This window comes from Amborella trichopoda, chromosome 2 (genome assembly GCF_054954075.1).
Source record: "Amborella trichopoda isolate Santa Cruz 75 chromosome 2, AtrichopodaSantaCruz75HAP2 v2.0, whole genome shotgun sequence".
NCBI classification, from domain to species: Eukaryota; Viridiplantae; Streptophyta; class Magnoliopsida; order Amborellales; family Amborellaceae; genus Amborella; species Amborella trichopoda.
Genome location: NC_142337.1, coordinates 5,382,439 through 5,526,617, shown reverse-complemented (window position 1 = coordinate 5,526,617; position 144,179 = coordinate 5,382,439). Strand labels below are relative to the sequence as shown.

Genomic DNA, 144,179 nt, shown 5'->3' with positions numbered 1-144,179 from the left:
ATATGAGAGGTTTATTGTGCCCATAAAAGTACTTGATGGCCTTCTTTTCTTTTCTTTTTTCTTTTTTCTTTTTTTCTAACTCCACCAATCCCAAAACTCCCTTAATGTTATGATACAACACCAAAAAAATGATGACATGACCACTTAATACTAATTTTCCATGAGTGTGAGGAGGGAAACTTATTTTAGGGTTTAAAAACCAGCTCAGCTGCCATACTGATATGGAGCATGCTCGGCCCGACTCGACGAGCGAGACTTGGCAAGCCATGGGACGTCAATTCAGCCCTAAAAAAAGATAAAACTATATATGGACAAATTAATAAGAAAATACACATAAAAGAACTTAAATTAAAATATTCATTGGATTCAGATTTCCAAGAGTTACTTTGTCTAGAAAGTTGGGTTCGCTTAAAATTAACATTTCTATTGGAATTGAGATTTTCGTAGGATTCCTAAATGCTCATTTTAAGCTTAAATTTTCGAAATCTTAATTCCACTAAAGGAATTGACTTTTCATGGAAATGATCCGTTTTGCTGCTGAAGAACAAAAAAAATATTAACATTTTAGAGGAGAAACTATATCAAATTTTAAAGAGATAAAACATATTAGAATTTTAGAGAGGGAAACTATATCAAATTTTAAAGAGAAAGTATATTAAATTTTTTAGAGAGAGAAAGTATATAAATGTTTTTATTGAGAAAAACTATCACAAATTTTTAGAGAGAGATATTGCCTCAAATTTAAAGTTTTAGGGTGACTATATTAAAATTTTAGAGAGAGATGTTGGATTTATGTTGCCTTTAAAGACCGTATGAGTGTGTAATTAAAAATATTTATTATAGTGGAACATAAACTCAGTGGGAGTGTGGTCCCTCAAAGACCATACTAAGCAAATGATATTTACGGATACCGGACTATGCTTGACGATCTAGGCCAGTCGGTTGGAAAACCCAAGGTACCTGGGCATAAAAAATAAACCGAGAATTTTGAGTTAGCCATTGATGAGGTCAGAGCTTATGTCTAGATGAATGAGCCGAGGGACTATGTGACCCTTGTGTGTGATGGTAGGCTTCCAGAGATAGGGGCCAAAACCTCATCCATGTTCCATCACACGACATACATATAAATAGATCGTTCGGAAAAGCTAGATATCCACATTTGGGTAAAACATATGCATGTGTGAGAGATATCCATATGCGTCATAGAGCTGTGGTCGCATCAGGTCGTGGTGACCTTGACTTGTCTCTAGGGGAGGACCTGTAATCCACAGACTGGGATTGCGACTCCTTGGCTCATCGACCAGACTTTGGTGACCTACTAATGAGCCCATGCTTGCACTGTGCGTCATGGGAAATATTGGGCCGGTTCAATAAAGCAAGTGTGGTTTGTAGTCCACAGTTGAAGGTAGAGTACCCCGTGATCGTTGATTGAATTCCTGAACCATGTGGATCTACTTCCCATCAGATTAATTTTAATCGTGTTCATTTTATTATTAAATTATTTTAAATTTATAATTTGAGTTTTTATAAGTCATTTGATATTTTATTTCTTATTTTTGGACTTATAAAAATGAAGTTATTAATTTACAAAGTTATAATGTTTTAAAATTCATTTTGTTTCATTTTAAAATATTTATTAAAAAAATACACGGGGGCCCATAGTGCACATGGGCTCACCATATGGGTATTAGGTGGGGCCCCACATACCATACATGGGTGGTGCGCCCCACCCTTGGATACCTTCTCTTGTTGCTTTGTTTTCAAGTTTATTAAAAATGGTAACTATTTCTTGTAATATATGGTCAAATATTGATTAAGAAATATTGACTATATCTTATCTTGATTATTGAAGGAATATCTTGACTTGATATTATTCAAATATTCTTATGGAAAATATGAGATGAAATATGCAATTTATGGTATGCACTATATCTGTAATGGATTTAATTTATTTAAATATATTGATGGAAAAATGGGGATAATGGTTCATTTAAGTTCCATAATGTTGATGGCCCATCTATGGAATGGATGGCTTAGATCTTTCACCCCACAAGTCACCTTGATCAACGGTCCATATTCAATCTCAAGAAAAAAACAAACTATGGGAAACCCTAAAGAAACCCTAGACCTAAATTTCACTATAAAGAGGGATACTCTCCCCCAATCTCCACACACCTCTCTCTCTCATAAACTCTCTCTCTCTTCCCTAGGGGCCACGCCCCTCTCTCTCTACTCTCTGATTTTCTCTCTCTAGTCTCTCTCTCCTAAAAATACCCTCGGGGGCATGCCACAACATAGAGACTCTCTCTCTCTCTCTTGATCTAATCCTAGGGTTGGAAAAATTAGGGTTTGAGCCTAATTATTTTGGAGTTGGGGTTTTGTAGAGATTTAAAGGTGGTTACTTAGTTTGACCAAAATTAGCTTTCTCGGTTCGAGATTGAAGCTAGACCGCTGATCCCTCGCCATTGGATGTGGAGACTCGGTGTGGGGCGTAGAAAGCCCGGTTGAGGTAATCTCTGACATTTTTTCTTTTAATTGTTTGTTCTTTTATTTTATATTCTCAAGCACAGTATTGGGTTGTATGAATGGCATCAAGTAGTTGAGATTTATTGTATTGATATGTTATTTATTTTTTGGAATTTCTATTGTTTGTAACAAGACTATCTGTGAATGATCCTGTTGCCAAAATTATAAGGGGTGATTATTATTAAAAAAAATATTATATTTTCCCGGCAAAAGATTACATAGGTCTTTCTTTCAAGAGAAACTATCTCAAATATTAAATTTTAGATAGAAAAAGTATCTTAAAATTTTAGATAGAGTAACTACATTAAATTTTAGAGATATGAACTACTTAAAACTTTTTAGAGAAAAATATCTCAAAACATTTAGAGAGAGAAATTATGTCAAATTTTAAGTTTTAGTGAGATAGCATATCAGAAATTTAGAGATTAGAAACTATATCAAATTTTAAATAGAGAAACTACCTAAAAAATTTTAGAGAGAGAAACTATCTCAAATTTTAAGTTTTAGAGAGAGAAAATATCTTAAAACTTTAGAGAGAGAAACGACATCAAATTTTAGATAGAGAAAGTACTAGAAATATTTAGGGAGAGAAACAACTAAAAAAAATTAGATAGAGAAACTATCTAAAATTTTAAGTTTTAGAGAGAGAAAATATATTAAAATTTTAGAAAGATAAGCCACTTGAAAATTTTAGAGAGAGAAAATATCTCAAATTTTAAGTTTTAGAGAGATAAAATATTTTAAAACTTTAGAGAGAGATAAACTATATCAAATTTTAGATAGAGAAAGTACCTAAAATTTTTAGAGAGAGAAACTATTTGAAAAAATTTAGATAGAGAAACTATCTCAAATTTTACGATTTAGAGAGAGAAAGTATATTAAAATTTTAGAGAGGGAAACTACTGAACTTTTTTTTAGAGATAGACTATCTCAAAATTTATGTTTTAGAAAGAGAAAGCATCTTAAATTTTAGAGAGTAACTATATCAAATTTTAGAGTGAGAAAGTATCTAAAATTTTTTAGAAAGAGAAACTATATTAAAATTTTTAAAATAAACTATCGCAAATTTTAAGTTTTAGATGGAGAAAGCACCTTAAAATTTTAGAGAGAGAAACTATATCATATTTTAAGGAGAGAAACTACATGAAATTGTTTAGAAAAAGAAAATATCTGAAATTGTTTAGAGAGAGAAACTATCTCGAATTTTTTTAGAGAGAAAAACTATCTGAAATTGTTTAGAGAGAGAAAGTATCTCAAAAATTTAGAGAGAGAAACTATCTCATAATTTTTTGAGAGAGAAACTATTTCAACTTTTAAGTTTTTGAAAGAGAATGTATTAAAATTTTAGAGAGAAAAACTATCTCAAACAAATTTAAGGAGAGAGAAAAAGAATTTGCATTTTAAAAAAAAAGACATTCTAGACAATCCAAACAGGGAATTGATATTATCAAGAAATCTCAATTTCAAGATTAACGTTTCCAAAGACGTTTTCAAAGATTGAAAGATCTAGGGATCCAAACGGGCCTTAAATCATGCATCGTTTGCTGTATATTCGAAATAACACTTTCAACGGTAAAACTCGTAACGAAATCTAGCAAAAAGACAATGACTTAAATGATATTTTTATAAAAGGGCTTTTTAGAACAAATAATATTCAATAATAAACATTGGAGCAATACAATAAGAAACCTAACGGAAAATTAAAAAAAAAACAAAATATTTTTTTTGTTGAGAAATTCGAGGGTTATTCCAGAAGGAAATGTATACAAGGAGACTATTTATTTTAGGTATAAAGATATCACAATCATTTTTTACTTTTAGACGTGAAATTAAGCAGTTGAAAATATGTTATTAACCGTTCATAAAGTCTAAAGTAAAATTTTTCAAATATTGTGATATATTTGAATCAGTCAAATTTCATGTCTATTGTTTAAGAGATTGTGACCTCCTTTTACCAAAAGTTAATCACCTTATAATATATAAGTTAATGACCTTATAATATAGAATCTTTTTTTAGGAAACCACCAAAACATTTGATGGTAGACCTCTTGTTATATGGGTTTTGATCAATGAGATTGTACCCGAGATCTATAAGAGAACACTAATGTCGATTTTTTGACACATTTCATGAATTATTTTTTTGTTGAAAAGATAGGGAGCAATCGATTGAAATGGCCAATTTAGGGTTTTAAGGCAAGTTTTTTATTGCGCCACCTGGCAAAAAAATCTATTTTGATACTAAATATTTTAGGGCTATTGTAATCAGCCTAGAGATGAAAGATTTTCAACAAACTCGAGGAATTGGTAAAGAAATGGAATTTTTAATTTTCGTAATGCAAAGAAAAAAAACAGGTACATAAACTATGAGATTTAGGTGGCGACTCACAGTCGTAGTAGGGGTGGCAATGAGTCGGGTCGGGTTGGAGCCAGGTCTGGTTAGATCTAGACGCAGACTAGAAAAACTGGACCTCACTAGACCCAAAAATATAATGTGGGACCTGGACCCGACCAGACTCAAAAATATAATGTGGGACCTGGACCCGGACCCGATCGGATCCTATTGGACCTAACCCAAAAATTAAAATATTTATTTATTTAAATATATCCTAACATATTTTTGTAAATTGGGAAATATGGGACCGGACCAAAATAGTGATCGGGTCCAAGATTTGGCCCCGAATCCAACCCACCAAGTCCAATTTTTAGACCCAAACCAAAGGCTGGTCTAGCGATCAGATCCTGAGTTGGGTCCGAGTCAATTGGCACTCCTATGTCCTAGGTCAACCTAGGTAGTTTTGAATTGGCTCATTAATTTTTCAAACTTATACGGCCTCTCGGACTGAACTAGCGAACGGATCCCAAAATGCACAGGTCTAGACCAACTTTCAAGATTACATAATTAAAAACGTCACTAGCTGCCCTATGTTATTTAAAAGAAGATTATGATGGTAGTTTATATGAAGTCAGGATGGCCGAGTGGTCTAAGGCGCCAGACTCAAGTTCTGGTCCTCGAAAGAGGGCGTGGGTTCAAATCCCACTTCTGACAAAAAACGTTCATTACTGTTGGAATGAAAAATGCCTCCGGTTGTGGGAAATTGATATTGTTTTTCTTTTTTTTTTTATATCACGTTACGCTTTTATATCACGAGTTCGTCGAATCAAATAAAGTACGACATATTTAATTAGCGCTTGCATCTTTTTGTGCTTCCTGTTTCGGCAACCTGCTACGTAGGTAGCCAAGCATCAAATTTGTTTGAAGTAAATCTTTAGCAAAAACATATACTTGTTTGTGTATTATTTTTATGTATGGTGCTTACAGCCCCTTTTGGTTAGGCCTTGTCCTTACCTGTTTCGCAGGTTGCTTGCTTTGCCAACCGTAGGTTGGTCGACAAAATCTTGCCAACCGTAGGTTGGCAGCTGCCTCCCCTACCGCGTACGCGGTTAACGGTGAGCGCGATAATTCGAGTAGGTAGGCTGCAAGCATCTTTTTGCTAGAGGTGAATAAATAGTCTTTTATCAAAGCTGGTTTATTTATACTAGATTTTCCACATAAAAAAGAATAATGCCTATCGCTACGCTAGCAGCCTACCTGCGTTGCAGGTAGCGAAGACCAGCGCAGCCAGCAGGATCGTCGCCGTGAAAAGTGTTTATCTACGGAAGCTGAAGCTTTTTGTGCAGCTTTTATATCACGTTACGCTTGAAGGAAAATGCCTTACTTGCTCACGTTACGGTGGAAGGAAAATGCCTCTACTTGCTGACGTTACGCTTGAAGGACGCTTGAAGGAAAATGCCTCTACTTGCTGACGTACGCTACTACTTGTGGGAAACTATCATTATATCACCTTACGCTTGAAGGAAAATTCCTCTACTTGTGGGAAACTATTATTATATCACGTTACGCTTGGTGGAAAATGCCTCACATTACCACGTTACGCTTGATGGAAAATGCCTCACGTTACGGTTGAAGGAAAATGCCTCTAATTGTGGGAAACTATTATATCACGTTACGCTACTTGTGGGAAACTATTATTATATAACGTTACGCTTGAAGGAAAATTCGTCTACTTGTGGGAAACTATTATTATATCACGTCTACGGTTATATAACACTTGGAACCGGCTTGGGTTCAAATCGCACTAACATTTTATTTACGCTTGGTTTATATAACGCTTCAAACCGTTATATATCACGTCTGACAAAAACATTTTTAGGAAAATGCCTCTACTTGTGGGAAACTATTATATCTCGTTACGCTTGAAGGAAAATGCCTCTGCTTCTGGGAAACTATTATATCACGTCTACCGTTATATAGCACACTTGGAACCGGCTTGGGTTCAAATGGCACTAACGTCTACTGTTATAACACTTGGAACCGGCTTGGCTTCAAATCGCACTTCACGTCTAACGTTATATAACACTTGGAACTGGCTTGGGTTCAAATCGCACTTCACGTCTAACGTTATATAACACTTGGAACTGGCTTGGGTTCAAATCGCACTTCACGTCTACCGTTATATAACACTTGAAACCGGCTTGGGTTCAAATCGCACTTCACGTCTACCGTTATATAACACTTGGAACCGGCTTGGGTTCAAATCGCACTTCACGTCTACCGTTACATAACACTTGGAACCGGCTTGGGTTCAAAGCGCACTACAGGCAAAACATGTAACCCTCAAAAACAAAAGGGAAAGGTTTTTATACTTCCCCTACAACATAGATCCTCTCCTACCATTCAATTTTGATCGAGTGAGCCGCTCACCGTTTGATCCTAGATCTGACACTTATGAGTATTTTATTTTTAATTTAACTAATACAAATTGTATGAATATGAAATTTGTCACGTGTCATCTTCTAATTGGGGTGCACTTATAAAAAAAATAGGAAAATAGTTTTTCAATAAAATATAATGACCAAAATAGTTTCAAGGGTATTTTGGTCATTATATATATATTTATTATTTTTATTTTTATTTTTATTTTTCTACCATTGCCAATTTAATAGAGGATTGGACATCCAAATTTTGGTGTCATATATTTTATATAAAAAATTAAAAATAAAATAGTGTAGAGATATGACATTATGATTGGGACAATCTTAGCCCTTCATTCAGAATGGAGGGTTGGATAGCAGGAAGCATATAAGTTTTAAGTTGTAGAAAAAGTATAGAAAAAACAGAAGAAGTAGATATAACCTTATTGTGGATAGCCATAAAACAATTTATATAACGGCCACCACCGGTACAGCAATGACCACATTTCTTTTGACATTTGGAGCGTTATTGTGCAAACCTTGGAAGGTTATCAGGGTAGCAATGGGCCGGGTAGCTCGAGCCAGCCCAAACATCCCAGCCCAAAAAATCTAGCACTTGGGCACTGGCGCGAGGGCTAGGCTTGGGCTTGAGCCATGGCCAGTCTGGTTTGGTCTGGCCTGGCGCCGTTTTCTTTAGGTTTTTATGTACTTTTATACAGCCGTGGACGGGCCTAAGCCAACTCCATGGGCACTAGAGCTGGGCCGTGGGGACATGCCCAGCCGGTTCCCAGCAAGCTTCATGTGAGCCACGCTATTTTTTGCCCTTTTCCCTAAAAAGCATTCATTAATGCCACTTCAACATATCACCGCAAAAGGAATGTGAATCAAAGATTTTTTTCCTAATTTCCATTACTTGGTAAACATGATGCCCCTCTTTTGGAGTATATTTAACGATAAAGAAAACGTCGCCACGTACAAAAAGTGAAGTGACTGAGATTCAAAGACTTTGGAGGATTTAAAATTACTTTTTGACTAATATTGACTTTTTAATGAAAGAATACGATGCCAAGACCTAGAAATTCCTCTTTTTGATTGAACGTTTGGAAAGGGAAATTTCATGGCAAAAGAGAATTAGTACTAAGATTTGCCATTCCTAAATGGGCAAGCTTGCTGAAATTATTATCCAAAAAGGTTATCAGATTTTAGGGTATTTGGTCATGATGGGCATCACCGTCCAAGTCATGTGTTCTATCATGTTCCTCCTTCCCTCTCCATCAACGTACAACCAAAATCATTGGATGGTGATCACCTTCAAGACCATAATTTTTTTTTGAGATGACTGGGTTGAAGAAGATTTTTTATCTGATAATAAAGTTTCTGCCTATTTAGTTGGAAGATCTTTTTCTCATAAATGGAAAAAATGGGGATGACAGAAGATTTCACCCCCAATTTAGGCTAGGGCTTTTTTATTCTTTACTCTTTTTTGGTCAAAATTTTTTTTTTTTAAGCTAGGGCTGGGAGCAGGCTTGGACATGGCTTGGCTTGGCCCTGGTCCCTATTTATAGGGTCAACCCACTTCCCAGCATGGACCAGGCCAAAGAGGCCTTGTCGCGGCCCTGGCCAGGACCCAACCTACCCCATGTCACATTTTGTGGCCTAGTTGCTAGTTTTTTAATGTGGGATGACCCGAACCATTGTCAACACTAAATTAGGGAAAGTATATTGGAAATTAATTTCGAAGGATATTTATTAGTGATGCTTCATTCCCAAGTTACAATGTCCAAGTTGTTAATTTCTTAAGGATCCAAACATTAACTTAACAAAATTTCACAGGTGATACTATCAAAGAGCAAATAAATATGGGTAGGTTTTGGTGAGCCACTTGCTCATCTATTTAGACAGAGTTTATCCCCTCCAATTTTCGAGATCGTTGATCTCAAATACGGTGAACATGAATCTAAAAAAGGGAAAAATAGAAATAAAAAATATTTCTTGATATATTTTATCACAATAGGAGGGGCCATGATTTTTTCACATCAATCTTTAAGATGAATGTTGAATGTGTCCGGGGACACAACAATAGAAATCAAACACATGAAACACTTTTCCAATAAATATTCATCAGGATATAATTCATATTTGTGATAACGGTTGTATACAAACATGCCCTCAAATTAACTCTTTTAATGCCCTTCCTTGCGTGTCCAAATAACAATTCTATTAAGAAAGCATTTGGATCGTTACTTTTTATTGTTTTTAGATGGAACACCTACTTGTATCCATCTTTAAGATGGATGCTTTATATCTTTTTGGACCACATATGTAGAAATGCCGTCAAGCCCGCATGAAACAATTTTTTTTTTTATAGAGATTTATGGGTTTTACAAATTAGATCACCACAATTTGAGATATTAAAAGTATCAACTTTAAGTCTAGTCAATGATATACTACAATCATCATATTTAAAATTTGACGAATAAAATTGATTGTAACCTTTTTGTATTAAAGATAATGGAAAGTATATAATGAGACCATTTAACTTTGGTACAAGATGGTCACAATTAATCTTGACCATTGGATGTGAAATTTGGTAGCTGCATTTATGTCATTGACTAAGGCCATAGTTCAAAAGAAATTTTCTCGAACTTTATGACAAACCTAAGCTATCAAATTTCACAACGGATGGTTGAAAGTAATTGTGATCTCATTGTACAAAAAGTAAATGGTTTCATGGTATACAATCCCTAAAGATAAATAGTCTTTCTATATATTTTTCCTAACTTTATTAAAAGCGCATATATTGTGCTCTTGTGGGAGCATCTTGCGCATCTACTCCCTTAGACAAAAGTTTTGGGAGCCATATAAAAATTACTAGATGATTATTTTTAAAAGAAACAATTTGAATTTTGAGTTTTGTGATATTTAGATCTAGCCCGTCAAAAATTGGATGGCCTTTATTCAATCTTTAGGCATGAGTTTTTTCTAGTACATAGAGGTTATTTCATTTTTTTAAAGAGATTATTCTATGGGTTGTAGAAATTAGATCCCCAAAATTTTAGCATCAACTTTGAATCTAGTCAATGACATTTTACAACCATTTGATTACAAATTTGATGAACAAAATTGATTGATCGCTTTGTATTAAAGATAAAGCAAAAAGTTTATATAAGATTGCAACTTTAAAATATAATTAAGGTGCACCTCAAACATCCGTCGAAAAAAGTTGTTTTGATGTTGAAAAACCATCTAATTGATCATCTCGATATCGATATATATATATATATATATATATAAAAGAAAAAAGATTTCGAGTCTTAAAAATAGTGCATCTTGCATCAAATTATCTTGGAGTGTCTATTTTCAAGATTTCTTGTATTTTTAGATCTACTTTATACTAACCAATTTTTTGAGCTTAAAGTTTTATAATTAATTATAAAAATAAACAATTAGGTCATTTTAAGAATTTTTAACACCAAAATTATATCTTATGATAAAATTTGAAGGTGCGCTTTGCAATCTTATGCAAACCACACCCTGAAAAATATTTTATTTTTTAAAAAAATCATCTAGTAATTTTTATATGGTTCCCAAAATTTTAGACTAAAAAAATCAACCTAGCTAGGTGCATAGTATGCTCCAAAGATAAATGGTCTCTCTATATGCTATTCTTTTGCTCCAAAGATAAATGGTCTGCCTATACATTTTTCCTAATTTTATTAAGTGTGCATATATTACGCTCCTAAAACTGTGCCTCTACTCCCTCGATCAAAACACCTAGCTAGGTTGATTTTGTTAGTCTAAAATTTGGGAACCATATAAAAATTGAGAAATGATCCTATAAAGCCCTCACTCATCTATATGTGTAGGACCCCAAAGGATCACCATTAAATTTGGTACGGATCTCTAAATAAAGTCATGTCTCATACCTATGTGATAACGTTTTTAGAGATCCGTACCAAATTTAATAGTGATCCTTTGAGGTCTTACACACATGGGTAGGGGAGGGTCCTATAGGATCATTACTTATGAAAATTACTAGATGATTAATTCTAAAAGAAAAATTTAAATTTTGAGTTTTTTTTTATTTTGATCTAGCCCCTCAAAAATTGGATGGTCTCACATCAATCTTGAGACATTAGTTTTTTTTAGTACGTAGAGAGTTTATTTTAAAAAAAAAAAGAAGAAGAAATTATTCCATTTCTAGTACATAGAGAGTTTATTAAAAAAACTAAAAAAAAATGAGATTATTCTATGGGGTTTAGAAATTCGATCTGTAGGTTTTATAAATCAAATTAAAAGGCGAGGTTATTTTAGAATACCTCTTTTTCTCTCCCTCTACTTCTCTCTCACCACACTTCGATCCTTGGACGTATTGTAACAACGGATGAGCTACCAATATATCAACAAAGATGAAGGGTGCGATATAGTGAAAATGTTTGGTAAAAACGTAATAAAGATTTATTTGCTTTGTTGAAGCATCAAATTTCTCAGTTGAAATAATTGTCTTTGATAATTTTGAACGTGACTGCAAGATTTGACTTGTTCTCAAAAGACACATAGATGTCACCTATTTAACTAACGTGTTCTACAAGTCGATGGGGATAAAAGGATAAGATAAGGACAGGCAAATCTCAACCATCAGTTCCGTAAGGGAAAATCTGAACCGTTGATACCATCAGTGGAAAGAATGGCACAGATGCACATCACAATGACAATGTGGCACACATTTGCCTTCTTATGGATTTGATGTAATAGTGTTTGCTTGTGCACTTGCATGGTCTACTTTCATCAATGCATTTGAGAAAAGGTTTCGATCAGTGCGGGAAAAATTGAACCGGTCTAACGAGTAAACTGACCAGTTCAACTAGCAAGTCCCTGATAATCCAAAAATTGTTAAAAAAAAATAGAAAATACAAAAACAATCTAATAAAATATGAAAAGTATATTTAAAGCATGACTAAACAAAACACATCCAAATGAAGTTGAAAAATAATGAAAAAAATTGGATTTTAAAGAATCGATTTGTGCCTAGAGGTATTTTTGAAATTTTTTAAAAATAGAATAATGTAAAAATAAATATTAATAGCCAAAACAATTTCCAATCTTTGCCAAAAGGATGATGACATTGAAAATACATGATAAACAAAATCCCTTATTTTTGGGATTTTATATAAATTGTTTTGAATTTTTTTAAAATACCCAGCTGGTACACCAAAACTAGCCAAAACCTAAACCGGCCAGTGGCTGGTTCTGATCTAATAGGGTATAACCAGGTGGTTAGAATTTGAACCGCCCGATTTTTGAACATAAGTTCCAACCTTAAACTATCTAAATGAGGTGCATCTCCAAATTTTATAATGAGAAACAATTTTGGCATAAAAAATTCGTAGGATGGCCTTATAAACATGTTCATTTCGAATTATGAATTTTTAAACATAAAAAATGTTTCAAATCAAGTAGACACATGAAATTCTTGAAAATAGATGGTCTCGATAATGTTTTGTAAGACTCAAAATCTTTATTTTTTCACATATTCATACATCTCGATGTCGAGATGATCAATTAGAGGGTTTTCCACCATCAAAACAATCTTTTTCGATGGTTTTTTTGTATGTGTATCTTAATTCTACATTTTGAGATTGAGACCTTATATAAATTTTCTTTCCTTGTGAAAAAAGCCAAAAGATTTCATGCTCCTATGGAAGAACAATGTTTATTTACTCAGAGGGGTGGCAATGTACCCGGACCCGGACCCGGACCCGGACCCAACCGAGGATCTGATGAGTATACCCATCCCAAGTTCTAGGTATGGGTCCAAAAATTGGACCTGGTGGGTTGGGTCTGGATCCGTGTTCGCGTCTGGGTTTGGGTTCAATCTGCTCCGATTGGGTCCGTGTCAGAGTTCGGGTCTCACATTATATTGTTTTATCATAATTTATGAATATATATTTAGATATATTTAAATATATAGATATTTTAATTTTTGGGTCAGGTTCAATTGGGTCCGAGTCCCATAATATTTTTTCAGATTCGGGTCTGGGTCTAGCTAGACCCAGACATGACCGGACTTGCCACTCTTAGAAGTATTAGGACCCCAAACTTTGGGATGCTACCTCTTCAAAGCGACTGTCCTCTTAAATAATCATTCTAATTGCACTTTGTATTTGCTTTAAAAAAAAAAAATCTCAAATTTGAACTAGTTTTGGTTTGTATAAAGCCGAGGCTCCAAACAATTAAAGTAAAGCGCATCTTCAAATAGTATCCAAAAATGTTATTTCAATACTATAAATCTTTATGATAGCCTTAAAGTATATTTTTATCATTAATTATAAAATTTAAATGTGTTACAAGATGCACTATTTCCAAAACTTGAATTTTTTTTTCTCGTATCTATGTATCTTGATGTCAAAATGATCAATTTGAGGATATTTAAGCATCAAAATAACTTCTTCTAGTGAAATTTTTGAGGTGGGCTCTAATTTGATTGTTTAGAGCCTCGGCTCTATATAAACAGTGACCAATCAAAAAAAGATAAGACCTTAATGTTGACCAACTCAATGTCTTCTTTTCCCCAAACATATTATGATTCTTAGGTGGACCCTAATATTTTAGATCATAATAATCCGCCCAGAACTTTGCCCTAAGGGAGTAAGGGTACAAAATGATCCAGTCTAGAGCATGTTGTGCACAAAAAAATTTGTGGAATACCCATGAACAGAAATATAATATGTGCTTGAGATTTGGAATGGAAATGCCTCCCTTTTATAATACAGAGGATTTTATTAATCCCAATTATGAACATGGTAAGGCAACCATGGATTTGATTAATCCCAATTGCAAACATGGTAAGGGAACCATGGTAGTTTTCTAATCTCCACAATCCCATTGAGATGATACAAATTATTGGAGTCATGCATCCTCACAGTATGTACTTGTTTTTGGGTGGTTCGGTTCAGTGAACTCTAAACATCATGTTGTGGTGCCCCCATTCTCACCAATTGTGCCTAGAATCTATTCGTGGCATGTGTACGTTTCAAACGAAAGAATTCATTGGATTATTCAATGACCCACATAGTTACCTCTTTAACCATGAACATTTTTTGGTCTTATTCACTAAGTAAAGGATTATGACTAGCACTAAATGCAATTACAGGCATGATAGGTTTCTTTTGTTCTAAGGGGATCTTAGCTCAATGGTTAGAGTGGTGAATCACAATTTAATCCCTAGGGTTCTAATACACTAATTGACACCAAAAAGAGTCACAGGCTAATTGTAAAATAGTTCCCATACTAGTGTGTTAGAAAATAAAATTAAATGTATTTAATGGATCATCCAAACTGGCTGTGAAAGTGAAACGAAATGGATCCACAAATTCTATAAATTTAGAAGATGTGTTTTAGATAAAAACAAATGGAAACTTTATGTTAATTTTTTTTCATGTTAAGTTTGTCAAAGAAACATCTTTTTAACTGAAAATTATCAGATATTGTGCTGAATTTAAAAAAGCAATGCTTTTAAGCTATTGGAACCTTGATCCAATTGTCCCTCAAATGGACAACTCTGAGGTTGGCTTTGAGGGAGGACTGATTTGGAGAACTTGTCAACTCTAAATTAGTGTTTTAAAGCCAGATCGGTTTGGTAAACCGCGATCTAGAAAACCACTTGATTCGGTGAACTGGTGATCCGAATCAGCGAATTGCATCGATTCTTTGATGTGAAAAATGGTCTAAAAAAAAAAGAGAAAGAAAACAAGGATGAATAATAAAAAGCTAAAATTTATGGGAATTGGGAGGCGATCCGTACGATTGCCCGGTTCTCGACAGAATCACCTGGTCCCAAGTTTGAATGTCCAAGATGTTAATTTTTCAAGGATCCAAAAAGTAACTTAAATTTTTTTCACAGGTGGAACTGTCAAAGAGCAAATAAATATGGGTAAAGTTTTGGTGAGCCATTTTATTTTTAATTTTTTTTGGTAATTCAATGGGGAAAACATCCCCCTACCCATTTTTTTTTTCAAATAAATTAGGAGTTAGCTTTTTGAATGTATTAATGGAGTGGTATTAATGAAGAGGTATTAGAAACCACAACGTGGTGACTAGGGTGTGGGGTGCTGTAAGGTTTTGATGAGCCACTTGCTCATCAATTTAGACGAGTCATTTCTTCCATTTATGGGATCGATGAACTTTGAATCTAGTCAATGACATACTACAACCATCTGATTTAAAATTTGATGGACAAAATTAATTATGACCTCTTTGTATTAAAGATAAATGCTCTTTCTATATATTTTTCCTAATTTGATTAAGAACGCATATATGGTGCATACTGTGCATCTACTCCCTCGGCCAAAACACCTAGCTAGGTTAATTTTTTGGTCTAAAATTTTGGGAACCAATATAAAAATTAATAGATAATTATTTTTAAAAGAAAAAACTTGAAATTTAAGTTTTGTATCTAGCCCCTCAAAAATTAGATGGTCTATATTCAATTTTGAGGCATTGGTTATTTCTAGTACATAGAGAATTTATTTCAATTTTTTTACATAAATTATTCCGGAGTTTGTAGAAATTAGATCCCAAAATTTGAGATAAAAAAAGTATCAACTTTGAGTCTAATAAATGACATAATACAACCATCTCATTTAAAATTTGATGAACAAAATTGATTGTGACCTCTTTGTAATAAAGATAAAAGGAAAAGTTTATATAAAGTTGCAACTTTAAAATGTAGAATTAAGGTGCACATAAAAAATCATTGAAAAAATTTGTTTTGATGTTGGAAAACCATCTACTTGATCATCTCGATATCGAGATGTATGAATATGAGGAAAAAAAAAGAAAAAGATTTTCAAGTCCCAAAAATAACGCATCCTACATCAAATTATTTGGATCATTCATTTTCAAGATTTCCATGTGTTTATAGATCTACTTAATTTTAACTAATTTTTGTAGTTTAAAATTTTATAATTAGCTGTGAAAATAAATTCTCTGGCCATCTTGAGAATTTTAATACCAAAATTACATCTTATGCCAAAATTTCGAAGTGTACCTTGATTGGATTATTTAAGGTTGCAAATCACGCCCAAAGATAAGTGGTCTCTCTATATATTTTTCCTAATTTTTATTAAGAGCGCATATACTATGCTCCCACAGGAGCATCTTGCGCATTTACTCCCTTAGTCAAAACACCTAGTTACGAAATGATTATTTTTTTAAAAAAAATTGAATCTTGATTTTTCTGATACTTAGATCTAACCCCTTTTAAATTACACGGTCCCCTTTCAATCTTGAGAGTTTATTTCAAAAATAAAAAATAAAAATTTCGAGATTATTCTATGGGTTATAGAGATTAAATTCCCAAAATTTGAAATCGAAGAATTATTCTTAACATATATTTTTCCTGAGGTAGTAAATGGATAGCTTACTCCCGAGGGAGTAGTAAATCTCTTAGCTTCTATTAATCAAATGAAAACAGATTTACAAAAGCGAGTGATATTAAAGGGGTCTTTCAATCTTGAGATATTAAGTTTTCTAATACGTATAGAGTTTATTTATTTTTTAAAAAAAATTTATGAGATTATTCTATGGACCATAGAGATTAAATCCCTCAAATTTAAGATCTAAGATTTATTAATAGCATATATTTTGCCCGAAGGAGTAAATGGATAGTATACTCCTGAGGGAGTAGTAAATCTTTGGGTTTTATAAATCAAATGAAAAAAGATCTACAAAATATAAGAATTATTCATAACGTATATTTTGCTGACGGAGTAAATTAATAAATCTTTGGATTTTATAAATCAAATGGAAAAAGATCTGCAAAAGAGAGTTCACACCTATCACAACTAGAAAGGAGGGAGTAAATGGATAGTATACTCCCGAGGGCTATCACAACTAAGAAAGAGGTTCACAATTAAAAAGGAGGTAGTAAATGGATAGTATACTCCTGAGGCTATCATAATTAAAAATGAGGTATTTTAAAATAAATCTTTTGATTTTAAAAATCAAATGGAAAAGATCTACAAAAGAGGAGTTCACACCTATCACAATTAAAAGAAGGTAGTAAATGGATAGTATACTCTCGAGGGCTATCACAATTAAAAAAGAGATTCACAATTAAAAAGGGGGAGTAAATGGATAGTATACTCCCGAGGGCTATCGCAATTAAAAAGGTGGTATTTTAAAAAAAATCTTCGGATTTTATAAATCAAAGGAGGGAATAAATGGATAGTATACTCACGAGGGCTATCACAATTATTTTATAAATCAAAGGAGGGAATAAGTGGATAGTATACTCACGAGGGCTATCACAATTAAAAAGGAGGTATTTTAAAATACCTCTTTTTACTCTCCTCCTTTGATGTCTCACCACTTCGATCCTCAGACATATTGGTAACAAACGGATGAGCTACCAATACATCAATAAGGATGAGGGTGCAAGCTAACGAAAATTGTTAATAAATCCGGTAAAATCATTACTTAGCTTTGTAGAAGGATCAAATTTCTCGCTTGAAATAGTGTCTTGAATAAATTTGAAAGTGACTTCAAGATTTGGGTTGTTCCCAAAAGACACATAGATATCACCTATTTAACAAACGTGTTCTACAATTTGATGGGGATGAAAAGATAAGATAAAGACTGGCAAATCTCAACCATCAATTCTCTACTGGGAAAATCTAAACCAATGATACGATGAGTGGAAAGAATGGCACAGATGCACATCACAATGACAATGTGTCACACATTTGCCTTCTTATGGGATTTTATGTAAGGATGTGGATTGCATAATGTTTCAGCCTTAAACAATCAAGGCGCACTTTTGAATTTTATCATAAATGTAACTATGTTGTTAAAAAAATCTTAGGATAGCTCGAGAATTTATTTTTGTTTATAACTATACATTTTTTAACTTCAAAAATGGTTCAAATCAAGTAGATCTATCAATACATGAAGACCTTGAAAATAGACGGTTCAGATATTGTGTTGCAAGATACACCATTTTGGGACTCGAAATATATTTTTCCTTTCATATTCATACATCTCGATATCGTGATAATCAACTATAATGGATTTTTTAAGTGTACCTTAATTCTAATTTTTAAGGTTGCAACCTTATACAAACCTTTTTCTTTATATAATTAGTGTTGCTTGTGCAATTTCATGGTCTACTTTCACCGATGCATTTGAGAAAAGGGTGTGGTTTGTATATGGTTGCGACCTTAAACAATTCAAGTAAAGTGAACCTCCAAATTTTATCATATGGTATAATTTTGGTGTCAACAATTTGTAGGATGGTCTTATAATCCATTTTTATTTCTAATTATGAATTTTTTGACTCCAAAAATAGTTCAAATCAAGTAGGTCTATAATATAAACAATTGAACTGTAACAGTTAATCGGACATGGATCAGAAGTGGTTACTTGGTACTAACCAATAAGCCAGTCGGTTCATCCAGCCTAACTGGGCAAGTTTAGGATAGTACAAAACGTGTAAAAAAAATACAAAAAAATCTAATAAAACATAAAAAGTATACTTAAAGAATGATTAAACAAAGCACACCTAAATGAAGTTGAAAATTAATGGAAAAAATATAATTTAAAGAATTGATTTGTGCTTAGAGGTATTTTTGAATTTTTCAAAAAAGATGGGAAAATGTACAAATGAGTATTAATAGCCAAAACAACTTTTAATGTTTGTCAAAATGATGAAAAACATTAAAAAATGTATTACAAACAAAATTTCTTATGTTTTAGAATTTTATAAATTTTTTTTAAAATTTTTAAATACCTGGCTGGTTAACCAGAACCAGCCATTGGCCAGTTCCGATCTAACAGGGTGGTTAGAATTTGAACCACCTGATTTTTTCTGCACGGCGATAAACGCATGAAAATCTTTAAAATAGACGGTCTAGATAATGTTTTGCAAGATATAGGGTCTCAAAATTTTCATTTTTTCATATATTCATATATCTCATTCATATATCTCAATGTCAAGATGATCAATTAGACCAACATGAAAACAACTTTTCGGGTTGCGACCTTATGTAAATATTTTCCTTAATAAAAAAGTTAAAAGATTATGTGCTCTTGTGGAAGCATAGTTTATTTACTCGTAGGGTTGGCAATGGACATGGACTTGACTTGGGACCCGACGGATAGACCCGACCCGAGGCCGGATATGGATCCAAAAATTGGACCTAGTAGGTTGGGTCTAGGTCCAAATCTTGGACCCAAACACTATGCGGGTTGGGTCCCATTGGGTCTAGGTCCCACAATATATTTTTAGGTCCTAATTTATGTAATATATTTAGATATATTTAAATATACAAATATTTTAATTGTTGAGTTAGGTCCAATCAGGTTTGGGTCCCACAATATTTTTTTTGTGTTCGGATCCGGGTCTAGTTAGATCCGAACCTGACCCGATGTGTTGTCACCCTTAGAAGTATTAGGAGCCCAAAATTTGAGATGCTACCTCTTAAATAATAATTCTAATTGCATTTTGTGTGTGCTTTAAAAAAAAAAAAACCTCAAAATTGAACATAGATAAGACATTAATGTTGACCAACTTGAAGTCTTCTTTTCCTCAACCATATGACGATTCTTAGGTGGAGCCTAATATTTTAGATCATAAAATCCTCCCAAAGAGATCTTTCCCCTGAGGGAGTAAATGTACATAATTCTCCGGCTAGAGCATGTTGTGCGCAAAAAAATTTGGGGAATACCAAAGGAGACAAGTCTGATATGTGCTTGAGATTTGAAATGGAGTGCCTCCCTTTTGTAATATAGAGGATTTGATTAATCCCAATCAATATTGTCCGATTTGTTTCCTAGTCTTCTTCAGTTTGTTGAGAAAGATGAAGCAATTTGGTGATTTGGCCGATTCGGGGAGAAGGCTTCAGATTTTAAATTTTATTTAATATAAAGTATATATATATATATATATATATATATAATAGAAAAAATAAAAAAATACTTTTATATATATTTATCTTCGGACTGAAGCAGCCAGAAGCGGCCCAAATCTGGCTAAAACGGCAATACCAAGCTTCTCTTCGCTTCGATTTATGCTTAAAATCCGAAAGCTTCAGCCTCTTTAGCTAAAGCGAAACGAATTTGATAACATTGATCCAATTATGAAGGTGGTAAGGAAACCATGAGTTTGATTAATTGCAAACATGGTAAGGAAACCATAGTAGTTTTTTTAATCCCCATAATCCCATTGAAATGATACGAATTATTGGAGTTATGCAGCCTTGCAGTATGCTCTTGTTTTTGGCTGGTTTGGTGTTAGTAATAGTTAATAGGCATTATATTGTGACAGCCCCTATGCCTAGAATGCATTCTAGTCTTCAAATCGAGAAATTCATTGGGTTATAAATGACACATAGAGTTACCTCTTTAACCATGAACATTTTTCTTATTCACTAAGTAGTGGATCATGACTAGCACTTAGTGCAATTAAAGGCATGATATATATCTTTTATTTTGAGGGGATCTTGGCTCATGGCAGGTATTTTTTTAGGGGAAAAGTTTATATAGAGCCGAGGCTCTAAACAATCAAATTAGAGCTTACATAAAAAATTTAACTACAAATTGATCATCTTGACATCAAGATGCATGGACATGAAAAAAAATAGATTTCAAGTTTTAAAACTATTTTGTAAAGCATTTTTGAATGGTCAATTTTCAATTCTTCATAGATAAAGATGAAAATACATTTTAAGGCTATCACAAAGATTCCCAGTATTAAAACCACATTTCTTGACATTATTTGAAAGTAGGCTCTAATTTGATTGTTTAGAGCCTAGCCGCTATAGAAGCCTCACCTTTTTTTTAAACATGGAAAATGGTTTGATAGGGCTGCAACCTATGAAAATAAGTAAAGCCTCATCTCATAACTTATCGAAAATTATCTAGAAAAACCTTTATACTATTTTTGAAGTTTTAAACTTTATAAATAAAGCTGAAAATACATTTTAAGGCTATCACAAAGATGTCCAGTATTAAAACCACATTTCTTGACATTATTTGAAAGTACGTTCTAATTTGATTGTTTAGAGCCTAAGCTCTATAGAAGCCACACCTTTTTTTTAAACATGGAAAATCGTTTGATAAGGCTGCAACCCTATCAAAATAAGTAAAGCCTTATCTCATAACCCTATTCAAGCATTGAAAAACTTTTACATTGATCATCTCGGCATAAACATTGCAGTTGTGAAAAAAAAAATTAGGTTTTTAAGCTCTAAAAATAGTGTATACTGTAAAAAATTATTTAGACCGTCCATTTCACTCTAAAAATAAATATTATTAGATTCACAAGATATATACCATTTATTGAGTTTTAAATCCCACCGTCGATATTAGAAATTGATTTTAGATCTGGAAAAGTGATTTTTGAACGAAGATTTAAAGTGAGATTTTATTTTATTTTCATAGCCTCGGCCTTATAGAAACTTCATCCTTTTAAACATTGGTCTACAATAGTTGACTTTGAGGGGTACTAAAGATGATGGGAATTTTTTCATATAAAAACCACCCCATCATGTATTTCTTCAGGGCACCGGACGATACACGGTGAACTGCCAGACCACTGAATATTTGTCTCTTATCCCTACCTTGTTTCTCGTTTAATAAAATAAGGTTAGATCTTAGTGTTACCCTCCGAATTGTCTTTCAGTTTCTCTCTCATCCTTGTTTTTATGCAATCGACCAACTCATTATCAGTATACGACAGTTTGACGGTTCTAATTTTGTTGGTTACTGGTTCCTTCCAGCTGAGAATGCTTGGTTTTCTCTCTCAAAAACATCTGTTTTTCTCTCTCTAAAACATCAAATTAGGAGCTTCAGGACAGTGCCCCAAAGCTCTGAACTCAAGTCTGAAACATGGTTTCTCTTGAAGAATTACTCATAGAAGAAGGATTCCAACATCACAGAAAGACAAATATTCAGAAGGCCAAACCCGGTCAAGAGCCTCTCAAGCTCGAGCATAAAGAGAGTAGCTTGCTCATTCTTCACCATCATGAGCGAGAGAATTCTCTCTCTAACCCAGAAGAAAACACGGCAAAAACCAAGAATTTTGATGGGGGAGAGAGTGGAGCAAATCAGAGCTGGTTCTCAAAAGAAAACCAGAAACTGGGTCTTGCCCTTGATGACACAACGGTTACCGCTGTGATTTCGATTTTGAGGGGGTATATAAGCAGGTTTTCTGAGGACAAATCCTTTAGAAACACCATTAAAAAGAGGTGTTCTTATTGCTTGAGGAGCACACAGGGCATAAAAGAGAACCAAAACAATCTAGAGACAGAAACTTTCATGAATCTCAAATTGGGTATGCGAGGGATAGAGAGATTAATGATCGAATTCTCAGGAAACAAGCAAGAATCGAGGATTATCTCTCTACAAAACTCAATCAATCTGTTGAAGCTCATAATAAGCCTAAGCTCTCCTGAACTCAGACATGGCTTCACTTGTGGAATTCCGAATTCTCACCTTCTGGCTTGTGCCAATTTATACCTTTCAATTGTGTATAACCTCCAAAGAAACCACAGAATTTCGGCGAAACATTTGTTGCAGGTCTTTTGTGATTCTCCATTGCAAGCGAGAGCATACCTTTTGCCTGATCTTTGGGAGAGGTTGTTTCTCTCTCATCTTCGTCCCCTTGAGGCTTGGTACAGTGAAGAAGCCGAATCGTTGCGCCATTTCCTAGAGAGAGAAGGAAAGATGAGGGTGGTCAATAGAGTTTTTAATGAGGAAATGGACTTGGGCACCTGTGAAATTGCACTTTACTACAAACAATGGCTCCAAATTGATCCTAGAACTCCAAAATCTCTACAACTGTTCCAACAACATCCAAAACATCTCTCTTCCCATCTTTATCCCTTCTGAACAATGTCAAAGAATTCAGGCAATCTTAACATATCTCTTTCTCTCTCTCTCATGGTGTCATAGCTTCTTGTTTTGAAATTTGGTGAGATGTTGGTTCTAATGTCATGATTATATGACACACAGTTCCTTAGCTTACTGATGAATTTTAAGAAGGGGATGATGAGCCTGTGCAGAGCCTTGAAGCGATATCATGTCAAAGAAATTTTGGAGAGAGGAACTTTTTTAGAAAATAATTGTACTTCAATTATTCTTGTGGTGTCTTTTTTATTGTATATAATGCTAATATACTATACACTTTCTATCTTGTTACATGTAATATACATTTTTCTATCTTGTTAAGTTATTTTCTAAAAATGAAAGAGTAATATACTTTCATATCTTGTTTGAATTTTTCTATTACTCCCCCTCAAACTTGGCTATTTGAAGCCCAAGTTTATAGCAAAGATCTAAAAAAATATCTCGTGGCAAAGGTTTGGTGAATATATCAACAACTTGATTACAAGAGGAAACAAATCGAGTGATAGATAATCAAAGAGCAACATTTTCACGTATAAAATGATAGTTTAATTCAATGTACTTTGTTTGGGTATGAAAAACATAATTAACTGTCATGTAGAGAGCATTAATATTGTCACAAAAAAGTGTTGGTAGTTGAGAAAGAGGCACCTAATATCCTGAAGAATAAAATAAAGTCATGTCAATTCTACAGCAGTATATGCCATAGATCGGTATTCTACTTCAACACTTGAACAAACTACAGTCGATTGTTTCTTAGCACTCCAAGATATGCAGTTGGAACCAAGATAGGTGCAGAAACCAGTGGTCGAACGGCGAGTGATTGGACACGCAGCCCAGTCTGCATCAAAGAAAGTATATAACTCAAAGAGAACTATCAGATACGAGTCTTATATAGCCCAGTCTGCATCAAAGAAAGTATATAACTCAAAGAGAACTATCAGATACGATTCTTATACCACATCATTGTGTACCACTAAGATAAAGAAGAATCTGTTTCACTACCTGAAAATGTGCAATTGTAGGGGCATGCATAAATTGATACATTGATTAACACTATAGAAAAGGTCAGGCTGTGTTATAGTAATGTATTGGAATGCACCAACAATGCTTTGATAAAGGGATGGATTAGGAAATAGGTCATAATTCTCATGAATATTATTCTTCGTTGCTATTGATATTGAAATAGGTTTGGTAATGAGCATCTGAGCACAATCAAGAAGATCCCTAGTATATTTGCTTTGCGATAAAAAGTTCTACCTAAAAAATAAGATACGTCTATACCAAAAAGTAGTGAAGAGGCCCAATATCTTTTATGGCAAATTCCCTTCCAAGTTGGGAAATGAACCATTCTAGAAAATATGAATTATTACCAGTAATAATAATATCATTAACATATATGAAAAGGATAATAGTGCCTTGAGTAGTGCGGGAAACAAATAAAGATGAATTAGCTATGCTGCAATAAAACCCCAATGATAATAAATAAGCACTAAATTAATCAGACCAAACCCGTGGTGCATGCTTGATACCATATAAATATCTTTTTAATTTGCAGACATGATTTGGATATTCTGAGCTAACAAAGCTATGAGGTTGTTCCATAAATACAAGTTCTTTATGAAAGCCATGCAGAAAAGCATTTTTCATATCAAGTTGTTTGATAAGCTAGTGATGAACAATAGTTATGGTGGACATAATTTGAATACTAACAGGCTTAATAACATGACTAAATGTTTCAAAGAAATTAAATCCAACAACCTAATTATATTATTTAACAATTAGTTTGGCCTTAAGTATCTCTAGATAGCCATCAGGGTTTAATTTTGTCTTATAAACCCAATGTCAACCAACAACATTCATACCTGGAAGATAAAGAACTAACTTCAAAGTGGAATTAACTTGTAGGGCTTCAATTTCCTCTTTCATGACACAATGCCAGCCCAGATGACCCAAGGCAGACTAGATGGACTTAGGTTCTGAAGGGATAGTTTCAAAAGGAAGAGCATTTGAAACTCCTATCACAAATGGTAAAGAGGTTTTCGAGTACCATCTTGAGTTCTTGTGACCATGTGATGAGGAGGGTGCTCCACGTGAAAAATTTTGGGTCACAACATTTTCAACACCATGAGCATGGGCTACATTATCTTGGACATGTTGTGTTGGTGTTATAGTGGTGGTGTCTTCTTTTACAAGAGAAGTTGGGGAGCTATCACTATTGATAGGCAAATCAAGTGGAGGAGCAAGCACATCTTGGGCATCCCTTATAGGTTGTGTATGTGGAAGTGATAAATCAAAAGAACTCTGTATGTTAGATTCGTAACACTCATGCCATTATGCATAAGTAGTCAAGTCCCCTAAACATATGCACTATCAAACAAAGAATTTGGATTAGCATATAGAAAAATATTTTCATCAAATACAACATGTCTGGAGATATAGACTCGGCCTATGGGTGGACTTTACAAGAGACTAAACTCTAAACAAACAATTCACTGTTGACTTCATTGGAATGAGTTTCATTGGATTCGGCCAAGTCCACTCGGACTAGCAAAGTTCTCCGAGGTGAGGCGAGATTCCTCAAGTACAACTTGTCACACAAAAAATATTTTGAAAAAAAAAAAAAAAACAGAAAATATACGGGATTGTTCTATAAATTTTTGATATATAATTTAGATTTTTGGCAAAGATTGGTGACTTTTTTTGCCATAATCCCTATTTTTATTTTTTTAGATTTTTTAAAATGCCCCCAACTGTAAATAAATTTTTCTAGATCCTTTTTTATAGTTTTAAGCTTATTTATTTTTCAATGTTTGACTGAATTCCTCATGTTATAGAAATGTTCGTGTTAAGAAACACTCATAATTGATCGGTCTGTAGAAGTTCAATGCTTATGGCACCATTGAATGCTATAAGTACTAATTATGGTTAAAGAATTTTCTCAAAAACACGGAGTGGACTGTGAAGAGACCTTTCCTCATTCGCCCTGATGGTATTTGCATGGTGTGCGCTTTCCATTTTTGGCAATCAATTTGGTGCAAAATTGCAGTTATTTACATGGCCACCTCATGATGATATTTATGTGCATATGCACCTGGTTTTGCCCATAAATAGGAGTATGTCGACCATGATGCTAAATTTACAGGCCCAAACAGGTGTCTAATAGTTGGTTTGCTGAATCTTTTGCTAGTTTCATATAATCAATAATTGATTACTGTTTTAATTTTCCCGTCACTGATATGGTCAACATACATTCCATTCAGTCCATTAAGATTCAGTGATACTTTTAGTTAAACTTCCTTGGAAAAATTATAATGTTACCTTGGCTTGTTTTACCTGGATATTTTTCATTCCCAGCAAAAGTATGTTTCTGTTAAAAAATAGTGGTATTGTATTATGGCTTTTTATTATTTTATCAAAAATATGTAAATACTGAAAACCTATCTCGTTTGAGTATTTGTTTTCCAATACATTCATTTCATAATGAACAATTCATCTTCTATATCTTAGTTATCCAAATAGATAAAGAAATACGTAACAATAAAAGCCCAATTCGACACAAACTATTTCTCGTGCCATCTAATCAAATCCAAAATGAATGAAGAATAGATTCTTGTCACATTTTGAATTTAATAGTGATTGTTGTAAGTAATAAATTCTACCCCAAAGAATCTAGGGTCAATACATAAAAATCAAATGAGTAAAAAGAATACAACATGAAGGTATTCAAATAAAAAAATCTAACATGAAGGTATCCCCGATAGGTAAAAAATAAATACACAGCCAAACATTTATTGAAGCATTAGATACAAGCAAGGTAGATAGAGAGAGAAGTTGATGTCATTCTTGATGCTAAGAGAAAATTCAAAATGCTTGTTTTTTTTTCTTGAGAGAAATTTACATGGGTCGGTTCAAAGTGGACTCGCATCATGACAAAGAGAATACATGTGGAGGTGGTGGAGGTAACCATTTTAAAAACTAAACTAAATGGCCTTTTATGGAAGAAATACCTTTATTTTATAAAAAATAATAATGTGATGTATAGATAGTTCCTAGTGAATCCCCTTGTTCTTTCCATCAATTCTGTTGTTGATATTTTTACCTTTTAATGCTTTCTCCCATTTTCCGGGTTAAACATTGATGGGCCATACCCCTTCTACTTCTGTTTTTCCCCTTTTCAAGCATACATTGGTATGTGTTTTTCATTTCTTTAATGATCTCTCTTGTTAACTTTCATAATTACATATTATATCTTTTCAAAACATTCATTGAACAATTAAATTTTGAGCTTTTTAGGTAAAAAATTAACTAGGTTTTAGGATTTTTAGGAAGAGTTAATCTCTAGTAATACTTCTGGGCTTTTTAAAACTTTTCAAAGTATGTGTAAACTTGTATTAGTTTGTGCTATTTTTAACATGTCGTATATGGTAAAAAGGCATTAATTCCATCATTTGCATCTTATGGAAAAAACAAAAGGGCAAATTTATGCCGCTTATCACAAAAACAATTGGTTCTGTCATAGTGGTTCAATTAGACCGAAATTTAAGCAGAATTGGATTGGGAACCGATTAGAACATAACAAATGACTAGTTCTAATCCGATTCGGTGATTTTTAAAACCTGGTAATATCAATTATTCACTACAATGAAGGGTATTCTTAACAAAATAAGAAGTAAGGATCATATAATTTCATTGGTTCACATGGCTCCAGAAACATGCATATGAAGATCCATATGACCAAAAACCTTCCTAATATCAATCAAGGGTATCTATCGAACAAAATAATAAGTAATGATCATAGAAATCATTGGTACACATGAGTCTAGAAACATGCATATGAAGACCTTCATAACCAAAAAAAGAAAACAAATGCATATGCACCTTTTAAAAAACATACAATGTACGTATTCGCATGTCGTGAGGGTACGAATTATTTACATGTGAATCTATTCTATGGTCCATGATTATATAAAAAAAGGGTCCCTAGTTTCATCACCATGGTCGAATTTTCGAATGTGTTGTGATAGAGTAAATTAGTGGTTCTAAGAGAGTCATTAATTTGACTTAAAGTTCAAAAAAGAATTTTTCGAACTTCGTAATGCTTCTTAAACTGGCCAATTTAACATCTAATGGCTAGAAGTAATTATGACATCCTTGCATCAAAGATCAATGGTCTCATAGTATATAATTCTTTTCATAAATATCTATTTTTTTTAGAAGTATTAAAAAAAGAAAAAAGTTTATATAGAACCGAGGCTCTAAACAATCAAACTAAAGCTTACATAAAGATTTCACTAGAAAATGTTGTTTTAATGCCCAAATATCCTCAAATTGATCATCTAGACGTCAAGATGCATGGGCATGATAAAATAATAGATTTCAAGTTTTGGAAATATTGTATTTTGTAGTGCATTTTTGGACCATCAATTTTCAAAATTTTCAAGTTTTCGTAGATCTCATTCTACACTATTTTGTAAGCTTTAAACTTTATAAATAAAGATGAAAATATATTTTAAGGCTGTCACAAAGATTTCCAAAATTGAAACCACATTTTTTAGCGCTATTTGAAGGTACGCTCTAATTTGATTGTTTAGAGCCTAGGCTCTATACAAACCACACCCTTAAAAATATGATTTGTTTAAGATAAGACCAGTCACATTCACTCTCAGACATTCCATGTGAAATTTGATATATCACAACAATCAAAGAATTTTATTTCGAACTTTGTGTCTAGTCAATGACACATCCTCAACCACCCAATTTCATCTGTACTTGTCAATAATGAATTAACGATTGCGATCATCTCATACCAAAAGTAAATGGGTGTGGTTCTATAAAATAATGTATTGTATACATTTCTCTAATGGGTGTGGTTCTATATGGTTGCAACCTTCAACAATCCAATTAAGGCGAACCTCCAAATTTTATCATAACATGTAATTTTGGTGTAAAAAATTCTTAGGATTATTTCAAAATCTATTTTCATATCTAATTATAAAATTCTAAATCCAAAAAATAGTTAAAATCAAGTATATCTATAAATATGTGAAAATTTTGAAAATGGCTGGTCTAGATAATCTGTTGCAAGATCCACTATTTATGGAATTTGAAATCTTGTTTTTTTTTTCTTCCTATTTATACATCTCTATGTCGAGACGATCAATTAGAGGATTTTTCAACAATAAAAAAACCTTTTTTCATAGATTTTTGAGGTGCAACTTTAATTCTACATTTTAATGTTGCAACTTTATGTAAACCTTTTCTTTTTTTGATATATCCTATATTTTTTACGTTTTTGCACCTGTCATTTTTTGTATTTTTTTTTATTTTTTTAAAATGCTCATTTGTTGGCCCTCCAAGTGTGGCCCAAGGTTCACCCACATTCAAACTTTGCCATAGGGTTCTAGAGTGCTGGTACACCTGACCTGAAGCTTAGATAGGGTCCGCACATCGAGTACTGACCCAAGGGCAGTTTGAGAAAAAAGAAAAAAAAAAAAAAGAAAAAGAAAAAAGAAAAAGGCATCGGTATAAAATGTAAAAAATTGGAGATATATTTAAAGGAAAAAGTTTATATGAGGTTGCAACTTAAAATGTAGAATTAAAAATGCACCTCAAAAATCCATCGGAAAATGTTATTTTGAAAAACCTTCTAATTGATCATCTCGACATCGACTTGTTTGAATTTGAAAAAAAAAAGAAAAAAATTATTTTGAGTCCCAAAAATAGTGCATCTTGCAATACATTATCTAGATCGTCCATTTTCAAGATTTTCATGTGTATAGATCTAACTGATTTTAACCATTTTTGGAGTTTAAACTTTTATAATTAGATATAAAAATAGGTTTTTAGATAATTCTAAGGATATTTTACTCCAAAATGCCATAAAATTTGGAGGTATGCTTAATTGGATTATTTAAGGTTGAAACTTTATAGAAACCACACCTTATTTTAACTACCATTAAAAAAAAGAATATATATGAAAATTTCCTGAAAAAGTTAAATGTATAGTAAAATATTATTTTAAAAAGTCATTTTTCAACATCAAATTAGGATGCTTGTACTACTCAACATCCATGCTTTGTAAGAAGGCTAACTATTGGAGAACTCAAACTTTAGCATCACAGTATCAAGATGCTGCTTATGACTCTCAAATGTATCCCTTTTTTGGGGTAGACCAGTGCATAAATAATTAAGTTTCTAAACTATTCATAAGATTGTGATTCAGGCAATGCTACCACCACAACCCCGGCCCCATTCTCATTTAATATGCCTTTCTTACTTGGATGGGAATGAACGTAAGATAAATGTTTGATATGTCAAGGGGTAAGCATACAGGGGTTATGTAAAGTAATTATTTCATTGACCATAGGGAAATAAATGGTTAAGGAAAACAGTGCAAGCGTGTACTGGTCACTGGCGGCCTCGGGTAAAAATGTATTTAAAAAAAAAGCGTGTAGTTCCGATAATATCAGCGAGAAGATTCCTATAAGAAGGGTCAAGAAGTGTTCTTGATAAGGTCAAGGTATTAAAAAGATAAGTAATGATCCTATGAGACCTTCTCACACGCATGTGTTTAGTACGTCACATGATCACTATTAAATTTGGCATAGATCTCTAGAAAAATCAAATCCCATATCTATGTGCTAACTTTTTTAGATATCTATGTCAAATTTAATGGTGATCATTTGAGTCCTACACATATAGATATGAAAAGGTCTCAAAAGATCGTTATTCTAAAAAGACATAGATGAAATAATTTCTATAGCAGTATACTATCCATCTACTACGTTGTGCACGACATATGCTAGGAATATTCTTTAGATCTCAAATTTTGGGGATTTAAAAAGTATGAAAGAAAGAAATAATTCATTTATACTATTTGTCATAAAAAAAAAGACTGAATAGAACAATCAAGAAAGACAGTGCAAATGAAAATTAGTAAAAAAAAATTTACAACTTACCAATCATGAATAATTCAAAATTCATAATTAAAAATAAAAATGTTCAAGTATCTGACAAAACAAAAAATCAAACTTTATGTATGTTCAATCACATTAAAAAAATATAGTATTTTCATTAAAAAAACTAATGTACTGTTAAATAGTTATAAAAAAAATTTAAATATAAAAATTATAGTTAAAATACATAAAGCCGAAATTGAGATAAAAACAAAATTATGATTTTAATTTGCTTCTATTATTAATATTAATAATAACAATGATAATGATAATGATAATGATAATGAGAACAACAACAACAACAACTACTATAACTATAACTATAATAATAACTATAACTATAACAATAATAATAACTATAACTATAACAACAACAACTATAACTATAACAACTGTAACAATAATAATAATAACAACTATAACAATAATAATAATAATATCAATAATAATATTAATAATAACAATAATAACAATAATAATAACAATAATAATAATAATAATAATAATAATAATAATAATAATAATAATAATAATAATAATAATAATAATAATAATAATAATAATAATAATCATAATAACAATAATAATAATAATAATAACAATAATAATAATAATAATAATAATAATAATAATAATAATAATAATAATAATAATAATAATAATAATAATAATAACAATAATAATAATAATAATAATAATAATAATAATAATAATAATAATAACAACTATAACAATAACAATAACTATAACTATAACTATAACTATAACAACTATAACTATAACGATAACTATAACAACTATAACTATAACGATAACTATAACAATAATAATAATGAAAACAATGACAACAACAACTATAACTATAGTTGTTTTTGTTGTTGGTATTATTACCAAAATAAAAATTATTATTATTTATTTTATTGAATCATTTTATTATTATTAATTTTAATTGCATATAACCTATTTATTTATGTTACTCCTTCTAGCTTTCTTTTGCTATTTTCCAAATGGTTTTTTTCACTTTTGGTCTCTCTATTGGGAATGGATTTTGTCGCTTTTGGTCTCTCTATTGGGAAGTAATGGTTTTATTTATTTATTTATTTATAAGTTACTGTTATCTTTTTATCTAGGGCCCATTGATCATGAATACTAAAGATAAATGATTATTTTTTCTTCTTGATTCTTATGTTAACTGATTTATCAATTTATTTTCATCTAAAATTTTCCTTTTATATGGATTTTAATTAAAATTTTACATTTTAAAATTTTTATCACTATTTGAACATTAAATTGCTTTAGTAATTATCATATTATATTTTTAGCAAAAGCGATGAAGTATACATAAGAATTAATTCGTTTTGGGGAGATACAAGAGTAATTTTATTTTTTTAACCCACTATTGTTTATTTTCCTACATCCATCTTGATTCCACTACTTAAATAGAATTTAAACTTTTTTTGGTCTCCCTATAATCGTATTTTAGCACAAATGGTATATATGAATTATTTATTTCTTGTATGGTTTTAAAAAAATTATAATTATTTCATAAAGTTATTCAACTACGAAGATGACCATGTTTTATTGAAAATATTATTCAATGATAAATATGTTTTAATGATTAATGTTAAATATCACTTGCAACGTACATACATATATGTTGTATGTGTTGCACGTGATATTTAACATTAATCATTAAAATATATTTTATCATTGAAGAGTATTTTCAATAAAACATGGTCTTAGAGATCATTGAATTTATCCTCATAGTTAAATAACTTCCTGATATAATTATGATAACTTTACGAAATAATTATGATTTTTTTTATTATTGAAAAATATTTTCAATAAAACATGGTCTTAGAGATCATTGAATTTATCCTCACAGTTGAATAACTTTATGAAGTAATTATGATTTTTTTAAAACCATGCAAGAAATAAATAATTCAAATATACTATTTGTGATAAAATATGATTATACAGAGGCAAAATTTTTTTAAAAACTTTTTTAAATAGTCAAATCAAGATTGATATAGGCAAATGAAAAATAGTGGGAGCAAGCTAGAGGAGATGGGACCAAAATTTATAATTAAAAAAATAAAACTACTGAAGAATCTCCCAAAAGAGAAATAATTCTTATATATACTTCATCACATATTTTTTGCTAAAAATATAATATTATAGTTACAAAAGCAATTTAATGTTCAAATAGTCCTAAAAAAATTCAAACTATAAAAATTATAATTAAGATACATATAAAACGAAATTTCATACGAAAATAATCGATAAATTATTTAACATAAGAATAAAAAAGAAAAAATAACCATTTATCTTTAGCATTCGTGATCAATGGGTCTTATCTAATAAGATAAAAGTAGCTAATAAAATAAAATATAACAATAATATGCATGTGCGTTGCACGTTATATTTAATATTAATCACTGAAACATATTTATCATTTCAAAATACTCATAATTGAAAAATTTTATTAAATAGTTATGATTTCTTTAGGACCATAAAAGAAATAAATAATTTGGATATACTATTTGTCATAATGTAAGATTATAAGGACTCTAAAAATTTTTAAATGAAGGAATTTATTTTTAAAATTGAATATTATATCAAATAATTATAAATTTGATTATTTTTAAAATATTTAATTAACACATATCTATGTGGCACAAATTAAATAAAAATGATTAAATAATTCAAATTGCATAAATAAAACTGGCAAAAATTAATATAGGGTCTTTCAAGTGCCAATATCAAATATAATAGTTCCTTAAGACAGAAAGTTTTGCTAATACCTTTATCCAATAAGATTTTTTTGGTAATACCTATATCCAATATAAAATATATTCCACATTAATTTTTTTATTTAATTTTGGAGATACTTTTGATCGACATTATAAATGTGATTAGCATATATGTACATGAATAATATAAATCATTTGGTATAAAGATATTGAATATAGTTTGATTAATTATAGATACCACAATTATGTTATACTGCTAGAATTTGAATTAAATAATATTAATCTATTGTTTTGAGTTTTTCATATCAATCTATTTTAATAATAAATGAGTAATTCTATAATATTAATTTATTTTTATAAGTAATAAATTTTACTATAATTATATTAATAATCATAATAATATCATTTCTATGTTACTTAATTTGATATATTAAAATTTTATGTGTTATTTAGTATAACACATAAATAATTTATTTATTTTGCTAAATTTATGTCGATTCAATCAAATAGTATTTCCATCATTGTTGTTTGTTCATGAAATATATTTCATCTCTCTTTCTCTATGAAAAGTATTTCATTTCTCTTTTGCTTTTTCCCTACATGTGTGAGAAACTATTCGTTTTAATTTATTATAAAATTTATTTTAAATTTTATTTCATTTTATGTTTTCATTTTATATTTTGTAAATTTATTTTTCTTATAAAATAGCATTAAAAAAATATTACATGCATAACATTTTAATACACATGCGACGCAGGTGCATGCTACTAACTGAAACATATTTATTATAATTGAAAAGTTTTATTAAATATAATTATAATTTCTTTGAACCACAAAACAAATAAATAATTTAGATATACTATTTATGATCAAATAAGATTACATGGACTCTAAAAATTTGTAAATGAAAGAATTTATTTTTAAAATTAAATATTATATCAAATAATTATAAATTTGATTATTTAAAAATATTGAATTAACAGATATCCATTTGGCACAAATTAAAACAAAAACGGTTAAATAATTCAAATTGAATAAATAAAAGTGATAGAGAATTTTAATTATATAAATAAAAGTGGCAGAAATTATTAGTGGCTCTTTCCAATGCCAATATCAAATATAATAGTTCCTTAAGACAAAAATGTACTTCAAAAGCATTGGCCTTGTTATAAACAAAAAAGATACGAACTGGCCAATAATGAATTTTGATGTCATATTTTTTTGTATCATCAATATTTCCAATATCATATTTTTTTTTGTATAGTTTTAACTTTAAAATTCCATTAAGTTGGAAACAGTACCAGTTTGAGGCATCATGCATGTAGAAAGTTTACGTACAGACACGATTTATGCATGTAAAAAAGTTTATGTACAGACGCGATGCTTACATGCCTGCACACTCATGTCTACGTGACTGTTTCTCATGGCACTTCTGACATTGGATGTCAAATGTTGTCATCTGAAGGCTGATGTGGTTGTGAGTGTGTTCTCTCAAAGTTTGTTTGGTAAACTCTTACTTTTCGTTGATTTTTGTGATCAATGTAAGTACTTGAACCAATATTGCATGCTTCAGTTTTTTCTTTCATATGGAGCTTTAATATTGTTTTGTGGAACACAACAAAGATTGCCATTTTCCATAAGATAAGTACCATAAAAAACTATTGCCGTACACAAACCTAGATCATGGATTTAGTACAACCATTTAACTGTCTATGATGGTAGAAAGAATATGTATACAGCGGAAAGTTTTATGAAAGTAATTCACAATAAAATGGTCGAAGAAGATGTCAAATAATAGACAAAGAAGTGAAGCTTTCTTTGAGGCTACTTTCTATCAGTTTAATAAAGTTAAATGAGGTGTTGGCATTGAACAAGTTTAATAATGTCGGTTATGATATCATATGGGTTTTGTTTTTGAAATTTTATCATGTTTTTTTTAGTTCATAATTCTCTTTATTTTTATTTTTCTTAGTGCTTCTTCAAATACGTTGTTTATGAATGTAATAAGAGAGATTTACATATTGTTGATTAAGAACAGTGTGCATCATATTGGACTCTTTTAAGGCGAATATATATATATATATATATATATATATATATATATATATATATATATATATATATATATATATATATATATATAGGAGGAGAAGGAAAAATTGTAAAAAATAAAATAAAATAAAAGCTATTAGTTAATCATGCAATAGGAAAGGGATTCTTAAAGGATTAACAAGTCTCTGCGTGAATCATCTTGATCCAGCATTTTGGTCTTTGATCTCTAGATTCACTTCACATAGAAAGATGAATTAGGCTTAGTCCCACAGGCCTAGAACCATTAATAAAAAATAATTTACCAGCCTATGAGGTCCTTAGTTTAGGTCCTTAGTTTTTGGTCATGACCTGAAGAAAAGGACTGATGGGGCTACCATGAGAAGGTTATTGAGTAAAGTGATCCATATCATCACCATATTATCCATCAAGGAGTCATTATTTTAGGGCCTGACTTACCAAGAAAATTACCATCAAAATTAAGCTTTCAGGTGCTTTTAGTAGAAAGACAGGCACCAGTGAGTGACAGGAGAGGGTCATATCTCTTGCTAGGACAAGCTGAGGTTATTGTTTTACATCAATGGTATACTTCATTTCTAATGTCTTTTTTAATAGAAAGCTTTCAAGAAATTAAATTGAAGTATGTTACCCTCCCATTTACTTATCCCAATTACTTAAGAATTGCTTTAAAATCTTCCATTTCTCTTTTCAGATGCCTCCAAAAATTGTGAGTAATATATTGGATTGTCTAAACTCTGTGAGGGCTTGTCAAACCCATAAAAAAAAAAAAAAAACTTTGAAAGATCCTTCTTTTGGCTTCCTAAACAGTGAGGGATCCATAGTATTTTCAGAGCCCCTCTACTTCATCCCAATGTCTCTACCAACCCCTCATGAGATCCTCATAAAATATATCACTAAAATCCTGTTGGCATTTACTTTTGAAAGGAAACCTTAACCAAGGTTAACAACTACAAAGGTAGGTGATGACATCAATTCTAAAGATAGATTTAAAGCCTTGAACTAGGTCAATCTCAATCTACTGCTTAGCTTCAAAGTCCTCCTTAGTAGCATCTCTGGACGGGGATTCCTTTAAAGATTTGAGTATTCATTTGGATCTTATTTCAAGGAAAGACTCTAACGGTTGACAATTTGATGAAGAGGGATAGAATTATGGTAAATATGTGTTTTATGTGTAGGGCAGCAGAAGAATGTGGTGATCGTTTTTTTTTTACATTGCTCTTTTGCTTACAATATTTGAAGTTGAATATTTAAGATATGGGGATTCTATATGGTTCTTCCAAATTCTCATATTGATAGGTTAAATCAATGGGAATGTGGACATTTAATATCTTTTGGCAAGACAATTTTGGCAAATAGTGAGGGCATCGGTAGTATGGGAGCTATGGAAAGAGAGAAACTTAAGAATTTTTTAAGGAAAAATGGTGGATTAAATTGTGGTTAAAAGGAGAATTATCCATAATGTTTTTAGATGGTTATCAATCACAAAAGAGGGTTATGGCCTTTCAGAGGTGGATGTTTCAGTTAATCTTGCAAATTTGATCAAGCAGAAAGTGCGAAAGGTTTGACTTAGAGGAGTGTGGATAGCATCGGTAAATGAGATTATCAAATTTAATTTTGATGAGAGCTCTTTAGGACGATTAAAAGGAGTGTGGATACCCGGTAAATGGGACTCTCAAATTAAATTTTAGGAGCTCATTAGAAAATCCAAATGAGTCTGGCTTTGGAGGTATTATACAAGTCTCAAATAGAGACATTGTTTTATGTTATACAGGGTTTTGTGGTTTGAATACTGCTAATTATGCGGAAATGGAAGCGATACTTTGGGAACTCCGGTATTCTTTTTCAAAGATTCAGTAGCGTATCTTGTATTCTGGAGGGGGATTCGCTTAATATGATACACTGGTATAAAATGGAAACTAAATCTCCTGCGAGATAAATAGATAGAGGTTGTAGATATCACTTCACAGTTGAATGTCTCTTTCCAACATGTTTATGGAGAGGCTAATGAAGTGGTATGTGGTTTGGCGAAAAAAGGAGCTGGTTTGAGATAAATGGTTATCTTTGAGAGTTTACTTGTTCGACTTTCTATGTAAATCTGTAATTTTATTTAATATTGTCAAAAAAACAGAAGTAAAAAGGTTGTTTTGATGCCCAAATATCACCAAATGGATAATCTCCATCAAGATGCATAGACATTAGAAAAAAAATAAGTTTCAAGGTGTGAGAATAGTGCATCTTGTAATGCATTTTTTTACACTCAATATTCAAGATTTTCAAGTTCTCGTATAATGCTCGATCTACACTATTTTTTAAGAGACCCGGTTTTTATGCGTCTAAGCCCGCACCTCTTTTGTGCGGGCTTTCAATTCAAACCGTCCATTTAGGTAAGAGCATGTGGTTACCAAATTCCAACGTGGGGCAACGGGGTTATCGGAACCCCAAGTTAACATGGGCAAGTAATCTTTAAAAATGCCACACGTCCGAAAAACAAACTTTACAGGTTTAACGCAAGGAAGCCAGCCTTTTAAACATTTTATATCCTATTTTTTTGTATTTTTCATTAAAAATTTGTGGAGAGATTACAAGAGAAAAAGTTGCTTCGGTCTATAGAAACTTACATCAAAAAAAAAAATCATCACTGCTCCCTAAAGAGATACATAGAGGTTTTTATCTGCAGAGCAGCAAAAACTTGTGAGGACCGTAGGGACAGATTTCACAGAGGAGAAATTTAGAGAGAGAAAGTAAAGCTACAAATTTGGAGGATGAGAGAGAGAGTTGCTTTTGTTTCTGCAATGGGTCCTCCCTCTTGGGTTAGCATTATTGAGTGTTGTGATTTGCTCTTTTATGCAATGGGTCACTCCCACAGTCGGCAGAGGCCAAGTATAGTTAGGCAGTACACGTTCAATGTACTCTCAGAACTTCATGTGTCAATGCTTTCTCTTTTTGTAGCTGTCTATGGGTTTCTAAAGGTTTCTCTTTCTGACTTGGTTAACTCACTTGTCTCTTTTGAAAACAAACCATTCATAAACGATAGCATAAATAACAAGTTTACAGAGGTAATTTTTTATTCCAAAATTTGTAGGGTAGCTTTCATTTGTATAATGAATCTCTATTAACAAATCTTTAATGTAATTTTGATTTGTATAATGGATTTAAGTTTGTCGTGTCTGATGTATCGTTTTTTGCTTTTATTTTATTTTTTTATATTTTATTTGCCAAAGATCAACCTCTTAAGTTTAGAGCTTCGGCCCACAAGAAAGACTACAGTGCTCTGAGTCATTTAAATTTCAGCAAAGGCGTCAAGAAAACCCTCACAATCCTTACACACGGACAAATGTTTACACGACAACACTACTAACATGGAAACCTCTTTATTTTTGCAATCCTGCATGTTCTCTGACCTTTCAATTCACTGTTTTCTAAGAGAGTTTTGGTTTGAATACCTAGTTTAGCATTTTGGTCACTTTTCTAGGGGAGTTTTGGTTTGAATACGTAGTTTAGCATTTTGGTTATAAGATGATACTAAGTCGTCCACTTCATTATCTCTGCACCGTATTTTGGTCACAAGATGATACTAAGTCGTCCACTTTATTATCTCTGCAGCCTTCTCCACCCAGGCCTCTCCCTTTAGCAATGGCTTAGTTAAAATAAATCACCAGGTAACATATTGAAAAAATCCACATTTACATTTGATTTAGTCGATATTTTGATTTTTTTTCGGCAATTTTTCTCAATATTTGCATCTTTCCCTCTTCTGCTATTTTTGTTTTTGTTTGTCTGTTTTATATGAACGCTAGGTGAACTCGAGGAGTAACATAAATCTCTCCTGATTCTCCAACCAGACTACAGAGAGAAAAAAGACAAGTAGAAAGAAGTATTAAAAGAACCAAGACGAAAAGAGAAGCGGATCATTTGTGCGGATCATTTGTTAGTTAAATCCATTGAGATATACAGGTATACAAAGAGAGTGTCCGGTGGAGAGAGAAAAAAAATCCAGAGATCCCTGTAAACCACAAAGTGAAGCCGTAGAGGTAGAATAAGGAGGGCACGCCTTCTTTTATCCCATAAAACTTATATACTTTTCTTTATCCAACTATTCTGAATAGACTAGCTAAGATTGTCCCAATCATAATGTTATATTTTTACATTATTTTGTTTTTAATAGTTTTTTTATAAATTATTTTTTACACCAAATTTTGGACGACCAATCTTAAATTAAATTCGTATTAGCGAAAAATATAAAAAAAATATTTCTAATAAAATAAAATAACTAAAATAATTTTAAAAATTTCAAGAGGTATTTTGGTTATTCTATTTTATCGAAAATTTATTTTTAATATTTTTTTTGTAAGTGCTCCCCAATGAAAAGATAGCACGTGCCAAATTTCATATTCATAAAATTTATATAATAAAAATTTAAAATAAAATGCTTTGAGACATCTAAAATGAAATGGTGAATGACTATCTTGATCAAAATTGTATAATGGGAAAAACATTGCCGTAGGGAAAATATAAAAACCTTTCTCGATAGGGCGAGAGTGATTAGGGTCAAATGGGAACAAAAGGTATAGTTGTCCGTGATGGGACATTTTTGAAACTCGAAAAGAGCATACACCTAGCCTACCGGTCACAATTATGGGTTGTCAAAAATCTAAGTCATTCAATTATTTGCTCATTATAGATTTTCAACCCCGCATAGCACCATGTGCAAGCTTGGACCCCTCAAACAATTTTCATTTCGAAGTTTTAAATTTTGGGAAATATCCTCTACCCTTCTTTAAAATTTTCATTTCTATTAACCCATCAAAATCCTTTGTACCCATCAAGTTTAAAATATTGGGGCCGTTAGCTCCCCCAATTATTTTTTTTTTTGTTCTTTTTATAAATTTGATCTTTTATTTTACAAAAAGACTATCCCATCCATTAGTAACTCCCTTCTTTTTTTATTTCGTTTACCTTTATGAACCACACTCTAAAATTTAGACTTGAAAAGAAAATGAAATTTTATTTAATATTATGATCTTTTTTATATCTTTTGAACTTGCAAAATGATTAACCAAACTTTTTATTACTATTGTTAATGGATTATTTTTATTTATTTATAAAAATAAATTTATCAAAATACCTACAAGAGATGAATTATTCAACAATTAATATATTGTTGTTGTTGTTATAATTATTATTATTATCATAAATAAAATTTGTATATCAAGTCACCAAAAACAGATAGATGACTAATATATGTGTTTGGCATTTTGTAAAACAAAAAGTTCAAATTTGTTAAAAAATATAAAAAAGCATAATTGGGAGCTACGGGTTCGGGTCCCAATGTTTAAAACTTGAGGGGGTAAGATATTTTGGTGAACCTAAAGAGCTAATAGGATAAAAATTTTGGAGAGAGGGTAGACATCATTTTCCCTTAAATTTTATAATTAAAGATAATAAAGATTTTCAGTATTGAAACCGCAGTTTTCAATACTATTTGAAGGTGCGTTTTACTTTGATTGTCGAGGATCTACCAAACCACACGCTGGGCTAAATGTGCCTTTAGCGGGCCAAACCGCACCCTAGGCTAAATGTGTCTTTAGCGGTGAAGAACATATTAGTAACATTTTTCTTCCTCGATATAAGAAGCAAGGAAACAATATACTGAGTTCGCATAAAACCAATGATCCCGTCCATCCTCTTCACTGAACGATGATGGAGGGGAGACAGCAATTACCCTTTAAAAGTTTAAAAATATCTTTTTATCTTTTATTTTTAACTTTCATTGTCTAATGAGATTTAAGAATTAAAAATATTAGCGGTAAGTAGTTGGTCTTAATATTTTCTATCTTAAAATCGTTTGAATTATTTTGACCATAAATTATTGACCTAAAAACTATTAAAATAACACTAAAATTTATTCCCAAGTTACTTTTTCTTTCTCTTTCTCTTTTGTTTTCTAAAAAATTATCTCAGCCCCCCCATATTTGTTTGTCGAGATTGGATAGAAAAACTTCCATTTCCCAGAGGGATGGGACCAGAGAGTGAATTACCACCAAGAGAGGAAAGCTTCACCATTTCTGGAGAGATTTGGTCCACAAGACCAGAAACACGAAGCTTTAGGGAGAGAAGTTGGAGGTTGGGGTCACGGGCTAGAGAGAGATTGGTTTTGGAAGATGGGTTTTCACATGAGAGAGAAGAGCCATCTTGAAAGCCCCATTTGAGGCCACGCCATTGACACGGGGTGGAGAGGTTGCATGTGGACAGGAGGAGGTGCTGGTTTTCACCTTGGAGAGCTAACTTGATGCTATGTAAAAGGAAAGTGACATCAGAGTTTTGAGAGTTTGCAGTGAGCAGTAGTACTAAAAAGTAGAGAGAAAAGAGGAGGGAGACAACGAGGTAAGGAGACAAAGGGAATTGCAGTCGATGGAGACGAGCCACGATTGAAATGATACTCCACGTGCCCAAGCGACTCTGCCTGCATTAAGATAGAGAAAGGAGAGAGAGATGAATAATTTGAGTACGACATAGATATTTAGATTCTAGAGAGAGGTGGGAAAATGGAAATTGCTTGTCCGCTCTATTCAATCTCAATAAACCAAGTATGGGGAGTTTTGAAGGGAGATAATTTTTTATAAAGAGAGGAGAAAAAGGGAAGAAAAAATAGTTTTGAGAGAGAGGAGAAAGAGAGGAAAAGTAGCGTGAGATTATATTTGAGGGTGTCATTTTAGTCAAAAATTTATAATAAAGAAGATAAAATTATAAAAGATAAAAAAGATACAAATATAGAGGATAAAAATATAAAAATTTATAATAAAAAGATAAAATTTATAATAAAAAGATAAAAATTTATAATAAAAAGATAAAAGTTTATAATAAAAAGATAAAAATTTATAATAAAAAGATAAAAATATAGAAGATAAAAAGATAAAAATATAGAAGATAAAAAGATAAAAATATAGAAGATAAAAAGATAAAAATATAGAAGATAAAAAGATAAAAAGATAAAAGATAAAAATATAGAAGATAAAAAGATAGAAGATAAAAATATAGAAGATAAAAAGATAAAAATATAGAAGATAAAAAGATAAAAATATAGAAGATAAAAATTTATAATAAAAAGATAAAAATATAGAAGATAAAAAGATAAAAATATAGAAGATAAAAATAGGGACAAAGGATATTTTCCCTTAAAATTTCTTGCGGCGACGTGGATCTACACAAACGAGATTCAAGAGAGAAGGCTCTGCTTTTCATCTAATGAAAGCCTAACATGATTCAACTCCTCCAGTTCGACACGTGTCGTGCAGATTCGAGCCATTCCTCCGTTTAAATCTGAATGTCCTTCTCGTTGTTTTCCTATATGGATCCCTCGTAGACATCGTCCTTTTAGATTCTCTTTCTCTCTCTACACTCTCTCTCTTCTCTCTTACTCTCTCTCTCACTAAGCAAGTAGTTTCCAAAATTTCACTGGAATTCAGCAACGAACATTTGAACTCATGTGCATATGATAAGCTTGGAAACTCTTTTCTTCTCGTCCCGTGTCTTTTTCCATTTGTTTCTATGCTCAATGAAGCTTTGTTGCCGAACCCTAATCCTAATCCTCCTTGATAACATCGTTCAGACGCTCTCAAGGTATCTCTCTCATGCTTCAATATTAAGCACTCTCTCTCTCTCTCTCTCTTATGTATCCTTCCGAATTCGGTGGAAGCAAGTTCCCTTAAATTTGCACTTCACTGAATTTCAGTAACTTATATTCGAATTTCGTGATCTTCACAGAATTCGATTGTCTTTGTTCTGGAAGAATGACATTAGTTCTGTATAGTTAGCATGCTTTACTTGTCCAATTATGCATTTCTCTGCCTTCATTAATTTGGGTTGAATTAGAAATCGGGTTTTCTTTGACTGGATTAAGTTTCTCTGAAGGCATTTCAAATGTCAATTGCTATCCTTGATCATTCTTTTCATGTTTAGATGAGTTGCCTCTGGTTTTCCACTCAACAAAAAGCAAATCATGTAGAGAATGTATTTCATGCGTAGTTAGCTGTTCCCCATTGTATTTGGCTGTAGAATATAGCCATCTCTCACTTAGTTTTTTGCTATAAACATTCTCTGTTGTTGTGCTGGGGAGTGGCGGTTTATTGAGCTTTTAATTTGTGAGATATGGACTTGTTTTACTTCTTTCTCTTTGTTCTTTTAGTTTTTAGTGGCCACAACTATGAGAAAGGATCTGCAATTACTGTCACATATGATGATAGAGCCCTCGTTATCGATGGGCAGAGGCGACTTTTATTTTCAGGGTCTATTCATTATCCCCGAACCACACCAGAGGTCTGTCCTTGTTCTCTTTGCTTCATTCATGGAATTATTTTCATTCTTTAGTATTTTAACGAATGTCTACAGTTTTGTTTTGTTAAGAGTGACTTTAAGATAGTGGAAGTTTTGAACTTCAGGTGTGGCCGGAGATTATTCAAAAATCCAAGGATGGGGGTTTAGATGTAATTGAAACTTATGTCTTTTGGAACTATCATGAACCTGAAAGAAGGCAGGTAGTTATTCTTGAAAATTTGAATCTTGGGCAAGTTATTGTTGCTTTTGAAATATTTATTTCTATATTATATTCACTTAACATGAAGTTGTGGACTAAATATGTGAAGAACTGCAGAGTCCAGGTTTACTTGCGTGGAAATTTATGTGTGAATTTCTCTATGGATAGTTTCTTTTTTTGTGAACTCTGTTATTGATATTACAATGACATGTTTCTGAAAATTTTAATGTAGTACAATTTCGAGGGCAGGTTCGATCTTGTAAAGTTTGTGAAGACAGTGCAGGATGCAGGCCTTTATGTACATTTGAGGATTGGGCCCTATGTATGTGCTGAATGGAACTACGGGTTTGTCTCTGCCTTTGATGTTAATGGGCTGATTATTGAGAATATCGAATGCGGAATCCCATCAACTAGTAACTCGTCCCTGTTTACCTATGAGGAAGACTTTGTATGGAACAACATTATTTTTCTTAATGGTTTGATTATCTTAAATACATTTGTAAAATGGCCTTCATTTTTTTTATTTCGTAGTTGCCTTCAACATTCTTTTTGAGTCAGCATGAAATATGAGTCAACTCTTTCTAATACATTGTCCCCCCACCAAAATTTTACATAACCTATTTATTATGATACAAACACAATATTTTATGATCACAACATTTGGGTGTTTTCATTTTTCGTAAGATTTTCTTTTGAGGTAATTCAGCTTGTTCCATCTGGCAGGAATTGACCGGCTTATGTACTAAAAACATGTTATTGCACTTGTTAAAAGTTCTTATTGACTCCATTTTATTTAGTGACGGTTGTCTTTGACATTTTGTTGAGGAACCGTCATTATCCCAGTATATTGTTATGCAGAGAGTTGAGCCTTTTTTTCTTATTCCATGCAATGCTCTCCATATGCTCCCTAAAGCTCTATTATTTTTGTTTTTATTGGATTTTCAAAATTATTTGTATTATTCTATTTTTTGTTTTTCTTTTGCAGTTTATATGTTGTTTTCTTCTTAATTGTTCAATGCCTCTATGAATTCTACTAATTCTAAGTAGAGTTCATGTAGGTTGTGAAGCTTTTTCCAGTGTATGTATGTATTTGTTATCCACATGCACACATATGCTTGTGTATGCGTGTGCAAGTTTCTCTCTCATATGCATGGTCCCCATTTTCCCAAATGCATGTGTGCAGATGGAAACTTGTTATCCACCTACTTAGGACTTGATAGTTATGAAGATCCACCTTGGACTTTCAAGGAAATCAAGCATATTCTGTCATAATGTTTCTCACTATTTCTACTTAGGAGTACTGTTTCTTTGATTCATGCAGTGGTTTTCCTATTTGGTTGCACTTTATTGATGGAATTCAATTTCGCACAACTAATGCTGCCTTTAAGGTACCTTTAATTCTTCAGGGTGTACTTTCAACTTGTAAATTGATAACATATGAAGCTTTGTTATACCTTGGTTCCCTGTCTTCTCTTCTTGGGAAAATTGCTTTGTTTCAGACTACTACAACTTTGAGAATACCAAATGACGGGTTCACATGCTAGAGGTTATGAACCACTTTGATATGTCTTTGCAGAGTGAAATGGAGATATTTTTGGCAAAGATAGTTAATTTAATGCAGGATGAAAAGCTTTTTGCTTCAGAAGGTGGGCCTATCATCCTCGCCCAGGTGATTACCATTCTCTGAATATCACCAAGTTCAAAGCTGAGTTTTTGTGATACTATAATAGATTTCTTATTTATATTTTCCTTATGAGCTATATTCGTGCACTTGAATGTTGCTTTATTAAAGAAATATTCATTTAAGTTTAGTGGTGCACTATAATCATTTATAGTGGGGGCCAGTGACATAAAATGCAACAGATGATATGTTAACTTAGCCAAAAAAAGTTTCTTAAAGTAAAATTGGATTGAACAATTGAATTTTGAAATCTTGACACGCAGTCCAAAATGTTTAATGTATGGTAGAGCATATTACTTTTGCCTTTTCTAAAATATGTATGTGCAAGTACTCAAGTCTGCCATAGACTGATTCAAAGTTCCTTTGCTGTCAGGAATATACGTACATATTGATGTATATGTCGAGGGACAGGTGGGCAACTATGCCCTCTGGTAATACCACTAGAAGCACTAGGATTTGCTTCTAAAAAATTTGTTGTACCACAACTTCATGGCTGAATTTAAGTTCTCATTAAAATTCATAAGCACTTTAATATGGAAATGCCTAGATAGATTTGCATTTTCCATAGTTCGTCCCTATATGGGAATCTAATGCGCAGATATAGGTATTTATTATTCATATAATCAATTAGTATGAATGTATGGGACAACGTATTGGGATGCCAAAGTGGACATTGCTCTTGACACTCGATCTTGCCATTTTGATTCTTCAAGATATTCATAATAATATTTATGATTTTATTCAACAGAATCAATTTAATTTAGTATTTTTGTTTGTTTGAAATGGTTTCTTTGACTCTCAATCTTACCATTTAGATTCTTCAAGATATTCACAGCTCTTCATAATAATATTTATGCTTTTATTCAACAGAATCAATTTAATTTAGTATTTTTGTTTGTTTGAAATGGTTTCTTTGGTCTCCGTGAGGGATGATTTAGGTTTCACACCATTGAATATGGACAACATGATTCTCGTTTTTTATTCCTCCTGTCCATTATAAGCTTTTGTAATTTGCCTTCCTTTGCACTGAGCTTCCTTACTCTCTAGTTCAGATTTGTTTGCCAGCATCATATTGTGAACTCTTCAGTTGTGTAAATTATATCATGGCTCAATACAACTTAGTGCTCAACTTCTAATATTTTGTAGAACCATCTGTTATTTTTTCCATTGATGGAATGGACTTCTGGTGATCAAGTTTTAATATTTTGTAATGCTTTCCTATGGCATTGTTCTGCACCTTTCTCATTGGAATTCCACCAACTTTTGGCTTTCTTTCGCATCTTTCTTATGCGTCCAACCCAAATTTAGAAACTGGTTTGTTGCATGCTATTCTACACAACTTATGAGAATGATTGGCTTTCAAATACTTCTGTGCTTAACAATCTAGATTGTTCATTGCCTCTTAACAGGTTGAAAATGAGTATGGAAATGTCGAGTGGGCATATGGGATTGGGGGAAAATTATATGTGGAATGGGCAGCATCAACTGCTGTGAGCCTTAATACAACTGTTCCTTGGGTAATGTGCCAACAAGAAGATGCTCCTGATCCAATTGTAAGTGTCTCTTTCAGCTCCATGGGCTATTATGAACTTTTCTAATATTCATGAATAAAACAGTAACCTATCTATTTGGTTTGTGTATTCTTGACTGTTGATGATAAAAAATGCCTATTTTCATAAAGAGCACATTTGATGCAATTTGTAGGCAATAACAGTTTTATAGACTGGGCAGCGGAAGAATGTAGGATACTAGATCATTCTCATTTAATGCAATTAATGGCCTAAACTTCAAAGAGTATGTATACCTCACTTGAGCGATCCAACTATCTATGGTACATGCTCATTTATATAGAAATGAAATAGAGAGTACGAGGTGATCTTACATAAATAAAGTCACATTCTACTAATGCTGTGAAACTCCCCCACGTCTTTTAGTGGGCAGAAGTACATGAGTTTTTCTGATGAGATATATCAGTGTTCGATTGCACGAACCAGCCTTGGAACCCGGCCATGGGCCGGATCTGAGTAACTCAGAACCGGCCCTAACCGGGCAAGTCCTGACCGGGCTGACTAGGGTTAAAAATGTCAAAAACAAACCTAGAAAACCCTAAAAAATATGGAAAGTATATTTAAAGTATAATAAAACAAAATACATCCAAATGAGATTAAAAAAGTGGTAAAAAAATGGATTTTAAAAAATCAATTTGTGCCCAAGGGTATTTTAGAAATAATCCAAAAATTGGAAAAATGTAACATATGGCCAAAATACTTCTCAATCTTTTCCAAAACAATAAAAAATATTACAAAACCATAAACAAATTTTATTATTTTTTTGGACTTTTTTTTATAATGTTTTCGAATTCTTTTTTAAGTTAGGGTGGTCAAGCCGGTTGATTGCCTAACTTGGCCAGTGGCCGGTTCCAAGTAATTCGGCTGGGCTGTCAAACACTGAGATATATGGACATAACAACTTACAGAATAGTGAAATCTATGGTGTCCTATACTTCAAATCAAATATCACTCTTGATTAGTGAGATGAATTTATCTCATTGAACCCTCTCTTTCTCCTTCCCCCCCAACCAAAACAAAAAAAAATTTCTTCTTATGATCCTTTCTTTTCTAGAGTTTCCAGGGCTCAGAATCAATCTCACTTGAAAATTTGGAGAAATAACTTCCTGGTCTTTACTCTGTGTTTTGTTAGGTTTGCACATTTATTTAGGATTAGAAGCCTTGGAATTGGTCTAAGAACGGTGGGAACCTTAAACTTTCCCTTAACCCATCCCTAGCCCGGGTAAAGGAGGTGACTAGTGTTAGGTAAGCAGCTAACAAAAAATTTTGCCAAAACTTTCCATGAATCCTAAAGCTACCCTTAATAGAGCAGAATGGCAGGCCAGGATTTGTATAGCTGACCCTAAGTAGTTGGAAAAGGCTCTAATGATGATGAACCTACAACAATAGAAGAATCGGCCAGCGGGTGGTTCAACTAGCCAACGAAAGAGATTTGGAACAACTGAATGAGAGGAAGGGCTGGGAAGCAGCTGCAATATATTATATTTATTTTTATAGTACTTAATTGTTATGTATTATTTATTTGAATTTCTTCTATGAAACAATTTTGGATTTTGATATCAACTGAAACTGGTGGGCGATGTAGATAAATACATGCAACGGGTTCTACTGTGACGAGTTTACTCCTAATTCCAGGTCAAAGCCTAAGATGTGGACAGAGAATTATAGTGGATGGTAATGGTATATTGATAGATTCAAATGTTAGCTTTTTAAAGCTGCTGTGCTTGAAGTATCTTTACCAAATCTCTTGCAATGTCATAACCCACTATAATTAGTGCAGGTTCCAAGCATTTGGCAGTCCTACTCCTTTTAGACCTGTTGAGGACCTTGCATTTGCAGTTGCTCGTTTCTTTGAGACAGGAGGCACATTCCAGAACTATTACATGGTATGTGCTCTTAATTCGATTTTTCATTTCCAAATTAGAGAGGAATTCCCTTGTTATAAAAATGAAATTTGATGTACCATGTTCTCTATAATAATTTTGATATGGTAATTAATTTCAGTATTTTGGAGGTACTAATTTTGGGAGAACAGCGGGTGGGCCTCTCATTGCATCAAGTTATGATTACGATGCTCCACTAGATGAATATGGTACTGTTCCAACAACATATAGTGCATGTGTTTGACTCATTTTGCATTTTTTTTTTAAACCAATTTTAGCCTACTGAATTTGGGTCCTTTCTTCATCTAATCTCATGATCGCAATAAATGTTAGCTTAATCCGTATGCTTCTATTGTTGAAGAATGGTCAATAACTGACACATTTGTATCTCTTTCATACCATTTTCTGTATTTATGAGCTGTGTTTCCAAAGTGTGTGTACTTTTCCATGTGGGGAACTGGAGATCCTCTAAGTCAGTGTAATCTAGACAATATGAACCTACTTTAAATCTATTATAAGATTTCAGTTGGATTCTTATTCCATGTTGTAGATCAAGGTACTAACCAATGGAGCTCAAGATGTCGCCATGTATCTACTTTGAGGAAACTACTTGACATTTTTCTATCCTCCCAGCAAATAACTATCTCATAACAATGACACTCTTCATCCTTAATTAAACATCTGAAGGTGCAGAATTTGATGTGGCTGTTGAGCTCACAACAATCTGGAATAAGATTGAGAACAAGATCATGCAATCAAACAAGAGGTATATTATAACCATTTTGAAATTCAATAAGAAAATGCATCGATGATCTAGAGTTTGAAAGGCCTTCTAATGGAAGACCTAATGACTACCAATGTCACCAGTTAGGCCAAATGTCCTTTAATCCGATGCGCTTGGGGATGTGGTTTTGGCACCTTTGGCTTGATTCATACGTGACCTTTCAAAGCACTCACTTGGCTGGTAGTTTCTCTACCGGCACTTCTGTTTTCCATCTTTATTTTTCCCTAGTGGCATCCATCAATGCATGGTTGCCGTAAAAAACTTATCTACAAATGCTATGATGTTGTGGCTAGCCCTTGGAGAATTTTCTTTCTTGAAATGGTTATTCTTGGTGAATTGGCTTGATTGGATATGCAGTTGTTCAAGATGTCCCATTCTTTTGTACTTTATGGTTTTTGAATTGGAATTTTTAGGGCATCTGGCTTGTTCTTGGAGATGGACAAGCTTATGGGGCTCTAATCCATTCTGTGTTTCAAAAGATCAGAGGAAGGTTACCTTAATGTTGTACAACTAGAGCTGCAGGAGTTGCCTGCAGTGGGGCTGGCTAATACCGTTCAGGATTTTAAAGTATTTTGCGGCATGCAGTGTCCTAGTGTAAAGAAAAAGTGTAGGCCATCTTGTTTGTTTTTTCAGGACAAATTTCTGGGGTTCAAACCCTTGATCTCTCTCCACCCAAACTGATATGTATACCACTAAGTTAAAAGCCTAAGGGTTATAGTGCCCGTTGTGTGTGGAAACTTTAAAACCCAAGGCATTATTATTGGCAAAGTAAAGGGCAAGAAAATAACAACCACAGTCAAGCAACAAGCACATGCAAAAACAAGAACATAAAAGAATAAATAAGGAAGAATACCAAGATTTTATAAGGTTCATCATAGATGTGATTATATTCACAAGACGATTGACAGTTTTCAGCTGGTAAGAGGAAAAGGTGAACGATGATTCTTATATGAGAGAACCAGAGAATACACACACACACCTAATCTCAACATCTCATAATGCCTCTCGCCTTCACACAGACTTCTCAATGAAGTCTCTCACTCTTGCATGGACCTCTTGGACAAGCCTCTCTTTCTCTTACATGGACTTCTTTCTCACTCCTTCATATAGAGATCTTGAAACCCTTAACTTCATCCCCAATCGATCCAATTTGAGGTCTACTCTTTCCAAATAAGAGATAAAAACAACTCCACAGTATCCTAAGTAAGTTGATACTTTGGAATATAATGGGAAACAATACCAATCTTGTGACTTGCTTTTCTTGGGAGTCAAGGCAATGTCCAACATCTCCACCTTGGCTTAGATTTCAGGAGAAAGATCATGTTCGAACGTTTTCTCTACACACGCCCCCATGGGTGCTCACCTTGGCAATAAATTAATCAAGTTCAAGTATATTTGAACTTCTATAATGGAGCCGCAGATTCAACAACGAGATCATCTTCAACTATTATCTCATGGATAAATCTGAAATCAACATGCTTCATCTTTTGCATGATAGCTCAGGTTCTTCATCAAATTTATTGCTCTTTAACAATCACAATATAGAATAAAGCTCTCATTTCCTTCTAATGTTTGGTTGGTAAGGATTGGCAACACTTTTGCTTCTTTGATGGTGTGGTTTGCCTCAAACAATCGAGCCTTAATGAAGGCAGATGTCTGGTATCCTTAGGTTTCTCTTTCTGATAGATATGAATTTCGAATTTTTTGATATAACATCTTTTTACAATGTTTGGCGGATCCCATATAGTTAGGATAAGGCTCGGATGATGATGATGATCTTTTGACAATGCTTTATATGATCAAAACCTAAGTAGCTTCGTTTGTCTAAGAAAAGAAAAGATTCATGGACTCTCTTTTTGAGCATTTCTCCTTTTATGTTGATGTAAAAACCTTCTATTTGTTGCATTGTAAGGTTTAAAACTTGATACTTGTTTCTATCTATTTGAAGAGCGATATCTAGGCCAGAGTTTTCTCCATTTCTTTTCTAGGTTTTCCCACAGATATTAGTTAATATTTTGGACATCAATGCCTTTTTATTTTTCTTAAGGGAAATTATCCGGCAAAATATTTGCCCATATGTTGTCGATAGAACATGTTTATGATAGAATGGTCTAATAAGGGTGAGGACCTTAAACATTCCTTTAACCCATCTCAGGTTTGGGTAAAGGAGGTGGGTTGTTAGCCAACGTAAAAACTTTGCCACATCTTATTATGATAGCCGACCCCAAATCATTGGGATAAGGCTTGGATGATGATGATTATCTTTTGGCATCTATTATCAGAGATAATGACTCAATAATATGAAATGTGCAGCAAGATGAGTACTCACGAGCTTGGAATTCTCCATCACAAATATCATGAGGACCTTCTTAATGTAATCCTGAGATAACCACAATTTGCCAATTATAGAATCCTATGGAACCATCACCCAAGATTGAATATATAGTAGGCTGACTGCAAATAAACAAATGCAATAACAAATCGACAAAAAATAAAGCAAAAACTTAGGTACATCATTGTAATGCAAAGAATATGTGGTCCACCTCAAAGGCTAGGTGCACATCCTCGGAAAGTCAAAATCCACTATCTACAAAGAATAAAGTTTTTGGGTTACAAGGGATAACCATTCTTCCCTTCTGAACTCGCTCTCACAATTGAAAAAAACTGGCGATCGACTTCCCTCTTTCCTGCTGCTACACTTCCAAAAGAAAACCTTGAGAGTAGCTGAGATATTTCTTTTTCTAGATGTGAAAATGAACTGACTCAAAACCCATGGGAATTCTGCCTCTCTCTCTTGGAGATCCCTCCCCATGAACCCAAAGGGGTGGCCCTAAAAAGGATGATTATTATTTGCATCTTTGATCCCCCATATAGAGAAGGGTTGCTTGCTTGTTCTTTGAGAAAACTCCTTTTTCGTTTTTTACCGAAGACCATAATACCCTCAATCTTTTGAAGAAACATAGGAGTGGTGATTTTGGCTATCACCAAACCTGATAGTGTCATGGTGTAGATATATATACAAATAGAGAGCCAACAATTTAGTATTTCTAGGTATTCTTTAAAGTTCTGAGTGCACCTCTTAAGCTCTCCAACCTTTATTGCTTGATTTATATGCTGCGTTTCCTTTCTGATTAGTCATATCCTTGCTAATAAAATATTCTTTATTTTAACACATTCTTTTAGATATCAATTTTCATATATTAATCTTTCCTCATGCAGGTTACCTTAGACAACCAAAATGGGGTCACTTACGAAACCTCCACAATGCAATAAAGCAGTGTGAGAAGATCTTGGTCACGGAAGATCCAACTTACATTTCATTTGGTGCGAAAACTGAGGTATTCAAAGAGGACACCTTTTGCATTATTTTAAAAGTTAGTGGCTGGTACTTCTTTACTACATAGGGTAAAAAGCTTTTGTGCATTTTCAAAGCACCATATTAGAAGACTGATCTACTCATAAACCAAAATGGTTACTAGAGTTCTAAAATAATCCACACTATAAGAACTGTTAGATATATTCAAAATGGGAAAGGTTTCTATACTTCCTCTACTCTATGGAAGATATATACTTCCCCACATCCCACCATTCAATTTTGATCAAGTGAGCCACTGACTGATTGATCTAAGATCTGATGTTTCAGAGTGTTTTATTTTTAATTTTTTTACAAATTATATGAATATGAAATTTGGTACGTTCCATCATCTCAATGGGGGCACCTAAAACAAATATTAAAAATATTTTTGGCAAAATAAAATGACCAAAATACCCCCAAATTTCTAGGGGCACTTTGGTTATTTTATTTATTGAGAATTTTTTTTTTTTTTTAGGTGCAAGTTTAAGAGAGAAGTGGACGCCCAAAATTTGGTGTCAAAATGTTTTGTAAAAAATATTAATAAAATAGTGTAGAGGTGTGACATTGTGATTGGGGCCATCTCAACCATCCATTTAGAATGGATGGTTGGATAGGGGGAAGTATATAATTTTATAAATTAAGGGAAGTATATAATTTTATACATTAAGGGAAGTATAGAAAGCTTGCCCATTCAAAATTTGTGTCCTATGGCACTGGAACTCCACATAAAACTTTCCTTAACTTGATAATGAATCTAATTCCTTTTTTCTAAGGTCATCGTCCTATTATTGTTTAGTCATTGTCATTTGTCCTAAATGTGTTATGAAAGAGTAACTACTCTATCTCTTGGAGATGCTGATGTGATATCCACCTTCATCAATCTTAACTTTGATACTGTATTTGTAGTTTTACATTCTTTTTGAGGAATCATGTTTGTTATTCTCGACTTTGACCTTCTTTCACTTATTTTTGTGATCTTTGATGCTTGTTTTCCTTGCAATGGAATTTGATTCTCTGAGTGGCTTTTACAAAGCTGATACATAGTGCACATTAAGGATGTTATTTTAGCACAGTTTTTGCACCTTCAACTTAACCACATAGGAGATCTGAATTGATAATGCCATGAATGAATGCCTGGCCACACCTAAAATTCGTTAAACAGCGGCCGGAATCTTTTGGGGCTGTCCAAGGTCACCGTTTGTGAACTTTTTGTTTTCCTAGGGTAATATAAGTTAGTTTCACTCTGTTTAGATGTATGACACAACTCATTCTCTTTGTATGAAGGTACAAAGATGCCTTGCTACAGAATATAGCAGATAAAACATAATGAGAAACTTTACTGGCAATCCATATATTCTTGGTTTTTTTCTCCTTTTTTTTTTTGCAGTACCATGATAACAAGCATTTTACATTATGAACAGCTTCTGCTAATTTACAAATTAGTATCAATTATCAAAGAACTGCATTGATGTGCTTTGATATCATTGAATGCAAATTATTTTATTGTCTAATTGGATATAGGCAATGGTTCATACTCCACTAGAAATGATATGCTCATTTTTTTTCTCTCTAAATAATAGGTTAACTTGTATTACCATTTGCTTTCATTTTCTTAGGTTTGTCTATCATCATAAATTTCTGAATGAATCTTGGTATATGTTTGTCTTAGTTAGTAATCATTTCTTTTCAGCTTTATAGTGTAGATCAGCAAGGTTTCTGTTTGTTTCTTCTTTCATGATGCACTATGTCATGGCAGGATTGCTGGAATGATTAGCACGTATAATCAAAGAAATTTTACAAAGCCATAGAATGATTTTGTACATTTTGCAAATTTGTGCTGCCAGGCACATTACTACAATGGTTCAGATGGATGTGCAGCATTTCTTGCTAATATTGACGATAGTTCTGATGCTAATGTGACATTTAATGAGAGATCGTACTTCCTTCCTGCTTGGTCAGTGAGCATCCTTCCAGATTGCAAGAATGTCATATTTAATACAGCTAAGGTAAGAGTTATTGTTATCACATAGCTTGAGATTTGTAGAAAGTTTACATTTTTGCAATCATTAGTGTCTCATTTTACAATTGTAGAAGGAAAATAGTATTTATCATCTTTTGATGATTCAATTTTTACGTGCCCATTTGACTTTTGATGAAGTTTTTCATTTTATTTTTAATGACTTTTGACAATGTTGTAAAGCCTGGTCATTATTGATGGGATTATTGTGATATATAGTGGTTACAAGTATTTGAGAATATAATTAAGAAAACATGAAAGAATTGAAGTATCTATGGACACTGCTGATAGGTATATCCAACAGAATATGTAGCTGATATGCATATGGATCTGTAGAAGAGTATAGCACACATTTAATCAAAGGGACCGGGATGGATTGTGGGTTAGTGACAACAATGGACTTAGGATGAATGTTTTCGATATATGGTACATATCATATGGATAGGCGATTATATCTTTTTCATTTAAAGGGATGAAGTACATTGTAGGTAGTTGCTAAATGATAGAATTCTTGCAGGACAACTAGTGGGGTTTTAAAGCTACTGGCTTATACGCGATAAGATTTCTCACAATGTTATGTGGAGAATGGAATTATAAATGCTTACTTTCATCTGTTGTACTATATCTACTTCTTGCAATGTTTGTGACCTTACAGGTTAGTGCACAACAAAGCATCTCTGCACATGGAACTTCCACTTTTGTCAAGGAGTATTCTCTTGCATTGTCTTCATGGAGTTGGCATAAAGAACAAGTAGGGATTTGGGGTCGCAATTCATTCACAAAACCAGGATTGCTGGAGCAGATTAACACAACGAGAGATGTTAGTGATTTTTTATGGTATACAACAAGGTGAGATAACCATGTTTTGTGCAGTTGCCCTGAAAATGGAAACACATAGAATTTGTGTTTTAAAGATATTGTGACTTCAAGATAGTATTGGCAAACTCGGCCGGTCAAACGAGAACTGGGCACTTGCCAATCTGGTTTTGGCCAGTTCGACCAGGTATTTTAGAAAAAACTCAAAAAAATTATTTAAGAACCCAAAAAATAAGGGATTTGTTTTTAATGTGTTTTTTTAATTTTTAATGATTTTGGAAAATATTGGAAAATATTGGAAATTGTTTTGGCCATGAATACTTATTTTTTAATTTTCCCATTTTTTTTTAGAAAATTTCAAAAATACCCCTGGGTACAAGTTAATTTTTTAGATTACATTTTTTTTTTTTTTCACTGGTTTTCAATTTCATTTGGATGTGGTTTGTTTAATTATGATTGAAATATACTTGTCATATTTTTTTAGATTTTTTATTTTTTTTTTAACACTTTTTGGACCAGCCGGGATCTGCCCGGTAAGGCTGGTTGAACCGGCTGGTTCAATTTTTCAAAAACTGCTTCTAGGTATATTAATTTGAATCAATGAACTCCATCCCCTTTTGGGTTCTTAGAAAGGAGGATTTTATTTGAAACTAGGTTAATTTGGCATTGATTTGCTTCTCAGTTTAACGAGTGTTAATAACTATGTTCTACTGATTTGCATTGGATTAAAGGTTGTCCCCCAATGGTCTACATTGGTAAACACTCTTGTCAAATTTTATCAATATATTTATTCATAGAATGTCTAAGGGAATTTTAGAAGAAAAAAATGCTAGAGGGAACATTTCTGATTATTAGAAAATGAACTTAGTCATTATATGTACTGCATCATAGTCACCGAAATATATCTTAGCAATTGCTTGGAAGGTAAAAAAGTTCAATTTTTTTTTTTTTTTTTGCATTTTTTGTAAAATGGCCAAAAGCCAAGAAAGTACTCATGTGAAATCAGGGTATTGAAGGGAAAACTCAACAAAAACTTAAAAGGCGTTGTACATATGCATATAATGTCAAAGGGAAGTGAACCTAATTTAACAGTATTTATCATGAAGCTGCACATTTGGGGACAAATATAGCGTTTTTTCTCTCTCTCTCTTTTTTTTCCTTTTTTTTTTTACAATTTTTATGTACATTTCCATGTCCATCGATAGTGACATAGCTCAGAGGTTTAAACCATTTCTGGTGATGGGAAATTTACCTTTTCTTGTTTGTCTTGTCTATGTGTTTAAAGTGCTTGTATTTTTATCCTCTTAATGATTTCACTATTTATATCATGTTGGATGAGCTTGAGATTGTATTCTGAAGTTAAAGATTAATTTCAAGACACTATTTAGACTTTGATAGTTATTTCAAATTTGTAGTTGCGATTTGGTTTCACCTTTTAGTTACCCTTGTTTTAATGTCATCCATGACCATTATCTCTTATTTACAACCTGATACATTTTATGAAGCCATGTAAATACTGCACTCTAACACAGTGCTCCAACATCTCATGTCATATTAGATTAGAACATGATGGGAAAATCATCTTATCCAGATGTTGTGGTGGAACTCATCACTAGTTTCTATTTCTATTTTGATAGTGTCAATGTTGATGAGAAACTCTCTTCCGAGGACTTATATCTGGATGTTGAAAGTTTGGGACATGCTTTGCTGCTCTTTGTTAACAAAAAGCCTGCAGGTATTTGTTCTTATCGAGGTTGTCTCTGATTTTTATGCCAATATGTGTGGGTGCCTTGTCATGTAAAAAGTATGGTCATTTCGGATTGTTTGCATAACGTTAACTGCTCTTCATGTAGTTGGGGTAGATTTGTTATTTTTATGCTGCAAAGGGTAAGTGGCAATTTAGACTATTTGATTCCATACATGAGTATAGAATGTCTTTGATGCATTGGTTAGTGAGAAAATTGTCATTCTAATTACCATCTTTTAGCAAAGATTTATGTGGTGTCAGAGCCTATGAGAAAGTTCCTAGTTGGAACCACTTTTGTGAAGCAAGTCAACATGAAATATCTAGGAAACCAATGTTTTGGAAGTGGAAAGAAGTTCTTGCCAGATCATTGATCTATTCAAAAGGATATTTTGATTCTATCTTGGCAAGTCTTTGGTCTTTTTAGGAACCTAATTTGCCAAGTGATATTATGTTAATTTGGTGACAGGGAAATTTTGAAATTTAGAAAGTCTTGTGTTCTTTTCTCTTAATCCAGAAAATTAAAGTCAAATATTGCTACATGTTTTGGATACTCCTGAAGTGCATGATATATATTGTCCTATTTGTCAAGAGTTAAAATTGTGTTGCAAACATTTTAGATAATGCCTCACAAATGGAGCCATATGATCACATCAGTTATCTCATTGTTTAACATCCGCACTCTCATGGTTTTAACTTCTTGCAGCTTTTGGATATGGTAATCATGAGGATGCAAGCTTTACACTCAAGACTCCAATTGTATTAAACCAAGGAAACAATACACTAGACTTATTGAGTATGATGATTGGTCTACAGGTACTCGTCCTCCCTATCTTAATGTCTTGATTTCATCTGAGGATATTCTCCTTATATACCAATTATTTTCCATCCGTTTATGTTCATTTTTACCTTGGTCACATTTTATCATTTTAGCAAGGATAGATTCTTTTGTCATGTTATAGATGATTTCTTTTGTTTATAGTTTTCAATGTTAGTAATTGCTATATTGGAGCATTTTATGTATATTGAAGCATTTTATTCGGTTGCATTACTTTTTTGTAATACTGAGTTATTGGAAAGGCCCGACCTGTGGTTGTTCCTTAGATACAAGAACGGGGCTTTAAGATGGTCCGATGGCAGTGGTCATTAATTCAAAAAGCATTCAGCGCCTAGCGTTAGGGGGGCCTGGGTGCATCGCCTAGGCTTGGGCGGACCAACTAGGCGGGCTGTCCTTGGATACCCACCTAGGGCCCCTAAGCACCCGCCTAGTACCCCACCTAAGCAGGTCCCTAGGGGCTACCTAGGTGCCTGGGCAGCCGCCTAGGTGCTGGGCAGCTTAGATCCCCGCGGCCACTTAGGTGCTGCCCGGTATTTTTTGGAGCACTGATGGTGGTAAAATAACATGGCTACATATTTAAAAAACATTTGTTTGAAATAATTGATGAAAATTTTACTTTGAGACTAATGTCGTGCAAAAGTGGCAGTTCCAAAGTGTCTCTTCTTTCAATTTCTTAAGGACATCTACCATGTTGAGCCAAGGCTAGCCCATTTTGAAAATCGAAGTTATAAGAATTAGACATGGTAAAATGGAAATGTAATTACTTGTTTCAGTAAAAATAAAAAAGGTTTCACTTGGAGGGAAGATCCCAATAACTATTCATGAACCGTAAAGTTGTTTTCTTTACACCAACTACACTATTAAAGCAGATGTTTGTGTCCCTATTACCATGATTGTACTTTTTAACATTTTGGATAAAATAACAATTCCCTTTGAATAATTTTGTGACCTGCATAATATGTCATCATCCTTTTTCAGCTATTGATCACGTTCATAGAATATCCCTTAATAGATGTGGGAAATTAGCCAAGATCTAAGGCACCAGAGAGCATTGCTTAGGTCTCCACCATGTCCAACTTGTTGTGCGTAGAGGCATTGAACAACACCTAACAAGCTCCCCTTGTGAATATATGACACCCATGCATTAATTGGATGAGGTATTCCATTGCATATGCATTAAATTTAGTTTCCTTGTTCTGAATATTAAAAATCATGTATGCTCTTTTAATCTTGTCATCAGGTTGTGTCTTGGATTCCTAAGCCATTCCTATTAGAATGACCCCCTTTTCATTTCCTAGATGATTCCTATTAGAAAATTTCTCTGTTCATTTTTGCTCCTCCCAGAGGTACTCTCCATGCGATTCTGGTAACTATGGACCCAATTAGCTCCATCCCACTTGATATGCTCTCTCTATACTCTCCCTTTGTTATTTGTTGACCTGTGGTTCTTCCTTAGGTATTCTCCCCTTTGTTGGGTAAATATGTGTTTGCGTTGCCACTTGTAAGAATGAAAGTCTGCCGAAGAACCTTTATCAGCTAAGGCAACTTTCTACTATAGTGGTACTACATGGTTGTTTGTTTTTCTCTTTTTTCAACAGCATATCACCATAATTCATCATGATTTGTCTTTTTTGTTGTCTTGCAATTTGAAAACAAAATTTTGGTGCTTCTGTACTGCATATGTTATCAATTGACACACAATAATCTATAATTCCATGAATTCACAAAAACAATCATCATATGGACACATCAATTCCAACAAATCAGAATCAACCAACCTTTGAATCCTTGAACACTTGCCATCTTTTTCTTTACATTATATTGATTTATTGCTATAATTATCTGCTGATTTTTTTCATCTTGAAAATTATTTTTTATTTTGAAAATTTTTGGGAAGAAAACAATTTTTAATTGAGATCATCATTATGAGGTCCACAGAGAGTTGAATGTTGAAAGCAAAATTCATCGTTGGTTTCTCTTTATCAATGTTATTATTCTTTATTTAAAATTGAGGGAATAAAAAACTATGGAGAAAACCATTGCCTAAGGGGCAATCGACCCGGACCCGACGACTGGACCTGACCCAGGTCCGGGTATGGGTCAAAAATTGGACTTGACGGGTTAGGTCCGGGTCCAAATATCGGACCAAACACTATTCGGGTCTGGGTCCAGGTCTATATGGACCCAACCCTAATAGTTATTTAAATAATATTCAATATATAATATTTAAATATTTAAATAAATACAACTATATATTCTAGTTATAATTTTTAAATAATACATGTATATATTTAAAATAATACTTAGATATATCTAAATAGGAAAAGTCTTCCCAACGCATATAGGCGAAAATGAACAGTGATTTCGCCTACTCTCATCACCGTCCAAAGTTCATCGCACGATCACAAATGTCCGGTAGTGTTTTATTTTTCATTGTTTTATACAAATCGGAATGATCTGAAATTTGGAGTGTATGTATATCTTAGTGAGGCGCACCTATTTTCTTTCTTCTTTGTCATTATTATACTCCCAAAAGTGGAAGTAAAGAGATGAGTTTCACATTGTAAATAGCACTCTTCTTGACTATAAGAACCTATGTTTAGGCATATTCTGGACCTTTGGGCCAGTGTGGGGGGAAGTGTTGGTCATGGGTTTGGTCGTGTGCCCTGTAATATTAGGGCATTCTTTCACTGGGGTTGATTGTTCAAATGTTGTTGGATGGGATTAGAATTAGGCTTCCCAACCTCAGCAATTAGCAATGATATTTTATGTGAGTGTTTGACATCTATGATTCTCATAGTGTAGCCTTTCACCATGTTTTGAGGGGGGAAAATGGGGGAAAGATCCTTTAGCTAATATGGGTGTTGGTAGGGAGCGCTTGCTGGTTGAGGAGTGGTAGATATTTTTGGATTTGTATCTGTCTTCTGAGTCCTTTATTTTGTATTTTTTATCTTATGATTAATAATCAGTTAATTGTCAAAAAAAAAAAATTATGTTATAGCAGCCTAAGGTAACTTACTCTCATTCAACCAATGTTCTTATGCACTTATCTGTTCATAGAATTCAATAAGTTAGCAGATCACCTAACATGAATTTATCTTATCCTTTGCAAGAATTATGGGCCATGGTTCGACATTGCAGGAGCTGGAATTTTTAGTGTGATGCTTGTGGGATCGGCAAATATCTTGAAAGATTTTTCTTCTATCGAATGGACATACCAGGTATATTGCCTATGCTAGATATCAAGAATAGACCTGCTAAACTAAAAGAAATTTAATGAAAACATATAGAAACTGATCAGGGAAAGGTCCAGAACAGGATATAATATTGTTAATCGCTGTATGTAAAACCAAAAATATTGATCAAATGTGTTATATGATTCAAAATCATATAGATATGAACAACATACAATTGCAGTAATTCCGGCATTATAGTGGACTGTTCACCACATTATTCTTTTGTAAGCACTATAATGCTTCCACTATTATGGTGTTTTCGATCCAACATATTATAATAAGGGGACCTAAAGTCACATTCTCAATTTATGTCATGAAGGTTTAAAGATAATTAGTGAGGGCTCTTGTACGTTTGATAATCTGAGCCTGATTGGGACATCAAGAAAACAGGACATATGCCATTTCCCATCGTAATCTCTACTGCTATTCATTCCAAAAAATAAATGTCCTTCTTTCCTCATATCTGCAAATAGATTGCATCTTTGGATTCATTTATTTTTCACTTCTTCTCATAATAAGGTTTCTACTTTGATATTTAGATGTGGTCAACGTGAATTCTGTCTATTATGCAGCCACTCCAAAGTTAACCCCTTAAATTGACTATCTTCTGTGCAGATAGGAATGGAAGGTGAATATCTCGAGCTTTACAAGTCAGAGAATAATTCCCTGTGGGTTACTGGGAACGACATTCCAAATAATCAAAGCCTCATGTGGTACAAGGTAGGCTGCCTAAAGGTCATCCGTTTCTCTTTCTAGACAAGTCAGACTATAAGCATCCTATGTATTACATGATTCCATATATCGATGTCCTACCGATGCAATTCTTATCCCAAACATGCTGGTGAAGAATATTATCCCATTGAATTTGTAAATGTCACTTCACAAGTGGTTCTTCGTGGGCAGAAGAGATGTCTTCTGTTTTATGTTCAGCCTTATTCTGGATAAACTGGAAGACTGTATCTTCGCAGCCACAATAGTTCTTAATGGCCTGAACATATTTCTTCTGGTGTATGTTTTGTATTTCCAAGATATATTGTCATGTATATCCCACTTTCTTAGTATTTCTAAAGCCTAGAGTGCTTCTGCCATAAGAAAATTACTTATTTGAGACATATGCCTTTTATTAAGACAATGATAGGTCCTGCTTCTTGATCAAATTATCAACATGTTCCTTTTCCTATGAGGTAGCACTTATTCTGAGAACAAACCCTGGCCCTTAAGATCGCTTATTATTGGTTGCACATAGAAATTGGCCCAGAAGAACAAGTAGTAGAAGGAGCTAGAAAGGGCCTTGTTTGTTTGAACTGTTACATCTAGTGGAGAGTCCGAAGGTCAATATATTCTTGGATCATGAAAACTTGATGAAGCCAATGTCCATGCAGCATTAACTTATGAACTAGGACATCTCCAGGCATAGGTGACTGCGTGATCTAAATGTTACAAATGCGTGATCTTTGTTTTCATGTCTCGGGAATTTATGCAACTCCGAATGTGATTCCTTTTGCCATTTCTACTTGTCTCATTCCCTAAAATTTTTGATCACCAGAGAATTATTTATGGTCTTCTCTTTTTCTGATTCAAGATATCACATGCTTTGTACATTGTTACTGCCAAAGTCAAAAGTCTGCTCATGAGCAACATCCTTTGTGGAACACGCATTCAAGGTTCTTTGGAATTATGAGGGATCTTTAATTTACAGTCTGAGTTCTTGGGTTATTTTCACCCCTGAGAAGCAGAGAGAATTGTGGTGGTTAGGCCAAGCTTATCATTTTAGAAAGAGTTCTGTAACCCACAATTTATATATCTGGTCGAAGGTCTTGTTGGAGTGACTTTGGGCATACTTACTGTAAGCAGGATAACTCTTTTGTTGAGTAACATAAATGTTCATACTTGACTTGTAGAACAAGTTTGACTTGTTTCTGCGTTCTCAAATATGTTATGCTTTCAAAGGAAGTAGGAGTTTCCCCCTTTTTTAAAATACCAGCATTTTGGATGCGGTACAATTCGATATCAGACCTATTATCTTTTCATGTCACGATTAAATTCTATTGATATTGTGTGTTACTTATGCAATCTTTTTTACCTACCTCAGGCCACATTTGATGCACCTGAAGGAAATTCTCCTTTGGCACTAAACCTTGCAAGCATGGGCAAGGGTCAAGTCTGGGTTAATGGGCTTGGCATAGGGCGGTATTGGCCTGCATATTTAGCCCCGGCTGCTGGTTGCGCAGACCCTTGTGATTACAGAGGAACATATGATGCGCAAAAATGTCTCAAGAATTGTGGTCAACCATCACAAACTTTGTACAAAATCATCCTCCCTTGTCTTTCAATATATCTTCAACTTTATATTTATATATGCAAACACAAGAGAGAGAGAGAGAGAGAGAGAGAGAGAGAGAGAGAGAGAGAGAGAGTTTTAAATATTCAGTTTTTCCCCACTTATAGTTACATATACAGAGGGTTCATGTTACAGGTATCATGTCCCTCGCTCATGGCTTAATCCTACTGGAAATGTGTTGGTTCTCCTTGAAGAGCTTGGGGGTGATCCCACTAAGATCACCATAGTAACCAGAACAGGACAACAAATATGCAGTCATGCATCAGAATCAGATATTCCACCAGTTGACTTTTGGGACAAAAATAAACTTGACTTTGAGGCTGTGAGCCCTGAAGTTAGAATAAGTTGTGAACGAGGGTGGCAGATTTCTTCTGTCGATTTTGCAAGCTTTGGAACTCCACAAGGGAAATGTGGCTTGTATAGTCATGGATCCTGCAGTGCTAAGGATGTCCTATCACTTGTTCGCAAGGTGGCACAATCGTTTCTTTCTCATCTTCTTCCCATATTAAGTTAATTCTTTATATTGATAAATTTCATTCTATGAATTTCTATGGAAAGTCAAGTTTTTGCAGAGTTCTGAAATTTTGGGTATCTTCAAGAGGCTTTCAAATTTTTGGGGTGTTGGATAAATTCTCGGAAAGACCTTGAGAATGGTTTGAGGGAAACTTTTCAAAATGAGTAAAAAAACTAGAAAGATATATGAATAGGTTAGTTTTCCATGTACTTTCTAATACTTTCTAAACTACATATTTATGGAAGCTTGTGTTTGATGAAATAATTCAAACTTTGTTATGATTTCTTATGAACTTATCTTTTGAAGTAAGCAAAAAATGAGAGAAAAGTGAAGAAAAATAATGAATTTGGGGAAATGTCTGGCATAACAAAGGGCAACTTTCTTTTGGCATGTCTTTCGATATTACCCAATGTTTAGTAGACATTGGAACTAGTGAGCACTGTACCGGCACTGTTGTGTCCACTAAAAGTGTGCCCACACATGCGATTATGTGTTGGATCTTCGAATATGCACATACATGGAATGCTCATTTTCTTAGCATAAGCTTTCCAATTATGTACTGTTATCTTTTGAGGATGGATAAAATAAAGTCAAGTATTCTGATGAATCTTCCCGAAAGTTTACTGAGCATTTCGTCCATGGTTATCAAATTATTTGGCTTGCTTATGTGTGCTGCATTTACAGACATGTGTTGGGCATGAAAGTTGCTCTATCCCGGTATCTGCAAGCGTTCTTGGGGATCCATGCCCATCAGTGGTGAAAAGCCTTGCAATCCAAGCTACATGCACTGATTTATATACTTAGTGCTCCGAATGCTTGAAAGGTATAATACAAATTTCCATTTTCCTTGTCTCTCTTTTAGTTTGATTTTGTGACAGGCTAATGTTATGATCTCTATGTAAACGATTGAAAGTCATTGAACAGATATTCTGTTTTTCTGACTGTTGCTTCTCCTGAATAAATAGTGGTCTTATCAATAGGCTGTGAAGCATAGCAGCGTGGTTGCTAAGCTTGTATTTCAAGCACCATGTAAATTGTAAATGGTCGAACAAACATTTTGTTTTTCATGTTTTGGAATAAAAAGTTGCCTCTGTCAATTAACTTTGAAGCCTAACAGCCCCCCCTTTCTCTCTCTCTCTCTCTTCATATGTGTGATCCAAGATTCATTTGATTAGAAATATTCCGAAATTGTTAGGTCAATATTAATTTGTGATACAAAGCAGTTGTAAGATATCTTTGGCAAGGGACATGCCAATGGCCAAAAGCCTACAAGTAAAAAGCACGAGTTTCATCATCATTTGAGCTTTTTCTTAATTAATTGGGGTCAGGTATATGAATCATAGTTTTTTATTCTACTCTATTAATGGCCATGTCTTCAGTGAGGTCATAACTCCCTATATCTTTTCGGATTACTTCCAACCACGTCCTTTTGGGCATACTTTTTGCCCTTTTCAGTCCTTCTAGTTGAACTAACTCGCACCTCTTAACAGGTGTAGTACTTCGTCGTCACACATAGCCAGCCCACGTAAGTCTACTCTCTCTCATTTTATCGCCTATTAGTGCCATGCCTAAATTCTCTAGAATAGATTCATTTCGAATTCTATCCTTCTTGTCTTGTCACTCATCCATCTCAACATCCTTATATCCGCCACACTCATTATATGAGCATATTGTTTTTTGTCCGCCTAACATTTCGCCCCTTAGAGTAAGGTTGCTCTCACCGCGGTCCTATAGTACTTGCCTTTCAACCTCATCGGTATGTGGCGATCACATAAAATTCTAGTTGCACATCTCCACTTTACGCACCTATCTCTAATTCTGTGTGCGACATCTTTCTCGATCTCTCTATTTTCATGGATTATCGACCGAAGGTATCAAAAGTGCGGTTTTTTTTTTATTTCCTGACCGTCAATCTTGGCTAGTTCTTCGTCTCTACTCTTATTATTATTAAACTTTCACTCTATATACTCAGTCTTAGTCTGGTTAATTTTAAAACTTTTGGATTCTAGAGCATCTCTCCAAAGTTCTAACTTTGTGTTGACGCCGTTTCGGGTCTCATCAATCAAAACTATGGCATCTACGAACAACATGCACCACGATAACTCATCCTGTAGTGTTTAGTTAAGTCGTCCATAACTAAGACAAAGAGGTACGGGCTCAATGCTGACTCTTGATGTAGGCCTATTGTCACTGCAAACTCATTTGTCTTTGCAGTAGTTGTTCGTACATTAGTTAGCACTCCATCGTACATATCGATGTAGTGTCTAGAGACACCTTTTTTTCCCAACACCCGCCAAATAAAATCTCAAGGTACTCTATCATAAGCTTTCTCTAGATTAATAAAGACCATGTGGAGGTTTTTTCATTTCGCCCTAAACTTCACAATCAGTTGCCTAAGTAAGAAATAACCTCAGTTGTTGACCTTCCTGGCATAAAACCAAATTGGTTTTCAGATACACGTGTTTCATGCCTTAGTAGTTGCTCAATGACTCTCTCCCAGAGCTTCATAGTATGACTCAGACGCTTGATCTCTCGATAGTTTGCACAATTTTGTGTCTCTTTTTTTCTTGTAAATAGGTACCACAATACTTTTCTTCCATTCGTCTGACATTTTTTTTGTTCTCAACACCTTTCCTATCTTCATCCTTTTCAAAGCTTCTTTCACTTATAACATCTTAATCCTACGAATGTATCTATAACCTCCGCCATCACTTGTACCAACAGTCCCTTCTACCACCATGTTATCATTGTTCGTCATTTAATAATTTTTGAAAATAGACTCTCCACTTTTTATTGACCTCGTCATCCTTCACCAAGACCCTTTGATCCTCACTCTTAATGCATTTAATATGGTTTCGATCCCTACACTTCTTCTTTTTTATTTTTGCTAATTTGAAGATATCTTTCTTACCTTCTCTTGTTCTCAGTTTATTGTATAGATTACTATATGACTTAAGTTTAACTTTACTTACCATTTGTTTAGCATTTTTACATTTTTTTAAGTTTTGATCGTTTCTATTATACTGCTAAGTTTTATAACATGATTGTTTTTTACTAATGGCCTTCTAAACATCATCATTCCACTACCAAGTTTTCTTATTGAAGTTTATTTTCTCTCTAGGTTCTTCTAAAACTTCTTTTACCACGTTCTTGATACGTTCAGCGATCTCATTCCATATTACATTGACATCATGTTCAAAGTTCCATTTTCTTTCTTCGACTGATGTATCCTTAAATAAGTCTATTTTTTTATTTTTTTAAATTCCACCACCTAGTTCTTGGACGTCCATTACGTTCGTCCTTTCTCCTCCATGTCTCTATGCAGACGTCCATGACCACGAACCTATGTTGCATCTCATATCAAACCACAACACTATGAGCTTCACAATGGACGACCCAATAAGAGATGTTACATAACTTATTCTGGCCTAGGAACAAAAACTAGCGTTTCTTTCCATGTCTAGACAGAGCACTAAAATTTCAAATAACTGTCTTAGAGCACTTCCCAATGTATGCATGCATGCATAGATGTCTATGTGTCAGAGACAATACAAGTATTTGGCTTTCTGCAATGATCAAATGATTTGTGCCTTTACTAGTAGACAGACTTTGCAAAAGCATCATGAAAGGTTTTGAATCTATTGCAAAGGCAATGCCTCCAAAAAAATAATCTCACTGTGATCAAAATGCCATCTTTCCTTCACTAGCTTTTTCATTGCAATAAAGCCAAAATTTTCAAGAATGAGTTAAAGGAACCCAGTAATCCACCCATGAGCTCTAAGAACCTGTCATTAAATATTGGGAAAGGGGACTTCTCAATCAATCTGGACCCCGAATAAGCTTCCTTGACAAACACAGTGGTTCGAAGTGCGAATTCTCTTGTGGGTTATATAGAATAATCCATAGTAGCTAGCCAAACATACAAAAGCCTACAATGTAATGAGAGTATGAAACACATCCAGTTGAGCAAAAGCTGGCCTCTTCTCCATTATTAAGCTAAGAAGCTCATGAAAATGTGCCACTGCTTGTTTTCTTGCAGCTGGACTAGCATACTTGAATTATTGAGCATTCATATATGATAAAGAACGAAACCAGTTTCTAACATTCTTTGAACCTCCTCTAAAGACTTCATATCACGCCTAAACCCATCTAGAAAATCTAATTTAAAAGAAAATGGGCCTAAGAAATCACCATCTTTTGATATTGGGACTTTATTGCCAAGACCAGAGATTGAGAGTGGAATTCAAAAAATATACCAGAAATGTAGTTTTCAGAGCGACAAGTTTGGGTCCAGTGTTTCAAACAGCACTAGGCGACACCCAGGTGGCCATAGGGGTCTAGGCCACCCAGTGCTTAGATGGGCCTCCAGAACCTGGGGGCCTCATGGTGTAACTGAGGGTATGGCCATAATCCCAGTTAAAAAAAAAAAAAAAAAAATCGAGAAGAGAATTTTGATAATCCATAAAACCATAATCCATATTTTCATGCAATGCTAAAACAGTAAAACCATACAAGCATACACTGATAGTCTGATACACTGTAAATTGTACACATAAAAGTTAGATAGTAGAACTAGAAACTAAAAATAAGAAAAAAAACATACAGAAATTAAAAAAATATATAGTCAATGACACAATAGTCAACACTCAACACCAAGAATCTTCACTCTTCAGTCATCATGATCATCATCATCATCAGAAAGAATAAGGTAAGCTTCATCATATGCATCAGAATTGTGGTCATCATCATTAGAGTCATCTCCCTCTTCAATATAACACTCGTCTTCTTCTGTTTCTTCTGAATCTGTCTCTTCCTCATCATCTTCTTCTGCCTCCCTCTTACTAGTATGTGTGCAAATGAGGCTCTAGGAGTCTTAGTTGCTCTACACTTTTCTATCTTTTTGTGCTTCCCTGAACTTAAATATTGTATAATTTCCTCCCTGGTAGTGTCAAGACTATTTTTACACAGAGCAACATCCCCCTTAATACCGGCAATGTGTTTTTTAAAAGGGTAAATGCCCTCATTAATATCATTTCCACAATAATTATATTTAATACGATTTTTGTCATTCGGATTCAGGTTATAACCACACTTCCAACCCGGATCACCACTTTTAGAAGAACCAGGAGAAGATATTTCTACATAATAAGGCTCATTTTCATCATTTTGTGGTTCTTTTAAATTCAAAAGTTGTCTAATCTCATCCCGAATAGCTTCAGGAACCTTTTTACAAGAAGCAACATTCCCTTTTATATCGGCAAGATGTTTCTTGAATCGATTAATACCCCCATTGGTATCTTTTTCACAAAAATTACACCTTATACAATTTTTATCGTTTGGTTTTGGGTTATAACCATACTTCCAACTTGGATCACTTCTTCTAGAAGTAGTAGAGATAGACGTATTTAAATGACAAGGATTTTGTTCTTGTTTTTGTTTTACGGAACTCATATATTGCCTAATCTCTTATCTGATAGCTTCAGGAACATTTTTATAAGGGGCAACATTCCCCTTAATACCGTCAAGATATTTCTTAAACCGATTTATGCCCCTTTTCGTATCTTTTTCACAAAAATTCATTTGAATTCAAGTTATATCCATATTTTCAACCCAGATTTCTACTTCGACTATAACTTGAAGAAGACATCTCAAAATAAAACAAAACTAGCTATCTAAAAAATAAATTTTTGTACTTACTTTGATTGCTCAAACTCCAAACTCCCACGTATGAGATGTTTTCTGATGCTAAAATAATAAAAAACCCCTTCTAATAGGATTATAAAACTCCAAAACTAAATCAAATCTACCTGGGTGATGTTTGGATCCGTTTTTCGTAACTTTGAGAAACACTTCAATCCCATAAAAGTTACAAAATTTAGTTTTCTTGAGGTTTTTTTCTCTCCAAAATAGGTTCTTATGGGTTTAGGTATGAAATGAACTTAAAACCCATCATTCAAACCCTTTATATTTAAAAAAAAAAATCAATGCCACTCAGTTTGGCTGCCTAGGCCTAAGCAATGAGCCCAGGCCTTCTGGACCGCCTAGGCGTTGGGCGGTTCGCTTTTTGGAACACTGTTTGGGTCCATTAAAATTGATCTATTCAAGTTGATCTTATCAAGACTTGTCTCCATTCCAATTGATCGTTTCAGGAGGATCTGACCATCCAAAGAAATCATCAAGAACTCACTCAAATAACTCCTTTAATGTTAATACCAAAACATGGGGTATTCTATTCCCTCCATGAACAGTGAATTTTGATATTGTTTCATTTATGGAGACAAGGGTTCATGGCTTTTTCTGAAGCTCCATGGCCCTGTGTCCAGTTCATGGAACCTATGATAGCCTTTCTTCTTGGGTCTCCATTGCAAGATGCTTTATGGAGACAGTTCCAGTTTGAATGATACTTTTACAAGGGAGGATGCAATGGTTCATGGGCTTTTTTGAAGATCCATGGCCTGTGTCCAGTTCATGGACCCTATGATAGCCTTTTTTCTTTGGGCAGGATGCTCTTCTTTTGTGCGAGACTTATTGATGCAGAGAAGCTTCATCAATTTGCGTTACTTATTGTATGCATTTCACACAAAAGAAGTCATTATTGCATGCATTTCTTCCTACAAAAGCACACCACAAGTTGGTTCTTGTTAGAGATGGTTGGTGTTGTTTTAGGGGGCATTCAGGTTGGTGGTAGTAAGATGTTATGGAATAAACTGTGGTGCTTTTGGCATAGGGAGCGAGCAGGTTAGTTGCATTAACATGTTAGTGGATAAATTTTGGCACTTTTGGTATCTTTTTCCCTCTCTCCATACAGGCCATTGGAAAGAAAAACACAAGAGCATAAGGCAAGAAAAAACAAATACAATTCTTCAATCCCTTTCCTTCTATTACATAAATACAAATAATGAATGGAAATTATCCGTATTCATTCTCTTTTAACCATCGGGGTAGCCATTGAAACAAAGAGGAATGGATCAGCCACCAAATTGGCGTGGGGCTGGGTCCAATTAAACTTGTTGGACTATATTTTAAAAAGAAAAAAAGAAAAAAAAAAAAGAATACTTTAAAATATAAAAAAGTTAAAAACATTTGTCTTAGTTGATCAAATACATTGAAACCAACTAGTGTGAATGGCCAAAATCGGTCAAATATTAAATTTTGACTGATTTTTTAACAATCTCATTTTTTTTTTTTATGGACCATACAGCCAAGTCACCTATTAGCATTCTAGCGGGGCCACCACTTCGATTTGATCTTGATAACTATGCTTTTAGCCTTCCATTTACATATGCTTCTCAAATGAAACATAAAACTATTCCAGGAGGGCACATAGAGACAAAAACTAAACATCTAGGAAGAGGACATATTATGGAACGTGATAAGTTGGAGCATACTGTCCATTTACTTCCTTAGGTAAACCTAGGAATATTTTTAGAATCCCAAATATTAGTGATGTAATATCTTGAGCAAAGTGATAAAACTTAAAAGACTATCCAATTTTCTTTGGGAAAAACTCTAGTCGAAGAAAATCATCTAGGTATTCTTAGTTGATCCCAAAAACTCAAATAAAAACTTTCCTCCAAAATATCTCTTTTACATGAGGGAATTTGTGTACAGTATGCTCCAGCAAGCTACCCACCTTGGGGACAAAGACATTGGATATAGAGGTAGATAGAGCAACTAAATCCTTTTAGAGAGAGTGATCCTAGCCCTTCATAGAGATAATACTATTGGACCGATGTAAAACTAGCCATTTAGAGAGAGAGAGAGAGACTGCATCCCCTTTGCAAGAGATCCTCTGCCATAAAGGCAGCCATTTAGAGAAGGGTGCAGTTTGCATAAGGCAATTTTAAATAATTAAAGTAAGACATGTTAATTATAAAATTTAAAGCTTTAAACATGATGTAAATTGAATAGACATATAAACACTTAAAAGACACTGAAAATAGATACTGTGTTAGAAGATGCATTATTTTTAAAATTTAAAATTTTTTTTTTTTCACATACACAAATGTCGAGGCTGAGATGATCGACCAAAGAGTTTTCCACTATCGAACAACCGCTTCTAACACCTTTCTGAGTTGCACCTTCAATAATATAAAATTTAATTTCTATAAATTCTTTCCTGGGAAAGAGAGAGAGCTTAATTTCTATAAATTGTTTCCAGGGAAAGAGAGAGAGCCTAGATTCACCCCTTCAAAGATCTCAAATTTGATTCCTTTCACTGAGCTGCACAAAAATAGAGTCTTAATTAAATGAGGAGAAAAATAAGTCATAGGAAGACCAGCCCACTCCTCTCCACCCTTATTCTAGTATCAACCGCAAGCTCAGGATCTTTCTAACCATTCCACGTGCACATCATTGCCCACATACCTAAGGGGTGCCGCCTTCGAACTCCTTTGCTTTCCTCAAAAAGCCTGTTGTTCTCCGAGTGAGTCTGGTTTTCAATTCAAGTGAGTCTAGTTTTTTTTATGTTTTTCTCTCTTTGATATTCAGAGGTATTTTTTTTTTTGGTAATTCAATGGAGAGGAAAGGCTCGTGTTTTTTTAAAGTAGATTAGTAGTTAGACTTTTTGAAGGTATTAGTGGGATTGTGTTAACCTCAACGTGGCGATTAAGGTGTGGCGTGCTACCACCACGAACCCTTCCTTGATATTCAAGTGTTATTGAGTGGGAAAGTGCTATTCCGTCACTTTCTCTTTGAAAACCGTGTAAAGAAATATGGGAAGTCTTTCTCTAGGAGGTGTGAGTTTTTTTTAGTGAGCATTAGCAAGCCAATTGTGAGGTCTTTGACTCTATTCTCACCAAAGGGTAGGGGCCCAAATCCCCATTGACATATTACTTTGAGAATGGGTTAGAGCCTTGTCGGTAGTACGAACGAGCACTATGATAAAGTCTTTGCCTCCATTCTCACCAAAAAGTAGGGGCCTCGCCAGTGACTTACCTTTTTTTTTTTATATTTCAATTCCTTAATCCTGAATTTCAAATCCTCACCTAATGTGTGTGAGAGAGAGTGTTTTGTAAAGACTGACTGGGCAGTTCTTTGAGATATAGCTCAATATGATTTATGTTTGTCCAAAATCATATAGTTGAAGTCTTTGCTTCACGTATTTGATCCACATAATAAAAAAAAAAAAAGGCTCTAATGATAATGAATACTTTAAAAAAAACACTGCATGTGTATACTTTAAAAAAAACACTGCATGTGTAGGTTAAGGAACGCAAACAAGCATGTGAGCTTTAGAAAAGCGTCCTAACGGTTAAGTTTATAACGACGGAATCTCTCTTAGTATCAAGAGAAGGCACCATTACTCTCACCAGGTCACAAAATTCGAGGAAGCATGCCCTCAGGAAAGTAAAGAGGCTCCTAGATGATTATGCATTGTCAAAAAATGCAGGAGGCTTGAATGCTAGGTGAGAGGTCTCGGGCCGAGATTCGGGCTGGATTTGGCACTAAGAAGATCCTAAACATATCTAAATCCAGGCGTAAGAAATGCTTCAAAATATATACTTTTAATTCTTCAATAAGACTTTCAACATAACGGTTAGTTATCGTATATTGGAAATAGACTTTTAATTCTTGAAATAGCCAAAACGCACGTTATGAATAAAACCTGAGACCCAGTGAGGTCGGCCCAGTAAGTCGACCTGGTTCTAGGTCCTTTGAGGTCGGCCAAGCAAACCAACCTGGTTCTAGGTCCAGCCCAGACGTGGTAGGTCAAATCCAAGTCGAGCAGTTGAGACCTGGTAGGCCCACTTGGGTCTAGGTCCATCAGAAGATTCTGGTTTAGGAATCCCTCCAAAAAATTTCACTCTAAAATTTTTTACTAAATTCTAGCAAATGTTGATTAAAGCCTTTTAACTTTTTCAATCTGCAGCATTTCTCTTAACTAAAACCAATATCAACAAATGCTTGAAACCAAATTTTCAGCCCCGGATCCTCATGTGTCTCAGCTGAATCACTCTTTGATTTACAGGCGATCAAATATATTTTTGATTTACAAGTGATCCAAATATCTACTCTTCGAACAAAATCTATCGCTTTAAACCAATGGTTTAAAAAGCGGATCGGTGACCCAATCCGGATCGGAGAATCGGCGATCCGGATCTGGAATGGGCTGAATCGGTCGGATTAAAACTTCAAAAAAATCCGAAAAAATTATTAAAATTCATTATAAATGTTGTTTTTTAGAAATCCAATAAAAAATGAGGGTACTACATTAGTAACTTTCATTTTTTTTTATCAGTTTGTGAATATTGAGATGCTCTTTCCCTGTATAAACTTATTCTATCTATTAAATTTACATTACATAAAAGAAAAATCATAGAATTATCATGGATAAAATATATAATTATATATGGACTATTATAAAGAGTAGACTAATCAATGAAAGGATGGCCATTAAAATCTCATTTTGGCGAAAAACCCTAATCCGCAAAAAAAACTCAAACTATTACAGCCTAATTAACTATAATCCAAAATTATTACAACCTCACTAATTATAATATTATATACTGAAATTATACTTATTAGTTTACATTTTATAATTATTTTATTAGAAAAATAATAACAAATTAAAAATATTTTATAATATTATCTAATTTAAAATGTATTATTCACAACTGTAAGAAAAATAGTACATTACATGATTTATAATGTAAAAATTCATAAATAAAATAAAATATTTGGTTATCAATGTAAAAATTAATAAAATGCGTACAAATTTTGGAAATAACATTTCAATTTTTCAAAAATTTATTGTTTTAGGTTTCTATAATAAATTTAGTAAAAGAGATTGTTAGTAAAAATATGGAGATTTCAAATAGAATAAACTTTTTATTTTTATTTTTTTTATACCTTTCATATTATTTACAAAAATAATTATACCACTATATACAACTAAAATTAACGGTTATATAAAAAATTAATTTTTTTATTTTTCATTTTTTTATGTCTTTTATATTATTTACAAAAATATTTATATTTATACCAACCACTATATACACAACAAAAATATTTATATTTATACCAACCACTATATATAACAAGAGTCATAACCACCAAGCCATCTAACTACATGTGATTATAAATTGTTGATTAATAGACTATATTTACATTTCGTTTTCATTTAATGATGTTTGAGAATTATCCCACATCGAAAGATGGGTATTCAACTTTGGTATATAAATGCCTATGTAATATGAACTATAATATGTGTGCAAAAATATTAGGGCAACCTCACACGTGTGCACGTGTGAGTGTGCGTGAGGCACGCTCGCACGTGCGCTTGGACACACGTGTGCACGTGTGAGTGTGCGTGGGGGCACGCTCGCACGTGCGTGAGCCGGGCTGAACCGGATGGGAACCGCGGCGGTTCTACTCTAAAGCCGGGCGGTTCTCGATTTTGTGTTGGAACCGGCACGGGCTGTGCTGGTTCCCGAGTGCGTGGGGGCACGCACGTGCGTTACGTGTGTGAATCGGGCTGAATCGGATGGGAACCGCAGTGGTTCTACTCTAGAATCGGGCGGTTTTCGGTTTTGTGCTGGAATCGGCACGGGCTGTTCGAACCAGGCGAGTCCGGTTCGACTTGCCATTTTTTAAAACACTAGTTCTAACCAATAGAAATTATGGGAATGTTCATGTAACTCGGACCTAGAGCGAAGGAGAAAAGCATGAGGCTGGCTTCACAGAGCAGCAATTACCTCTCGTTCTTGTGAAAGGATAACACTTAGATGCAGTGTTTAAAAAAACGGCGAGTCGAACCGGACTCGCCCGGTTCCACTCGAAAATACGCGTGCCCGTGCCGGTTCCAACCGAAAATCAGGAATCGCTCTGTTCTAGAGTGGAACGGCCGGTTCCCATCCGATTCAGCCATGTTCTAGAGTGGAACCGCCGGTTCCCATCCGGTTCAACCCGGTTCTATAGTGGAACCGTCGGTTCTCATCCGATTCAACCGGGTTCTATAGTGGAACCGCCGGTTCCCATCCGGTTCAGCCCAGTTCTATAGTGGAACCGCCGGTTCCCATCTGGTTCAGCCCGATTCACACACGTAATACATGACACACACGTGCGAGCGTGCCTCACACACACTCACACGTGTGTCCGAGCACACGTGCGAGCGTGCCCCACGCACACTCACACGTGCACACGTGTGTCCGAGCACTCATGCGAGCGTGCCCCACGCACGCTCACACACATAACACATGACACGCACGTGCGAGCGTGCCCCACGCACTCTCACACATGTAACACATGACACGCACGTGCGAGCGTGCCCCCTCGCACACTCACACGCGCGAGGCTCTAAATCATAATAGTATCGAGCAATATGCTTTCAATATTGAAAATCTTTGTGATAGCCTTAAGATATATTTTCATCTTTAATTATAAATTTTAAAGTTTCAAAAATATAGTAGATCGAGCATATCTATAAAAATCTTGAAAATTGACGGTCCAAAAATGCTTTATAGTATGCACTATTTCCAAAACTTGAATCCATTTTTTTCTCATGTCCATGTAGATATATGGGCATCAAAACAACCTCTTCTAGTGAAATTTTTGAAGTGGACTTTTGATTGTTTAGAGTGTGGGCTCCCTATTGGTTTTATTATGCCACATTCTAATTTTTTTGGGATTTAAATTCCTTTTATCTTACCATTTCTCTTTTTTTTTTTTTGTTTTTTATTTACTGGTTTTTTCTTTTACCTATTTTTTAAATTTCTTCCATTTTTAAAATTATTCTTCCTTTTTCTTTTATCTAGTTTTTAAATTTCTTTCATTACTCAATGGTTTTTTTCTTTTATCTATTTTTCAGATTTCTCCCATAACATGTTGACGCGTTCACTGGAGGCGTCGGCAGTGGAAGGATTACCTCCTCTCTTCGCAGTGGATTATGTCTTGGCAGTGGAAGATTAGCTCCTCTCTGGGCAGTAGAAGGATAACGCGGCCGATTATCTATTGGCAGTGGAAGGATTACCTCCTCTCATGGCAATGGAAGAATAACACGTTGGCGCGTTCACTGGCCGATTACCTCTTGGCAGTGGAAGGATAAGACGGCCGATTTAAAACCCCGAGCTCTGTGGCGTGGGCTTGTAACTCAGGCGAGGGCACGGGCACGTAAGGTGGCTGGACCTGTGCTTTGCATCTCTTTTGGAAGGATTACCTCCTCTCGTGGCGGTGAGGAAGGATAACACGGCGGATTACCTCTTGGCAGCGGAAGGACTACCTCCTCTCTTGGCACGTTCACTGGTCGATTACCTCTTGGCAGTGGAAGGATAACAGCCGATTTAAAACACCGAGGGCCTTCTCCAAGCCAGGAGTTGGTAGGGTTTGTCTTGCCCAAGGGCTCGGTGGACTCGAGCCTAGAGTGGAGGGAAACGTATGAGGCTGGCTTGTTGGAGGGCTTGGTGGACTCGATCCTAGAGTGGTCTTGCCGAAGGGCTTGGTGGACACGATCCTAGAGTGGAGAGAAATGCATGAGGTTGGCTGGTTTGTCTTGCCCAAGGGCTTGGTGGACTCGATCCTAGACTGGAGGAAAACAGCGACTACCTCTCGCACTTGGAAGTAAAAGGATAACACGTTGATTCGTGGATTTGCCCATTCAAATCCTACGAGTTCTATTTCCACGTGGACAACCACTATTGCCAATTTTTATTTGTATTTTTTAATGTCTATTTTTTTTTATTGGTTCCTCCCTTATTCTTTGTGCTCAAGCTCCTTTTTGTCGATTTTTATTTGTATTTCTTTGTTTTTGTTTTTTATTCTGTCAATTTTCTCCTTTGTTTATATTTTTCATTTTTTCAATTTTTATTTAAATTTCTTCCTTCTTTGTGGTCAAGCTCTTTTGTTTTTATTTTTCCTTCTGTTAACTGTTTATATTTCTATTTCTTTCAGTTAGCTCCTCCCTTTTTTCTTCATTGTCAAACTTCCCTTGTTTTTATTTTCCATCATAGTTTATTTGCTCATTCAAAAAGACCTATTTACTATACATTAGTAAACATATAATTACCGATAAATATCAAGTTTTCAAGAGAATATTTTACTGTTTTATTATGTTATTGTAATACTATAAACTATTAATCTGCTCTGCACGTGATATTTAATACTAATTATCGAAATATATTTATCATTGAAAAACATTTTTAATAAAATATGATCTTAGAGGGGGAAAATTCAATGAATTGACGTTCAGAACTTAATATTATATTAAATAATTATAAATTTGATATTAAATACTATTTTAATATAATATTAATTAACATGATCCATTTCACAGGCTGATTTCTATTTGGCATGAATGCCTACTGTCATGTGTCACCATTACTCCATCCAATATCTAACAATATGTAATGAAAGCCATATGTGGCATTCAGATGATTTGAAGGAGTTTGAACCTCAGTGCCTTGTTAGGCGTGTATTTTCAATAATCTCAACCCCTTCTTCCATTGGTTTCAGATCTATAAAAGTTGCCTCTTGGGAGAGAGGGAGAAGTTTGGGTGAAGAGAGAAAAGATGTGTTTAGAAAAGGTAATCATTCTTTAATTTGTTTGGGTTACAAAAACATGATTAAAGAGGGTAAAGTTAATTAGAGGGTTAAAAGATATAAAACATAAGATTTCTATGGCCCAAAATATGTTTTAAATCCTTGGGTGTCCGGAGATATGAAACTTAAAAATAAAAGACATGGAGATATTTTTTCTAAAAAAAAATCATGATTCATGTAAGGTTTCTTCATTCACTTCTCTTCACTAACATGTAGTGCATGTCCTAGTTTGAGGGAAAAGACAAAGTTACCTTTCCAATTCTAAAATATAAACGAGGATGGGAATTATCCATTTCCCACATGAAAAAACTAAGTTGATCCAGTGATCCTTCTTCACAAAAAAAAAAATAGGCAATGCCAAGGCATCTGCATCTCACATCACGGAACCATAATTTGGTTATGGAACAATCATGACAACAATGTCAAATCAGATAGGAAACTGAAAGTTAGCATGCATCTTGTCAGAGCACAAATCTCTTTAGACGCTTCTCTCATTCTTTTTTCTTCCAACTTATCTAATTCATCCAAGCTCCTTTATTTGACAAATTTCATCTTCTTCCTCGCCAATCAGAAAAGGAAAACTCAAGTATAACCAGCATACTCACTTTCATCTTAGGTGCTGGTCACCACCTGCTAACTCAGTCAGCATCCACTTCAGATGAATTGCGGTGATCCTCTGGCTTCTCGATGTTGATATCCTCAAACTCATTGTTACCTGAAAATGAAGAGCAAATAGTAAATGCATAAATACATGCTCAGACAATACCCAATAATGGATAAAGCTTCAAGAAATGAAGTACATTCATTAGAGTAGACCACTTCTCTTGATTCAAATAAATTATGCGGTAGTGTGTGCATTTGTCTTATCATTTAAACTCAATAGCAACAATGCCATCACTAGCTGCACCAGCCAAATGAACAGGATAGCCTGCTAAAGATTGGATTCTAAACGAAAATCACCATATAGTTTCTCAAAGATATCAACTTGGAATGTTTTGCTCACACAATTTTAAGATAACGGAGACACTTCGAGAGAATAACAAGGAGATATCAGTGGTTTATTCCCATCTTTACAAAGACAATAAAAATCTAAAGAAGCTAAGAATTGAGACCTTTTCTTAAAGTCAACGCCACAATTGCATCATTTTCAACCTGCAAAAAACAAAAGGCTGGAACATTAACAACCGATTATTTAAGTCCCAGGAAGCAGAGTTTACTATGACTACCTTCAGTACAAATCTATGACAATATGGTCTATGTTCTTACCAGAACAAGAAACACTTGACATAATACAATATTCAATATAGCACACAAGTTTTTTGAGAAAATTTCCAATGTAGAAGCATGAAATGAAAGGGAAACAAGTTGAGATGTGTTGCCATGATACCATTACCCATAATATGTTGTATGTGATGCAGCATGTCTTAATATCAGCACACAATTGTCCCTTCCAAGGATTGTAGTCAAAGCAAATAAAAGGCCAAAGCGGTTGAATCAGTGAATACAAAAACCATTTTAGAAAGGAAAATGTTAACACTTAGTAATGGATAACCAGGAACACTTCTTTTCAACACCATTTGCGCCAAGGTTATCATGCAAGTAATCAGAGCCTTAGAAAGCCAGGATCCCAAAGCTCTAGAAAACAAATCATTGTGATTAAAAAGGATCTCAGAAGCATGAAACTGATAAAATATGAAAAATTTCAAGGGAACTGATCTTAAATACTAAACACTAAAACCTCAGTGACTAACTTAGCCTTTATGGTTCTTGATTGAAGGATATTAGCTAGGAAAAACAATCAGATTACCATCTCAGAAAGATTTCTAACACAACAAATGAAAATCTGTTACACTAAAAGATATCAAATCACATCTGAATATGGCATATTTGCATAATTCATGCAGTCAACTATCCCAAAAGTGACGGCTCAAAGATTCAAAGATGCATTTCAAAAAAAATCCTAATGTTAATAAATATACAACATAAAAAATAACTTCCAGTAGATAACGAGACACCATTTACACTCTTGTGTGATTACTATGGCTTCTCTCTAAGTCTCCAATAAAATAAGTTCATATGCTAAAGACTTGATGAAAACTTGAAAGCAGACTGAACTATCCTCTGCAAATCTTTCTCCAGAAAACTGTTCAAATCACAGCCAAACAGTAACCGCCTGAATCGAATCCAAGGTCTTTCTCCTTAGAAAATTCTCATGCCTCATTTTCCCAAGCCTCAAGTATTGGAGCAATTTTTACCATTTGTTTCTTATGGAATCTTGTGATTTATTTTGTCATCTTATCATGTGTAATTTGGTATTTCATCTTCATTAATCAGTTTTAAAGAGCCAAAGTCAATGGTTAAATTGACCAAATATATTTTTCTCTATGTTGATTTTCAATTGATTCAGTGTTATTAGTTCCCTTAAATGCAGGAGTAAATAACTCAAATAAACAGCTGAACAATTCAATTTGAAAATTGAAAGATATCCAATTCCAAAATCAACAAATGTAACAAACTCAGTTACATATTTCCAAGTTCCCATCATTCCACAGCTGCATATGGCAAGAAAGATCTCAAGAGTTGTGGGTTGCCAACACGATAAAATATATTTGAATCATCAGGATGGTGCATCTTCCCCATTTACCTCCTATTTTACTATGTTTTGTTAAAGAACTTCAACACCTTCACAACAAGTCCTACCTAGATAAAAAAAGTGACCAAGATATCCCCAATGACCCAGGATTGACAGTGATCGACATCATTCAAAATGGTCCACGTGCAGCGGGTAGATACTCTGACATGATCCACAGTCAAAGGAATTTTATAAAGCAAATGAGAAGGATCACTTCATTCTTGCAAATTCATAAAAGGGACTGAAGATCATGATTAGGAAATTCAATTGCATAGATAAAGTATATACCACTAAATATTGCTAGTTCTATATGCCAAATATGTCAGATGATAAATTTCAGTAAACAAGTATCCAAGTTCCATGTTAACCAAATATAAACCGTGTGGATTTATATTTGGTAAATATTTTTGGCACAAATACCTTGAAATGATAGAAGCATTGGAAGGGTTAAATAACAGGCCAATTTTAAACTTAAATTAATATTTATATATCTCAAGATGATGCCTTCACGTATGATAAAAAAGATTTCAAAGCATGATAATTCGTTTTTTTACATACAAAGGCTTGGATAATATAAAAAGACAATCATGATAAAGAAAACTAACTACTTCAAACAGCAACCTTTTGCTCTGCCAACGTCTTTAAATCATCCAAAATGTCCCCTGTAGCAAGCAGGATGAGCCGTTGATTCTCTACAGGCTCATCAATTAGCGAATACAACTTTTGCTTGATCTCTAGAATTTTCTCAGTCGGCTCACATTGTATAAAATATGTTGTCTTACTACGCTTAACACGAATAAACATAGCCTGAAAAATGAGTAAATAAATTGAATTAATATTCTATTACATATTTCAAATAAAAGTTAAAACCATATTGTGATGGTGGAGCTCCATTTTTCTCTTTTTGGAGTAAAACAATTGCATTCTTATGATAACTTGGCACGAGCAGAAAAAGCCAACAAATAAATAAAACCTATAATTTATTTAAATAATGTAGGTCGCTTCAAGCCCATGAATTCAAAACACAGTTCCACTAATACAATCTTATAGAAGTGCCCTTGTATCCTCATAATTAGTTTAGGCAATTACACCATGTTTCCTATAGAAACAAGTATAAACAATCAACAGAGAAATGGCCCTTTTGGAAATTATTCAAGTTTAAATTTAATTAACTAGATATAGGCATGAAACAAAAAACTATAAATCATTGTTGTGAATGGCCACTAGATGAATATCAGTAACTTTTCTATCTTATAAGAATCTAAACAGACATTCTCATGTGGAGCACCGCACACTAGTACGTACATGCATAAATGAAAGCATTCACATGATAGATAGATGTTCTGCATATATGCATGCTGAGATATACAGAAACACATGCATATTAACGATTGTACCACACACTTGCATACCAATATCCCATAAACACAAATACGGACCCATGCACATCAATGTCTATCAGTTTTTGTATATGCAAAACGCATGCATGCATGCATTCACGTAAACACAACAATATATTGCATTCATGTAAACACAACAGTATATATTATAAACAAAAACATAAATTCAAGTCATAGTAATAGCACTAAGTTTTGAGGGCAAGGATACCTGGCTTAGATCTTTTTCAAGGTTTTTCTTTGCTCCTCCAAGGAATCCTCAGAATACACAGAAGACTCACAATTAAAGCGTTTTCAATAGGTAAACTTATAAATTCAACAAGGTTCCTATGTCCAATTTTACAAAGCAGTGGTTTTCTACATGTTAATAAGCTTTGAGAGTTTTAGTTTACATTGAGGAAGCACAATGCATAAGGAATGAATCATGAGCCATTCTTTGTTCACTTTTTAGTTTTGGATCCAAAGTCGGATTGAATGATTATGTATTCTTCTTTGTTCTCTTCATGTGTGGGTCTATAGTAAGTGTTTAAACAATCCAGCATAGATTAAAATGCAAGTATCCAATGTACATTTAAATGGATTTCAAAGCTTTCCAGGGGTCAAAATATCTTATAATTTTACGACAATGTTCTTCATAGTTTAAAGAGAAACTACATATGCTATGGGCTTCAGGAATAAACTAACTTTTACCCTAAGCTGCTCACCAATCAAAAAGAAATTATGCTGAGCTTCAGACATTCTATATTTTGAGCATAGTCATGGATGGATGGAAGCTAATCTCATGCTTCTTGGAAACCATGTTCTCTACGGTATCCCAAGGATGATAGGGTAGATAATCTAGAAAGCATGATTTTTAAGGAACATTAGGTTGATGAGTAAGTGTAGATCTCTTATTTAAAGTTTTTTTTTAATTAAAAAAAAAAGCATTACGGAAATATAGCCTAGCTATGAGATGCTTTTCTTTGACTAGATGCCTAACTAATACCAGAGGAGATATGCATAGCATTCACAATGCAGATAAAACAGAGACAGGAATGGATGATTGAAATATCCTTCTAATTTGAATTATTGACTTATTATGACGATGCGCATGCAATATCCTTTGGAAGTGATGCCTACCATTAGAACACGACTCAAATCCGTTTCTGTTTTTTTCTACAGGCTTTATGGAAATGACAGCCTAATCTTTTCTGAAGTTTTCTAGTTTTCTTCGCATGATGGAACCACAATATTTCTGATTTCTTTGGCAGGCTCCTTAAGAACACAAAATGAAAACAGCAATTATCAAAAAATTAATACGAGAAAAGGAAAGAAAGAGGCATCGCATGCTCCTTTTGGTGCCACAGGTAAGAAACCAGTTTCTTGGATAAAAAAACAATGCAAAACTGAAACTTCAAACCTGAAAACTCACCATTTCTATGCACTCAGCGAAGTAAGAGGTCAACGACTAATAATTAGAGAAAACCCTTCGGTAGATAGATGGTTTCCTCAAAAGTTGTCAGACCAGTACTATCCAATTTTCTACTAATGGTTCCTGCATAGTCATACATCAGATAAAAAGCATTTACTATAGGGTTGGCTTCTATAAGGTTGCAACCTTAAACAATCCAAACGTTTTCCTTTACTATAAGCTATCCAAGGATTGTTTCAATCATTAAGGTTCCAATGCAAAACAAAAGATGAAAATAGTAGAGATGAGGAAGAGAGGTCTATCTCTCAGCCATAAAATCTACTTAAAGATTGTTAACACCAAAGTGAAAAATGATGAATAAGTTAAAAATACAACACGAATATCTAAGATTTTTAAAAAGTAATAGCCGATATAGTGGAGTATTATGAAGCAACTGTCTAACATAAAATAATATTCTAACGCCTTTTAGCTGTAGTCAGTTTCCTTTATTTCCTTTCGGTAGCCTAGTTTGCATTAAAGATAAACTTCAGTGATCGAACCTTCCTAGTAAAATGGATACCACATGTCACTCTCACCAGATTCATGGCCTTTCTTTTTTGCTGAATAAATTTTGGCCAATCTTCTTCAACTTTTTACTAACTTATGTAACTGATAAATCTTTAAGAGCAAGAGTCAATTGTCTAAAATAGTTGATTGTAAGTAATCAAAACAGAGATTTCAAACCATAGTGAATAACAAAAGTACATATACAAACCCACAAAATAATTTTTACCAGCATTCCGTAAAGAAATGGTTCCTGAAAGAAAACCCCTTTGCGAAGAACACTAGCATGTTACCTAAAATGTTATAAATTTAGAAAATGTTCAAATAGATCGTTACGAAAAACAAGATCTTTGAACAAAACAATGGAATTCCATATCCTGAAGAAGAAAACAAGTAGCAAATAACTGAATATAAGAAACACTCAAGTTCCCCAAAAGATTGCCTTACTCGCAAGCAAATACTATCAACATTATGGATTCAATCACTAATTCAAGAACTCAACATCTGGATCCTGCAACCCACCTAATTCAATTAAATAATCCCCAAACTTCACCACCAGCATTAATTTCTCAGGCATGTAACCAAGAGAAACAGAAGGCTAGGAATACTTCCCTACACAATTTACGTATAAACCCTAATTTTCATTCTGGAATTAGAAAATGGAGGAAACCTAAAGCTCGGTGTTCTTAAATGACAAAAACAAACACCACAAAAAACCCTAATTTTGGGATTAAAATAAGAGGAGTGAGAGCTTGATTATTACCGGTACAACCTGAGATTTTGTCATAACGATAACGTTCGCATTTTGGCGGGTTCAAGGTTTCGTGCTCTCCAAGTCATATATACATAGCATGGATCATTTGCATAATTACTGAAGGAAGAGGAAGAGTGGATGAGAGAGCAAACAGAACGCAAGAGTTTAGAGATTGTTAGCAAAATCGCCCGACCTAGCCGTTAACGGCACCGTGGCCGGTTTCGGTTTTGACAGTTAAGTGATCAACTCGTATTTAAAAAAAAATATTAAAAAAATATATAAAATTTTTCAAAAATAAAACATTTGATTTGTAATGCATTTTTAAATATTCTTTACATTATAGTAAAGATTCAAATTTGTTTTGGTTATTAATACTCATTTTAATATTTTCTCATCTTTTTTAGCAAATTTTAAAAATAGCTATTAGAAAATATAAAATAGGTTAAAATCCATTTTTTTCATTAATTTTCAATTTCATTTGAATGTATTTTGCTTTAATCATTCTTTATATGCTTTTCATATTTTAGTAGATTTTTTTTTTTTTTCAACATTTTTTTGATTGCCCGGGATTTGTGCGGTTAGAGCAGTTAAATCGGCCAGTATACCAGTTAGACCAATTAAATTACTTCCAGGCCCATATTTGATTAACTGTTTCGGTTTCGATTTTACGAACATTAGTTTAGAGAAGTACAAAATGAAGAGCAGTGGGGACGAGGACAGAGAAAAGGATCATAAGATCCTCAAATTTAGAATTGCATTCAACAAAAAAACGAGGTGTATTTTAGAGAGAGAGGCAGATGCCATAATAAGAGAAAAGCATTAGAGAGAGGCAGATGCCATAATAAGAGAAAAGCATTAGAGAGAGGCATATACTATAATAAGAAGAAAGCATTATTTTTAATCTCACGTAAATCCCACATTCGAATAGTATCGAGAAATATGGTTTCAAATATAGTATCAAAGATAGAGTCGAAATACCATTTGGAACTACAAGAGGATCATCACAGGAGAGTGATGATTGTAAAACACTTGGTTAAAGTGTCGACTGATAGTTTCTTCTGAGTGACCAAACTCATAACCATTCTTTCGGTTCTTCAGATTATGGCTTACAATGTGTATGAACATCACAATTTGTTCATCAAATGAAACCCATATTGTATCAGTGATATATATTCTCTCTAAAAAAATATTCATCAAGATAAAGTAAGCTCTTTTACTCATTCTAATCTGGTTTCGACAATCCACCTCAATAGAGTTAATTATCATTTTATGGTACTTTATACCAATTAAATTATGTTTTAGTGCATAAGATTTATGCACATAGGTCACTAGAATAGTACCAAATATAACTAGAGTACTACTAGCTGCAACAAGAGGAAAGCATTACAAAAACTTATCATCATCAGATTTCTTGGCTTCCAACAATTCAAGCAAAAGGATGCAAATATCATGACTTCATTTCATTATTAATTCATTCAAATTGCAAAAGTACCAATATGAGTAGCTTAAACAGACTAAAAACTAGAAATTGCATACAAACTATATACTTCCCCTTATCCAACCGTCCATTATGAATGGAGGGCTAAGATTGCTCCAATCACAATGTCACATCTGTACACTATTTTATTTTTATTTTTTTTTCTACAAACTATTTTAACACCAAAATTTGTATGTCCAATCCTATATTTAACTCGCACTACCGAAAAATATAAAAAAAAATGTTTTCAATAAAATAAAATGACCAAAATACCCTTGAGAGTTTTAAGGGGTATTTTGGTTATTATATTTTATCGAAAAATTATTTTTTATAGGTGCTTCCAATGAGAATATGGCACATTCTAAATTTCATAGTCATACAATTTGTATAAAAAAAAAACTAAAAATAAAATACTTTCAGACATTAGATCTAGGATCAAACGGTGAGTGGCTCTCTTGATCAAAATTGGACAGCTGGATGGTAGGGAAAACATAGATCTTCTATGCTGGAGGGAAAGCATACACACCATTCCCTTATTATATGGGTGTGGTTTCTATAAGGTTGCAACATTAAACAATCCAATAAAGGTGCACTTTAAAATTTTATCATAACATGTAATTTTGTTGTAAAAAATTCTTAGTATTATCTTAAAATCTATTTTCATACCTAATTAGAAAATTGTAAAATCCAAAATTGATTAAAATCAAGTAGATCTATACATATAAGAAATTCTAAAAAATGGACGGTCTAGATAATGTGTTACAAAATGCACTATTTTTTAGGTTCAAAAACTTTTTTTTTTCATATCCATACATCTTGATGTCGAGATGATCGATTAGAGGTTTTTTCAATATTTAAAAAATATTTCCGATAGATTTTTGAGGTGCATATGTGATTTTAGATTTTAAGGTTGCAACGTTATTAAAACTTTTCCCTCATTTATATTGGTCTGTCTTATTTTCTCTCTCCTACTCATCAGTCGTGCTCTTTTTCTTTTCCTCTCTACAATTTATTTATTTGTTTATTTTTATTTTTTTTTGGCGTTTTTATTCGTTTTGTGAGAAGAAAGTTTGAAACTGTCATCTGCCAAACAGCTCGTACACGAAACCAACGCCTTCCTTTAAAACCCATTTCATCGCCAAGGACTCATGGAAAATTTTTCAATGGAATGTCGAGAGAGAGAAAAGGAGTGGAAAGAAACTGAAATCGTCCGTTTTGAATTGTTTTCTGACTTTGTGGGTGTATTTATGGTTTGATTTAGGTGGCAGTTTAGTCTTGCTTTTGGAGAGAGAGAGAGAGAAGCTTCATCTGCTGATTTCTTTCTTTCACGTTTCTGGGTTTTGGCCAAAAGAGCGCGCCTTTTATATCTCTCTTCCCAAAACATAGGATTTCTCATCTTTCTCTCATTGTTTTTTCGAGAAACTCAATTATTTGCATTTTAATTCCCATTTGTTGTTTTACTCAAAAGGAGAAGATCTGTGTGCTAAACCGTTCTTGAGAGCTCTGAAATCTGCACCACCGGTGAGTTTTCTTAACTTTGATTCCTGTGATTGAATATGCAGTTATTGTTGGGTTTATGTGGCCTTTAAAGACGTTATGAGTCTGTATTGAAATATTTTTATAGTGAAACATAAATTCAGTGGGAGTGTGGTCTCTCAAGGACCATACTAAGCAAATGATGTTTGTTTATACCGGACTGTGCTTATCGATCTAAGCCAAACGGTTGGAAAACCCAAGGTACCTAGGCATAAATAATTAACTGATGAGGGTTTTGGGTTAGCTCTTAATGATGTTAGAGCTTATACTTAGATGAGGGACTGTGTGAACCTTGTGTGTGATGGTAGGCTTATTGAGACAGGGGCCAAAACCTCATCCATGTTCCATCACACAGCATGCATATTACTAGATCATTCAGAAAAGCCAGATATCCACCTTTGGGTGAAACGTATATATGTGCGAGAGATACCCCTACGCACCATAGAGCTATGGTCGCATCAGGCCGTGGTGATATTGACTCGTCTCCAGGAACGGACCTCTAATCCACAGACTAGGATTGCGACCCTTTGATTCATTGATCTGACTTTGGTGACTCGCTAATGAGCCCTGCTTGGACTGTGGGTCATAGGAAGCACTAGGTCGGTTCGATAAAGCTAGTGTGGTTTGTAGTCCACAGTTGAAGGTGGAGTACCTCGTTATTACATATTGGATTCCTAAAACCATATAGATCATTTTCCCATCATATTAACTTAATTGTGTTCATTTTATTATTGAAATGATTTTAGTTTTATTATTTGAATTTTTATGAAACTTTTAATATTTTATTTATGATTTTTGGACTTATAAAAATACAGTTATTATTCTTACAAAGTTATAAAAATTCAAATATATATTTTAAATTGTTTTTTTCAAAAAATAATATTTTTTTTATAAAATTCCAGGGGGCCTATAGTGCACATGGGCCCACCATGTGGCATGTGGGTCGGGGCCCACATGTGCCACAAAAGGGTGGCATTTCCCTTTTGTAGCAAGTTTGTTTTAAAGAGATATGGTCAATTTGAATTGATATGGATCTTATCTTATGTATATTTGGTAGTATTTATCTACTTGATATTATTTGATATATTCTTATGGAATATGTGACCGTGCAATTTTATAGAATGCATGATTTTTATTTTATTTAAATATATTGATGGGAAAATAGTTTAAGGAAAAGGAGATAATAGTCCAAGCACCTTCTATAATATTGATGGCACATTTATGGAATGGATGGCTCAGATCTCTCACCTCACAAGTCACATTGATCAACAGTCTAGATTCAATCTCATGAAAGAGGCAAACTATGGGAAAACTCTAAAAAACCTTAAACCTAAATAGTCACTGTAATATGGGTGCTCTCCCCCCAATCTCAACACATCTCTCTCTCTCATAACCTCTCTCTCACCTCTCTCTCCTAGAGGGGCACGCCCCATTCTCTCTCCTCCATCTTTCTCTCTCTAATTTACTCTCTTCAAATTTTAGGTGGTACTCTCTCTCCTATCCAGATCTAAGTTAATTTTGGGGGTTAAAGTTTTAGTAGAATTTTTAAAGGGTGATTATCTAGTTTGGTCGAAATCAACTATCCCGGTTCGAAATCGAAGCTAGACCACATATCCCGCGCCATTGAATGTGGTGACTCGATGTGAGCTGTAAAAAGCCCGGTTGAGATAATCTCCAGCATCTTTTTTTTATTTGTTAAGTTCTTTTATTTTATATTCTCAAGCACAGTATTAGGTTGTATGAATGACATCAAGTAGTTGAGATTTAGTTTTTTGGAATTTGTATTGTTTGTAATAAGACCATCTGTGAGTGATCTTGTTGCCAAATTAATAAGGGGTGATTATTATAAAAAAATAAAAAATAAAAAATTGTATTTCCCCGACAAAAGATCACATGTCTTTCTTTCATTGGTATCAGAGCTAGTTTTACTTGATTGTCTTTAGGAGTCTTTTCTTATGTTTGCTTGAGAATAGAAATATACTGATGCTCATACATTCATCTCTGAGATCTTGAAAACCGAAATGTTTGATGGTACCAACTTTGCTTCATGGAAAAGAAAAATCAAATTTGTGCTTTATGAAGAAAACTTACATGAAGTACTCTTTGAGGACCGACCTCGTCGTTCAACTCATCACAAATAATCAAATATGAGTACGCTAATTGGAAGAGGAGGAACTTGAGATGCAAGCATATTCTTTTATGTGCTATGACTTATTCGTATGCTTCTGAGTACGAGTCAATCATTATTACAAGTAAGATTTTTGATAAACTTGAAAGAGAGTATGTTGAACCCTCTCTCATGAAGCAAACTACGACTATGAGAAAGTACAATGATTTAAAAATGGTAGAAGATACCAAGTTTGTAGGTCATATGGTCAGAGATTTGGATGATATATGCATGAAGCCCAATGAATCTATGCAAGTGATTCATTTAATGAATTCTCTTTTTAATTCAAGAGAGACTTTCATATCTTCCATATCTGCTAGAAGAAAGGCACCAAAATTGGAGGAACTCATCACGACTATCAAATCTGAAGAATAAATGAGGAGTTCAAGGCAAACCCTAAGGGATGCTGTGCATATATCTCAACCATCTTTTAAATTTAAGAAATGAAAGGGAAGAAATACATTTGAGAAGAAAAGATATTTCAAAAAAAGAGATTTTGGAAATAAGGCAGCAAAGAAAGAGACTCAAACTTGTTTTATTTGTAAGAAGGTGAACCACATAGCTAACAGTTGTCGGTTCAACAAATCTAGTAGAACTAACAAGGAATTGATATGTGTGGTTTTCGAGTCCATGCTAGCTGACCCTTAAAGAGCTTCTTGGTGTCTTAACTTGGGGGCTATGGCCCATATCACAAACACTAATGAAGGTTATCGTTCTTTTACTCCTATAGAGCCAGGACAGCAGCATATTTATATAGGAGGAAATCAGAAGACTGATGTACTTAGAGTTGGAGATTTTGAGCTGAAACTGAATAGTGAGAGCACATTGATCCTAAAGCAAGCACTTTATGCTCCTAATATGAGGAAGTGCTTGGTTCCGTACCTACGATGTCTATGGCTGGATTCATAACCACTTTCATTTGAGAGAAAGTGGTGGTTAAGAAGGGAAAAGATGCGATCATGACTGGACGACTTGTAGACGGGCTATTTACTATTGAAATAAACGTTGCTTATGTCTCGTCTTCTAATGAATTAAATGCTACCCTATGACCTATGAGGTTAGGACACATTAATATCAAACGAATGGAAAGATTAAAAAGGGATGAGATTCTTCAAAATTACAAGGGAGATTTATTGAAAGTGTGCTAGTCTTGTGTACAAGGAAAACTAATAAGAAAAAATACCACCAGGGCAAAAAGAGCTACTAGTGTATTGGAAATCATTCATAGTAACATATGTGGACCTATGAATGTGACCATCAAAAGTGGAAAAAGATAGTTTATCTCTTTTATAGATGACCACTCTCGATATGGCTATGTGTACCTTATTTTTGCACAATTAGAAGCCCTAGAAAAATTCAAAGAATATAAGGTCCAAGTAGAGAACCAAACCAACCTGAAAAATTAAAGTCCATAGAACCGATAGGGGGGAAATATTTATCTGACCTTTTCAAAGAATTGTGCATTGAAAATAAGATCATCCATCGGTACACTATGCCTTATACTCCTGAACAAAATGGTGTAGCTGAGAGAAGGAATAGGACCTTAGTGTATATGGTAAGGAGTATGATGGGGCATGCAAATCTCTCATTGGAGTTTTGAGGAGAAGCCGTATTAGCAGCATGTCACATCTTTAACCGGACTCCCACAAAAGCTGTCTCACTTACTCCTCACGAAATATTCACAGGTCGTACTCCCTCCCTTGAACACCTGAAAGTTTGGGGTTGCTCAGCCCATGTCCTTATCCCACAGGAAAATAGAACCAAATTGCAACCCAAAACTGTCAAATCCATTTTCATTGGTTACCCATATTATGATAAGGGGTATCGATTCTACAACCTTGAAACATGTACAGTTATTGAAAGCTGTGATGCTCACTTCTTCAAAGAAGAGTTCCTTGAAGCAAGGGTGAGTAGAAAACAAGTCGACTTGTATGAGGAGGCCCAAAACAAGGATGTAATTCGAGACCCTAAACCTGAAACTTCCAAACCAACCCAACCTGATCCTGAACTCCCTATAGAAAGTGAATCTTTACCTGAATCAAGACGAAGTAACCGAGTCAGTAGACCACTTTTTTACCTAGAATATTTTGATAAGGTTGGAGAAGATCCAGTTCAGAACCTAGAACTCACCGAGAAGCCTTGACCTGTCCTGAAAGGGAATACTAGGTAGAAGCCATGAAAGATGAGTATGCTTCCATTAACCAAAACCATGTATGAGAATTAGTATCCCTACCTGAAAAACGTAAGGTCATTGGTTGTAAATGGATTTTCAAGAAAAAGCTGAACTCTGAAGGGAAAATAGAAAATATAAAACTAGGTTGGTTGCAAAAGGTTTCACCTAGAAAGAATGGATAGATTATGAGGAAACTTTTTCTCATGTTGCCAAATTTCTATCCATCCGAATCTTTATAGCTATAGCAGCCCATTTTGACTTTGAGGTTCATCAAATGGATATCAAAACAGCCTTTCTAAATGGGGATTTAGAAGAAAAAATTTATATGACCCAACCTGAGGGATTTGAAGAGAAAGGGAAAGAGAACCTTGTATGTAAACTCAATAAATCCCTTTATGGCCTGAAATAAGCATTGCGACAGTGGTATATAAAATTCCAAAAGACTCTTGCTCTTGTAGGGTTCTCTACAAATAATGAGGATTATTGCATATATCAAAAAGTTAGTGGGATTGATGTGGTCTTTATATCGTTATATATAGATGATATGCTAATTCTTAGTAGCTCAATTGCCCTAGTAGTAAAGACGAAAAATTTTCTTGCACAACACTTCGATATGAAGGATCTTTGAGAAGCTTCATATGTGTTGGGCATCAAGATAATAAGAAATAGGAAAGAGAAGACTATCCAACTTTTTCCAGGCAACCTACTGTAAGAGGATTCTGGAAAAGTTTAATATGAATATGTGTAAGCCTATGTCCACCACAATTGACAAAAAGACGAAGCTTAGTAATAAGATATATCCTACCGAATATATAGATATAAGAGCCATGGAGAGAGTGACATACAGGAGTGCAGTTGGATCCATTATGTATGCCATGATGAGAACAAGGCATGACTTATCCTTCATCATGAGTCTGGTAAGCCATTTTCAAAGTAATCCAGAAGAAGAGCCTTGAAAAGCTGTAAAAAGAATTCTCAGATATTTAAAGGGGACCATGAACTATGCGTTCACATATAAAGGGGGGACAGAAATAACAATACAGGAATATTCAAATGCAAGCTATCCCGCGAATCCAAATGATGCGAAGTCTACATCTGGGTATGTGTTTATGCTTGGAGGGGGTGCGGCTTCTTGAAAGTCAAAGAAACAAGATATTGTGGCCTTGTCCACCATGGAATCCGAGTATATGGCATGTTGTCTAGCATCCAAGGAGGCTGTGTGGATTAAGAAGTTTTTTAATCAACTTAATTTCATCATATACGTTGTGAGGCAATGTGAATTTTCCACGACAACACTGCGGCTATTTGTGTCTCTAAGGAGTCCCGATTTCACAAGAACTCAAAGCATATTAAGTCTTATTTTTATCACTTGAGAAATGAGGTGAGATTGAAAGAGATCGAGATCAGCTACATATCTACAGATTTGATGATTGCAGACCATTTGACTAAGGGAGTTGTCCCTAATATTTTTGTAAGACATGTGAGAGAGATGTGAATAAGAGAAAGTGAGGAATAGTGAATGTAAGGCATTCAAAGGCCAAGTGGGAGATGTTGGGTTTGTGTGGCTTTTAAAGGCCTTATGAGTGTGTATTGAAATACTTTCATAGTGAAACATAAACTTAATGGGAGTGTGGTCCTTCGAGTACCATACTAAGCAAATGATGTTTACTTATACCAGACTATGCTTATCGATCTAGGCTAGACGCTTGGAAAACCCAAGATACCTGGGCATAAATAATTAACCAATGAGGGTTTTGGGTTAAGCCCTTGATGAGGTCGAAGCTAATACCTAGATGAGTGAGATGAGGGACTGTGTGACCCTTGTGTGTGATGGTAGGTCTATTGAGACGGGGGCCAAAACCTCATCCATGTTCCATCACACGGCATGCATATTGATAGATCGTTCGGGAAAGCCAGATATCCACCTTTGGGTGAAGCGTATGTATGTATGAGAGATACCCCTATGAACCATAGAGTTGTGGTTGCATCAGGGCGTGGTAACCTTGACTCGTCTCTAGGGGAGGACCTGTAATCCATAGACTACGATTGCGACCCCTTGATTCATCGACTTGACTTTGGTGACCCGCTAATGAGTTCGTGTTTGGACTATGAGTCATAAGAAACACTGGGTAGGTTCGATAAAGCTAGTGTGGTTTGTAGTCCACAGTTGAAGGTGGAGTACCTCGTTATTACATATTGGATTCCTAAAACCATATGGATCATTTTCCCATCATATTAATTTAATTGTGTTCATTTTATTATTGAAATGATTTTAGTTTTTTTGAATTATTTGTGATTTTTGGACTTATAAAAATACAGTTACTATTCTTACAAAGTTATAAAAATTCAAATATATATTTTAAATTGTTTTATTCAATTTTAAAAATAATAGTTTTTTATAAAATTCCATGGGGGCCCATAGTGCACATGGCCCCACCATGTGGCATGTGGGTGGGGGCCCACATGTACCACAAAAGGGTGGCACGCCCCACCCTCTTTGGATTCTCTTGTTTGCTTTTAAGATAAGGTTAGTTTGATTTGTGGCATATGATCAAATCTTGAAAGTGATATATTGACCATGGCTTTATCTATTTTGTAGCAAGTTTGTTTTAAAGAGATATGGTAAATTTGAATTGATATGGATCTTATCTTATTTATATTTGGTAGTATTTATCTACTTGATATTATTTGACATATCCTTATAGAATATGTAACATGGATTGTGCAATTTTATAAAATGCATTATTTTTATTTTATTTAAATATATTGATGGTAAAATAGTTTAAGAAAAGGGGGATAATGGTCCAAGTACCTTCCATAATGTTGATGGCCTATCTATAAAATGGATAGCTCAGATCTCTCACCCCACAAGCCACCTTGATTAGCGGTCTAAATTCAATCTCATGAAAAAGGCAAATTGTGGGAAAACCCTAAGAAACCTTAAACCTAAATATTGACTATAAGGTTGCTCTCCCCCCAATCTCAACACAAGCTCTCTCTCTCCCCCATAACCTCTCTCTCTCCTAGGGGGACACACCCCAGTCTCTCTCCTCTATCTTTCTCCTCCATCTGTCTCTCTCTAATTTGCTCTCTTCAAAATTTATGTGGAACTCTCTCTCCTTTAGGTGTACTCTCTCTCCTCTCTAGATCTAAGTTAATTTTGAGGGTTAAAATTTTAGTAGAGTTTTTATAGGTGGTACTCTCTTTCCTCTCTAGATCTAAGTTAATTTTGAGGGTTAAATTTTAGTAGAGTTTTTATAGGTGGTACTCTCTCTCCTCTCTAGATCTAAGTTAATTTTGGAGGTTAAAGTTTTAGTAGAGTTTTTAAGGGGTGATTATCTAGTTTGGCCGAAATCAGCTATCCTGGTTCGAGATTGAAGCTAGACCACATATCCCACGCCATTGGATGTGGTGACTCGATGTGGGGTGTAAAAAGCCCGATTGAAGTAATCTCCGACATCTTTTCTTTTATTTGTTAAGTTCTTTTACTTTATATTCTCAAATACAGTATTAGGTTATATGAATGACATCAAGTAGTTGAGATTTATTTATTTGGAATTTCTATTATTTGTAATAAGACTATTTGTGAGTGATCTTGTTGCCAAAATTGTAAAGGGTGATTATTATAAAAAATAAAAAATAAAAAAATTATATTTTCCCGGTAAAAGATCAATAGGTCTTTCTTTCATTAGTATCAGAGCTATTGATACTTGATGTCAATAGTGGTCTTTTCTCTTTATTGAGTTTAGATAAAGCTTGGGAATGAGACATAAGAAAGCTAATGACCTTTGTGGTCAAGAAATACACTCATGATTAATAATTATTGAAATATTCCAACACCGAAAAGGCACTCTGCATAATGAGTATGCTGGGCTATTTTGGAGTAGAGATATGAAGAATATCTTAAGAGATGTGAAATATGCACCACTGGTGAGTTTTCTTAACTTTGATTCATGTGATTGAATATGTAGTTATATTTGGGAATCTATATTTTGAGTTTGTTTTATGGAATAGAGGGCCAAATATATTTTAATTTTGGGTTTTGTGGTCTTGATATATAGAAGAAGATCTGGTTTGAAAACATCTGTTTGATTCTTTTAACTCTCTTCTAAAATGGGGTTCTTTGTCCCTCTATCTCTTTCTTTCTTTCTAAAAGGAATTCTCAGGAGAACTGAGTGTCAGTTATCAGGCTGAAGTTTTAAGCTGCTCCATTGATTATTTTCTGAATCCTTGGTCCCTAGTTTATTTTATATTTTTATTGTGCTTCCATAATATTGATCTTTTTCTTTTATTTCTAACTGAATAGAAGAGGGAAAAAAAAATCTTCACATTGGGTTAGAGCTTTTCTTTTCTTTCTTTTTTTTCAATAGAAGATCTAAGTGTACAATTTGTGACTTAGCTAGTGGTTTTCACCACTTACATGTCCTAAAACAGTAATGAACAGGGGAATTGGTCACAAACAGGTTTCAAGCTGAAAAGCTTTTCTTTTTATAACACTTGGGGGGTTTGTATATTACTCATTTCATTTGGGTTCCAATCTCAAATTGTGTTCTTAAGGTAGCACAAGGATAGCCTATGTTTCAAGACTGGTGTTCGTGGAATTATATCTTCAAGTATTGGTATTGTTGGTGGCGACATATGCCCCTCATCTTCTCAAATCACACAAGGAAGTTTCCAAGTTCGGGCATCAGCGCGAAACAACAATGCACCTCTCTCTAAATGCAAATGGGAGTATATCAGTGGAAAATCCGGCCCCTCAAATCTCTACTCCATTACCATAATCTTCCTCTTCTTTCTTTTCTTTACATACCCATTAAGATCTTTATAGACCCCCAATCCAAAATATTGAAGTGTTTGGGTATCGGAGGATGATGTTTTAGTTGAACAAGAGGAAGAAGAAAGAGAGGACAAGAAGATTATGGTGATCAAGGATTTGACTCCAGTATGAGACTGTCTTTGGGGGAGACTAGTAGAGAAATCAAAGAAGGGGAAGAAAAGAAAGAGAAAAATGGAACTGACCCACTTGTATGTGAAGAGGGGGAATTAGGTTTTGAAGATCCTTCACATAAGGTCTTTGTTATTAAAGTTATTAATTCGAATACTAGATAATTGCTTTTTGTTTAAATGTAAAAAAACCCACCTGTTCGGTGTCCGGTTTATCAAATTGAGAGTGATTTCAAAAACAAAAAAAATGCTGGGATGTAATAGCTTGGACCAATGTAATAGCTTGGTGGTCCATGTCAAAGGAAAAGAAGTGTAGCTTAGATAAAGAGGGACCAGTAAAGCATTAACAATCTGAAAGTATGAAAGAAGAAACATATGTGAGGATCACGAAAAAGAGCATAGAAGAGGAGCCAGGGATCCATCCAATATGTAACTATTTGCGAAAAGCAGTTTTCCATGTAGCCCAGATTCTCTTTGGCCAACGAAAAAAATTTCTTATTGCCACTTGACAAGAGGATCAACGGTTTTCGGTAGCCATTTGTGAAGTTTGTAGTATTAACCTAATATGGAGACCTCCAATTTTCTTTTCATATTCATGATCTCCATATGTTAAAGGTTTTATATTCTCTAAAAATTAAATTAAATTATATTAAAAATATATATTTATTGCCAATCCACATTTCCACAATATGCGGGCTGGCTGCATAGAAATCATGTCCTTTTTTTGTTATGTGTTAATAGTGGGAATAGAGCCTAGGACGCTAGGTTGAGGACAAGCCTTCTAACCACCTCGAACCTCATTCCCATCTTACAACTTATTTATCATTCAATTTGACTTTCAAGTTTTTATAGATTTGCACAATTTGGATAATTTCATGATTAGGGAGAAAATAGGTTTTCATGCAAGGAAAATTATACAATAAGATCATTTACTTTTGGTGTAAGGTGGTCACAATTAATCTTGAATTCTTAACCATTAATTAGATATGAAATTGGGTGATTGTATCTTTTCCAATTATTAGGCTCAAAATTCAAAACATTTTCTCAAACTTTGTGACACATCCAACCTACTAGATTTCACATCGGATTAGAGATTCATGAAAAGTTTTGGTAAAATTGTACGTATGCTACTTTTCTTGGGCTTATGATGGGTTAAGAGAAAGTTTAAGGTCCTCACCATGTTTTAGACCAAGATCTCACATTGGATGGTTATAAGTAATTGTGATATTCTTGTCCTAGAGTTAAATGGTTCATTGTATATAATTCCTTTACATAATTGTAAGAGTTTCCAATACCAAAACTACATCTTTTCGGCCCCAAAATTACAACTTTTTGTGGTATGATTTTATCAAATGTTTCCCTTTGGCTAGTCCTTAAAACTGTAAGTCATGGCAGTATACTCAAAATAAAGCGTAAACATATATGATTTAACCTATGTTTTACTAGGGCTGGCAATGCTGGCTTGGCCTGGTACTAAAAAAGTAGGATCTAGATCACAAATTGCGGCTTGAGGGTGGGCTAGTGCCAGCCAGGTTTAGCCCTCTTTCTATTATTAATTTATTTTTCTTTTATTTTCTCCTGTTATTTTTTGCCCCGTCCGTCCCTAATAGGGCTCGGGCCAGCCTTATAAGGACAAGGGTCTGTCCCGGCCCGGGCCTGGCTCATTAGCAGCCTTATTCATAAAACATGGGTGTCTCCCACGAAAGTGTTTGGAGAGAGAGAGGAAATGAAGAGTAGAGGGAGAAAGCAAACAATATGGAGTTTAGAGAGACAACAACTGAAGAGCGGCAGAGTTTGGATAGAGAGAGGAGAGGTAATGAAGAGCGGAGGGAGAGAGGAAATGAAGAATAACGGGAGAGAATAGAGAAACAAAGGCCTTATTATATTGAAACTAATTTTTTGATGGAGATCTAAGCATAATAAGTAGCCACGAGTATCTTTTTTTAGAATAATAAATTCTTCTTAGTTTTCACTCGTATTTGGAGGATGAAAACCTTAGGAGAGCTTTCAAAAAGAGCAAAAAATAGTTTGTACGTTTTTTTTAAAGTTTTTGAGGTTATTTAAGGTGTTTTATATATTTATTTCATTGCTGGACTAGTTAAAAAAATTTTATATATTTTAATTAAAGTTAAGGAGTTTAATTTCACGTTATTCTTAAGTTAGAACCTTTTGATCAATAGTTAATTGTATAGATAAATATTGTCCAAAACAATAATTTTTCTATATAAATAAGGGCATAGATGGTCTCGAGAGTCATTCATGTATTCATCTTTGAGAAAAAAAATATTTAAGAATTGAGTCAGCCTTAGGTTTCTCCAAAATTGCTTGTGTAAACATGTTTATTTCTGATTTTCTATGTTTTTTCAAGTTCTCCTACATCAGGTGGTATCAATTGCATGCTAGTTTAGAAGACAATGCAACCAAATACAAAGAAGTAGCAGACAAGCATCGCCGTTTCAAGGAGTTTAATGTGGGAGACTGCGTAATGGTGTATCTCAGGAAGGAACAACATCGAATGGGAAAATACAACAAGCGAAATGATCGCAAGGTATGACCATTCAAGATTTTGAAGAAGATGGACATCAATACTTACAAAGTCGCTTCGCCTTCACACATTGAGACTTCAGACATCTTCAATGTTATCGATCTGTCAGAGTATCATGGTATGGACGTGCATGAAGATGAGGATGTGAACTCGAGGGTGAGTTCTCCTCAACTCGAAGGAAATGATGGAGATCTAACAACAATTAGCTACAAGTATCTTCTTTCGGAGCGACAAATTCCTCATAATTTTTACTCACATTTGGACGATGAAAACCCTAGGAGGGTAAACAAAAAGAGCAAGAAACAGTTTGGGTATAACTTTTTTTTAGTTTTTAGGATATTTTAGCCTTTTTTTTATTTCATCGTTGGACCAAACTTTTTAGACATTTTAATTAAAGTTAGAAGTTTAGTTTTAAGTTATATTTAAGCTATGACATTTTGGTCAAAAGTTATTTGTATGAACAAATAATATCCAAACCAATAATTTTCAATATAAATTAGAGCTTAGATGAGCCGGAGAGACATTCATGTATTCCTCTTTAATAAAAGAAATATTTGTCTTGTAAAAAAATGCTTAAGGCTTGAGCTCTATGTGAGAGAAATCCTTAGGGTTTCTCCAAAATTGCTCTAGGTGGGAGCAAGCCTTAGGGTTTATCCAAAATTGCTTGTGTCAAGATGCTTATTGTTGAATTTTTATATTTCTTCAAATTCTCCTATATCACTTTTTTTCTTGTTTCACCTCTAGAATTTGAATGTCTCTTTCATTTATTACTTTCTTCTATATTCTATAAATTAATAGAAGTATATGTTTTACTTTGATTTCTTTTTTAAGTGACAAACTGTGTAAAAATGCCTGAGTCTACATCAGACTATGCTTTCTTATTTCTTTTCTTTTTCATTATCATTACCATCATATTATAATCTCTGATTTCTTTTCTTTTATCATTATCGTTGCAATTACATTTATTATTAGGGTGTGATTTGTATAATGTTGCAACCCTAAGCAATTAAATTAAGGCACACCTCTAAATTTTATCATAAGTATAATTTTGGTTTCAAAATTTATTAGGATGTCTTGAAAATCTATTTTCATCTCTAATTATAAAATCTTAAATTCCAAAAATGGTTCAAATCAATTAGATCTTTAAACACTTGAAAATCTTGAAAATGGACAATCCAGTTGCAAGATAACTATTTTTGAGAACTGAAATCTTTTTTCTCTTTCATATTCATAGATCTCGATGTCGAGATGATAAATTACAGGAATATTTTATGGTAGATTTTTCCTTATTGTAATAAGAATTCATTTTATCATTAACAACTATGAAGGCCTCGGAATTTAATTCCAAAGAGAGTAATATACAAAATGAAGTGGAGAGAGAGCACAAAGAGTTAGATATACGATAAGAAAGGAAACGAATAGTGAAGGGGAGAAAAAACAGAATGCAAGAGTTTAGAGCAATACAAAAATGAAGAGTAATGGGGAGAGGACAGAGAAAAAGGAGCATCAAAACCTCAAATTTAAAGGTGTATTTTAGAGAGAGAGGCAGATGGTATAATAAGAGGAAAGTATAAGAGAGTAGTGTATTTGAGAGAGAGACAGATACTATAATAAGAGGAAAGTATGTATCACAGAGAGTTAGATGCTATAATAAGAAGAAAGCATCACTTTTAATTCCACATCTGAGCGACCTAATACAATAGAGCGCGATGCTATAATAAGAAGAAAGCGTCACTTTTAATCCCACATCTCAGCGACCTAATACAACAGAGCATTTTTTTCACGAGTTTTGCTCCCAAAATTCTCACGGGTTTCTTTCCAAAATTCCTTTCAATTTTTTTCGCGCTTCTGCTTCCAAAATTCTCACGGGTTTGCTTTCAAAATTCCTTTCAATTTTTCTCATGGGTTTTGCTTCTAAAATTCTCACGGGTTTGCTTCCAAAATTACTGGATCAAACGTGGGTTTGCTGGTCTCACGGCCTCAGGTTTGACCCTTTCAATTATGCTATGGTTAAAGCCAGTGTTTGAAAACTCGCCGAGTCGAGCCGGACTCGCTCAGTCTCGGGAATCGTCTGCTATCGAGACGGTTCTACGAAAAAAATGAGAATCGCCCGTGTTTAGAGAAAACCGGGCGATTTTGAATAATGAATCGCGAGTCTCAACAAAAAAAACTATATTTTTTAGATTTACATGTGGCAGCCTCACGATAGTGACACGTGGCCACACGTGGTAACTCACCTCACGCTTGCCTCCGTCGCGTTTCTACACGTGCATAGTGGAGTGTCGTGAAGAGGTCCTCGAAGAGCATACTCACAACATCAGTTTGAGAAGTCAAAGCCATTTAATGAAAAGTGGTCTGTTTGCATAAAAGATGAAGGGGTCCCCAATAGTATACTCACAATATCAGTTTACATGGTCTTTTTGCATAAAACAAGTCAAAGCCATTTAGTTTAAGTGGTCTTTTTGCATAAAAGAAAAAGATATGATGAAGAAGTGGCCGATAGTATCCTCACAACATCAATTTGAAAAGGAAGCGATTTATCGAAAAGAGGTAGGTTATTGGAAACTTGTTTGCACAAAATAAAATAAAATAAAAGATCTGATAAAGAGGCGTCCGACAGTTAACTCACAACATCAGACATCAGTTTAAGAAGTCAAAGCCATTTATTACAAAGTGGTAGGCTACTGGAGAACGCCATTGATCAAGATAAACCTCAATTTTGTAAATTTTTTATATTAAATAAAAGAAGAAGAAGAGACGGGAAAATTGTAATGCTAAATTAGCGCAGCAAACATCGTTTACATCTTTTAGAGAACCAACAATATTCCATGGGTTTAGAACTTTTAGACAGTGAGATTGTTGGAAAACTTAAATTTCGCTTCTTTTTTTTATCTAAGAATAATCATTGGTGTCCAAAACATAATTACGTGCACTCCATGTATATCGCCAAATTCACGTTGGGAAAGTACATAAAACGTCCATTTACCTGTGGCATAAAGTGATCACAATTAATTTAGATCATTAGATGTGAAATGGAGTGGTTGCATTTATTTCATTGATCAAGCGTAAAGTCTAAAAAAAAATTTCTCGAACTTTATGGCACACTCAAGCAACTAGATTTCACATCATATGGTTGTAAGTAATTTTGATCTCCTTATATCAAAGGTAAATAGTCTCATTATATACAATCTCATCTACATTCTCATTCACCTTTAGCATTATGACACGTTACATTAAATTAAAAAAATAGTTGCATAAGCTGATTGATTTTTATGGAAATTTTTCCCCTCTTTTCTCATAGAAATGAAATGACTATAAATCCAAACACCACAAATAATTGGAAAAAATTTGGTATGAGGTTAAAAAAACTGTAGAATTTAGGTCCATCTCAAAAATCCCTCATAAAAGGTTGTTTTAATGTTGGAAAATTCTCTAATTGATCATCTTGATATCGAGATATATGAATATGAAAAAAAATAGATTTTAAGTACCAATATTATTTGGACCATCCATTTTCAATATTTTTATATATTTATAGATCTACTTAATTTGAACCATTTTTGGAGTTTAAACTTTTTATAATTAGATATGCAACTAGATTCTCTTGCCATCCTAAAGCATTTTTACGTCAAAATTACATCTTTTGAAAAATTTTGGAGATGCGTTTTACTTTAATTGTTTAATATAAATAGAAAATATAATATTAATCATTGAAATCTACCCAACATAATCACAATTAGATAATTTACATAACATAATATTCAGTCTCCTCCAATTTCCTAACATATTTTATATTTCAATTTACTAAATGTACTGGCCAACCCTTCTACCAAACAAATTAACCCAATTTTTCTAGTTTTTCAATTAATTTTGATATATTTTTCTTCAATTATGTCTTATAATTTTGATATTTGATTGAAGTTATGTAGACAATTTTTTAAGATTTTTATAACATATAAAAACACAAAAGTAAAGGTTTATCGTAATATAAACATGTTTTTCTGAAATTCCTATCATACCAAAAACATGTCATTTCCAACCATGTTATTTCAACATCATGTCACACAGAAGAAATACATGTTATTCCTAATTATAAATAGACGTCAAACAACCACTAAATATACGCAAGGATGTTTAGGCCAAAACACGTCTGGTATTTATATTCGAAATCATGCCATTAAATAAAGAAAAATTTATCAAAATATACCTATATAGAGATTACTTTAAAAATCGTACCCATTTCAACTATTCTAACTCGTAATCATGTGTATTTTGACTAGCTTATTAAACTTAAATTAAAATATATGAACAAAATGTAATGTTTTGACAAATTTCCCTTCCAAGTATTAATTTTAGGAGAAGGTTACCTATACATATTTTTATGAATTTTTTTATTTTCCAAATACACCCAAAGACTACACCCAAAATTTGATAACATTAGCTTGGATCAGCGTTATCAGGATCAAACTGGCTATCGAATTGGTGAGGGGTCTTGTCTAGTCAAACCGTTCAAGCCATCAGACAAAGCAATTGGACAGGATAAAAAAAGCTGCTCAATATTGTTGAGCAAATCTGATCATTCAAAACTTGTTGGTCAGACTAGTCAAAATTAGTCAAATATTAGTTATAAGTTTTTGCCAATCCCTATTATACTTTGGAACAGAGAAACTAAAATATCGGTAGGCAGTCAAAGTAGTCAGACCAACTGATCCGCTTTAGGTGTGTAAATTTAATTTCGACAACTTTTAGCTCTTATGGCATTCAATAAAGATAGATACACGGTGAACAATCTCCAAAACATAACACTTACCCCCAAAAAAAAAAAAAAATCTCCAAAACACAACTAATGCTTTGGCACGTACAATGACCATCGGAGAATGTTTGATAGAGGATAGAAAAGTATTTCGAATGACACATTCTAATAAGAGTACGGTTTCTATAAGGTCACAACCTTAAACAATCCAATTAAGGTGCACATCCAAATTTTATTATAGTAAAAATTGTTAAGATTATCTAAAAATTTATTTTCATATCTAATTATAAAATTTAAATTTTAAAAATGGTTAAAATCAGGTAGATCTATAAACATTTCGATCTATACTATTTTTTAAACTTGAAATTTTATAATTATATATGAAAATAAAGTTTCAAGCCCTTACAAAAATTTTCGATACCGAAAAATACATTATGACACTATTTAAAGGTGCGCCTTACTTCGATTGTTTGATGCCTCATGTCTATACAAACCACACCCCTTAATTAAATCCCCTTCCAAGGGAAATGAGAAGGAGAAGGAGAAGAAAGAGAGATGGGCAAGGCTATCCAGTTTAAGACCCCCAAGATCAGCTCACTCCTCTCCACCTTTGCAGTAGTATCAACCACAAGCTTAGGAACCCCACACGTGCCATACTCCCAACACCCATCATACCCCTTAATCAATCTCTCTAACCTTTCCCACGTGCAAGGCTTGTGCCATGATCCCTCTCCTCCGCTTCCTCTCTCCTCCAACCTCCTCCTCCACTCTCTCTCATCCTTTGGCCTGCACTCTATCACTAGAAGCCGGGCCCCATATTTTGAGGCCAATTCTAGCACTCTTTCAAAGAGTTTGGCACGTGCAAGTGGGCAATCAATGACCACACTAAGCCCCATCTTCAATTGGGTCTCTGCTATACTCCATAGCACGGAGTACGATACATCGTTAAGTAGATCTGTGGCATAGGCGTCTTGGTCATCGTGTTTGTTGTTGTTAGATTGACAGATTTCGAGGGCTTTCTCTATGGGACGTGTCTGGTCGCGCACATCGTCTTTGTCGAGGTACGGGCATCTGAGGGCTGCCGCTATGGAGCACGCTAACGTCGACTTGCCGGTGCCTGGATGGCCCTTCATCGCGATCAAAAGCGGGGACTTTTCCATCTCTCCCTGTGTGTATGTGTGTGTGAGAGGCATCTACCATACCAGTTCCTTATATAAGATCAACGAATTGGGAATTGAAAAGTTGAGAAATCTCTTTCTCATGATTATACAAAAAAACTCGAAACCATTGCCAAATGTATATGCAACCATATCCAGAAAAGGTCCTTCGTGGAACTGAAAGTGACCCCATATTGTCTTGAAGTGTTCTTGGTCCATGGGTAATTATCAATCTTGTCCTTTATGGATAATTCTAAGCCATAACTTCTGTCGATTATTTTCTAAATCAAAGGGCTAAGGGTAGGAAAGGGCTGGGTAGTGACGGATGTGGTTTCCATTATCACTGATACTAATTCACTAATACATTTAAAAAATTAACTCGTAAATCAATTGAAAATTTTCAGTGATACCAATTTATTAATACCTTTAAAAAATTAACTTCTAAATCGTTCTGATTGAATTACCCAAAAAAAAAAAAAAAAAAGCTGGGGGCAGTCATGAAATATTGGGATTTTATGCAACAATATTAGAAAAGTAGGAAGGGATAAGGATAAGGCTTGGGCTTGTCGTTACCTTTCAAATACCCCCAAAAAATAAAATAAAATAAAATAAAAAGCTGGGGGAAGTTATGTAATTTTGAGATTTCATGTAAGAATATTAGAAAAATAGGAAGGGATGGAAAAAGTTTATATAAGGATGAATTACGGATGCACTTCAAAAATCCATCCGAAAAAGTAGTTTTAATGTTGAAAAACCCTTTGATTGATTATCTCCACATGAAGTATGACCATGAAAAATAAAAAGATTTTAAATCTCAAAAATAATACATTTTCCAACATATTATCTATACCATCCATTTTCAAGATTTTCATATGTTTATAGGTCTACTTGATTTTAATAATTTTTTAAATTTAAAATTTTATAATTAGATATAAAAATAGATTTTGGGATAATCCTAACAACATTATACATCAAGGTTATATACCATGATAAAATTTGAAGGTGCACCTTACCTCTACACGAACTGCACCCTAAGATAAAATTGTAAGGGATAAGAAGCTGAGATAGGATGGTGAAATGGTCGGTTGCGCCACGTGGTACTTCAGAGATCAATTACACAATGGGTTCATGTTTAATGCTCAAAAACAAATGCTAAAGGAAAAATTTTAAAAAAAAAACACAAGACCATAGTTTCTATGCAATTTACCAGCAACTTGATTTTTGCTCTAATTTTTTTCCCAAAACAAAATTTTTATACAAATACCCCCAAAGGAAAAAGGTCATTCATTTTAGATGAAAATGCCCTTTATTTACACAAAAATCATTTTGGCTAGATTTTTGGACCCAGTAGCACATTGCCAGAGCACACCATCACATTGTCGGAGCGCACAAGTGTCGGACCGCTCTGAGACAACTAGCGGACTGAAACTGACTACTGTCGAACTGCCCCTTTCATAGTGCCAGAGCCCTAGAATCCAGTAACATCTACTATCGGAACGCAACTGTTGGACATCACTTTACACCAGCGTTTAAAAAATCGCCGAGTCGAACCGGACTCGCCCGGTTCGACTCGGAATTCACAAAAAAGGTACCGGATCGGTTCAAAAACCGGGAATCGTCCGGTTCTAGAGAGAACCGGACGATTCCGCACAGTGACTCGCCGATTCACTGTGCGGAATCGGCGAGTCCGTGAAGAACACGGGTTGCACAGTGTTCTTCACGGATTTTTTCAAATTTGTCATTTTTTGATCATTTTTTTTGTTTTTTTCGGCATGTGATCTGTTTTGCAGGCTGTAAACAGCTTTATTCAGATTTTTCAACGATTAAATGGTGGAAAAATTGGTTCTTTTTGGATCAAGAAAAATTCGGGGTTTAGGGTTTCCGCCATTTCTGAAATTTCATGCCAAATAGGGCATGAATATTTCAAAATTTGTAGGCATATTGATCTTAAAGCTGTGAATCAAAAGCTTTTGTTACTAATTTGTGATAATCGTTGAGAAAAACAGAGTTTTTTGGAGATTGAAGGCTTCGGTTCACAAAAACAGGTAAGAACTTTGGGTTTTTTTTTTTTTCCGCCATTTGATTTATTTCACGGCATATTTTGAACAAAATGAGTTCAATAATTAGGGTTTTTAATCTTTATTGTGTCTAGTATGATTTAAAATTTTCAATTTTACGTAATCTGATCAATTACAGCAAGAAATTTGATATGAACAGTGAGATGCCTGCGGAACCAAATTCCGCTGTTTTTGTTTTTTTTTTTCCGCCTTTTGATTTTGTTTTCATGATATATTTGAAATAATGTGTTAAAAATTTAGGTTTTTGATTCCTTATATTGTTTTTTATCAGAAAATATAGTCAATTGGATGTAATTTATTCACTTGGAGGTGAATTTTTGAGTTAAAATCGCTTATGTAAAATGACTCTGTGAAGAACAATTTTTTTTTTTTTTTTTTTTTTTTTTTTTTTTTTTTTTGTAGCCCATGATAGAATTTTTTGTAATCTATGATCGAATTTTTTGTAATCCATGATCAAAATGTTTGTTTTTTTTTCTTGTAATCCATGATCGAATTTTATTTTTTATTTTTTATTTTTGTAACCCATGATAGAATTTTTTGTAATCCATGATCGAATGTTTTGTAATCCATGATCGAAATGCTTGTTTTTTTTTGTAATCCATGTTCGAATTTTTTGTTTTTTGTTTTTTATGTAACCCATGATAGAGTTTTTTGTAATCAATGATTGAATTTTTTGTTATCCATGATGTAATTGTTTTTTTCTTTTTTTGTAATCCACGATCGAATTTTTTGTTTTTTTTTTTTGTAATGCATGATCGAATTTTATGTAATCCATGAACGAATTTTTTGTAATCCATGATAGAATTTTTTGTAATCCATGATCGACTTTTTTGTAATCCATGATCGAATTTTATGTAATCCATGATCGAATTTTTTGTAATCCATGATAGAATTTTTTGTAATCCATGATCGACTTTTTTGTAATCCATGATCGAAATGTTTGTTTTTTTTACTTGTAATCCATGATCGAATTTTTTGTGTTTTTTTTTTTTTGTAACCCATGATTGAATTTTTTGTAATCCATGATCGAATTGTTTTTTTCTGTTCTTGTAATCCACGATCGAATTTTTTGTTTTTTTATGTTTTTTTTTTCTTTTGTAATCCATGATCGAATTTTATGTAATCCATGATCGAATTTTATGTAATCCATGAGCGAATTTTTTGTAATCCATGATCGAATTTTTTGTAATCCATGATCGAATTTTTAGAAAATTTATGATTTTTTTTTTTTAATCCATGATCGAACTTTTTGAAAATTTGTTAATTTTTTTTTTTAATCTATGATCGAATTTTTTGAAAATTTGCTGTACTTTTTTTTTTAATTTCTTTTTATCCATGATCGAATTTTTTGAAAAATGATGATTTTTCGAAAAGATGTGAAAATCGTGATAAAGTTTTGATTATCATGATGTATTAAACATTTAAACCCAATTTTAAATTTTTATTGTTTGAGTTTGCTGTAAATTTTTTTTTTTTTTTTCCATGATCGAATTTTTTGAAAAATGATGATTTTCCGAAAAGATGTGAAAATCGTGACAAGGTTTTAATTATCATGAGGTATTAAAGCATATTTTAAATTTTTATTGTTAAAGTTTTTGTTGAAAAAATTGTATGTTGATGGATTATTTATGCAAAAAAATGCATGTTATTATATTTTCAATACAAAACTGTATTTTTTTTATCTGTTGTTCATGGATTTTTTAGTTGGAATGACTGATGTTAGCCGGCTCTTTGAAGAATTGTTTTTATTATTAATTTTTTAATGCAAAAAATGTATGTTCTTGATAATTGAGTTGTAGCCATGTTTGGAGCTTGCATTTTGTATTATTCTAAATGTTTGTAATTGATATGTACGAAAATATTATTGTCCTTTTGCAATAACAAATAACAACGAAAATGACTACATGAACTACCGCAACATATTATCATTACATATGGTGATTATTTTTCTTTTTGAACTGTCAGGTTAATTTAAACTTTTTACATCTTAATTTAGATCGTATGTTACTAATTTTATGCTTTATTGTAGTCCATGTATGTTGATATACTTATTCCATGATAATTCTAAGTTTATCCTTTTGTGTGATGTAAATTAAATGTTGAATGGCGGTTCATGCAGGGAAAGAACATATCAATATTCGCATATTCATTCAAAAACATGAAAATTCTTAATGAAGTACCCTCATTTTTTATTGAATTCCTAAAAAACAATATTTATAATGAATTTTAATAATTTTTTCGGATTTTTTTGAAGCTTTATTCTGACCGATTCACCCGATTCCGATCCAGATCGCCGATTCTCCGATCTGGATCTCCGATTTGCCGATCCGGATCTGTTTTTGAAAAGCCCGATCTGAGTCACCGATCCGGTTTTTAAACCATTGCTTTACACTGTGCTGAACCCTACTGCTGAACCGCATTTTACACAATGTCAGAGCCCTACTACCGGGCCGTACTTTACACGGTACCGGACAATGCCGGAGCCCTAGTGCCGAACCATATTTTACACAAGAGCCTTATTGCCAAACCGCACTTAAACAGTACCAGAGCCCCTATTTTGGTGGGATAGAGAAAGAGACGTGGGTAAGGTAAAGGTAATAGAAGGTAGTTTAGGTTTTTTTTTTTTTTTTAAATTTGATTAGGGGTATTTGTATAGAAAGTGTATTTTGGGGAAAAAAGTGGGAGAAAAAAATTAAAGTAATCTTTTTTTTTTGTAGTTTTTCTAAAAAACTAATAGGTCTATGTGACTTATTCCGCATCGGTGTAACCGAGACGGGCAATTGTGAAAATGAGTACTTTCCAATAGTTTTAATGAGTGTTTCAAAGCCCGCATCTCTAACGATTGTCGGTTAGGCACACGTGGGTGCCTGGTCGCTAGATGGGGTGATTTGAATCGGATTTGGTTGGCTCCGAATTGGTGATCGAGAAAAATACTAGAAATTAAACAAAGGGTGCAGTTGGCATACAGATGCATCCGTAGCTCTAGAGGTAAGGTGCACTTTCAAATTTTATCATGGTATATAATTTTGATGTAAAATGTTTTTAGGATTATCTCAAAATCTATTTTTATATCAAATTATGAAATTTTAAATTTCAAAAATGGTTAAAATCAAGTAGATCTGTAAACATATGAAAGTCTTGAAAATGGACGGTGTAGATAATATGTTGTAAAATGCATTATTTTTTAGACTTAAAATCTTTTTATTTTTCATGTTCATACAACTCGATGTCGAGACGATCAATCATAGGGTTTTTCAACATAAAACCACATTTTGATGGATTTTTTAGGTGCATCCGTAGTTCTACATTATAAGGTTGCATCTTTATATAAACTTTTTTCTTAAATAAAATAATATAAAAATTAAAATAAGAGTTTATGGGGTATGAATTAAGAGGGGTCTTACACAACGTTAGATAAACCTTAAAAAAAATTATACAAGGATTGGTCCCGATCGATTATCGTGATACGGATATCAAATCGTTAGGTTTAATGGAGTAAAAAATATAGTAATAAAACTTTTCTTTCCCTTTTATCCTTGCTTCCAAAAGGGACTTAGTGGCATTTTCCTATGGAAAAAGTTTATACTTTAAAATGTAGAATCACAGATGCACCTCAAAAATCTATCGGAAATGTTGTTTTAATGTTGAAAAAACATTCTAATCGATCATCTCGACATTTCGATGTATGAATATGAAAAAAAAAAAGTTTTTTAGTACCGAAAATAGTGCATCTTGCAACACATTATCTAGACCGTCCATTTTCATGATTTGCATACATTTATAGATCGACTTGATTTTAACCATTTTTTATATTCAAAATTTTCTAATTAGGTACAAAAATTGATTTTACAATAATACTAAGAATTTTTTATAACAAAATTTTAAGGTGCGCCTTGATTGGATTGTTTAAGGTTGCATCCTTATAAAATCCGCACCCTTTTCCTAATAAAAGGTTCCATTCTTGAAGTTGCAGCGGGAGTAGTAGCATGCGTGGATAGGGATGGCAATGGTCATAACCTGAGCTGGGACCTAACGCGTAAACCCAACCTAGGTCCGGATATGAGTCCAAAAATTGGACCTGGCAGATCAAGTTTGGGTTCAAATCTTGGACCCGAACCCCATTTGGGCCCGGTCCGGGCCTGATTAGGTCCAATTGGGTTCGGGTTCAGATTACGGTCCTACACTATATTTTTTTGGGGTCCCAATTTATGAAATATATTTAAATACATGGATATTTTAATTTTTGAGTCAGGTCCAGGTCCAAGTCCCACATATTATTTTTGGGTCCGGTCACGTGACTTCAGGTCTGGGTTCCATAATAATTTTTTGAGTCCTGGTCCAGCACAACCCATTACGGCCCTTATGCGTGGAAAACCTGTTTGTGGCTCGATTGGTTAGCTGTTGACCTTAGCAAGGTTGTATCTCTAGTTTGATTTCCACTGTTGAACTGCCTAAAAAGAGGATAGTAACATCCCAAGCTGGCCTCCCACCCGCTCACACACAAGTAGGAAGATTCATTGCCGCAGCTAAAAACAGAGACATACATACAAGACCTAAATTTAGTGCATCTAATGCAACGGTTTCATCATAATATAACGCAATCACACTTTTAGAAAACTATGATAATGGTATTTGTATAATTCATAATTTTGCACACACTCTCTCTTCATCTTAATAATCATTTCCAAGAAAAAAAAAATTTTAATTTGAACCCTAGATGCGGTCAAAATGAGTCCTCTCCAACAACGAATCTAGACCGTTCATTTGGTGAGTTTCAAGATCTTAGCCTTTACAAACTCAAAATTATTTTTTTATTTTTTAACATTGTTCATCTAATGATAGTAAAGTCATATAAAAAAAATTAGAAAAGAAAAAAAATCCTTCTAAGGCTTAGATCTAAGCATCTTATCAAAATGGATGGCCTATATTAATTGGGGTAAAAAAATACTTTTAAATTTATATTTTCAAATTTTTATCTTTTATGATTGTTCATTAAAATAAAAAAAGTGTATATTTTAAAATTTGGATCAAACAAATAGCCTTTAGATGGTTTTTGAAGATTATTGCATTATATTATTATACAATCGTTACATAAAATCACCGCCCTTATTTGTATGTTTGCGTGTGTTAGTCGCACAAAATTGGATGCGCCTATAATGCTACCACTATTTGCATCATTAAGAAACAAAATTCTTCAAGAATAAGTTTGGGTCATCCTTTTCTCAATTTTAGTTCTTATTCTCTATTCTAAACACTTGATAAATCATCCGTCTATTCTCCAATAATATCTTCCTCAAAATTTAAAGTAGAGGAAAACTAAAACGCCCATCTTAAATCTTTCCAAAATTTCGAACTCTTATTTACTTTGATACAAGGTCACAAACATTATCGTCTATTGGATGTAAAATTGGGTGGTTGACGTTATCGTCTATTGGATGTAAAATTGGGTGGTTGAAGATATGCTGATAATTGAGCTAAATAAAATGTACACCATTTACTTTAATACAAGGTCACGATCATTATCGACTATTGGATGTAAAATTGAGTGGTTGAAGATGTGTCGATAATTGAGCACAAAGTCCAAAATAACATTTCTTTAATACTGTAACACCCTTAAATCCATCAAATTTTTACATTCATCAGCTAAATACCTCGTGTCAAAAGTAAAGTCCTACAGTACAACCCTAATTTAAGTTGACATCAACTCTCTTTCAAATAAAGAATATACTCAAATAAATATTTCAAAATAAGCTACAAACAGACATTATGAATTTGCAAATTATAAGGCCGGTTAAATTTTTAATAATTTTATCTTGATATAAATTACAAATAAATTTTAAAAACCAAAGCATGTGCCGCTACATATTGCAGTCCTTAGGAAAAAATAATGAATTTGTCAATTTTTGGAAACGACAGTAACACACACTCTTAAGGCTAAGACCGCACAGGGCAACCTAAGAATCATGTTCCATGTATGTATGTGCTTCAAGCACAACATGCACACCAAATTCAGCAAAGTAAAAAAGAGAAATGATGAAAAAAAATAACTTGGAAACAATAATAATAATACTTTCTCCAAAAAAAAAAAATCTATGAACCTGATAAAAATATATTAATCTCATTACCCAGAAGGCCAACCAAAGCACTATTCTGTGCATGCACATGCTCAAGCTTCTCCTTTTTCTTTTGGTAAGTAAAATTTAGATCAAGGGCACATAATATATGCCAAGAAATTGGAAAGAAAGAGCATAAGTCTTCGTGAACTTCATTAAGACACCAAATTAAACATCAACCCAAAATGGAATCCCACTTAAAAAGAGACAGCTCCGCTGATACATGTTACATTAAGGAACCTAGGCCAAATACAGAATCAAAAGAAGCTGTCTCTCTCGAGGGATCCATAATGGGCATCATCTAAATAACGCATCTCCTACAACGAATGATGCATTGATGCCAAATAACATGGCATCCACATGCATGTCTCAAACTTAAAGGAAGCTCTCATATGGAAACCATCACAACCCATTATGGATGGATCCCAAAAATGGGTTCGACCTGCTTCAAAGATCCACGCTTTTTAGCTTATGCCTAAGGCCACAACGGGCATCACAACATAAAACCCACCACGCTCCTTCCACCAAGAGCCCCAAGCCAATATAGATTATTATTATCTCTTCATGGCTTCTCTGATCATCCCAATTCAAATATACATCACCCCATCAGGGCTTCTTTCTCCAATTTCGTTTTAAAGACCCACGTCTTTTGAAGGGGGGCCCACCATCCAACAGGAGCCCTTGATCCGAGGCAGACAACATGGCTGGTTGATGCTTATGAGATAGATATGGGTTCATCGAGTCGGTACCCAAAGGTTCCATGGGCATTTGAACATTTGGTATGCCCCTCCTATTTCTACTGCGGTTGTGTTTAGGAAGTGCCCTGCTTCGTGTGTTGCAAGAATGGCGAGCTCCAGCTAAGTGCATGCCATTTGATGAGTTTCGAGGATCGATTCTGGCAGTGCTAACCATGGTGGTCAAGGTGTCTATTGACTCTTTAGCTGAGGGCATTTCTGAAATATTGGAATTAGAGAGAATGCCAGCAATTGCATGCATGGATGCTGCGAGAGCCGGTGGGAGCGCTTTGTGAGACTCCTTCACCTGCACAAAGGGAAAACACAGTTAGGCAAACTGAAAATGAGATGGAACCAGGCCAATGGCAAAAGAGCGCCCAACTTTCTTTGTTTTGAAGAGTAAAAGAAAAGTACTTAGTTGGGAACAGGTTCAAGGCATAGGTGGCAGGTGCCACATGACAACTTGAGCAAAGCTTGCGAATTCGGTTGCCTACAGGCCCATGAGGCTTCAGCGCACCAAACTGGCCTAGGCATTGAGGCGCGTAGGTGCTCGAGAGCTTGCCTAGGTGGCGCCTCTCTCGAGCCACTTGGCATGAGGACAGAAAGATGGCCACTAATATTGCCCCCAGCCCTGCCACCACCACCATAAGCCCAATGGCCAAAAAGAGAACAATGGTGGGGTTTTTGGGGGCATTCCAACCCGTGAAACCATATTTCATTCATTTAGAGCAAGAAAAATCATAATCTCAAGATTTTTTTAATTTAATTCCTTGCAAAATCAAAAAGCATTTAACCCTATAGTTTTTGTGGCTTTAAGTGGTTGTCAAAGAAGACTTCCGGTAACCAACGGTCACCAAATCGAGCCAAGATCTATCGCATTTTGAAAGATTAATATATTTAAATTTTTTGTTGGTTTATAGGTTTAGTTATATTATCTTTTGCTTGTTTCATCTTTGTTCTTGTATTTTTTTGTTTTTTTATTTTCAGGTTTATGATTTGCAGCCCATTTTCAAGAGTGGGTTTTGGTTTAGTAACCCAATCCTTGTAAAATCTCATTTGAACTTAACCCACATGGATTTCCTCTAGTTTATTGGCCTGAAATTTGTCCTCATTTGAAAAGGGCAAATAATGTGATTTTTTTTCTTGTTTAGTTTCGCTCTTATATTTGTTTGCAAGTTTATGTTTAGATTTGTGGCCCATATTAAAGAATGGTTTTTGTATGTGGTTAATAGCATTTTGCTAAGACTGGGCAACCCAATCTTAATAAATTCTCATTAAACCTAATCCAAATGGATATTTTCTTGTTTATTGGTCTTAAATTTGTCTCTTGATTAAAAAAATTGGTTTCTAGGATCGATTTGTGGGTTTTGGATTCCAATCCATCCCCTCATACACCATTCATGGGGCCTAGAACGCACACCTTCCTGAACAGCCCCCAAGGAACTTGGTGCCCTCCTAGGCGCCTGCCCACCTACGTGGACCCTGGGAGGCCTAGACAGCCGAATTCATGTTTTACAACACCGATCTTGAGTTCCATTCCCACAAGGTCCCAAGTTAATATTCAGGTCAACATTCAAAGAGGGTACTAAATTTTGCAAAGAGTAATTTACACGCAGAACTTAAAATTTTAGGTAAAATACAAAGTGCTCCGCTTATACGCCGAAATTAAAATGAAGATCAGTCAACCCATTTTTTTTATTTTTTCAAAATTGCCCTTTGGTCAATCCAAATTTTGATTTTTTTTAATTTTATTTAGCTTGTTCATTAGTGAGGCAGCGCCCCAAGCTTTAAGGCATTGCCCTACTAACGAAAATACAAAAAACAAATAAAAAAAAAAAGAAAAAAAAAATTTCAACATTCGAGTTGACCAAAGAGCAATTTTGAAAAAAAATAAAAAAAACAGGTTAACCAACCTTTTTTGTAATTTTCACATATAAGTGGAGCATTTTGTATTTTACCTAAAATCTTAAGATACGTAAGTAAATCACTCAAAATAAAATAAAAATTATTAAAAATGTACACACTCAAATAGTGACGTGCAAGAGTTGACCAAAGGGCAATTTTGATAAAAAAAATAGAAAAATGGGTTAACCAACCTTCTTTGTAATTTCCACATATAAGTGGAGCATTTCATATTTTACTTAAAATTTTAGGGTACGGACATATATCACTCTTTTGCAAATAAAACAGCTCAGTAATTTTGACGTGGAAAAGCTGAAACTCACGTATAGAACTAAGAAGGTATAATATGCCCATATACAAAGCTATCGAATTATACTCCTCCCAAGATATGGAGGGTCCTTAAACTCAGCCAGTTTTTATCACTGTCGTCCGTTTTTTTAGAGTCGTTTTAATGGTAATCTAGTCACGAGTTAATTCTTAAATCATTGTGCTTTTAAACATAGAAAATAGATAAACAAGAATCAATTGCTCAGCTTCTAGCTAACCAAAAGAATAAATGCATTACTAAATATTATGAACCAATAATTTGAGTGTGGGGATAATGTTTTGACTTACTTTAAACAAGATAGCCGCTGATAGCTGCTCCCTTAAGCAGTATATCTGAGCAACATCCAGTGCAGTGGACTGAAACTTAATCCACCGATCCACCACAACCAATACAGGATTATCAGGTGAAGAAAGAAGCCTTTCTCCATGCCTTCGACCAACTGAGCCCTCAATATCCATTTCATCCTCCTCACTATCAGAGCTATCATCCTCCAAATCACTCTCTGCCTCATTATTCAAAGGGGCTACCGCTAATTCAGTGGCCCAGAACAACAATGGGTAGGGCCCTACAATGGTACAGTTTTTCACATACATACCCATATCGCCACGAGTAATTTCATCATACACAAGCAAGGGACGCTCAGTAGTCAAATTATTAGCTGCTCTATAATTACAAGAGTGATAGTGCAAACGAACCTTAGCACCACTTGATGTTTCTACGACAGCCCTTTGAGCACCCCCAAGAGGCGGTAACAACCTCCCCACCATCGGATACATACCAGCTGCCAGAACAGCACGAAGAATGCCTGGGTCTTTAGAATTCAAGCTATAACTAGAGACATCTTGAGGAATAAAACCAAGCTGAACTAATTCGCTCCTTAGCTTCTTCCGCATGTTCAATATCATATACATGATGCCAGGTGAGATGAAGTAATAAGAGCAAAATTCAGATTCGGATTTCTTCCCTTTGGCCTTTGCTTGCATCCAGCTTTCGAATGCAGCTATAACAGTGAGCTGATCACTTTTGCCACCATACAATGAGGACAACTTGGCTTTGGCAGCATTAGCTTTCTTCTTTGCATCAGGAGCCACAGGAAGAACAAAGGGATCTCGATATTCTGATGCGCATGCAAAAGTTAGGGCGGGGTCAAGACAGTTCACTAAAATGGCAAAGAGAAGCATCTTGCTAGTTGAAGGCCGAACAGGAAGGGAGCCAATTTTCTCTCCCAGCTCAGTTAGGGATTCGTCCTTCGATAATGCCCCGAGGTCTTGGAGAACTATGATGGCATTGCGAACTGCTTCAAAGACTGGTGGGTCAGGAGTCTTTTGTAGGAATTCAACAATTCGAGACTCTGGGTTGAGCATTTTCAACTGCAGAAGATAAAGGGTCCAATGAAACGAGCTTTCATTTGAAATGTATTAAAAATAACTAGCATCAGTTTTCAGAAGAGAAATCCATCCCTCCCTCCCTCCATACATCTCTCTCTCTCTTTCTGCATAAGTGCGAGGGCATACATGTGTGAAATATTTTCGGCTGAAATTAGTTTGCATGCTGTTGATTCAATAAATGAAAAAAAAAAAAACAAGTTTTGAGTTCTTAAAGACCTGGATCCAATGTCCATCAAATGGATGGCCTGCATTCACCGAAAATAGTGGATCCATTTTGGACCAATTTTTGCAAGGTTTCAATTTTTTTTCATTTTCCTTATTTTGATCGCTAGGATGAGAAGAACATATGTAAATTTGAGATTCAACGAACTCCTCTGCTCTGCAGCATAAGCCTGTTGGTTATACGGAGAGAGAGAGAGAGAGAGAGAGAGAGAGAGAGAGAGAGAGAGAGAGAGAGAGAGAGAGTTACAAACCTGTAAGCAGAGTTCGTCAATGGGCATTCGCTTGATTTCAGGAACTTGGTAGTCCAGCAGAGACATTGCGCGGGCTTTCGAATATAGATGGTAACAGAAACCCGGTTGGCAACGGCCTGCACGCCCCCGTCGCTGCTTAGCACTGGCCTTTGAAACCCAAGAAGATTGAAAAGTGGACACATTGTTATAAGGATCATAGCTTTTCTCTTTCATCCGACCACAATCTATAACATATACAATATCATCTATAGTGACTGAGGTCTCCGCAATATTGGTGGAAAGGATAATCTTTCGAATACCATGACGAGGCCTTTTGAATACTTGTTTTTGATCTTCAGATGGAATCAAAGAGTGAAGTGCTAGAATCAAACACTTAGAGGGATCACTGAATATTGGGGAAGAAAGTAATCGTTCTCTAGTCTCATTTATATCTTCCCAACCTGGCAGAAAGACGAGGATGGCTCCCTTGTTGGAATCGCTACAAATTTTTATCAACAATTTCTCAATGAGAACTGTGTCGACATGGTCTGAACTAATGGTTGACTGGTACCTTTCGAGAAGTTGTTTCTCATCTAGGGACTCTGAGATTTCCATATTCATGTGGGCTTTGATGATTTCTACTGACTCTGTCTGGTTTTCTCGCTGAGCCCAGTCCAACGCTGTACTTCCATCTTTTGCTTTTAGATAGCAAGCCACACCAAATGAAAGTAGCAAACAAATATCATCAACTCTGCCTTTTCCAGCACAAATCATCAAAGGGGTCATGCCAGATTCTGAGTGTTGATAATTATAAGTTTCAGGAGTTGGTTGTGTAGAAATCAGTTCCAAAAGGGGATCAAAATCATCACTTGACCATGCCAAGCCAAGTGCTTCATCCAAGGCAACTCTATGTTCGTCGTTCAAATTGGTGAGTTCTTTATTGCCATTGAATATTGCTCCCTCTAGGTGATTATTTGCAGCCGACCTCAAGATACAAAGTACGTCCTCTAAATAGTAACTTTTGACCTGAAACAAGAAAGGATAAGTACAAATATTCAACAAAAGAAAGAAAAAATACAATGGGTCAATCCCGAACTGATGTATGGAAAAATATTACCGGATATGTAAACCCAGGGACTTGAATTATTGGGCAGCCGCCGAAATATTGCGAAAATCGTTCAGCATCAAAAGTGGCACTCATCATTATCTGTTGACTCAACCAAAGAAAGAAATAAAAACAAAATTCAGATTGTCATCATTTATTGACAGAAAATCTTGAAAGAGTCAAAAAAAAAAATGCATAATCATTTGCAATCAAGGGAAAGCATCTTGCAACTGAATAAAAGTACAAAATTAGCTTGTCTCTATCCCATGAAATGGAAGTGATGGAGAGAGTGGGACACATCATTGGCAGCATGTCCTGGTTGGGTCGGCCCACTGTTTCTCCATCACCATCAATTTCAAAATGAACGATCATGACCCAATGCGCTATGGTCCCCCATAGTACAATGAACTATATTCAATTTCATTTTAAGGAACACTGGAAGTCAACAAATAGAAGTGAGGAAATCATGAGAACCAGTCGCAGATGAGGGCACAAAGGAAGCATGTCTCTGCATTAAAAAAAAATCACGTCACGCATAATATACAAGACAGAACGCAAAGTAGATAACACTACATCTCAAGTCAATACCTAATAATTGTAAGCATAAAGTCAGCATATCGGTCCCTTTCATGAATTTCATCCTGCAAATGAATGAACCTTGATTAGCCAGGGGACAAAGGGATATTAGAGAATTACATTTTGCAAATGATGTCCAGATACAGAAACGGATACAAACCCGAATACAGCGAACAGGGATATGACTTAGCATTTCTCAAAATCCAGGATACGGATAAGGATGCAAGTATCCTTTCTAACACCTATGGATATATATTATAGCTTGCATGATACAGATGTATTTGCAGCCAAAAAATTGACACAAATATACCATCTTATAATGCATATAATTACAGTTTATCCTTCTCTTATATAATTTTCATTTTATACTTGCAGACCCCAAATAGTTGGGCCAAGGCTCAAATGAGTTGACATTTTATACTTAAAGAATCCTAGCACTATTTAGTACTAGTTTTGATGCCAACAAATGTATAATTTCAAGTGAGTACACCCTAAACTACAGATACTAAAGGATTTGAGCCCCAAGGCAAGAACTCATGGGTTAAATCTAGTACAGAGGGATGGGTAAATGGCAGTTAGATTTATTTAAAGTTGTACTTCAATTATTTGAGTATGTAGTGGTCAATTCTATGCTTATTATAAGACCCCTTTATAAACCCCTTTATAAATGGTCCCACTGCCATGCTACAACACAACTCATCATTTGCTCAATTGAAATCATCCTTTGCCTCCAAACACTTACAGGGCTAGAGATACTTCCAAAACCCAACATCAGGCCAATTGAAGTTGTGAAGAACAATCCCTAATCTCTATACACAATGTTCCAAAAAGCGAACCACCCAGCACCTGGGCGGCTGCCAAGGCAGATCTGGGGGCCAAGGGGCATCGTCCAGGCCTAGGCGCCCAAAAAAAGCGGTGGTTCATGGGCGCCCAGGAAACCGCTTAAGCGGCTGCCCAGGTCCAGAGGCGGAAATTGCTTTCGATGTGGCCATTTTTTGTCCATTGTTTTTATACTAAAGCGCCAAAAATGTGGGTCTTAGATTCATTTGAAACCTAAAACTTATTGGAACCCATTTTAGAGAGAGAGCCTCCAAAAGACTACTTTTTTGGTGATTTCTTTAAAATTGAAGGGTTTCTCAAAGTTATGAGAAATTGATCAAAACATCACCCATTGATATTGGATTTAATTGTTGATGTTTTATAAATCTATTGGGGGGTTTTTTAGAAGATTTTGAGTCCTTAGAAGCAATGTTTTAAAATGCGGCCGCAACATGCGGGATGCGCTCGCATCCGCATCAAAAGAAGACGCATATGCGCTTTTGGCAAATGCGGCCGCATATGCGCCGCATCAGGCCGCATCGTAGCCGCATCCTGCATTGGCCGCATTGCACCGCATCCCACTGCTACAGTGTCCGCCAAAATGTTTTTCTGTTTTGCCCCTCAAGGAGGGGTAAAATGGTCTTTTCGACCATCCAAATGTTGGGGGAACTGTTTGGGGGAGGGTATTAGGGGCCCTCAACAAAGATTTTCAGCCACTTTTGTAGCTTTTTTTTGCATCAAATAGAGGTAAAACAAAATTTAGGTGGAAATTTCTTTTTCATCGAAATCTTCGATTTGGCAGTTGTTTGGTACTTTGATGTTCATTGGATGCCTTTGCTTGTTGATTTGGAGATGTTAGGGTGAATTTGTAATAAAAAATCGGGGGTTTCAGAGGTCGTGAAGAAATCGAGCAGTGCTTCACAGAGTCGGTAAATTTTTTTCTTTCTTGTACAATATTACTACTATACATATTTTTGGGGCAATATCATCTTCCCAATCTTCTAGTAATAAGGATCCGGCGTGGAAATATGCTAAACTAAAAAATCCCAAAGATAGAAATTGTGTGATATGCTTACTCTGTGGAAATACTTATATGGGTGGATAACTGGATACAAAATTTCCGACAGCTAATAGTTTTGAAGTCAATCATTAAACTAAAATACCTATTATCACATATATCACCTTCATATTTTTTCCTATGTATTAACTTATTTTTTTAGATTTTTTAGAATTTTTTTATATTTATTGACCGCATCATCGCGATGCACCCGCATCCGGGCCGCATCCCCCATTTTAAAACACTACTTAAAATCATCTTTGAGGTGGTAGCAGTGTTCGCAAAACCAGCTGATTAGAACCGGAACAGGCCGGTTAGATCGCTACCGGCAGAGTGGCGACTGCGGTTAGGACCGGTTTTGGTGGTCTACTGGTTAGATGGTGAGCTCCGAAAAAATTGGGTACAAACACCGGTCAGTTAGCCCCTGAACCGGCAGTTATTTCGCAAAACCAGCCGGTTTCTGCTAACCAAACCGGTTAGCCTATATAACACCCGAAAATAACGAAAATAACGGTTGAGTAGTAAATAACATTTGTTATTTGACACAGGCCCTGTTATTTTTAACGGAACCCGTGAAAAAGCTTTTGCAGGTTTTTTTTATTCCATTTTTTGGTGTTTTTTTGTTTTCTTTGGTGAATTATGATGTTATACACCAAAACTTTTCTATAAATCATAGATTACTTAATCAAAAATCGAAAAACAAAGAGTTAGTTCTTGGCAGATTGAAATAGGGATTTTTGAAAATTAGAAATTTCCGCCATTTTATCAAATGCAGCTTCAATACCTCATGGATTTTCATAAAAATGGAGGGCTATGATTCATTGTTGAAGCCTAAACGTTTATATATTTTCAATTTTTCCAAAATGATGAAGATTTGAGGTTTTTTTCAGCCCGAAGTACTGTTGCTCGAAGAACTGTTTTTTATCCACACAAATTGATTTCTGATCGATCAATTGATCAATTTTTATCGAATTGATCAATGCAGTTTGATCATCAAGGCTTCATCTATCAAATAAACTAGGTATGTTGATTTATTATTGATTAAATGTTTTTAGATCAATTTTTTTTTGCTGTGTTTTTTTCCTGAAATTTCGTGAAGTGAAAAATTCGCCATTTTTTGAAGAAAAATCTCAATAGTGAATGGATCATCATGATATTTGGGGCATTTAAATCATAATGGAAGTATCTATCATATCCCCATGTCAATTTGTTAAAAAAATAGAAGATTTGGGGCTGATTTGGACTCTAAATTTTCTATGTTCTTGATGGTTTTGGCTCGATTTTAGGGTTTATTAAAAAAAAATTGTTTGTCAATAAAAATAACTTTTTTAAAATGTTGTATACTTTTGGAGAGCTTGTTGGATTTTTTTTTAATGTTATATATTTTTTTATAAAAATTTGTTTTTTGTGATGACTATGAGAAAAAAAATTATTTGCTTTTAATGTTATATATTTTTGGTAAGCTTATTGGATTGTTTTTAATGTTATATATTTTTTTACAGAAATATGTTTTTTGTGATGAATATGAGAAAAATATATATATTCTTTATTTTTAATGTTCTATATTTTTTGGTGAGCTTGTTGGATTGTTTTTAACTTCATTAAATGAATTAATGTCACATTATAAATTGTCTTGCGTATCTCCATAGTATTCAAATATTAATTTATATAAAAAGTTGTTTCAATTTTTTTTTTTTGTAAGATAAATGTATGTAATATGATAGTATACACTTAATCTAAGTTTCTCTATTTTTAAAAAATTAATAATAATTTTTTTGGGGGTTCTTGACCCTTTTAAAAAAAAAAATCTACATGACCGGTTAGTCCGGTTAATTGCCCCAGTTAGTCTGGTTCCGGTTCAAACCGCTCCTAGCCCCTTGATTAGTTAACCATTCCGGTTCGATTTTGCGAACACTGGGTGAAAGTTTGGAGATTGAGCAATCAAACTCAAAGTAAGTGATTTTTTTTATCGCTTGTATACATTGCATTATTTTGAGATGTCTTCTTCGGGATCTAATAAGAGTGGTGATCCCGGTTGGAAATATGGTTACAACCCAGATTGTAATGATAAAAATTGCATAAGATGCAATTTTTGTGAGAAGGATACAAAAAGGGGCATAAACCGGTCCAAGAAATATCTTGCCGGTATCAGGGGGGATGTTGCCCAATGTAAAAAGACTCTTGATGTTGTTAACGAGGAAATAACCAATTTTTTTAATATGGTAAAAATGAAAAAAGATGAGAGATTTGCCTCCATAGTAAATATTAAGTCTGGGGTTCGGGTCAATTATGATGATAATGATAGTGATGACGATGGGATTGGGGAGAGATGTCAAGAGGTAGAAGTAAAACAGTCCATTATTAGAGGAAAGGGAAAGGGAGTTGTAATTGCTTCTGGTTCTAGTTCTAAGAGTAAGAAGCCTCAGGTTAGAGGCCCTATGGATAGTCTTTTGCCTCAGCTTGACTTTGCGGTTGCAGAAGATAAAACAAAGAAGAAAACCACCATTGAAAACAGAACAAAGAAAGAACAGAGAGATAGAGCTGCTTATTATCTTGCTACATGATTTTATGAGGTGAGCATTCCTTTCAATACCGCTTGCTTAAGCAGCTTCTATGTTGCATTAGAGGGAATTGGCCAATTTGGGCCTGGGATGAAACGCCAAACCCCATATGAGCTTTCAGAAACTCTTTTGAAAAAGGCGGTAAGTGTCATGAAAGAAGCTGTAAAAGTTAAAAAAGATGCATGGGCTCAGTATGAGGTTTCTATTATGACTGATGCTTAGAGTGATAGGAAGAGAAGAAGTCAGATGAATTTGCTTGTGAATTGTCCTTTAGGAACTGTTTTTTTTAGGTCTATTGATGCTGTCACAAATTTCATTTATGACCACCATCCTACCCTCAGCATGATGTGTAGATTTACAAAAAAGAAAGAGATTGTGAGGCCTGAGGTCACAAGATTTGCGACCTAGTACTTATGCCTAGATAACATACATTCGAGGAAGGTGCAATTGAGGAAGATGTTTACCTCGGATGATTGGAGAGCATGCAAGTTGTCCAAGGATCAGGTAGAGAAGAAGGTGAGAGATATTATCCTTTCTAAGGGTTTTTTGCGAGGGGTGAAAGGCGCTCTTAAGGTGTTTTTTCCTCTTGTCAAAGTCCTTCGCATGGTTGATAGTGACAAAGCTTCTATGGGCTATATATATGAGGCTATGGAGAAATGCAAAAGAGAGATAGCCCAAAATTTTGATGATGATGATGAGAATTGCTACAAGCCTGTTTAGGAGATTATTTATGAGAAGTGGGTTAGACAGCTACATCAGCCATTGCATGCAGCTGGTTATTATTTGAACCTAGCTTTTTTTTATGTTGACAAGGATATACACACAAATGACACAATTATGACTAGATTTAATAAGTGTATAGATGTGCTAGTCCCTGATCCTGATATCCAGGGTATTATATGCATTGATGAGCTGATAAATTACAAGTGCTCATTAAAGTCTTTTGGGAGTCCAATGGCGATGAGGCAAAGGACCAAAATTGATCCAGGTAGTAATAATATTATTAAGTTCATCAAGTTCAAGTAATCAAGTTTCATTTTTATGATTCTATTATTTATTTATAATTTTATTCAATATCTTTGCAGCTAATTGGTAGAGCCAACATGGGTGTAGTTCTCCAAATTTACGAAAATTGGCCATTCAAATCTTAAACATAACCACTTCCTCATCCAGTTGTGAGCGCAATTGAAGTACTTTTGAAGGGGTTAGGTCGTAAGGGTAATTTGTATAATTGTATTAATAATACATGAATTATAGATTTTAATTAGTTTCATTTGATTTTGTTAGATTCATACAAAGAAAATGAACAGGCTTGAATCAAAGAAGCTCAGTGACCTAGTCTATGTCAAGTATAATTGATTCTTAAAGGACAGGTTTGCTAAGAGAGAGAAGAGAGAACCCAACAAATCAAAAAATATGGACAATGCTATGGAGTGGTTAGTTGATGATGATGATGAGGTCGAGAGGCATGAAGGATTGACATGGGACATGGTCATGGATGCTTCAGGGACATCAGCTGACCCTCCTAGGGCCACTAGATCTTCTGCATAGAGAACGAGGTTGGAGGAGGAAGAAAAAGCAAATTCAGAAGAGACGGAGGAGGACGACCAATATGTCGAGGAGGGTGACGACTCCGATGGATATGATGCCAATGCAGCTGACCCTAATTTTTCTGATGATGAATCATGAATGTTAAATAATTATTAAACTTTGAACTTTGATTGAACTATTGTCTATTGAAGATTCTTTTGAGTCCTCAAGTATTACTTTCATTTATGTTTTCTTCCTCATGGTGGTGTAATACTGTAATGTGATTTGTGGACAGTGGATTTGTAGTTCCACTGGTTTGGTACTATTTGGTAACTTTAGTTTGGTAATTTGGTTGGTTGGTAAATTTTAAGTTTTAATTGGATATGGATTCTGGACCGACTTATGGTTATGCTTATGGAGTGTTCGCTAATGTGTAGTATACTTTGAATTTTGATGTGCCCTAAATACCTAATTCTATATTTTATACAATATATAACTGTAGAATCATTTTTTTATTCAACTGGGTCGCCCAGGTTCTGGGCACCTGCCTGGGCGCCCGCCAGGGCGCTAGGAGGCCTGAACCCCCCAAGCCACCTAGAACCCCCCTAGCGCTTTTTGAAACACTGTCTATACATTTGAGTGTTATCCCTCTCTCTCTTTTCTCTCTTTTACTGCACACCTAAATCTTAAATCTCTCTCCCCACCACCAAACCCCAACGAAAATCCAAACTCTCTCTATCATACCAGTCGGTAAATCTCCCTTGCTTTCTTTTTCAGCCTTGTAAATTTGAAAATTCAAAAGAATTGAGTCTGGTCTTGAACCCAGTGATCAATGTACCACTTATTAGTAACAGGTGGCATCTACAACCCTCCTTACCATCAAACATCACATTCACACATCAGCAACTCAAACATCTATACAAGAGTGAGAACTCCTATTGTGTAGAAGTTTACTTGCTAATAAAGCAAAGGCACGATATAAACAGAAAATGCATAACATATCATTAATAGTTAATGCACAAAAAATAATAAAAAATTAATCAAAAAAAGATAAAATAAACAAAAGGCAGTTTGGTCTTCAATGAGCACATGAATGCCCCATCATGCTTGTGATAAAATAACAAGGATGTGTCTTGACTGGTGTGTAACACAGATATCTGAGCCACATGCACACGCAAAGCAAAATAAACAAAATAATGATAAAACAGAAAAACAAAAAATAGTTTGCTAAATCTACAATTACTTCCTGCAAGAATATTATGTGGTTCATAGTTCAATCAACATATGCAGTCATAACTGGAAAATTACAACCTGCATACTTGAAGCAGCAGAAAAAAATATTAATACTAATATAGTTCATGAAAAAGCATACCACTATTATGTGGGTAAGTTCGAGTCCACCAGCTTTCTTGGCTTTACACTCTCCACCTGTCTTTGATGCCTCGAGAGCTCCACGGCCAACCAACAGCCTCAAAAGAACTCCATTCGTACAAAACATAATGGAGGAGTGCTTACCACCACTGGATTCCAATCTTATCTGATATTGTGCTCCAAAGAAACAAATGAATTAAAATATGGATATTTTACCAAAAGGAAGCTATTCAAGATGATTGATAAGAACTAACCTACTAACCAAAAATTTGAAAATATATACACAGGGAGTGAGCAATTCTAGCAGTGCACATACACATATGCAGGTGAAATGGTCTGGATTACTGAAGTTTTCATGCACAAAGTTTAGGCTATCCTCCTTAGGGATGTTCCACTGTGATTGTTTATTGGATGCAGATTAGAGACCTAGCACAAAAGGAGATTTAACCTTAATGGCTGTTAAGTATTTGTGACACAGCAGCACGCGCATTAGGGAGGAGAGACAATATAAGATCATCTGCAGAAAATTATTGCATCCGCACACACTTGTTGCCATCACACTACAGGTAGTGATTCAAGCTGAGGAAGTCAGAGATGGCAAGGCCATTTAGGGATTTATGGTTACAGGCCATAAGGATCACCAATGTCCTGATAGTTGGACTCCCTTCCTTCAAAGATTAGGGTGTTCCTCTCTGTCCAAATGTTTGTTGTTGCTAACCGCACACTACAAAAAGAGGCTCGCTGCCAGGTAAGGAGATGAGAAGAATGCTTGGAATAGCTGCAGAATTGTCTGTGGGGTGACCCAATACCAAGTGAAGCTTTAAAGCAGATCTGACCAAATAGTTTTGGCCACCTTGCATTTCAGAAGGTCATCACCGGTTTCTTGCAATACTTTGCATATGGCATACCTGGTGGGTATAGGTCATAGTTACCGGAATCTCTAACCGCAGGTAGCAATTCCACTTCAGAACCCCGAGTCTGCGATTCCATCATTGAATCTTCAAGGAACACATTTCCTTGAATTCAGGAATCTCGATTCCACATTTTAGGAATCTCGATTCCAACCTCTATTGAATCTCAATTCCACATTCTTAAAATCTCGATTTTTGTGGAATGCAGATTCCACAAAAGTATATTTTTTTATTGAGTGTAATTTTGTTCTCTCTTCTAATGTCAAAATCTCTATCACCCTCTTTCCATGAGTGTGCTTATGATGTTTAAACTATTAGCACATGTTCCCAATAACACTACAACACAATGTGAATGTTTCGAATCGAGATTGGCTTGTGTGCTTAGCAGCTAACAATTAACAACACTACATCTAAAGTTCGATTCCTATAGCTAAACTACCCACAAAAAAGAAGAAAAAAATAGCACACACACACAATGTGAATGTAAAGAAAAAATATTATTTTATTTTCTCTCTCAAAATGTACTCACTTTCATTTCATCACATCAAGTAAATGGCATACTTCGAATATAAGGTAGGGATTCCCACACAATTGTTTTTCTAATAGTGCTAGAACTTGGTGGCTATTCTTGAAAGATAATTGGGAAAGAGATTTGGGCTCAATTCAGATTACATTTCTAATGATGTTAGAACTGGCGACAATTTTTTTAAAAATAATTGGGACAGAGATTTGGGTTCAATTCGGATTACAGTTCAGAGCAACACAATGGGATAAACTAATTCCCAATTTCAACTATAAATATGAAATTAAAATCTTAGTTTCAAGTACACGAGGTAATATTTGTATGCTTTGTAAACACCATCACAAATCCCCTAGAGGACTATGAGTGCATGTTAATTGTATTTAGCTTAAATTTAGTATTACAACCACTATACCTTAATTCTGATATTGTGATTAAGAATTCTGATACTGCGATTAAGGCTCAATACATCAATTTCAATACCAGGGGAATGCTTGTTCAGGTCTGTATGACCTTTAACGATCTCGATTCGAATACTAGGGGAACCGTGGCTAAAGCATACTCAATACATCAATTCCAATACTAAGGGAATCTTGCATAAGCTTACTCTAGAACCTTAAATCCTTTGCCTTGCGAAAAAAATTTCCTAATGATTTTTCATGCGGTTCTAAGTTGTTGGGTGTGCGATCCTATAAATGTAGGAATCTCAATTCCAATTGGGTTGAAACTGGATCCCACAAAGGTAGGAATCTTGATTCCAAGTGGGCTGAAACTCGATTTCAAACTTGGATGAATGTCGATCCCAATTGGCCTGAAACTCGATTCCAAAGAGGTAGGAATTTTAATTCTATTTGGGTTAAAGCTCTATCCCATAGAGGTAGGAATCTCGATTCCATTGGGGATTCCAACAAAGTAGGAATCTTGTTTCCTGCAATTCCCTATGTATGGACAACAACTCCGACAACAGGAATCTTCCAGTCCCCCTGCGATTTCAATTCCAAAATCGATTCGGAGTCTCAAGCATTTCCAACAACAATGGTATAGGTAGCCCCCTACGTTGCAGTTGGTCTACTGATTGGGCCTTCTGAAGAATCGCTATCCAACATAAGGTTTGGATCTTTTTGCAGGATTGGATTAAGCCAAGCTCTTCTAGCCAATAAGCATTGGGGGGGAAAGAGGGTGATGGGCTGTGTATGACACTATAGAAGGAGGCAACCAAGAAGAGCCCCAAGGAGATGGTGACCATATCATACAGTCTGGTCCTTGCTAGGGAAGATAAGTGTCTTGGAGCAAAGGCAGGCAGAGAGATGAAATCAGCAAGGTCGCGGTCCTGAAGGGCCTTCGAAAAATGGGGCTCCAAACTCTAGTTCTCCCTTATGTTTCGAAGGCATGTTCTATGGTGATCTCCTGGCTTATAGCTAGGTGGAATAGAGATGGGAAGTGTTCTTCTTCTTCTAGCAAGCTGTCTCCTATCCATGTCTCCTACCAGAATTTGACACCACGATCCTCCCTAGCACTGAACTGGACATTTGGCTAGAATTCATTGAGGCATAGGGTGATGGACTGCCAAAACCTTCACGGCCTAGCGATAGAGTGGGAGGAGGGGAGACACTTTATTTTTGCCCAATGACCGATTGCCAAAGGTGGTAGATGACAAAGAACGACTACCACTTCCCTAGAAGAGCCAAGTTGCAATATCTGAGGCTCCAAATGCAGCCCTCCTTTGTGTTTGGGAAGAGTGACCGTGTCCCAAGCCACCAGGTGGAGGTGGTGATTATCGTCTAAGCCCAACCACAAGAAATCCCTCATAAGTTTCTCAAGGCAATTGGCTACAGAAGTAGGCAGGCTTAACAGAGACATCTAACATATCAGGAGGTTAGATAGGGTGTCCCCTGATGAGGGTGGTATGACCTGCTGGGGATAGGACTCTACCCTTCCATGCCACTAGCTCATGATCAAACCTTTCTACAATGAGAGCCCAGAGTTACTTATTGGGCTTACCAGTGCACAAAGAGACCGAGAGCCTAACCTTACTTCAAGATTGTGATGGTTGCCAACTATGCATCAAATTCATTTCTCATTGAACAAACGAGTAAACATATTTAAGTATATTCAGAATCAAAGGAGCCCAGCCTTGTGTTAACACTCTAAACAACACAGTTTAGGAGTATCAGATGCACTTCTAGATGTCAACAAGCATGGTGTGTCCATGATAAATGCCAGATACATTTCACCAAGTTATGCTATAGTGGTTCTGATTGATGAAATATCCTTCTGGTCTATCTCTAACCCTATAGAATTAAAAACTTCAAGGTGGATGATGGTTCTCATACATACTCATGAATAAAATTAAGCACCCCATCCATTAGAGTTTATATAATAATTATGCTAAGATACTATAATCACACCGAATCTTAGAAGAAAGACCAAAATGCCTGAAATTTGGAAATAGATACATGAACCCTTGAAAATAATGGAAACAAACTTCTCTCTCCAATTTATAATCATGTCTCTCGCTCAAATTGAAGTATTTTTACCATCAGGAAAGATAATTAAAGTTAGTATTCTCTGTCGCATTTTATTGTCCGTTTAATCTTAAAATTTCCACGAAAGTGTCATATTGCTTTCAGCTTTTTCTTGGTTTCATTTTTTCAATTTTGTCCTAATATTTTATGAACTGAAAATGTCATCTAGCATTTCTTTTTCCCTAAAAAATGCCATCTATCAACAAAACTAAAGTTCTACATTCCTTGCGCAGCCAGTTGTACCCAACTGAATACCGAATCAGTCCTTCACATTACAAATCAAAGGTAAAGATGAACCTAACTAATAGAGATATATTTCCCATGGACCACCCAAAATTGTAGTTTTACTCGATCGAACTCTGAAGAATGTCTTTTAGGGTGTGGTTTGTATAGAGCCTAGGCTCCAAACAATCAAATTAGAGCCTACCTTCAAATAGTGTCGAGAAATGTTGTTTCAGCACTGGAAATCTTTGTGATAGCCTTAAAACATATTTTCATCTTTATTTATAAAGTTTAAAGCTTCATAAATAGAGTAGATAGACACATCTATGAAAACTTGAAAATCTTGAAAATTGACAATCCAAAAATGCATTACAAAATACACTATTTCCAAAATTTGAAATCCATTTTTTTTCTCTTGTCCATGCATCTTGATGTCGAGATGTTCAATTTGAGGATATTTGGGTATCAAAATAATCTCTTCTAGTGAAATTTTTGACGTAGGCTCTAATTTGATTGTTTAGAGCCTCGGCTCTATATAAACTTTCCCCGTCTTTTTAAATTTTCAGATCAACAACTCCCAAGACTATTTGTGATACAGGAATGAAATCAGATTAGTGAATTAAAGGTTCGTACCTTGTAACCAACACTTTCTCCAACATTTTCTCCCCTCTCAGAGGCAATTCTCTCGGCAACTGAACCAAGACATCTCCAGTTAATATGAATTGAAGAAAGATAAGACATTATGCTAACTATTTAAAGATAAGCAAAGATCCTTGGCACCTGATATTGCAGATATGCGCCTTGGCTGAGAGCACACAATTTTGCATGTCTCACCTTTTCCCCACATGTGATCCAAAAGAAATTGAGGAACCTGAATTGTTACATAAGAATATAGCTGAAGGATCAGACTGGAAAAGAAGTGAAGAACTGAATTTCTAATGGTGAAATGAATATGATCTAAACCCTACTAAGGTATTCGCATCTATCCTACCTAACAAGCTTACCATCTATTTGATACCCATAGAAGAACAAAAAAACATAACAGGATCGTTTTGCACTGACGACAAAAAAAAAGAAGATCCAAGCATTGTAGAAAGAGAAAAGAGTTTATTGATGCAAACATCCACGAGCAAGTTACAAGCAGTTCAGAATACGTAGAATGATATTTAGAAAACTTAAATCTAATGGAAATTGCATGATTACATGTTTTTGAGTGTTTTTAATAAATGGACACAAATACAAAGTCAAAAGCATAATTAGCAAGTCTTTGTTTAAAACATTATTTTTTCAAAAAAGCTCAATTTTTTTCAAAAAAAACTCTATTTTTTAGAATCCAATAAGAAATCCAAGTTTTTCTAAAGATCTTCAAAAAATCGTCGTATTTTTTAAACAAAACTGATATTTTATCTTTCATCAAAAAAAGCTTTTCAAAAAACTTCTTTGCTATAACTTTATCTTTTCATCGATTTAATATCTTTGAATTTTGGTTTGGAGAAAAGCATATAAATCAAGAATCCAGATTTAACATAAATTTCCATAAAAAAATTCCTCCAATATGTTCCCTTAAAAAAAAGTGCAATACATACCCAAAAAATAATCCATCAAAATGACCATATATCTCAAAATAATAGTTAAGAGGAAGAGCAAGAGTAACCCAATGAAAAGTCCTTTTTTCATCTAAACACAGAGCATCATTATAAAGAGTAAGAGAGAGATTCAGTGAAAACTAAAGATTTAAGCAACTAGGAATTCCGAGTGAGCTTCGAACATTTGGATTTGCTTAAGCATTTTGTTGCTTTCTTTCTGGATACTGAAGTTTGATTAATTTCGCCTTTAGAATTTTTTTAATTTCATCAGTATATACAACGTAATTATTTAGATGGACCACTATTTTAAATTTTTCAGTTTTTGTGATTTAGTTAACTGCAATTTTATACCAAAAGTTCTTTTTAGTTTTTCTCTTCCAACAATAATCGCATATCTTGGGTTCCGTTCTTGTTGTTTCGTAATGTCGTTCTTCTGTTTAGTATTGTCGTTGTCTTTTTTTATTGTATGCTTTGAATAAATCTATCATAGGCTTTGTAATGTGACAACAAAATAAGCATTATTGTTATATTTATTGAAAGTTTAGACTAAAATTTGTCAAGTATGACTCTGGTATTGCTAGGTAAGGACATAAAAATTGTAGTTCAATAGTTTTAATGTATCCATATTTTGTTATCTTCACATATCCTATTTTTTCACTCTGTTTTTTAGCCAAATCCGAAATATTCACTATTCTCTTAACTAATTTTTGGTGATCTGTATTTTTTACCCGACTTTTTGCCTCCGACTTTTTGCCTCCGACTTTTTGCCTCCGACTTTTTGGAGCAAAACTGAATTAGTATCAATGTTTTGGCTTGCCGATATATTATTCTTCCCCAAGTGGCTAACTATGGTCAAAAGATGAAGTATGTGCATGAAATCTCTTTCATTTTCATTTCAGTTATTTATAACAGCAAATACAGTCCCATTTGGGATGGAAAAACTCGCCCAAGTCAACTCAACTCATCAAATTAGGAGGTTTTTGAAATGAAAAGCTCTACACCCAAGTTTTTCAATCTAGATGACTTGTTTATGTTAATTTGACAAGTACAAGGTTTATTCCGATGTGGTAGCATTTTATAATCACTTGTGAAGGGCCAGGTTTGATGCCCATTATATACTTTCTCTTTTGATTCTTCACAGAAATATTTCAGAAGGGCCATATTTTATGTGACTTGGGAAGATGACTTGGTGTTGGCAATGACCAAGTCTCTGAGTTTTTTGAACACTATTAATAGCACCTCAATTTGGGGTCTCAGTCTATTCTACAAACTACAAGAATAGCGCATACTGAAGAAATGCAGAGCAACAGGAAAGATGAAGACCAGTTATCATACAGTCAATTAGAGACTAATGGGTTAACTCTAGACGTGCCTAAACAACTACATCAACTAATTAAGTATTTTTTTAATTATGTCAAAAAGGAAAACAGGATTCAAACGGAAGAGATCAGCATATCAACCCACAATATAATAGAACACCATCCAGCTTATTTCCTTTCACAACTCAATGCAACAGGTTACAACATGTCACATTAAGCACTGATATATTATTGGAGTAAATATCTGAGTAAAATACATGTAGAAGATATCTTTACCTTCTACAAGCATCTCTTTGTCATTTGTTATCACTCTACTCCAGTCTTTTACTCATAGACATACATAGATAAATAAATATACATGCACATACGTGCACACGCACACATATAAAGACATGCACGGTTGTTTTCTTGAACTTTAACAACAAACCCTTTTTATCAGATCAAATCTACAAGTCAAGCATCTTGTGCAGAAATAGACTTGAGGACAAGAGACCTCCTAGAAACCAAGTAACAGTTACCTGTCTAAATATCTAGTTAGCTAGCCAAGCAAGCACACATGCATATAGGTATCGTAGGGATCGCCACATATAATGTATTCCGTTCCTATCAATGACCATAACCATCTTCGAGTTACACAGCACCACAGGTATTTCTTAGAATTTAAGGGGCATAATATCAAATAACCACAAAATATGCAATAATATCACTAAATACTCGAGCACTAAAGGAACCAAAAGCAGCGTTTGCTACATCTAGAAGAAGGGAAATCAGCCATAAGAACAAAGAACATAAAAAGATCAATAACCTGAGTAGTCTTCCCACAGCCAGTCTCACCAGCAATAAGAACCACCTGTTTAAGAGCCAACAAAAGAAAGAGAACAACAAACGACATGGTCATCAGACTATTAATGCACACAGACATTGTAAATAATCAGAAAGTTCATTTAAGGGAAGAGGCATTTTTTTAACACCTAGGATTGGGGGGGAGGGGGGAGAAGTTCAAAACTGAAGAAATTTCACATGCAATTTGATCACATCACATTCTCCTCAAAAATAGTGTATCAAAATCAAATAATACGCCATTCTTTGGTTATTCAAGAATCTGTGGATCATATATGTCATGAGAGTATTGAACCTGATGTTTTTCAACTGCAGAAGTAATGGCATCCTTGAAAGATGCAATCGGAAGTTTAGACCTTTGCTCACTGATCTGCAAGCATAAATCAATTTATTTTTTTTGTTATTAAATCCGCAAGATGGAAAAACTGTAACTGCTTTTTTTCTGAAGCACAACATAACATATCAATAAACTGAAATGGTGAATGAATGATAAATTAAAATTCCCAAAAATCCAGGAGAATAGAGTACCTCTTGCAGGTGTCGAGACTCCCTCAGTCTGGAAGCAAGTAATTCCACCCGCTTGGCTATTTCAACTTTCAACATTGAGGGTTTCGAAAAGGTAGAATCATTCTTTCTATCTACACCCATGGCACACTCATTGGCATGCATGTTGATTTTTTGACTCACCTCCTCAAAAGGAGGATACTGGGTAAATAAGTTCTGTAAAATCAGTTTTGTTTCATCCGAAAATGTTAAATGTTCAATTTCAATATTTTCTTTCTTCTTCATCTGTGCCTTCCCGTTGGACTGTTTGTGAACAGATACACATCGCCGGTCTCCATGTCTGTGAAAAAGGTAAAAATTATGAAAACAGGCCAACGGAGGAAAATGGGGCTTTTCTTGCTCTTTTTCTTCTTCTTCTTTTGGTTCAAAGGTCCAAAAGGCTGTCATTAAAATAAATGGTCTGACTGATTTATGAGTAGAGTATAATGATAAGACTTTAATTGGAAGCCTCCTTGTCTAAAATTCCAAGACATAATTTGCTCAGCTACTATTTGAAGGTCAATCCAGTGACTGAAATTAAGTATTTTAAAGCTGATAATAACTTGCACAAATGACAAAAAAAAAAAAGGAACCTTGGCATGTATTCTAATTTTAAACTCAAAATCCGTCTGATGTAAAACTTAAAGGCCCCATTTGAATGCCCATCTTTTTAGGAATAGGGTTCTTTACAGTTGCACCAAAATAGGTAGCGGAGCAGCTAGGCAAGCCACTATTCACAAGCACAACTCCAGGAATCAATACTTGCAAGATGACACCACCAACTGCAGGCTTTGCAGAGAGAGAGACTCTTCTGCCGTTATTGATAGAAAATAGGTTATTGCCTTTCTTATTTTTCTGGTAAATAACAATTCATTGAAACTTAGAAAGTATATACCTACCTACATTATTATCTATCATGTAATTGTTTACATCGTCCATGTCCAATGACTCCCTATTTTCACAGTTGCCCATAAAGGCAGATAAATATATGTCTGGCTCTGGGATATGGCTATCAGGACATCCAAAACGGGATTAAGTAAACATAAAAAATATGGTGCTTGATAAGTATATTCTTTTATTAGTATAGATTCAGATATTTCTCTTTAGAGATCATTCCAAGAACACCATCGCATCCTACTCTGCTTTCATTGGGCATGCTGACTCAACCATGGCCGAATCCATAGCCTTTCACATGATGTCAAAAGATTTAAACAAAATTGGGGAACATCTCTACTGAGAGAGGGTGACTCAGAAAATGCAATTTCTTGGGCATCCAGTCTATCCCCTTGTCCTTGGCACCTTGAACTCAATTTGGTGCTTGATAAGTATATTCTTTTTATTGGTATAGATTTAGATATTTCTCTTTAGAGATCATCCTGAGAACATCATCGCATCCTACTCTGATTTCATTGGGCATGCTGACTCAACCATGGCCGAATCCATAGCCTTTCACAGGATGTCAAAAGATTTGAACAAAATTGGGGAACATCTCTACTGAGAGAGGGTGACTCAAAAAATTCAATTTCTTGGGCATCCAGTCTATCCCCTTGTCCTTGGCCCCTTGAACACAATTTCTAGTCAGATATTTAACCCATGCAAGCATAGGCAACCCTTATTTAAGTATAAACTCAGCAGCTGATTCCCCGGCCAAAGAAGATTATGCTGTGAGCAACATCAATGGGACTGTTTTGGCAACTTTTTGAGCTGGGTTCCAATTATTTTTGTAGTTCCTTTTGTATGATCGAGGGTCCAACACCCCATTCTCCTTTTGCATTGAGCAACTAAGGGTGCACTTCATTTTTACAATGTACAAAGCACCCTAAGACTAACCGAGGGAATAGCCCTTCATAAAACCGAATGGCATAACAAGATTCGTGTAGCCGACCTAAATAGTTGGGATAAGGCTCAGATGATGATGATAATGATGACAGAGCATCCTAAGTCCTAAGAGTGGGCTGCAATTTTTTGGACTTATAATTATGTAACTACAGCATTACCGAATACAACATTTAAGTTCTCTCAAAAAAAAGAAAAAAAAAAAAAAACAAGATTTAGATATTATCTTAGATATGCTCAATATTCAAACAACTAATATATCCTCAAATAGAACAAACACTATCAAATTGGGCATTAACTGCTATCCGTTCATAGTTAATTTTAAGCTGTCAAATGTAAGAAAAATTAGCTACATAGAACTAATCTGATTCTAATACCATTAAGCCCTATAACATTTACAAAACTACTCAATATTATTATCATATGAACAGAAAAACTAGTCTAGAATATCAAAATATATAAGCGCAACCTTGAGAGGAGGGTGTACCACAATACAAGTTGCCACAGCACTCCACATGAGTAGTGCGTGGAATTTCATAATGTCTATAAATGATCTCCAGATGTTTCATAGTATTCAAAGCATAACCCTCATATTATTACACAACTACCATTAAGGTCCAAAGCAAAAAAACAAAATTTTAGGGTACATCCTGAACACCATTCCCTGCTGATTTATTTGAAAGTAAAGGGACACATAGTAAGCCCCCGATATCAAGACATTCCCCAAACAGATCATCCATAGCATCATATTACAACAATTAAAACAGAAAATAACAATATCTTTCTACCCACCCAGAACTCTTCGAAACCAAGCCCATCCTTCTGGACACAAAATGCACCTCAGCTCTTTCCTCCTTATCTAAGTCAGCATCAAAAGTGTATACTGCACATCAAAATCATAGTGTATAACAAACTTGTGATTAATCATTCAGCTAGATAATGAAATAAGTAAATTTTCATGAAGTTTCAAAATCGCATCTGCTTGTTCAAGAAACAGCAAAGAAAGATAATCAAAAGTGTATACTGCACACCAAAAACATAGTGTAAAACAAACTTGTGAGCAATCATTCACTAGATAATGGAATAAGTAAATTTTCATGAAGTTTTAAAACTGCATCTACTTGTTCAAGAAACAGCAAAGAAAGATAATCAAAGAAATAAGACAGGCACTCATGAATAAAATTATAAACCAAGATGTACGAAAACACAAGAGAGTCCATATTACCGAGACATGATCCAGTTATATCATCAAATAAACAAAATGTGAGGCATTTTTACCAAGTAAAATAAGCAATCATGAGATAGCAGTGCAGGAACAAGAACAAGACAAGGTTATAGAAATCCATATAAAATCAGACTACATTTAACTCTTGGATTTCTTTAGTCCATTCAGGCAGTCAAACTTCCATAACAATTGAACAAGTCCAAACTCGAGATAATGGTCCTGAGTTTGTTAACAATAAATGCGTCATTCAGAAATCAGAAGGTTATAATTTAATTCTACATCAATTTGAGATTGATCTAACTACAAGCTTAATGAAGCAGTTTAATCCAATCAATGCAAAAAAAAGCAGGTTAAGGGTGATTCAACAATTAATGGATGAAAACAAAGAATGGAAACCCAGTTACTAGTAAAGATTCTGAGGAAAACGTTGAATAATGAGACCGGCTTTCTAGGGTTGCGAATTCCAAATATGACGAATGAAAAATCAAAGAAGGTGGCAGCCATTGTAAAGTAGCTTGGTTTTCCTTCATTTTTTTTCTTGTAAAGTAGCCAGTGAAACATTGCCTGCTTTTTCTTCTGTGTTTTGGTTAATTAACTGGCTTTTGAGCAGCCAAATACTAATGAGAGAAAACAAAAAAAAAAAAAGACCCAACAAATCGAAGCAACAACGGAACCAACTTTAATGTGACTTTTGCTTTTCTGACTGGTTTTTCTGCTACCAAAATCCAGTGTAAAAAAAATATCAACAAGGAAAATACCATTTTCAAAAGAAACTTCACAGTTCTTTTCACGCATATTTTGCTTCCTTCACTGGTTTTTAAGCTACTGAGTTTTAGACAAATAAAACCTAAAAAAAATAATTTTTTCTGAAAATCACTAAACAGTGTAAACAGCTATTGACATATATTGTTCTCTCATGGTTATTGAGCTACCGCATTGTAGTGAGAGAAAACCAAAAAATAAAGAAAAGAGATAATGAAAAATCATCAATTTTCTCTCTAACTATAAAAGAAGCAGCATCACCATTGAACACAAATATAACACAACAAATCCCTGTAATTCATTACAAAACAGAAGGGAATATCTTAGCAAAAAAAAGATAGAAGAAAACATACCAATATCATTTCCAGCACAAAACTCCTCCAAAGTTCTCAAAATTTTAATGCGGCTCTCTTCTCCCACATTTCTTTTGCCCCCCTGCCAGGCCCCTTTTCTCTTCCCCATTCTCTCTCTCTACTGTATACCGACTCTAGGGAAGAGGCCTCTCTCTCTCTACTATATAACCGACTCTAGGGAAGAGGCATGCTCTCTCTCTAGATACAAAAGACTAAAACCAGAGGGAGACGGACAAGCCTGATTTTCACGAAACGTATATACCCCTTAGATGAAATTTTAAAATTACCCCTCAGTACGGGACGAAAATTGCGGAATGCCCCTTCTACTAAAATTTGAATTTTCAATTCACTAAAGGGCTTTTTTTTTTTTTTTTTTTTTTTTTTTGAGAGGCAGTAACAATTGTCATTCAGCGTCACTCGGGGATCGGGGAGGTGGTTTTGAACTTCTTCAAATGGGTGAGGTCTGTAGAAGGTGTCTGCATTATACTATACAACAACGGTGGTCCTTTAAATTTTGTTGAAATATATAGTTGTCGTCTTGGAAATCTTAAAATGGTTTATAAATTTATGTTCAACCTTAATTATAAAATTTAAGATTTAAAAATATAGTAGATCTATAATTACTTGAAAGTCTTAAAACTAGACCGTCCTGTTACATGATTCACCATTTTTAGGATTTGAAATTTTTTGTTTTCCTTATACACACTTATATATATAATACATGCTCGGCACCTTTATGAGTTGTTATCCATTGCTGCACTCATGTTAAATGGCCCTTCAATTCAAGGCGTGCGCCTTCAAATTGAAGGACCATAAGATTGGTGGTATGAAGGACCTCAGCTTCTGAGATTTAAATTGTTTAGGGTTTTCAGCCAACGCTCACCTAAAAGGAACTAAGTTATATGGTTGTATAATACATTTTTTAAGTGAGAAGATGTGTCCCATATTTCAAAATTGTAATTATTTTTCTTAATTTACTCTCAAAATAATGAATTTTGATTTAATTTCAACACACAAATCATCATGAAATGGAATTTATAAAAAGGTAAATGTTAAATAGTTGATAAATTAGTTGCATATTGAAAATTTTCTCATTATATTATAAAAATACCAAATCTCTTATTAGAAAAAAGTTTATATAAGGTTGCAACTTTAAAATGTAGAATTAAGGTATACCTCTAAAATTCATCATAAAAGGTTGTTTCGATATTGCAAAACCCTTTAATTATTCATCTCAACATCAAGAGATATATATATATATACAAAAGTAGCAAAAAAGTAGCAGAAGAGGATACAAGGATATTAATCAAAAGAGTAATAGAAAATGCAATAATCAAAGAGTAATAGACAAGAAACATATAGTTCAAAAGGATATTAATCAAAAGAGTAATAGAAAATGCAATAATCAAAGAGTAATAGACAAGAAACATATAGTTCAAACGGAAAGACAGGGTAAGGCACTTACATGGCTAGTAGTTGACCAGAAGTAATGCACACAAAAGCACACTAAGCACAATCTTACAGAGCACACTCTTACAAATGCACAACCTAAAACTCTTAAGAATAGTATAGCTGGAAGTTTTGCAGCTTAAATTCGAAGGTGTCTTCTCCTTTGGCCTAGGTTCCTTTTTATAGAAGAGGGAGAGCAAACTTCAAACATTTTTAAATCCACACCGACAAAATAAAGATAAGATTTGCACTGACAAAGTAAAAGCAAAAGGAGTGTTTTACATCAATTAAAGAAATAAAAAAAAAATTTCTTCTACAGTGTCTTGTCGACAATAATTTCTTTTTACTGTAGAGCTTTTTGTTTTCTCTGGGGACACATGTCCTGAATAGTCTGGAGTCGTACCACCCCTGATCTTTTCTTCAATTTATTGGGGAAAATATTCCCGCACAGTTGTCTTCGTTTGGAGGGTCATCATTGTTTGATAAAGTGGGTGTTTTAACTTCATCTTCTCAAGGGAAAAGAGTAGCTTTTTTCTTATTTCAGCTTTTGAAAGAGTTGGATTCTTTTGTTGCATTAGTGAAATGCATTCAAAGAATCATATATCAGGCTGTGGAGCAAAAGATGGGATGGTCCTTATATAAATATTTTTTGGATTCAGTGAATCATTTTGTAGGCATCCCACCATTTTTATTGAAATATGTCGTTGTAGTTCTGGAATATAGTCCCATCAATCCAAATTATCTTCAGAAATTTGGTAGGACCATTTTAAAATCCATG

General features: G+C 34.3%; 4 protein-coding genes and 1 non-coding gene across 28 annotated transcripts; 2 read left to right on the top strand and 3 right to left on the bottom strand.

The window, feature by feature from the left end:
* The first annotated feature begins 5,488 nt into the window (after positions 1-5,488).
* TRNAL-CAA (transfer RNA leucine (anticodon CAA)) lies at positions 5,489-5,572 on the top strand. Its single transcript has one exon. It is a non-coding gene; the product is annotated as a tRNA-Leu (tRNA).
* Positions 5,573-43,448: 37,876 nt separating this feature from the next.
* On the top strand, positions 43,449-66,380 carry LOC18443094 (beta-galactosidase 8). 14 transcript variants are annotated; one of them, XR_016048940.1, is made up of 20 exons: positions 43,449-43,582; positions 44,148-44,278; positions 44,401-44,496; positions 44,728-44,817; positions 45,817-45,883; positions 46,072-46,164; positions 47,586-47,729; positions 49,330-49,418; positions 49,525-49,630; positions 49,749-49,836; positions 53,631-53,749; positions 55,611-55,772; positions 56,439-56,632; positions 58,237-58,334; positions 59,050-59,159; positions 62,323-62,402; positions 63,033-63,137; positions 64,510-64,721; positions 64,894-65,227; positions 65,957-66,380. XR_016048940.1 is itself a non-coding variant. In XM_088857574.1 (20 exons), the coding sequence occupies exons 7-20, from the start codon at positions 47,713-47,715 to the stop codon at positions 66,074-66,076; spliced, it is 1,812 nt and encodes a 603-aa protein (XP_088713700.1). In that variant the 5' UTR covers positions 43,449-43,582; positions 44,148-44,278; positions 44,401-44,492; positions 44,728-44,840; positions 45,817-45,883; positions 46,072-46,164; positions 47,586-47,712; the 3' UTR covers positions 66,077-66,380. The 14 variants fall into 14 exon arrangements, 11 of the variants coding, with proteins under 11 accessions (XP_088713700.1, XP_088713696.1, XP_088713698.1 ...); XR_016048939.1 differs by having other exon boundaries at positions 44,728-44,840; XM_088857574.1 differs by having other exon boundaries at positions 44,401-44,492; positions 44,728-44,840; positions 49,380-49,418; positions 62,295-62,402.
* Positions 66,381-80,321: 13,941 nt separating this feature from the next.
* LOC18443092 (Ubiquitin-like superfamily protein) lies at positions 80,322-86,784 on the bottom strand. 11 transcript variants are annotated; one of them, XM_088857566.1, is made up of 7 exons: positions 86,313-86,548; positions 85,248-85,370; positions 84,956-85,090; positions 84,048-84,094; positions 83,061-83,246; positions 80,920-80,959; positions 80,322-80,522 (listed from the first exon to the last, which is right to left on the bottom strand). In XM_088857566.1, the coding sequence occupies exons 5-7, from the start codon at positions 83,241-83,243 to the stop codon at positions 80,446-80,448; spliced, it is 300 nt and encodes a 99-aa protein (XP_088713692.1). In that variant the 5' UTR covers positions 83,244-83,246; positions 84,048-84,094; positions 84,956-85,090; positions 85,248-85,370; positions 86,313-86,548; the 3' UTR covers positions 80,322-80,445. The 11 variants fall into 11 exon arrangements, with proteins under 11 accessions (XP_088713692.1, XP_011626618.1, XP_088713691.1 ...); XM_011628316.3 differs by lacking the exons at positions 84,048-84,094; positions 86,313-86,548 and adding an exon at positions 86,554-86,694; XM_088857565.1 differs by lacking the exons at positions 84,956-85,090; positions 86,313-86,548 and adding an exon at positions 86,554-86,694.
* Positions 86,785-106,119: 19,335 nt separating this feature from the next.
* LOC18443091 (P-loop containing nucleoside triphosphate hydrolases superfamily protein) lies at positions 106,120-107,420 on the bottom strand. Its single transcript, XM_006853291.4, has one exon. The coding sequence runs from the start codon at positions 107,330-107,332 to the stop codon at positions 106,646-106,648; it is 687 nt and encodes a 228-aa protein (XP_006853353.2). The 5' UTR covers positions 107,333-107,420; the 3' UTR covers positions 106,120-106,645.
* Positions 107,421-115,607: 8,187 nt separating this feature from the next.
* On the bottom strand, positions 115,608-142,182 carry HVT1 (helicase in vascular tissue and tapetum). Its single transcript, XM_011628311.3, has 14 exons — positions 141,953-142,182; positions 140,405-140,495; positions 137,762-138,077; positions 137,529-137,603; positions 137,199-137,243; positions 134,269-134,359; positions 134,122-134,180; positions 129,312-129,476; positions 121,985-122,037; positions 121,871-121,904; positions 121,409-121,498; positions 120,313-121,317; positions 118,739-119,821; positions 115,608-116,528 (listed from the first exon to the last, which is right to left on the bottom strand). Exons 1-14 carry the CDS (start codon positions 142,059-142,061, stop codon positions 116,094-116,096), a joined length of 3,651 nt encoding a protein of 1,216 aa, XP_011626613.2. The 5' UTR covers positions 142,062-142,182; the 3' UTR covers positions 115,608-116,093.
* Positions 142,183-144,179: the final 1,997 nt, after the last annotated feature.

Coding starts and splice junctions, on each gene's coding strand:
- LOC18443091 (XM_006853291.4), bottom strand. CDS start 107,332: ATGCCTCTCACACACACATACACACAGGGAGAGATGGAAAAGTCCCCG.
- LOC18443094 (XM_020672745.2), top strand. CDS start 44,111: ATGGACTTGTTTTACTTCTTTCTCTTTGTTCTTTTAGTTTTTAGTGGC. Junction 56,633..58,236: donor TTTTTATGGTATACAACAAG/GTGAGATAACCA, acceptor CTATTTTGATAG/TGTCAATGTTGATGAGAAAC. Junction 65,228..65,956: donor TCCTATCACTTGTTCGCAAG/GTGGCACAATCG, acceptor CTGCATTTACAG/ACATGTGTTGGGCATGAAAG.
- HVT1 (XM_011628311.3), bottom strand. CDS start 142,061: ATGGGGAAGAGAAAAGGGGCCTGGCAGGGGGGCAAAAGAAATGTGGGA. Junction 140,496..141,952: donor TTGTGCTGGAAATGATATTG/GTATGTTTTCTT, acceptor TTTGATGTGCAG/TATACACTTTTGATGCTGAC. Junction 129,477..134,121: donor GAGAAAGTGTTGGTTACAAG/GTACGAACCTTT, acceptor GCACAATATCAG/ATAAGATTGGAATCCAGTGG.
- LOC18443092 (XM_088857561.1), bottom strand. CDS start 86,577: ATGACAAAATCTCAGGTTGTACCG. Junction 83,247..86,553: donor CAAAATCTCAGGTTGTACCG/GTAATAATCAAG, acceptor CTCATTTTTCAG/GCTATGTTTATTCGTGTTAA. Junction 80,523..80,919: donor GGCGTTGACTTTAAGAAAAG/GTCTCAATTCTT, acceptor CTTCATTTTCAG/GTAACAATGAGTTTGAGGAT.